Source organism: Bradysia coprophila, unplaced genomic scaffold (assembly GCF_014529535.1).
Source record: "Bradysia coprophila strain Holo2 unplaced genomic scaffold, BU_Bcop_v1 contig_94, whole genome shotgun sequence".
Taxonomy (NCBI): domain Eukaryota; kingdom Metazoa; phylum Arthropoda; class Insecta; order Diptera; family Sciaridae; genus Bradysia; species Bradysia coprophila.
Window position 1 is genome coordinate 7,181,654 of NW_023504022.1, and position 144,179 is coordinate 7,325,832.

The 144,179-nt window shown below is 35.0% G+C and overlaps 7 protein-coding genes, 2 long non-coding RNA genes and 1 pseudogene across 13 annotated transcripts; 4 read left to right on the plus strand and 6 right to left on the minus strand.

Annotated features, from left to right (window-relative positions):
* Positions 1-1,987: 1,987 nt before the first annotated feature.
* LOC119085183 lies at positions 1,988-7,145 on the minus strand. 2 transcript variants are annotated; one of them, XM_037195495.1, is made up of 8 exons: positions 6,298-7,145; positions 5,828-6,234; positions 5,169-5,767; positions 4,558-4,971; positions 4,375-4,450; positions 4,124-4,288; positions 3,364-3,950; positions 1,988-2,929 (listed from the first exon to the last, which is right to left on the minus strand). In XM_037195495.1, the coding sequence occupies exons 3-8, from the start codon at positions 5,169-5,171 to the stop codon at positions 2,345-2,347; spliced, it is 1,830 nt and encodes a 609-aa protein (XP_037051390.1). In that variant the 5' UTR covers positions 5,172-5,767; positions 5,828-6,234; positions 6,298-7,145; the 3' UTR covers positions 1,988-2,344. The 2 variants fall into 2 exon arrangements, with proteins under 2 accessions (XP_037051390.1, XP_037051391.1); XM_037195496.1 differs by lacking the exons at positions 5,169-5,767; positions 5,828-6,234; positions 6,298-7,145 and having other exon boundaries at positions 4,558-5,162.
* On the minus strand, positions 5,691-6,815 carry LOC119085515 (prostaglandin E synthase 2-like). The gene is made up of 3 exons (XM_037195929.1): positions 6,298-6,815; positions 5,828-6,234; positions 5,691-5,767 (listed from the first exon to the last, which is right to left on the minus strand). The coding sequence occupies exons 1-3, from the start codon at positions 6,813-6,815 to the stop codon at positions 5,691-5,693; spliced, it is 1,002 nt and encodes a 333-aa protein (XP_037051824.1).
* A 3,611-nt stretch (positions 7,146-10,756) lies between the features above and the next one.
* Positions 10,757-35,777, plus strand: LOC119085180 (ATP-binding cassette sub-family G member 1). Of its 2 annotated transcripts, XM_037195489.1 has the most exons (10): positions 10,757-11,354; positions 17,586-17,716; positions 24,341-24,458; positions 26,647-26,839; positions 32,189-32,852; positions 32,922-33,088; positions 33,159-33,327; positions 34,596-34,696; positions 34,768-34,884; positions 34,949-35,777. In XM_037195489.1, exons 1-10 carry the CDS (start codon positions 11,317-11,319, stop codon positions 35,330-35,332), a joined length of 2,082 nt encoding a protein of 693 aa, XP_037051384.1. In that variant the 5' UTR covers positions 10,757-11,316; the 3' UTR covers positions 35,333-35,777. The 2 variants fall into 2 exon arrangements, with proteins under 2 accessions (XP_037051384.1, XP_037051383.1); XM_037195488.1 differs by lacking the exon at positions 10,757-11,354 and having other exon boundaries at positions 17,163-17,716.
* On the minus strand, positions 11,846-12,951 carry LOC119085190. Its single transcript, XR_005089251.1, has 2 exons — positions 12,752-12,951; positions 11,846-12,176 (listed from the first exon to the last, which is right to left on the minus strand). It is a non-coding gene; the product is annotated as an uncharacterized LOC119085190 (long non-coding RNA).
* An 8,043-nt stretch (positions 35,778-43,820) lies between the features above and the next one.
* Positions 43,821-100,827, minus strand: LOC119085177 (probable nuclear hormone receptor HR38). Its single transcript, XM_037195485.1, has 6 exons — positions 99,291-100,827; positions 53,775-53,914; positions 48,305-49,102; positions 47,391-48,233; positions 47,027-47,270; positions 43,821-46,955 (listed from the first exon to the last, which is right to left on the minus strand). The coding sequence occupies exons 1-6, from the start codon at positions 99,490-99,492 to the stop codon at positions 46,699-46,701; spliced, it is 2,484 nt and encodes an 827-aa protein (XP_037051380.1). The 5' UTR covers positions 99,493-100,827; the 3' UTR covers positions 43,821-46,698.
* On the minus strand, positions 81,452-83,354 carry LOC119085185. 3 transcript variants are annotated; one of them, XM_037195501.1, is made up of 3 exons: positions 81,992-83,351; positions 81,926-81,940; positions 81,452-81,821 (listed from the first exon to the last, which is right to left on the minus strand). In XM_037195501.1, the coding sequence occupies exons 1-3, from the start codon at positions 83,145-83,147 to the stop codon at positions 81,763-81,765; spliced, it is 1,230 nt and encodes a 409-aa protein (XP_037051396.1). In that variant the 5' UTR covers positions 83,148-83,351; the 3' UTR covers positions 81,452-81,762. The 3 variants fall into 3 exon arrangements, with proteins under 3 accessions (XP_037051396.1, XP_037051393.1, XP_037051395.1); XM_037195498.1 differs by having other exon boundaries at positions 81,452-81,940; positions 81,992-83,354; XM_037195500.1 differs by having other exon boundaries at positions 81,452-81,820; positions 81,925-83,353.
* Positions 100,828-104,750: 3,923 nt separating the features above from the next.
* Positions 104,751-105,700, plus strand: LOC119085186. The gene is made up of 2 exons (XM_037195502.1): positions 104,751-104,911; positions 104,979-105,700. Exons 1-2 carry the CDS (start codon positions 104,766-104,768, stop codon positions 105,631-105,633), a joined length of 801 nt encoding a protein of 266 aa, XP_037051397.1. The 5' UTR covers positions 104,751-104,765; the 3' UTR covers positions 105,634-105,700.
* A 23,681-nt stretch (positions 105,701-129,381) lies between these two features.
* Positions 129,382-130,166, minus strand: LOC119085187 (annotated as a pseudogene).
* Positions 130,167-134,301: 4,135 nt separating this feature from the next.
* Positions 134,302-134,716, plus strand: LOC119085189. Its single transcript, XR_005089250.1, has 3 exons — positions 134,302-134,362; positions 134,427-134,495; positions 134,560-134,716. It is a non-coding gene; the product is annotated as an uncharacterized LOC119085189 (long non-coding RNA).
* Positions 134,717-134,770: 54 nt separating this feature from the next.
* Positions 134,771-138,472, plus strand: LOC119085516. Its single transcript, XM_037195930.1, has 3 exons — positions 134,771-137,161; positions 137,230-137,420; positions 137,496-138,472. The coding sequence occupies exons 1-3, from the start codon at positions 134,919-134,921 to the stop codon at positions 138,392-138,394; spliced, it is 3,333 nt and encodes a 1,110-aa protein (XP_037051825.1). The 5' UTR covers positions 134,771-134,918; the 3' UTR covers positions 138,395-138,472.
* Positions 138,473-144,179: the final 5,707 nt, after the last annotated feature.

Consider the following 144,179-nt stretch of genomic DNA (forward strand, 5'->3'; position numbering starts at 1 on the left):
CATTATTGATACTCTAGTGAAAATCCAAAAAAAGCTTAGTTATGTGTAAATTCCTTCTAATTATAACGAGGGATACTTTTGAAAAACCACCTTCGGAAATCGGACCCATTTCGTCTGCGATGGATATATATAAGGTTAAAGAAAGTTGGGTGAAAGGAGTCGAAATCTATGATAGGTCTGTGGAGGTAGTGATGACTGATAATATGCAACTAACATGCGCTCTGTAACGTACGTTATCCTAGCTTTCCACTGATGCCTCATGTGCCGCATCTGTCAAGGGAATGGCGGAGATATAAATCTAATACTTCAATTGTTTCATGTGCATGTACATTTGATACCAAATCTTCTACGTCAGTAACATCGATTTTAGCAATTAAAGGACTATACTTACCAGAACTCATTACTTATTGTTGCCGCGTCAATATTGACTTAAAGAGAATGTGCGACGAATTCGAACGAAAATAGAAGTTCAGAAGTGAGATAACACTCGGATTGCAAATTTCATTGTGAAATTGATTTGTAACTTGAATCTGTCTGAATAATATTTCCGGTTTTATTCATGAACGAACATTACTTCTTATCACTGAAATTATGATGACTAGAGCATTTATAAGGTTGATCGACACGTCATGGTCGCATTCTCAGACAGTAACTGCCCCGTCAATATAGGTTTAATGTTTTTTGTTTTGTATTGACTTTATTATTGATTTAGAAACTATACATCGAAACGTTGTACCAGGTACCAGGGCTTATTATTCGAAATTTGAGATTTTTAAGAAATTAATTCTGAAAATTCTTAAAAATTCCTAAATGAATTCCAGAAAAAAAATTCCGAATAGTAAGCCCCGCATTGTCTTATAGATAGGTTCATACAGATTTAAAATCGACGAAATATTAAGTAAATTTGTACAATAAAATTGAGTTAAGTAACAGTAGCTTAAGTTTTTGTTAAGTTTACATGGCACTAATGCAATAGATGACGAATTCCATTTGACCTGTCACCAGAATATATTTTGTTCGGCATCAAAAATAAATATTTCGTTACTGGAAAATTGTTAAAAATATTATTTTCTAGAGTTCTTGACATAATCACAAACCAAACAAAAATAACTAAAAATAGAAATTGTTGCAGTTTCTGATAAAATAAATTAAAAGAATCGCCGTTCCTTACATAACGCATTGAGGAATCGAAGCATAACAACATTCACACATTCAACAAATGAAAGCTGTTTAAGTCAATTACATTTTTATTTGATGGACACAATATTATTGAACCTACCGCGGTTCGAAATTCACAAAAAAACACAAACATTTATTTATAAATCACCGTTCCGATTAGACGTGTTGTAAAAAAAACTGAGAATACGAAACGTCGCCATTATACTGTTGCTTCTAGTACAGTGCCCTTTTTCAGCTACGACATTTTTTACGTCACTCTTCTACTCTGAAAAATTGCGCGAAATTCAATTTCAGAGGTTTTATTTTAGAAAGAATTTCGATTTTGGGATTCAATTCAGGTCATCAAACGCAGTAAAATTGTTTTTCTACTGTTCCAATTTGAAGACGAAAATGTATTTATTGATTTAAAATCTGATCTGGATGATTCACAGAACGAAACAACTTTCTCGCTTGTTCGTGAGATAAATCATAGACGAATTGCTGTTCGATGAAACAGACACGGTCGATAATACAAGAAGTACGTGTCATGTATCTCACAAAAGAAATTCATTTGGACACCCGAGTAAAAAAAAAAAGTTCTCAGAAAGCCAAAATCGATCGAATTCAGACTTCTCACTGTCTCAGTGAGGAAATTTTTTTATGAAGCTGAGGACTGAGAAGTCTGAATTCGTTCGATGTAGGCTTTTGAGAAGTCTCACTTACCGTTCTTTTACGGGGGCATAAAGTTGTTGAACCGTTCAATTTACGTTTCGTTTTTGCACAAATGGAAAGAAAGTTTAGATTTCTCATGAAAAGTCAGTAGTTCTTTGTTATATTTCATTTATTTGTATTAAAAAAAAATCCTAAATTCGTAAACGAATTCCGCCCATGGACGACTTCAAATTTACAATCTACAGAGAGAAGCTCCGATAGACTATTGGATCAGGGAACCATGGAAACCTGCCTAGTTCAGGAGAACCAGGGGATACGAATCTTATAACTAATCCTTAATGCTATTCCTTATCTCTAAAACTTAAACTAAAAATCTGAAATAAAGAAACAGAATTTCGTCGAAATATCAATCGGTTGAAGCTTAAACCAAGCTGAAATGAAAAACAAGATTTTAAAAGACCTGAAAAACCTGAAAATTAGTTAAAATGGAATTTAAAAAATAATTGCAGAAGGATTAGGAATTTTGACAGTAGGCATATCCTTCACTCGACACAAAGAATCCAATGACCTTAGAGCCAACAACCTGAAATTGGTGACTGTTGAATATGTTCGCCACGGGTGCTGCATCTTGAAATGTTGCGTCTATCTGAAATTTCTTAAAGGATTTTTCAAAATCATCTGTAGAAAAGTGAATTAATTCAATGGTGGAAGGTTCTGAATTAAAAGAATCAACGAAATCCTGTGCACAGTTCACGATCGCTTTGCGAGACTTTACGATTCGCTTTACGCGGTTTTTAACAACCGCTCCGATTCCGTCCACGCACCCCTTTCCATGGGACGTGGCGAAGAAATTCCAGATGATTTTGATTTTGAAATGAACTTCGAGCAACTTCAGCAAGGCACCAATAAATTTGTTCTTAAATTGATTATTCGGACCATCTGACCACACTTTCAAAACCTTCACCGTTGATGGAACTTTCGAGACGATGTCAAACAGATAGCATGCAATTTCATTCTTGGTATGTTTAAGGTTGTCTGAAGCAATCACAACGGGTTTCTGTTTTCCAGACAACATCAGACACGAAGTAAATAAACTTACCTAAAAGAAAGAAGGTTGAAAAGGAAAAGTTGGAAAAATGAAAATAACGTAAAATGAGTACAAAATAAGACGAGACAATGAATCAGACGAAACGAATAACACATTTAGACTAAACACATAACAAAATAAAACTATAATTCTACGATTGACAATACTGTTAGCTTAATTAATTAAAACAAAAAAATGAAAATGAAAGTCGTATACAGCTTTAGAATTGGAAAATTGTGTAAAACCTCCAGCGAATGTTTCAAAACAAAAAGACTCTAAAAATCAAAACACCTTTCGAGGTGTCATTATATTTGGTTCGTGTTTTCCTTAAATCTAGTCTTAGATTGCTGGCTACAGCATTATTTTTCTAGATTGCAAGTTGAATTTATCCTAATATTACGAACATAAAGGGACAACACAATTAAGGAAACATGATTATATCACACAGCTGCCTGGTTCCAATGAGCGCTCTGTACTTCGTCCTGAGCCTCACACACAAAGTTCTCGGCAAAATCGATTTGAAGCACGGCAACTTCATTATTTGATTGCTCCGCCTCGATCTTGTCTGCCTCGAAACTTGCTGCCTGTTGACGTTTAACATACGAATGTTTTTGGAAATCCGGTAGAATTCGACGGAAGTACTGCATCAAGTTTTCCAACGTTTCCTCTTGGACGACTTTTTGAAAACGGTTTGTGTCTGGGTTCTTCACCCATTTATTGAACGTGACGGAATCGCCTTTCTGTTTATCTGAATTCTTCATCGCCGTTGCCAATATGTCTTCAATGTTCGGACATGTCTTGCACTTCCGGAGGTAACACTCCTTCTTGGGATTGTTGCATAAAATTAGCCGTTCCAAGTCATTGCCATACTTCGGAAACTTTGGCATGAACCGGTTAATCGCTTCACAGCAAAGAATGAAATTTGAATGGTAAAAGCACCGGCACTGGTCAAGGGGTGTATCGTTCACCAGTTTCACGTGATCTGGACGCAGCGCACAAAATTTTGAGAATCGGATCGGGGGTTTCTCGTCGCCTGTGAACAAAGTTTCACATTTAAAATAGTCACACGTCGAGCAAAAATCTTTTGGGGAAGAGTCGAGTCGAGTTGCTTTATTTTTCACTGTGTGGAGCCCCAAAATTCTCAAAAAAAGAACATGCCGTTGCTGAGCGTCCAAGAAATAAAAAATATTTTCGTGACAAACTCACTGTTTTGAACAGCCTGTTCCAAAAACATCCTGTAGACATCAGACAACGTGTACAATAGGAACCGGATTTGTTTGAACTCTTTTGCGCCAGTCGACGGATCCTCAAATCTTTTACAATGCTTCACGTTCGGTGATATACGGCTGATATCATCTCGTTGGTAGAAAGCTTAAAACGATATTCGGAGAAAATTTTGAAAAATTTTGAGGATAAGAATTGATTGCTGCTGTCAATAGAAGGAAAAGCGAACTTACCATCGACTTCAGACACGATTGATGGTTTGATTGCTCTGGACCCTTTCCGCTTGTTCTCGCTTATTCCAACCATTTCCTATAAGAATACGACGATATTATTGCCACATGTGTTTAGTAAACACTGTTTACGCAGAGAAAATTTGACAGAAGAATCAAGCAATGTAGTTTACAATGTGGTTTTACCTTTACGTCGGACGGATCAAATGTTTTTAGAAATTTTGCAACAGCCTGTTTCGACTTCACCAATGTTGCGGGTGCTGCTCGCTTTAACTTTGCTACGGCTTTATTCAAAGCGCTGGCAGTTTTGTACTGACCATCTTCTTCTGTTTTGGGGTCTGATGACACGGTGCTGCCGTTGGCGGTACTTTCCGTTTTCTTCTTGCGCTCGCGATATTCTCGTTGTTTACGTTGACTGTACTGCCGGTTCTTTCGCTTAATGTCTTCTCTATCTTTTTTCGGAAGCTGTTCTACACCGACCTTCAGTTCCACTCGTTTGTTTTTTGCGTAGGCAGCATTTTTTCTTTTGAATTCATCGAAACCGCCATTTTCTTTCATTTTCTCCAAATAGCGTCTTTTTCGCTCGGCGCTCGTTAGTGGCTGAAATAATACATCCCGACGTAAGTGCACTGCACACAATTTCCATAGGAAAATCAAGAAAAGCTATCGAAATAAGAAACAGGAGCATCGGAAAATACACGAGGTTTGCACAATCAACAGTTGATTCGAAATCAAAATCGCCAGAACAATTCACTTTTCACAACACTATTTTCATAAAGCTTTATAAATTTACTTACCATCTTCAAAATGATCAATTTTTATACAATTCTTTAATCACGAAATTAATTTTTACTCAGCTAACTGAAAAGATTGAACAAAACAACCACCATTCGAGAGAAAAAAGATTCAATTTTTACTGACAAATAATTTTCTGTCATTGTACCCAAAAGTCAATGTGTCAAAACTTAGGTAGTCGTACTAGGTGTATCAACAGCAGAATTTACGCGGCAATTTTGAAATCGGTTCTCTTTCTATGTGGATTTGGCCAGATGCACTACATTAAGTTTAAAAGCGTATCCATATTAAGTACAAGCAAGTGGGTTGCACTGCCAAAAAAATTCGTTATCAACAGGAATGAATTAAGAATAATATCAACAGAAAATGGAAGTGATTGTTGAGCGAACGACACAGCAACTCTATCATCTATAGCACCAAAACTAAGGCTTTTGTTCTGATGAGCTGTGTGAACAAACTTTGGTTATTATCTTTGTACCCTAAACTTAATTGACTCCAGATTAACGGATCCAGACTGGAATTATTTACAGCGTTACACCGGCAGCGACAATCGTTCCTCTATTTTTCTCCGCATTCTCTTTCATCGCATCGAACCATGGCTCTGCAAAGAAATTTACCGTCAAAGAACACCACTTGGTGACTGGATCCACAAAAAACTTACTTATTCTCGTGTTGTTCATCAGATCCGTAAACGTTTGACATCCTACAAACGAATTCATTGCACCGAATACGGCCAGATCGGCCAGATCCGGTGCTTTGCCGCCATGGAACGGTGTTTTTAGTCGATCCAATTCGTCGGTCCATTTATTGCAGACTTCGTAAAATTGTGCTCGTACGTCGTCCCATAAATGGTGTCGTTTTTTCAGACGTTTGCTTATTAGGAACATGTAGGTGGCTCCTGCATGTACCATAAGATATGTCATCCAACTCGGATACATCTGGTCCCATTTGCCCAGCTCCGAGAACCAATTGTACGTTTCCAGTGCCTCCGCATGCGTTCGATAAATGTTTGGGTACACCATGTGGACGAATTGATGATCGGCCCAGTCACGCCATCGGAACTCTTCACTGAAATTGGGACAAATTTATTGTCAAAAGGAAAAACGAAGACACGGATGTTGAAGGTCTTACTGTATCGATTCCAGCGTTACTCCCTTCGGTAGTTTTCCATTGTACATCAGATCATACTTGTTCACAATGCCGTGTTTTTTCACTCCATTCGCCTTGACATACGATATCTTCGGATACATTTTCGCCAAATCTTCGATATTCTGTTCCGGATCATTCGTCAAAGCCGCTAGAATCGAAATCACTACACTCGAATTGGTCAACTCAATGTATTTGCCGTCTTTGGTGCGCGCCAGCACACACGGGACTTGTTTGTAGTGCGACCATTTCACTCTTCTCTCGAAGGGCTCATCAACACTGACCACCGAATACGACAGACCTTTGCTGTTCAAATACGCAATCATCTTGCAACAGAACGGACAGGTCTGGCAGCGAAACAAAATCAAATCCAAATTCGTCTTGTCATTTAAGCCAACAATTTTGTAGTCAATTGGAACGTTGGGTACGCGGTCGACTGTTACAATGTCCGGTTCCTTGTAGTTGATCTTTTCCTGCTTGCGACGGAAATAATCGTATGCCATGTATGCAGTTGGAATAACAGCCACAGCTGCTATGGTTTTTATGTTTACTCGCGATTTGGCATTGCCTGTCGTTGGATTCGCAGTGGAAGTATTTGACAACAGTCTACGGTTCGATTCGAAGGCAAAATTCCTGTTAAATTTCCAATGATTTTGGACGAAATTTCGGTAGACTGTTTGGGACACTAATCTCAAGTGCACGTTAGACATTTTCGACGGAGAATATTGCGTGCTTTCGGATCATGTACGGAAGAAAACTGGATGCACTGATCTATTGCGTTTGTTTATTGATTTATAGTCGTTATCAACACCATTTTGACAGTTCGATGAATGAATGAATTCATTTCGTTTTCACGCGACGGATGAATGAAAAAGGCAACTCCATTATTCAAAACATATGGCGGGTATGTTACATTGTATTTCAATATTGAATGGTTAACAGTCAGTGAAGTAATTGACTTGGTTGACAATGATGAATTGGGAATTTTCTCGCAGAATACAAATTTTTATAAAAGGAGGGCGAACTACTCTGATCCGGTCTACCTCCTAAATTCTTTGTGAATGACTGTTTTTTATGTAACATCTTTGGTAGTAAACTGTAAACACAACTCAATTTGTCATCTACATCTGTTAGAGACAAAACGACATAAATGAACCTTATACTCTAGCCAATGCATTCTTATAAAGCAAAAAGTATGTTGAAACAAACGAAGTAAAAGATGTTGTATGCGACACCAAAAAATGGTTGCAACAATAGAAGTAACAGATTAATTTGCAGTTTGTACAAATGGATGCTTAGCTAAGATTTTAGCCTACATTTGTGTGTTTCGTATATTATTTTCGAAATTTTTAGCCCCGTACGAAGTACAAAGGGGCTTATAGGATTACGATGCCGTGTGTAATTGATGGAATTCGAAGCAGACGGTAAGGGCAAAGTGTTTGCCTATGTTCATAGATGACGAATCCGCAATAAAAATTTTGTCTGTCCGTCTATCCGTCTGTCCTTCTGTCCGTCTGTCCGTCACGTCGATATCTTGAGTAAATCAAATCCGATTTCAAAAAAATTTCCCCTGAAAGATAGTCGAATTAGTGAGGCTAAGTTCGAAGATGGGCACATTCGGGTCGGTCCTTTGTGAGTTAGGGCCACTTAAGTGATTTAAGGTCTTTTGGTGATATTTATGGCAAAACAAACGATGGAAATGTAAATGACATGCCAAATGATAGGTATTGTCAATACCAATCCAGGAAAAAAAAAGTTTTTTAAAATCGGGTGAGTGGACCGTGAGTTAGGGCCTTAGAAGTGAAATGCTACTAGGGCCCTATGTGTATTTTACATATAACTCGAGTATATTTCATCCGTTTTTCGTAATTTTTGTTTCATTTGGAAGGTAATCAAAGGCCGAATAGAATGTTGTTGAAAAAAAAATTAAATTTGGGTCCTCGGACTAAGGCCTCTACTAGGGCCCTATGTGTATTTTACATATAACTCGAGCAAATTTCATCCGTCTTTCGTAATTTTTGTTTCATTTGGAAGGTAATCAAAGGCCGAATAGAATGTTGTTGAAAAAAAAAATGGGTCCTCGGACTAAGGCCGGTACTAGGGCCCTATGTGTATTTTATATACAACTCGAGCAAATTTCATCCGTTTGTCGTAATTTTTGTTTAATTTAGAAGGTAATCGAAGGCCGAATAGAATATAGTTGAAAAAAAAATTAAATTTGGGTCCTCGGACTAAGGCCGGTAGTAGGGCCCAATGTATATTTATACTCAATAAATTAAAATTTTCATTTGAAAGGAACACCGTACGGGGCTTCGTAATTGCGCTATGCGCTATTTCTAAGATGTACACATTCCATAATAATTTTACTTTAACTACATTAACCTGCGCAATAGGCTTACGGTCAAAGTAGGGTGACAGACGCACTAGGGTCACGTACGCAATAGATGTACGGGTTTGTACGGAGCTCAGTCGCAGCAAACGCTCCGACTGTTCTGATGGCTCGTTTCACCAGTAGAATCTTTTTTGAATGTAAGACCACAACAAATGTATTAGCTTCCAATAAAAAATAGATTTGGTTGGAGCAGTTTGACCAGCTCTGAGTATAGTCTGCGGTTCACCGAAACTTTCATTCTCAGCGCTAGTCAAGCTTCTTCAACCAGATCTATTTTTTATTGACAGCTAACACAATCGAGGTCGCTATTCCAATCCGCGGTCTTACATTTCTCAAAAACGATTCTGGTGAAAAGATATAAAAAACAGAGTATTTGAAAACTCCCAAGTAAAGACTTTTCAACAAAGCATTCATGCTTCTCAAAAGGCATTGATGTTTAGCTAAAATTTGCTACATTTGTGCGTTTCTGTTATTTTCGATGGTGTTTTTTTACCAGAATCTTTTTGAAGAATAGACGACAATAACCACCACAAATGTGTTAGATTTCAAGAAAAATAGATTCAATTGTAGCAGTTGGACCAGTCCCGAGAAAAGTCAACAGTTTATGCAAGTTGCCGTCGTACATTTTTTTCAAACAGAATTTTTGTAACAAGACATCAGAGATACTAGCACGGGCCTGACACTATTCACCCTATTCTTCATTTTTTAAATGCTGCTATTCATTGAGTGTCCAGCCCGTGGATACTAGTCACTAGTCTTAGCTCCAATAAAAATCGCTTTTATCATTGGTTTAATTTTCCGCTCTGTGGGAGAAACCTGTATGTCATGTCGTCAATAAGTGACGGAATGCAGTGAGTAGGTTAAATTAATAGTTGACGCAACGAGTATAATTGCAACGACTGCACACATCGGTGTGTGAAAAAATGTCACAAAAAGCCTTGGTTATCTACTTAGCTTAGCTTCGATTAAAATCAAGTCATTATGCACACACCCTCTTCTGTCAAGGAACTCAGTGATAGAAAAATGGTTATTGTGCAATGTTGGAGGTCTTCTTTAAACTGAATCTTTTTACGAGGCGATTACTACCAGAACTACATCATTTATACCGACAATTAAAAGTGCAATTAAAACCTTCCGGGTACTTTCATTTTTTTACCGTTTTTTTTTTAAAGTTAATTGCCTTCGGATTAATCCGAAGAATTATTTAAAATAGTGCTCGAGATAATGGGTTTCGTTCTAATTGTAATAATTGTGTGTAAGCAAATAGATTGGCTTTGATAAGAAAATCAGAAATATTCGCTGCTTTTTGCACGGTTCAAGTTCTGCATTTTTTCTCCTTCTTTTCTATTACTTCATTCTGATTCACAAACACTCATTTGAATTGGAATTTAAAAAAGCGTTTTGTAATCAGCATGGAGCTATAAATACCCGTACGATGTCCTACGATCTGCGCCTATTTTATAGATTTCTTTAAAGAAATTTTAGAGTTTACAGAATTTTCTTCGCATTTTTTGATTGGTCAAATGGCAGAAGTAAACCTCAACGAAAAATTCAAATTTTACATGCCATGCTATAACCCCAAATCAAATAATTTCTTGGCATTTTTCTATAAAAATCAAAAATTTGTGTTTTTTCAAAAAATTCTAATTTTTTGTCGATTTTTGATTCTTCTCGTTCTTTTGCTTCACATTCCAGATCGTAATCCGTTTTCAGGCCGTTTCAGCATTTTTTGATTGTTATCGATCTTTAACTTCCACTCTCCTCTACCCTAACACTGATCTGGGCCCATAACCTGTTAGAAGTTGCAATATATAGTGAAGCAGTTATAGAAAACATGATGTTTATTCAACGACTGATTCAAGCAGAATGAACAGAATATTTTCATTTTACAAAAGTCAAAGTGATTTAATCTGGAACTTTAACAATTCCTCTTATTTAAATCGAGCCAAGCTGTAGAGTAAATGTTCGCAACAGAAAATATTTCACTTTCAACGCGCGATACTTCGTACAGGTCTAAAAAAGTAAATTGTGAAAAAAGCGTTGACAACACACTCAAACAAAATTATTGGTTGATTCAGCCGATTTCGTTACACTCATATTCATAGTATGGAACAACATATTAGCAAACTTAATTCTTGATACACACAAACCGACATCAAATCGAAAATAGATTTTCCGTCTTCATTTTAGTGATGGTAAACCGTTCGTCGTTAGCGGCTACATATTTGCTTATTCTGTTATTACACCGCGGTTACGAGCTAAATTTTAATTGAATTTTTTTGTTGCGTAAAAATTCATTCAAAGTTGCAATCATCCACTTTACGTTAATAAAGAAAAAAAAACAAGAGTGGAACTGAGAAAAGAGTGTGCGGTTTCGAATAAATATTGTGATACAGTACATATGGCTAAGCTCAGTGCATTGCATATACTTATATGAGAATTTGTGTGTTGTTAGTCTGTTGCCGTGTCGTGCATCGATACATTTTTCCATTGAGAGAAAAAATCTGAAGTGAAAGTTTGTTTACGTGATACTGTTTGAATAGACCTAACACGTTAGGTTGGAGCTATATATAATTCAACAATTAGATAATAATTAACCACCAGCATCAGTCATGGATAAGGATAACGATTTCATTTTGAACAACAATGTGTAAGTTAACATTTTGGGTGTCCCAACGAGTTTTTTTTTGTTTGTCGAGAAAATTGAAAACGAAATTCGTAAAAAACGCGACGATTTAACGTACCGAAAAGTGTAAATGAAAGTGCAACGAACTAGAGTCAATGCGAACGCAAATTTATAAGGTTTCTTTGTATATTTACAATACGATAACACATATCGTCGCCGATGTTAAAGTTCTCTCCTTCTCGTTTCGTTCCACTTAACGACAAATGTTTGGTATCCCCTTTACTCTATCAAAATTCAATTGAATTTACAGAAAATATTTTTTTTTAATCCATAGCCTCAACCTCATTAACGATCAATCGTTTGAATGCAATTCCAATTCGATCGAGCTAACATGCTTACGTTTTGTAAAATAATATTCAACTGAGACGTAAATATACTGATACGAAGTTATCACTCGACGTTAGCATGTATCAGTGCTTGTCACTTGGGTGAGACGGTATAAAAAATGTCAAGAATGGATTAGAGAAATATATTCAAATTTTATTCACTTTTCAAAATAAGCTCTGGAGAGTTGGCATTCTTCTGCTTATTTGTTTTTTTTTGCTTTTTTTTTTTGATGACGTACAGAAGCTGCGTTCTAATTATTAAACTTTGGCCGCTAACGAAACTGTCCTCATCCTCCCGTTTATAAACAAATATCCTCAACAGATCAACCGTTCAATTTACGGATTTACGATTCGGAAGTGTATTCCAAGCCAATGTTTTTCGCGTCGTAAATTCGGTTTCTTCCATTAGTTTTTGTTGTGTTGTCTCTCCAAATAAATGTCGACCTTCGAACTTATTATTCTGAAAGTTACTAAATGTCAATCACATCATCAATTGATTGAATAGCACCACGTCTTAGTGCAGAAGATTTCATTGAAAATATTCAAACGTTATTTTGGCAACCGAAAAACGAAGTGACTATTCGCCCGTGCGTGCGATTAGTCTCCTTGCACACTGTTCGCCCGCAAATTCATATTTACTTTATATTACACTCCGATGACCAATGACGGCTGTGAATGCATTAATAGTTACATTTAAGCAACTCGGTTCGGCTTCGGCCTCGTGTGACAAATGAACATCTATTGCCTAACACAGCACTTTGCACTCGAATTCATAAATAACTATTCTGTATTTGATGTTGAATTGCTACCCTTTTTCTTCATTTTAGAGTCTATAGAAGACTAATCACACGCGCCAGCAAATAGTCTACATGAGACTAATCACACGCGCGGGAGAATAGCACTGGCCACCCAAAAAACTGGTTTTCCACTTTAAAACCAAAATAACAATCAAACAAAAATAACACGAATCGGTACCCGTTGATGCGTCAGACATACTGTTGTAAATTGGGTGCTCGAGAACCCATCTTATCTTACCTCGAGTATTAACAATATTTAATGTAATCCGACAATATCTTATCATCGAACTGAAACTGATTCTTTTTCGATAGTTTGAATTGTCGAGGACTCGTTTTATATATCGACTCTTAATATCGCTAAATGTATTCCATATGCCCGGTTCATTTTGCAAGTATATTTACACAATCTACAATATTTTGTATTTAATTGTGTGGTCGATGTTGTGCACTAGTTGTGTGCTGAAAGCATTCTTTACCATAAAGTGTGTTGCGTAATTTAAAACGTCTCTCGATAGTAATTGTACTTTGAACTCACTTATCTTGACATGAATTCGAATGTGTCAATAACATATCTGCGTCACTAATTCCACATTATAAACCGTTCATAGTTTAGTTTTAAAAGTGATAACTTATTGTATAGCTTAGCTGTTTAGCAAAAAAAACTGTTTTTTTTTGTGTTTATTGAAATTATTTAGTCTTGTACTGCACGAGTTGTACAACTCAGATATAATGTTAGTATAAGCTAATATTAAAAAGCTCTTCAACTTCATCTTGAACACGATGCTTTATTCTGAAATGTAAAATTTGTAAATTTAAGTGAGTTCGACTTTACTCGCTCAGATCAATTTTGATACTCGGGGAATGTGTCAATTTAGGAAATGAAACGATAGTGTCTTAAAACGTGATAGAAATGGGTAAAATTTCAAAACATTTTTTAGAAGCTAACTCTCCTTAATTTATGGTCCCGAAAACATTCGTCATCGGCGGTTAATGTTAATGTAGCTAAGAAGTGGTAGCAGGGCCTATTTTTTGATATGTTTTGTAATTCTTAAGAATTCTAAGAAACTTTTGGAACTTTCAGGAATTTTCGAGAATTTTCAGAATTAAAAGTTCCTGAAAAGTAATAAATTTAGGAATTTTTAACACATTTTTAAGAACTTTTAAGATTGTTTAGGATGTAAGAATTTTTAGGAATTTTAATAATTTTTAAGTAATTCTTAAATCTCATAAAAATTTTACATTTAAGAACTTTTACAACTTTTTAGAGTTACAGTGAACGACATCTCAAATGTCTCACTGTCATTTTTTTCAGAGAATGTCATTGTGAATTTGCAATGACACAATAAAATTCTCAGAAAAATTTGACAGTGAGACATTTGAGATGTCGTTCACTGTAATGAGAATTTAAGATTTGAAATTCCGAGTAATAAGCTGAGTGCTAGAATAGCAATTTGAAACTTACTCTCTCTACATTCTGTCTTTCTGTCAAGACCGAAGTTACAAATAAATGTGAGTGCACTCTCATTTCAACAATTTTTCATTGAAAAGTGAAGGTACTGTTGATATGTCAATAATTTACAATGCCAGATAAGCCACAAATCTGTTTAACATACAATATTTTGTCATTACTAGAGCTTCGAGCTTAAGTGACAATGCATTATATGTATAATATGCACACGAGTGTCATATCGAATCGAGTTGACACATAGCTGTTCAAAGATCATAGTGACGAGACAGTAAACTGCATAGTAACAATGAACATAAATTAGGAGGGCATGAGCTTTAGAAATAGAAATCGTAGCGCCACACCGGTCATATAATAGAAATTTGACGCACGCGACGATACCGTCTAATTGTTCGTTGCATAGTAAATAAGACTGATAGTAAGGTAAAATTCATTTGTGTCTGTCCTAACAGAAACAAACCGCAAAGATGCGTTTTTGTTCGTAGGTGTAAATATTGATTGTTACACGTTTATCTTGCCAATATTTTTAAAAGAATTTTTTTATGAATAATATGTCATCGGTGAACTGATACGTCTAATTAAAATCGTACATCTGCTTGAAGGAAAACTTAGTTTTTCTTTAACTTGTCGGCAGCATATTAACAGTTTGACTATTCAAACTATTACTTCATTTGATCTCAGAAATCTTCTTGGAAATCTTTAACTTCATTTGTTTTGAACATCCTTTTTACTTTATAAGACCCCATTAGTCAGAGCTTGTCGTTTATTATTGCTGTCGTTGTCGATAACACATGACTGCCGTCTGTAACAGGTCTTAAAACAATAGTGACCGAGCTGACATCTTCAATGAAATTTTTGTACGTAGCAACTCTGACAACTCTGAGCAAATGAGATGCACGCAACCAAATAATATTTTAATTGTATTTATGTATGCTGGTGACATTGCTAAGTAGCTCTACTAATTTTGGTCCTACGTGGAAGATATTACTTTGATGCAGAACCGATAGAAGTACCAATGTCGAGATCATTTTATTATTCTTTGTTTTTGTCCAACAGATATATAAAATTTACTCAAAGGCACGACTCAATGTTTAAGCCGTAAAAAAAAAGCTAAAAGAAGTGAATCAATTACAAACGACCAACATCGATAATAAATGCTAGTCGACGGTTAGGACTAGATTCACTTCATGTACTACCACCACAATGAAGTTTGCGACGCAATTTAAGTTTCCATTTCACTCAACAAAAAGTACTCCGTGAGAGAGCGAGCTGTCAAATAAACAAATTAAAATCTGAAAAAAATCAATTTTATCTCTCACACAGAGTATTTTTCTGGAAAGAGGAAATTAAGCATTACATCAGGTGTTTTTTCAGCTAGTCTACTCATACTACTTCACTGTCACACCGTAAGTCCACTGCAAATTTAAAATGAAACGCTCAACAACCCTGACAACAACCAAATCAAAGGCAGCGTTTGTCTTTGGTCAGCTCGCTTTGTTTTCATGTAAAAATGAGTTCAAATTTATTTTTATCTTCAAATTCAGAAGCTCACTTACGAGGTGAGTTACACTCAAAAGATGGCTAGGTAACGCTGACATTTTTACACATGCCTGGATTTATATGAGTTTAATAGTTATACGCGCTAGTAGTAGTGGTAAAACCGTATGTGTAGTATAAGACAGTGAGATTGTAAGAGTGGACCAGCTGAAAAAGACGTAAATTACCTCACGTTTGGGGCTAACTGTATGTTTATTGAATTTTAGAAATTTTTTCGTAGTAGCACCCTTTGCGTAGGATATCGAAAAAGAAGAATAATTTTATAAATGTTAGAATGAAGAGAAGAGACGTCTTTATTATAGCTCAAAAAATCCTCCAGAAAAACATAACCAATCACATTGAAGTTACTATACTTTAATGACGTCTTTGAACGTAACCCATTAGTTAACACTGTACGCAACAATTCACCCTACTATAAAACATATTGTGCGTAACATAAAACATGAATGGCTATGTATATTTCATCGTTCATTCAAAAATACGAAATACGTAACTTAGAATGAACACCAACCACACAAATGAAAACATCAGCTGTCTAACACACAATGCTTCTGGAGTTGTGTTTTTTTTCAACAGGTTTTTATACGCAAAAAAACACACACACAAGAAACATCCAAAACAATAAGTTTTTACTCACACTAACATAATCATTCTTGATTATAATTGCATCCATACTCCAAACCCGTATGTATCTATACCGTCTATAAATACATCTGACATTGGCGTAGGCAAAAGATGACATTCTGAAATACCAAAGACGAGATGAGAAAAAATACTTTTTCTTCCTGTAGTACCGAAACCGTCACATTCACTCACCAAATTTAGTACCGAAAGAGCAACATTCTCCCCTACTATTTTCTCTCAATTTTCATTCCCGCTTATGTCATTTTCGATCCTATCTTTATTCTTTCCCAAATGTGTCAAGTTGTTGTATGTACGCGAATGTAATGTTTTTAGTGTTTTGTGACAATGCATTCATAAGAATTGCTTTCAGCATTCATACGGACTGCTTTCGGCATTCATTCGGATGTCTTTCGGCATTCCTACAGATTGCTTATTTTTCGACATTTGTGAGAATACATGCACACGGAACGGACTTCTTTAGGCATTCATACGGATTACTTTCGGCATTAATATGGAATGCTTTTGCACCGGTATGTTGTTATGTTTTGTTCGGAATGTGACTTTGGTACTCCAGGAAGAAAAATAGTATACAAACCACGGATCAAAAAGGTGTGTTTTAGACCACGGTGGTGAAAACGTCCAGGGATGGAGCGACGCGAAGCGGACCTGGGTCTAAAACACACCTTTTTGATCCTTGGTATGTAACATACTATTTGAAGCGATAAAATGGTGACAATGACAAATCTGTGAGGTATATTTGCTTTCGATATTTTTGTGAACAGAAAGCCCCGACGTTCTGTTGTTGGCTTTGTTGTCAAGTAACTTTACTGTATGTGAGTTTTATAAATATTTGTCACGTGTGTGTGTTTGTGTCTATAGCATGTATAGTGAACAAAAGCGAATGCATTTTACTATACGAAAACACGAATACGTATTTTCACACTAACACATTCGCATACCTCGATTCCATTGACATGACATTGATAAATAGAATATTTTCCATCGAAAAACTTTTTCACACAATAATTTTAGTTTTAGTTACATTCGGACAGCAGTTACGATAGGCTGTTTCCCAAGTAGTCCCTCCGTTTGTTTTATTATTTTCTTTTGTTGTACATTTGTAAATTTGTGGTTCGGTAGATACATACAGGCGGAAAGAACAGATTAATTACAAAACGTGAAACGAACGATTTAAAATTTTATAAATAAAAATAGTCATTCCGCGCGCCTAGAGAAAATTAAATCTGTTATCAAACAAAGAGACTTTTTAAATACATTTCTATTGATGTGTTCAAGTTGTGTTGTTTACCATTTACAATTTTGATAAGCGCGACGTGTTTTCGGTTTCTCGTGAAAACATTTAATTTAAATTGAAAGTTAAAATGGTTGAAGACGATAGTGCTAATAGTTTACTTAATGCCAACAGGAAAAGTGGTGCCTTCAAGTTACAGATCGTTCCAGCCCAGCCAAAGACACTGTCTCATCTGCCCCGACGACCAGCTGTGGATTTAGCATTCCATGATTTAACCTACAGCGTACGGGAGGGACGACGTGGCCGTAAGTTATTAATACTGTTTTTTTGTCATATGAATTTTTTGTTGTTGCTTGTTCCCATTCATTGTAAAATATACATCGCACAATCTCTCGATGCAATATTGTGATGCATTCATACTTCATTCACACACAACACTAGCAGTAAATGAATCACCATTCCGGGTTTTAATTTACTGCGTATGCCACAATTTATTACATCGAAAAATCTCGTCAACGGACGGGGCATGGAATTATAATTGCTTTCTGTTGTCGGTGCGATTTATGCGAATAAAATTAAAATTAAGGCAATTTCCATTGACCCATTGTTCACCTCAAATTCAATTAAGTTTTTACGTAAATGCTTATAATCAATCCGTTTCCAGTTCTAAAGTTCAGAAAATGATTAACACATTGGAAATATTGCTCAAGTAAATTATACTTCGGTTGGTGTTTCAAATGAAACTGTATCCAAGTTCAGGGCTTTGTTTCAAGATGATAGATATGTCTGTCCGGCTATCTGCTGAATACTTTTATCTATTTATGTGTAAGCTGATTAAAAATCCACCTGTGTTCATCGTTAGCGGCTTAAGAGATAAGACCAAATCGTAAGCTTATAACCAGTAATAAGTTGAACTTTACACAGGCGTGCATCCTGTGCAAACAACGACTACGTAAAACGGTATCATGTCATGATGATGTCATAACGAATGAATCGAGCAATTTTCATAGGTCGTTTCTAATGAGACCTTTTCTTTCTGACTGACCTTTTTTCAAAAAGAATTTTTGGTTTAACTTACTTCCTAGTCTACGGGCGACTGGAAGGCCTGTGTCCAAAGTTAGGTCTGGAGCATGATAAAGTGTTTTTTGTTGGAAGAGTTTAGTACTTTGATGAAAAAAAGTTAGGGTGAGATCCTGGGTAATAACGTTTGTTTGGCTAGAAAAACGTGTGTTTTCAGTTTTCACCCTTTTCATTGAATATCAAGAGAACTCGAAAAGATAAAAATTGAGTTTCTTCGGGAAAAATGGAGAGTTTTAAATTCCTGAACCACATTGCCGAAGACAAAAAGTTTGCGGAACGGAAAATGCAGGATGGGTCGAAAAACCATAAAAGTTGAAATTTCTGAGGTTTTGGCGAAAATGCTCCGTTTTGATCCATTTACTTTGCTTCTCAAGTTTTTTGTTGGCTTCAATTAGATCTCGGAATTAAAACTCGTCAAACTCAAACAAATGCCTCAAAATGAGTCGACCATTCCCTAACTCACAAAACAAGCAATTCACCAAACATTTTACTCGATGTGTATACTCGTCCTTAAAACGTTGGCTCATGTTCATATCGAACTAGACTTATATTTGAAAGCAACCCACTTCAATTATAGTCGTCAATCAATCCATACCATACCCCATGCCAAGAATAACAGAAATGAGTTGCATGTGAACAGTTATTACTATGAACAAGATCTGTACCAATCTTTTGGGCTCGAAGGCGACTTTCGTAAATATTAGTCTTTTGCAAACAGCAATTTTAACTTGATACAGGTCTCTTGTCATCAATCAGTTTTACTTCAGACTTCAAACTTTAGAGTTCCTGGAAAAGTTTTTTACCCGAAAGCTTGAATTATTTCTGATTTTTTGAGCCCCATTTAAAGTCAATCCAACTGTTAGTTCGAAAGATATGACCGAATCAGCAGATTGTTTTCGAATGACGAATAGATGTCCCACATTTTGAAATTGATTAAAAATGCCACCGTACAACGCATAACAACCTTAGAGAGGCGATTTCGTGAGACGATTTCAGATATTTTCTGTCACAAATTCGCCCCTCTAAGATTTTTATGCATTGTACGGTAGAATGGGACGGCACATTAACCTACTTAGCGATTTTTCTTGCTAGTAAAGAGTGCTTACGACAAGAAAATCATTCTTCATTGAGTAATAATCTACGGATCATTTTGGTAAAGAAGAAAATTTGATTTTACACTCTTTTGACCAATGCTCTCGAACTAACAGTCGGATTGATTTTATGCGCGGCTCAAAAAATCTTGGGAAAAAGTGTGAGGTAATCGGTTGAGTAGTGCACTTTAGTGATGTTGCCCTCGATTTTATAGGTGGGCCTTGATATGTTATAGAAAAACCAACTGGATACTGAATTGCAGTCCTTGATCCTTGTGTTTTACTACACAACTGTCAGGTAAAACAGCTTTTCATGCTTTGATGATATAACTCAGAATTATGAATTGAAGTAAAAATAAAAACGGTCAACGGACACGACACGACCAATGTTTCTCATATCAACGTTTCGTGTGTGGCACCCTTAACAAAGCAATATTTACCTGTAGCTGTCTATATACGTTGAAAGTAGGTCGATTTAGTCATGTTGACGATTATTTATTTAAAAAAAGCAACAACAATGAACCCACCAAGTTTAAGTTTACTTTGTAGCTTAATGGTCGTTGGAATTGGCTGTTAAAGTTAATTATGCTAGGAACTAGACTTCAATTTGATTTATTTGCCTCAAACTTTTTATTTTGTAATTGAAATGCAAATATTAGCTCTACACAAGTTCAATGAATGATTTAATTACTGTGAAATGTTAGCTTTGTTATCGGTAGATGTTTAAACTTTGGACCTGCATTTGCTGATAAATTATTGAATTTAATTGTTGACCATGCATTTTATCTGACGGACTGATTAACTAATAAGAATGATTATGATTCGAAAAGCAAATAATAATTTTTTCCTGTTTCACGTGATTGTCGGTTGGTTCGAAGATTTGTGTGTGTAGTAACAGCAAGGGAAATGATGATCTTTTGTTCATTGTTTTACTTACATGTTGATTTACATTTAACTGAAAGCTTTTTCTAATTTCGAATGTGAAAAAGCTTCTATCAAAGCCTTCCCGCATAATTCACTTGTTACGAGCACAGCTCGTATAATTCACTCATACATCCCCACTGCCTACTGTTTTTTTGTTAGATTTATCATAATGGTGGATCATCTCTGATCGCGGAACACAGATCGATTTCGGCACTGCCTACTGACGGATCACTTTGTTTATGTTTTCAAAAATGTTATGGCGAATTGATGTTTTCGAAATAACAGCCCTCGCTTCGCTCTGGCCGCAAGCACCACTCTTATTGAAATTGCTTATTTCTCCCCGAGGTGAACACAAAATTTGTCATCCGTGCGTGGCGTGATAACTGTTTTATGCACGAAACAAACACACCACTTTGAAAACCAAGTAACCAAGTGCAAATTTTCTCACATGAGCTGTCATCAGAGAGAGCTTCAAAAACGCTTTCTTCTCACCATATTTGAGTGGAGAAAATAAGGTTATTCACGTCGCAAGGATGAAAAAATAACTATTTTGGTTTCAGCGGTGTGGAGAAAATGACTACACTCGAAATTCCCCTCGGTGAACAAATAACTGTAGCATTTGTGGGATAGATTCAGATCGGGAAATGGCACGACTTAAATATGAACTTTCCACACACGCTTTTAAAAATCCTCTGAATTGAGGTTTTGTCTGGCGAATTGCAAGCAAGAGAAAGATTTTAGTTCAAAAGTAGTGTTGTTTGGAAAAAGAAGTGTCATTCCAAGGAAAGGAATGATAACCAGTCCTTAGGTTGTCTATATCAGCTGAATGGTTAGGCATAAACTATTGAAAAATATTGAAACAACGGGAGAGCCTGACTGCTGTAGTTTTCATACAAAATTTCATTGGTTTACTATGGCGGATTAGCGCCAGCCGTTCCTTATTTTGAAATTTGAATCCTTGTAAACTACTGGTGTAGGTTTACACAATGTCTTGTGTCTTGAAAATTACCGAACTCATTATAATGTTCGTGTTTCGTGCAAATCAAATTCGATTCATTTCGAACGGTTCAAGGCTTTTCAAGAGGTTGAACTTTTGATGATTTAACAGATAATCCATTATTCGATGAAGAGATTGAAAACGAGTTGCAGTCGCTCGATCTTATACGTTTTATAAAAGCGGTTCGTGTTGCATTATAACATTTCGAAACTTATCACACTGACTTGATCCACAAACTCATTGTACGTTAAGTCTTTGTTCCTTAAATGAGTAGACAATTTGTTGGTTATACTGCTTTCCCTTCGACTATTTATAGCATTGTGCCATAATGCAAACAATTGAGTGAATTCAGTGAAAAAAGCTGTGTTGCAACAACGATACACAGATCTGCCGAACAGATAAGCACATAAACGAACCATTATAAATTCTCGTTCGAAAATATGGATGCGTTAAACTCTAGCCATGCATAAATCCACTATTGATACATATCTCAAATATTATAAGCTTTTCAGTTTCTATTTCGAAATGACAGCGCAACAGTAAGCTTAAATAATATTTGAACAAAGTATTTATCGTGGCACGGTCCAACGCTCGTCAAAATATACTCATTTATGCCTTTGTACTCGTTGCATAGATTGTTGTGTGGCATCAGGTGAAAATCCAATATAAAAAAAATGAGTTTTCCGATGATGTTGCTGCACAACGAACTTTCAAGGTTTCAGAGCGACACGAAGACATTCAGATTGCTGACTCGACAATATGACTTTGATCGGATGGTTTGAATTTTTATTTTTTCTAATGAAACGAAATAAATGAGATTGCAACTATCGTCATGTTGTGAATGGGAACATTGACGATCATGTGACTTCAAATTTGATCCCAAAATTTTGAATTTTCTTTCGGATATTCCTCCCGATCTGTTTCCTCAAACATTAGTCGAGTGTAGCTGTTTACAAGTCAAATACTTTTCGAGGGGGTGGTCACTAGCCAAACAGCATCAATTTCAATTCCACGACTAACATCTCTCAGATCAATGACATAAAAGTTGTTTTGTGTAATTGCCTCAGATATCAATATTCCAAGAAATCGGTTCAATAGGTCGCGGAACGTTTGGCAAGTCATTGTGCACTTACACAACGAAGTATACGAGATTGGCAATGCTGTATTGCGAGATTTGTCGTTCATAAAAGCTTACCGCCACACTGAATTTACGCTACACAAGAAATTTACCCTACATTTATAGTGCTTACATAAAATGCTTGTTCTGCTGTATAGGAAAGTTCAATTTTGCCGATGCCTATCTGATTTAATGAATGAAATTAAGAGTTGCCATAACATAATTGTCGTTTGGTGTTGTTGTGGCGAATGTGTGTAGGGTCAGTTTGCGTGGAATTTGTGGAAGTTGGGGAAGTTGCAATAGTTTATTTCATTCCCACTTACTTCCGACTCAATTCAATTGGTGTGTGCCACAAGTGGTAGTATAGGGTCAGTTTGCGTGGAATTTGTGGAAATTGTGGAAGTTGTGGAAGTTGCAATAGTTTATTTCATTCCCACTTACTTCCGACTCAATTCAATTGGTGTGTGCCACAAGTGATAGTATAGGGTCAGTTTGCGTGGAATTTGTGGAAATTGTGGAAGTTGCAATAGTTTATTTCATTCCCACTTAATTCCGACTCAATTCAATTGGTGTGTGCCACAAGTGATAGTATAGGGTTAGTTTGCGTGGAATTTGTGGAAATTGTGGAAGTTGCAATAGTTTATTTCATTCCCACTTACTTCCGACTCAATTCAATTGGTGTGTGCCACAAGTGGTAGTATACGGCCAGTTTGCGTGGAATTTGTGGAAATTGTGGAAGTTGCAATAGTTTATTTCATTCCCACTTAATTCCGACTCAATTCAATTGGTGTGTGCCACAAGTGGTAGTATAGGGTCAGTTTGCGTGGAATTTGTGGAAGTTACAATAGTTTATTTCATTCCCACTTCCGACTCAATTCAATTGGTGTGTGCCACAAGTGGCATTCCACTAGATAATTTCTCAGAAGGACAACTATAATTACCTCTTCAAAATTATGATCGACGTGGTCGTAATGAGCCGTTCTGTTTTTATAACAAGATACTCTCGCTATAATGTCTTTGCATCTGAATTTCGTAAAATATCAAACCAAATATTTGAACAGGTAGAGTAAAAACTGTAAACAAACTGGCAATAAAAAATGTCTGGTTTAATTTGGCCAAAAATGTGGTTTGCACGTTCTAGTTATCCATCCACAACTTGGTCGATACCAATAAAAGGAGTTTACGTTCTTTTTTCTTTTCGTTAAATGACATTAACACTGCTGCAAAAGTTTGACTTGACCGATGCTTTTTAATATAATTTAAGAAAAAAAAACAAAATTGTTTACATCAGAGGCCACATTTAATTAACTTTATTTAAAATTGGTTGAAAAAAATATGAACAAAAAATGTGATTCTTTTCTTCATGTATTCAACACAGGTGATATATGTAGAGAATACCAGTAAGATACCGCAGTTGTTTAACTCGCGAATTGTTCGTAGAAAATAAACTTTTTCTTTATTGTCAATGTCAACCAGGTTTTGAACACAGAATCGCGTATTTTAGGTTGCTTTAGGTTGTTCCATTCTTATTTTTTTGCCAATGTTGACTTGTCAACATGTTAACAGCGAAAATAAAAAATTTAATGAAGATGTTAAACGTTATACAACATTCACAAAAACTAATATTTCATCCAACGAAAACGCAATAACAAAAGCTCATCTGTGGAAAACGATTAGCATAAAACAATGAAATTGAAATTTTTTTGTTTGTTTGTTTCAGATGAAAAAGATATTCTCAAAAAGGTTAGCGGCCACTTTCGGTCCGGTGAGCTAACAGCTATTATGGGCCCGTCAGGAGCCGGAAAGAGTACATTACTTAACATATTGACTGGCTACAAGTAAGTTAACTATCGTTCGTTGCTGCAACGAAACCACTAATACCATCACAAAGACGTTATATCAAAAAATTATTTTTAGTTTAAGTTTGTAATTACATTCCAAAATAGTTATGTTTGCTAGCCCAATTAGCAACTTTTAATTAATTAATGGCGCTTCTGTTGAACTGGCCAATACATTTTGCTTTATAATAACAGTATAGCATTGATTTACACAGATCCAATGATTTCCTGAGTTAAAATATGATATTGATATACATGCACACAGTGTCTCGTAAAACTTTGATTTAGTAGTTGTGAAGTAATTACTTTAACCTTGGTGCACGGTGAGTTTATTAAAAATTCGCGTTTTTACCTTAAAGCATTTAAAAATATTTTGTTGCTTTGTACTCGGTTACAGTTGCTCAGACATCAACAGACTTTGTAATTTCTGTTGAGATGTTTTTTATAGCAACAAAAAAATGTAAAAAAAGATTGAGATTGCGTACCTACTACCTACAGCTAAATCTTGATTTCTTGAAAATAAAAATAAAATTATTTTATGTCGAATGAATGGTGGAAACTGTTCTTAGTCACATGCAACCTTATCGATCAACAGTCCAATGCACTTGACCCTTACCTTTAAATAGCACCACCACTTGAATTAAAAATGACGTGAAAGATTTTGGCTGGACCTCGCGCTTCAATTCATCAAATCTATTTCTTCTTATGTTCAAAGGGACGATTTGTGTTTGATCACTTACTTCATTCGTTTCAACATTTTACTGTTATAAAGCAAAACCAGCCAGAGCACATCGCTTATTTTTGTCATCGTTGTCGATAACAGATGATTGCCCTTTTCTAAATGGCATTTTATCCACGGTCACGTTATGCTAGGTTTTCTGTTCAACACATTCCTTCACAACACATAGATATGTACTACCAACTAAGTCAATCACGAACCACTCCACACTTGACGACCATAGAATAGATCTATCTTTAGATGGAAAACGGCTTAACAACTTCTTAGTGGAAACTGGAAAATTTCCTTGATGAAGGAGACAAGGCAAGGGGTTTGGAAACAAAGGATCTGGGTTTCTGCTTCTTCTTAGAAGCCTCCCGTAGCTCGAATGTAATCTACTATTAACTGTACTTCCTAATCCTATGTGATATTACAGCCTATTCTATTTGTCTAGACATAAATATTTATTTAAGATTTATATCGGAATCAACAGATTTACAATAAATAGAAGTCGGGTCTGAATTCTCATTCGAATTATACGTTGAATCCTTCGTTGCCTATCTTACTGATACGGGTTCGGTTCTCGTGTCAGACAATTCCACATGGAATTTTCCTAGTGTCATGCGTCAGTAACGTCCTAAAGTTAACTCAATCTTAATAGTTTGGGTACAGTGTGTATGGTGACTGAAACGATGTACATACTGAATGACTCATATGAAGCCACCCAAATACGACACATTTGTGTCCATATGTAGGCCTACATTTAGGTGTAACACCTTTTGATTAGCAAGTATTTGCATACGTCGAGGCATGATTCGGAAGTCATGCATTTAACGTGGTTATAACTGAACTAGTTATTGGCAGTAAAGACTGTTAGTGAGTCCTCTAAGCAAAAAATTTGATTGAATTAACAGTGTGCGATAGATCGTGAGCTGTCTAGCTTACATTGTTTACATTTCGCATTAAATTCGTCCAATCAATACTCTCTCTAGCAAACAAACTCTGAGCTCTCTGTGTCAAATTCCCACATTAGTTCTTTGTATTCTACAAACACTATTTCACATTTTGACTGACTACGCTGTAATGTACATGTAAATTTCAAAGTCTACTTGATTCTTTCACCACCTTATTAAAAGTAGTGTGGTTGCTAGAGAGGGTATTGGTCCAATCGATGTAACTGGTCAAAAGTTTCCGAAGTTTTATTGCTGTTGCTTGTAAACATTATTACAACCAATAAGTTCACGGATTTGTTGCTCCAATCAGCATTTAAATCCAGGAAACTAAGAAACTAAGAAAATCGAAAACAAAGTTTCATAGAAACGAAAAATCAATTCAATTTTCTAAACGTACACTGCTATGGGAATAAAGACATCAGCAAAACGTCTAAAACAAAAAGTTGTGGCAATCTGCTACGGATGTATGCTCACAACAAACTTGTCATTAACATCAATTTTATTGTCTTCGTTTTAGAACGGCAAACATAAAAGATGGCATAATCAAAATGAATGGAAAGGAAAGAAATCTGAGTCAATTTCGTAAGCTGAGTGCATACATTATGCAGGACAATCAATTACATGGCAATCTCACCGTCGAAGAAGCAATGACTGTAGCAACAAATTTAAAACTCAGCACAAAAGTTGATAAAGCTGCAAAAAATGATGTGGTAAGTAGATTTGAATCATTTATGGAAAAAAAAGCGAGTGAAACAAAACAGAAAGAAAAATATTGAGTTGTGCAACAGAACAGAGTCGAGGAAAACGATATGAACACACAAAAAAAAAACGAAAGAAATATTTCGAAAGACATTGACCTAAATCCAAAGTTTCATTGCATACAGTTCTCTGATAAGTTCAGTGGAAAACATGTTTACTTAAATGGAATTAAGCTGGTAATGAATTGCATCCAAAGCTTCGGATTCACAAGCATCAATCAATAAAGTAGAATTAGGTAACATCACAACGAACGAAAAATTTATTGGACTTTAAGCATTGCATTGAAATTAACGATGAATATGGACAGAGCCTTCTGGCGCATTGCGAGCATTATAGTGCGTTGATCAATAATACCTCATTAATAATGCAATATGGGGTAATATTTCCATAATAAATGCAATTAAAGATTAATTTAACCTTTCACATGCACGGCAAGCATACCATTTAGGATGGTTATCGAATCTACTACTTCATTTTTGATCTAACTATTTTCGACAGATTAAAATGAAATCTTTCACTTAAGTGAATTCTATTGCTCTAACATGCAATATCGCTATAAAAGACCACGTAAGAAGCGTCAAAGAATGTAAAGACTGGCCTGACGAACTTGGTGAAATTCTTGGGATTCTTGGGAATGAAAACGACTTCTTATTGAAAACAAGGAAATTTCCCTGATAGAAGTAGTAAGGTCAGGTAGTAGGGAACAAAGGATTGAGCTACAGTCTCAACTAGCTCTAGTTTCTACCAGATCTAGTGTCAACTAGATCTAGTCTCTATTTGCTTGTTTTTGTCATTGACATCCCTTGTGGAATTGAGACCCACAGCAAGTTTAAGTTATCGATAGTACCTCCTACAAGGATGACATTAATTGATAGAACGAAAGTCCGTTTATAGTTCATTCAACGTGATCATTCCACGCCGTAAATATAAATTTTCTTTCCAGAAAACGTCTCGCTCACTCAGTAAAGGACATAAAGCTCTTATCAGTTTTCGATGCATTGATTTATGGAAGCTTAAATCGCTTGAATGCATAAACCATCTCTTCTGACGAATTGAAGTGCCACTTATTAAGGCGGTTCTTTGGCTACGAATACGGGTCGGATTCGTGTTATCTCTCTTTGTTATGGTTATCGCATCGCGAACAACATAAATCTCAATCCCAAATCATTGAACTTACAGTTTTTGAACATTTTTAGGAAAATAACCTTCAAACGATAATCTTGTTTGTTTGCTAGCTTGTTTATTCGAGCGTGAAGTCAGTCATATTTAATCTTTTCTTACTTATATATTGCTGTTAGTTCACTGCACGTGCGCAAATTTGTAGCGAAATGTTCAAGATCAGAAATTATTGTTAGTAATGGTGCAATTACATACTAAACCAGCACAAACACAATTGCCATTTAATTATACGACACAAACGACGCGACGACTCAAAATATGTTTCTCTCGTAACGCTATCGATTTGAACGTCTCATTAAATGCATTTTTTTATTCATTTTCATTCTTCACTCTTTTTTTGCATCAACTTTAATTGCTTTCGGCGAAGACCAATATTATATTACAGCGACGAAGACAGCGTAATTCCGATGCTAGGTATTTTTGTCCCTATCTGAATTTTATGAAGCTCTCCATGTGTATGAAAATAAATACCTTGACACGAATGAATTAAAAATTCAATATCGAACGTAATGAGTGCAGAGTGTGAGAGGTTTTCTTTAGTATTGATTTATAGAACTATAATACAGAAAACTATCTGCTGTTTCGTTGGTTTGACGTAAATTAGATTTCATTTTCTTCTGTAAATTCTGTATGTCGTCAAGACGATTTAAGATTGGCATTGCTGCAAGGTCATCAGATTCAGATTTATAGATTTCATTGCATTATATAAATAGGTTCATGCAGAAACAGGACGCGTCACATTATAGTGAATTATAAGAAAAATGAAATTCCATTCATGCCTACTATTATTTTGCTTTAATTTATTGAAAACAAAACTTCTATTGACATCATCAGCCTGTTTGAAACGGAACTAAATCAATGAAATTTCATTTTTCTTACCATTCACTATAATGTAACATGTACCGTTTCTGGGACTTTGTCAATAATCTTTCGCAGTCGATAAGCATATCAGCAGTTTTACAATCTTTTACTTTATTTGATCAACAGATTGATTTCAAATCTTTTACTTCATTTTTTGAACATGTTTTTAGTATATCAGATCGCATTAAATAGAGCCGATCGTTTATTCTTGCAGTCGTTGTCGATAACAGATGACAGCCGCATCAATTCCATGTTTGAAGGCCGGTTCTATGTCGCAATAAAACAAGTCCGTCTCTCTAGTTAAATAATTTTTTTTAATCCTATCTTATATTCGAAAATGATTAGCCCAATTCCCGCCAGCATTTAACAGAGCTGATAACTGTTTTACCAGGGATTCGATGTTGTTGTCTCTGGCACTTGTTTTGCTTACTTCCACGATAGATCTTAGAGCTGATAAATTTGTCTCTATTGTAAAATTCGGTAAAATTTTGCGGTCGATACATTTATTGCAGCTCCGACACTACTTTTTCGATCGGATAAATTTAACTGACAGTTGTTACGTTTAGCAGTGCTGGAATTGAGCTATTGCGAACTCTCCATACAAATTATTTATTTGCATTTTCGGAAATTTTATTATTTTATACAACATTGAAACGAGTAGGTATCAAATTGGCAATAAAAAAACAAAGTTTTTTTTTGGAAAGTTTCGTGTTTTTATTTTGTTCATGTATTATGTTCAATGTGTGGTTCGAGTTACAGTGACAAACACTCTAAAATCAGCAAATCTAAATTTTTCGATATTTTTGACATTTCCCAATGAGTGTTAAAAATGTCACGGCTGTTCCTGCAGGGCATATTATTCGGATTTCAATTATTAAATTCTTTAAAACTCAAAAATTCTTAAAATTCCTGAAAACTCCTTTAAATCCTTGAAATTTCATTTGAATTCTAAAATATTCTTAAGAACTCCTTTACTTGAATTTCCACTTTTAACAAAACAGCCATTCAGAAGGGGGTACAAGCAACACTGTACAAGCTATTCATGAAAATCATCACAAAAAGGAACACGAAAAAGTTCGACTTCTACCAACCAGTCGAACAAGGTGGATTTAGATCAGGTTTCAGCACGAACGATCATTTACAAGTGATGAGAACGTTGATTGAAAAATGCAACGAACACAAGATTAGCATAGTCTTGATATTCATTGACTTCGAAAAAGCTTTTGATTCAGTTGAAACATGGTCGATATGGGACTCATTGAACGAATGTAGAGTGGACTCAAGGTACTCCAAGGTGCTCCAATATGTGTACGAAAATGCTACGTCATGTATTAAACTTCATGAGAACACGACGAAATTCAGGCTAGGTCGAGGTGTAAGACAGGGTGACACCATCTCACCGAAACTGTTCACATCAGTCCTGGAGAGTGTTTTCAAGAAATTAGACTGGAGCAAAAAGGGAATTGACATAAAAGGAGAATTCCTTAGTCATCTCCGTTTCGCAGATGACATTGTCCTAGTCGCCCTAAATCTATACCAAGCACAAGTCATGTTAGAAGAGTTAAATGAAGAGGCTAACAAAGTTGGTCTCAAGATGAACTTATCTAAAACGAAAATCATGACAAACATTGACGACGACGGACAAATAAAAATTGGAGATACAGTTATTGAAAGAGTCGACAGCTATGTATACCTTGGTCACAAACTGAAATTAGGTCTAGACAACCAAACTGCAGAAATCAAGCGTAGAATTGGTCTTGGATGGGCAGCTTTCGGGAAACTCAGCCTGATTTTCAAAAGCAAAATGAATAATAGTCTAAAACGGAAAGTTTTCGATAGGTGTGTCAACATATGGAGCAGAAACGTTAACATTAACCAAAGCATCTGAAAATATGTTGAGAGTGGCACAAAGAGCCATGGAACGAAGTATGCTTGGAATTACACTCAGAGACAAAATGACAAACCAATGGATTCGCCAACAAACAAAAGTCGTTGATGTCATGGAAAGAATTGCGTCTCTAAAGTGGAGTTGGGCAGGACATATTGCAAGAAGGACAGATGACCGTTGGACCAAAGCCATCATGGACTGGAGACCCCCCACAACAAGACCTGTCGGAAGACCACCAGAGAGATGGACAAACGGAATAAAGAAATACATCAAAGGTACATATGGACACACGAACTGGCAACAAGTGGCAATGGATCGTACAACATGGAAAAATTTAGGGGAGGCCTACATCCAGCAGTGGATACAAACAGGCTAAAGAAGAAGAAGAAGGGGGTGATGGTTTTTGAGAATCGTGCAAAAGCGTGCGATCAAGACTGTGGAATAATTGAAAATCGTGCGCACTTTTTTTCTGAAATATTTAGTTTCATTTTGCAACTAACGTTGTTCTGCAAATGCTATTTCATTGATGTGACCGAACTGGAGTATCGACCATAAATACAAGTGAAAAGAACCAATTAACTTGCTTTGAATCGAACGGTAAAATGAGTCGTAAAGAATAACTTTACTATCTTTAGTCAATCGTTCGATTGTTTAATCGGTTTATGAGTTGGTAAACCGAAATGAAACAGATTACAGTCAAGCACACTTACATCATTTCAGTTGAAGTCGTTTAACTTGGTTGTGAAATTTCGAATCCATCGAACACATTCCGTATGTTTATACAATGGACTAAGTTTCTACTAGAAGTCCACCTTCATAAATTTTAAAGAATGTGCAAAGGTTTGCAAAGGGGTGAATGCTCCCTAAACCAAGAAACCGATCATAAAAATGCAAAGGTTAAGCTAATGATCTCTCATTCTCTGCCGACGATGTTCCTCCTTCCTGTACAATGCTATCCTTTCTTCAAATCGGAAGTCGGATATTTGAAAGAATGTATACTGCACGTACAGAACGTACATTGTATTTACTCTCGTCGTCGACACAACGTTCCGTTGTGGTTCTGTACTCAATTCATAAATGAAATTAAAAAAAACTTTTCATGTTACAGCTGAAACCGGATGTCTGGGTAAGATTCATGTGTGTGGTGTGTCCATCTGTGTTCGGTAGTTATCTACCTCACTTTGCAATCAAAGTCCGTGCACCACAACGTTTATATCACACGATTGAATCCTCCAGCAAAGAATTTTCGTGTTTTTGATTTCTTTTGAGCAAATCTTTCAATTGTTTTCTATGTGTTCCACCAGACACAATTTATTGCGTCCATTACGTTTCATTTCGACTACATTTCATTAACTGACTCCAATTTTTCTAGATAAAAGAAATTCTCGACACACTGGGCCTTCAAGAACACCGACGAACACTAACGAGAAATCTGTCCGGTGGCCAAAAGAAACGACTTTCAATCGCTCTGGAATTGGTAAACAATCCGCCGATTATGTTCTTCGATGAACCCACATCGGGTTTGGATTCGTCGACGTGCTTTCAATGCATAAATTTACTGAAATTCTTGGCTCGCGGTGGACGTACCATAATCTGTACGATTCATCAACCGTCCGCCCGTCTATTTGAAATGTTCGATCAATTGTACACATTATCCGACGGCCAGTGCGTTTACCAAGGTAGCACCAGGCAATTGGTGCCATTTTTGAGTACGCTAAATCTGGAATGTCCCAGCTATCACAATCCGGCCAGTTATGTGATTGAAGTTGCATGTGGTGAGCATGGTGACCATACCAAAAAGTTGATGAATGCAATTGAAAATGGTCGCAAGGACATTCGAACGGAGGAAGATTTCAATGGAATCAAACCACGCAACGACATTGCACGCATCCACAATACAAATCTTGTGAGCAAAAATTTCGACAAGAATGACGTGAACAACGTTCCGATCAAATTTGCTGATAGCACCGAAACACCGAACGGAAATGGAATATTGAATGGGACAATGGTCAACGATATTGCAAAGGATTCAATGAGTAAAATTTAAAAATTTAGTTTCCCTCGGCAACAAAGAAATTATTTAACGGAAAAAATTCTCCCTTCAGACGCATCGGTTACGATTCCGGTTGAAGCTGAAAAAGACATGGACGGTGTGACGTCTGCATTGCTCGGTGACGATGGATTGAGATCGCCTGAACGCTACCCAACGTCTCAATTCCATCAATTTTGGACAGTCCTTAAGAGAACGTTACTGTTCAGCCGTAGAGATTGGGTAAGATCGGGGAGGTTCGGTGGCATACAGGCAAATTTAACGAAAAATTTCGATTTTTTTTTTCATTTAGACACTGATGTATTTGCGACTCTTTGCCCATATACTCGTTGGATTTTTAATTGGTGCTCTCTATTACGATATTGGAAATGATGGTGCCAAAGTACTCAGCAATTTAGGTTTCCTATTTTTCAACATGCTGTTCCTTATGTACACATCAATGACAATTACAATTCTCTCGTGTAAGTCAAATTTTGATATATTTTGATAAGCAAAACTGAGGTGACGACAGTGCCTGTTCGGCCATATTGTGGTTTCGGGCGATTCCCGAAGGGCCTTTTGCATTTTGAAGTGAAAATGGGCCATTCTCGAATTTTACGGGCCTTTTCCAGATGGGTCTTTTGGTTGCCAGTCCGACACCAGGTCACGAAAACTGTTCTCGACAAAGAGCAGCTAAGAGAGGTTCTTATGAAAAACAGCCTACCGAAATCGGTCGCATTTTCCAGTGGATTTATTTATAAGTGCCCGGAATGGTATTGAAGCCCTAGAAGCCAAAACCACTTCTAATTCCTTGACGCTTTGATGGGTGGTGGGAGATGATCGATAACAGAGAACTTTTCTTAAGGAGTTCTTTCCAGATACATGAACGCTAGTTGTGCTTGGTGTCGTTGGAAAGGTACACTTGGGAGTATTTTCAGGCTAATAAGGTCTTATTGGGTTTAAGATTTACCTTCACAGAGATGTAAGCAGTTGAAAATAAGGGTAAAAATTTGGCTACTTCGGCGAACTTCTAGCAGTTCCTCTGCATCCGAAACGCCTTGAAAACATCAAAAAAAATCCCCTCTCTCTCGGGAACTCTCCCGGTTAGCTTTCCAATGTCATCAAACATGGCTTTGATTGGTGTCACGATGAATGTACCTTTGAAGTGTAAATTGAGACTCAGTTTATCTACTCAAATAATTTTGTGCAGAGGACATGCATATTTGGTGTCGTTACAAAGCTGAGGCCAGTAGCAATAAGGGAAAACCTTTTTTGTAGTTGTCATTGCGTTTCGAGTGCAGAGGAACCGCTAGAAGTTCGCCGAAATAATCAAATTTTTACCAATTTCTTCAACTGGTCATACCTCAGTGAGGTTGAATGTTAAACCCAATAAGAATAAGACCCTAAGTGTGTCGAAAGTACAAGCATTTACCATTCTAATGACACACGACCTGATACGTTTCATGTACCAGGAGAAATTTCCATCAGAAAAGAGCAGGTTTTCGCTTTTCGATCACTTCCTACACAAACGACGAGGAAATGGGAGAAATTGAACTTGGTTTTGGCTTCTAGGGACCAATATCATTCTGGGAATACATAAGAGTCCATTGGAATATGCGTCCGATCCATGTATCCATCTGATCAAAAGCCTGATAGTTCGGACTCCGTATATGACTGATTTACTGTTCAATTAAAAAATCTTTGTATTACTTCGATCTCTGCCTCTAACTTAACCATTGCACCATTTCAGTTCCATTGGAAATGCCGGTACTTTTAAAGGAAAATTTCAATCGATGGTATTCGCTTCGGTCGTACTATTTGGCAATAACAGTGTCGGACATTCCGTTCCAGGTAAGAAACAATTAAAGAAAAATCATCAATTCAACTGTCTGAATTTTTTGACGTTTTTAATGCAATTCCAGGCGGTCTTTTGCGTTCTGTACGTATCAATAGTCTACTATTTCACGTCACAGCCCTATGAACTATGTCGCTATGCAATGTTCCTTGGAGCATGTTTGCTGATTTCATTCGTAGCACAGGTTCGTTGCAAACACGATAAAAAATCGAAATTTTAATTTTTAACAAAATCTATTTCTTCATCAGAGTGTCGGTCTAGTGGTCGGCGCCGCAATGAACGTTCAAAACGGTGTATTCTTAGCACCCGTCATGTCCGTACCATTTTTACTATTCTCCGGATTCTTCGTATCATTCGACGCCATACCAATCTACCTGCGTTGGATCACCTATCTGTCGTACATTCGATACGGATTCGAAGGAACGGCACTGGCCACATATTCGTTCGGCCGGGAGAAGCTAAAGTGTCATCAGGTGTACTGTCACTTTAAGTCGCCGGAAACGACGCTGGAAGAACTGGACATGTTAGATGCCAATTTTACGTTGGATATTATCGCATTGATCGTCATTTTTGTGGTATTGCGAGTGGCGGCGTATTTGTTCCTTAGTTGGAAATTGCGATCGTCACGATAGATGAGATCAGATTTTGGTTATTTTTGATAGGTTTAGTTGTTAAGGAAAATTTTAATTATTGAAATTGTTGGGTGTTTACTTTTTGATACGATAAATTTTGCTGTTTTTATTCTCTTTTTTTACAATTTTACCGAGAAATAAAATTTAGATAGATGTATACGTAATGTGTGTGCGTGGTTGTGCAACATGTTTCGGAGATAAAATGCACCACACTATGCAATTATAATGTATAAGACAATGTGGCTACCAATTTATTATAAAAAAAATTTGGAAAATTTAGATAGATGTGCAAATTGGACTCGGTTTATAAAATGTGAGTCCTTGGAACTTTTTTTACAAAATACTTTTGGTGGCTTATTTTGTGTAGTTCATTTACAAGAAAAAAAAAACAAAAAAAATTGTTGAAAACAAAAACAATCGGATCGGATCGTAATAAATGTTGAGATAGAGTGTGGAGAAACTGGTATTTTGTAAAAGAGAAAATTTCGCTGACATTGCTTAAAAAACAAATTGAAAAAGTGACCAATCACCATAGTCTGTTGTAGGAATAACATTCCCTCAAAATTCTTTGGAATTCTTAAATTTAGGAATTTTGACAATTTGAAGAATTTCATTTCAAAAATTCTTAAAAATTCCGTAAATTCTTTCATATTCACTAAAAATTCTTAAATTTGCAAATTTTAGGGATTTTAAGAATTTCCAAGAATTAATTCTCAAATCCTGAAAATTCTTTTTTTTATTTCTGGCAATTCTTCAAAACTCCTGAATAACATTCCCTTAAATAGGCTATACCGTTCCCTGATGGAAAATATTCAATTCACTTCACACGCTCTAACTGCACTTCAGAATTTTAATTTTGTATGAAACAGTGATCAAAGCACTTAGTCCAGTTGATAAGTTGATAAGGACGAAAACAAGGCACAATGTTTACAACTCGGGTAGAGACGATCGGATGATTGGAGGTGATAAAGTATGTAAAATAAAAAAATTTCTGGTGAGTTAAAAATTTACACCCTTCCCGTCCATCTCGAAGTGGATTTGCAGAGGTATTTTCTGTTATTTTTTGAGACGCGACCCCTAATCGTACAACATTGACGTTGGGCTGAAATAAAGGATTAAAGATCGAAGGGGATTTTATCGTGAAAAAATCCGATAATCCCGTTTTCCCAGTAAGTTTTCAGAATTTTCTTTAAAAATTCGGAGGAAAATACAGGCTGCCCACACATATACATTTTCACAATTTTCCTTATTTTTGAGAAATCCTCCTAAGTCTTCTAATTCTCTTTATTTTAATTTCGATTGAAATAATAAATCTAAAGTCACTGGAATGTATCAAGAGCATCAAATGTTACATTCAAAAAATTCTGCTCGCTTCGCTCGCGATCCTACATTTTGCAATAAATACTTTAGTTAAAATACCGTTAACCAGTGAAGCAGTATCTGATCTTAACATTTATTCAAAACATTTGTCTCCTACAGCCTACATGGCCAAGAAGGTATATTCTATTAGTTTATAAAATATAATCAGTTCTGAGGCTCTTTTCGACATTTTTGAAAATGAATTTGAGTACACAGGTTTTGTAGACCTAGAAAAATGGTTTTAAAAAAATGATGAGTACATAAGACGGTGGCTGAGTGCTTACGTTCTAGCTTTCCAGACACCGGAAAGACACTTCAGACACTTCCACATGGAATTTTTACGGCGATTATATCGCATTGATAACGTAAAAGTTCACTCACGCTTCATAATTTGGCTAGTTCCAGTGTATTTGGTGGTTGCAACGATGTACAAACGGAATGACTCGTATGACGTTACCCAAATACGATGAATTTTTATGCGTATGTCTAGCCTACATTTAGGCGACACATCAATTAAGCACCTAACTTTCCTCAGAAAGTATTAGCATCCTTTGAGGCGTGCTTCGAAAGTCATGTTAACTGCACGATCAAAAAAATTCCAGGAATTCTTCTTTTGTTCTACAAATATGTTCTGCTTCATTACTTTTTCGAATCACACTACTTTTGAGTGTCACACAGCGGGCTAAGGTGTGCTTGTAACAGTGCTGCTGCTCCAGTAAATCGTCTAAACTCAATGAAAGCTATCTATTCTGCATGGTCGTTCCTTCACATCTCCACTAAGTAGTGATACCGAAAGTGTACTTTTGGGGACCAAATCGTCTTCACTTCACATCTACTCGAAATATCTAGTACAGGCCAAAAAAAAGTCTGCTTCATGTATTGAGCGTTGCGTTGATATTAGTCGAATTGGACTTTTGGGATCACCACATGTTCGAATGCGCTGATTTTAGGAAGATTCTGCGAAATTTTCTATTCGAATCTTTAAAAATATCTTTTGATTGACTTCAATTCATCTCCCTTTTATCTCTCACTAATTGCGAACTATCCGTGAAAAATCAACTGACCAGAAAACGATGTTACTGAAAAATAATTTTTACGAAATATTTTAAAATAGGAAAAAGATGTTTTTTTAAGAACACAGGGTACGTTAACACTAAAACTTAAAAAAAATGGAAAATATATTCTAAATACAGTCAATGAAAATGAAAAATTTACTACCAAGAAATTATACAAATTAATTCGGATCTTTCTTTATAAAGAAAAAAAAAATCAGAAAACAATAACGAGCGCGACATGTAATGTATATGTAGCATGTTTAAACAAACTGTAAACGGAAAATAAATATAAAAAAAATTAAAATAATGACTGAGATGAGTTTATCTTCGGTAAAATCGAATGCAGAGATCTCGACGCAAGGGCTACACCTCGAAAATTTTAACCTGTGAATTTTAAAGTGGAAGGACATCTGGGAACTTACATATGTTACACGGTGTGGTTGAACAAAGTTTAATTAAAAGTGTAGTGCAAAGTAATTTTTTGCTTAATTACTATTGGCATTGATCTCCTGATCATTTTAGGCCTAAATAAAGAAAAAAGTCGGCGGGTGGTTTTTGAGATAAATTGAAAGTGAAAGTTTATGTCATTTTAACAGATCTGGACCAACATTCTTTTCTGTTTTTGTTTGTGTATCGGGTAGCTGATGTCACTAGCTTTCAAACGATACCACACATGCCATGCTATTGACAATGGCATGTTTTTTATCAACTTTACTTCAAACATCACTAGGCCAGAACAAAAAATTTTTCGACTCTTCCGCAAAGGCGATATATTATGTTTTAGTTGGACTGGCTCCCTGATTCTGAAATGCTATACCATTGGTCTTAAAGTCGCGTTCTGCATCCAGAAGGAGAACTAAAAGATAGATTTAGAGGAAAACTAAAGGTGTTGCAGTGGCGGATGTTGAGCATGCCGTGTCCAGATATGAATGTAGGGCGGCAGAACAAGGATATAGATACCTAAAAATCCTTGTTTTGGCGCCCCACATTCGTATCTGGACACGTGACACAACCACCACTCCATAAAATTCAATTTATCTCAAAAACCGCCCGCCGACCTTTTTCTTTCTTTAGGCCTAAAATGATCAGGAGATCATCACTAATAATAATTAGGAGAAAAAATTACTTTGCATTACACTTACTGAAAGTCAGGATCTTCTCAAATGTATGGTCACTACCGTTAAGAAAAAATCGCTACAGTCACAGGGAAGTGAGATATATTTCCCGATGAAAATTGCTTCCCGCTGAACTACATCCAATATGTTTGAAACTGCTGTGAAATGGACGAGTGACTTGGGAACTGGAAAATTAAAAACTGGAAGTAATTTGTAAACGAACGCTAGACTCAAAATAAATGCTAATTTTCTTGAATTGTAGAAGAGTGGTAGCTCACCTTTCCGTTCACTTTAATGTATAAATGGAAAAACAATCTTAATAAAGTGCAACAATTATAAAAAATCACTCGCTTCGCTCGCCTGTTCTTGTTTTTTGACTCTATGCCCTGGACAAGACATGGTGAAATTACAGCCCTTGCCTTGGCAATGGTACAAACAATATCGATCAAATGTCTCACTGATGGTCTGTGAGTAATTCCCAAAAGAAGTTGAGGGTATTTTTATCGGTTTGATAATCTGAGTCAATGTGGATTTTGAAGAACTGAAGAACTTTTTTGTTCTACGCTGGAGATAATACCGCAAAGAGCGGGAAATATTCAAAAATCATCGGTATTTTCAACCTCTTTCTAAATTTCTAGATTGTTTCTACTGATGTAAAGAGTTTTAAGCGACTGACTGTAAGAAAAAAACAATGAACGCATAGATAAGAAGCTACAGCCACCTCAATTATCCACACGCTCTACTTTGTTATACGTCAATACAGTTCGCATTGACTTTCGGCCTTACTGTTTCTGCGAGCACGCGTAGAGCCGTAGAGCGAGTCAATTGGTGTAACATACAAGTGTGTAATTTATTGATGGAACTGTTGGAACTTAAAAACAATCGACCACATGAATTTCTTTCTAACAAAATTAAGTACAACACGGCAGGAAGTTGGATAACATCCAAAAATGATCGGAATTTGATTTGAATTTTGCACTGGTGAGTTTCTTTATCGCCGTAGGTAAAGAATTGTGTTAAATCCGGTAAGAACCGCTGTTCCTTGGAAATAATCCTGGATTTTTTCGGCACGTGATGTGAGTATCCGGTAGATAGTAGCGAATTGTATTTATATAGAGACCTCACTTCTCTTGGTGCAATATTGCATTTATTGACATCAATACCCTCTACGTTGCATTTTTACCATCTTAATAAATGTAGTTAGGTTGCTAGACATATTGTTGACATATTTTACCATATATGTTGAGGGAGGAGTATAGTTGAAATCGCCGAAAAATTCAAACAAAAATTTTAACAATAAGGAAACGTGGCTTTATTATCATATGATTTTCAGATGTTTTGTGCTCACAAATTTGTTTTCACAATAATTTTACTTAAATACATTAAATTGTAACTGGGTTTCTTTTGTTATATAAATCTCATGGTTCATTTACTTTCATCTTCTTCTTGGTTTGTGTAAAATATCAAAACTATTTGTCATCCGCGATAATTTTCCATTTTCCAATCCGACTTCTATTTTCGTTCGTTAACAAGATATGTGCTGAGTTCTAATTGAAGTGTTCTGTCTTTTCATCATTTTACAGAAACTAATATATTGTTCCTTAAAAAGTTACATAAATTATACATTTTACATTATTCTTTTAAAAATGATTCTTACACGGGGTTCGGGGGCAGTTTTACAACAAATTTTATATTTTTATATAAAGACAATTTTCTTTTATACACATTCTCTGTTCATATAAATCTAAGTTCTAAGTCTAAGTTTAACACTTAAATTGTATATGCAATTGAAAAATTTGTGTGTGAAGGGTTTAACACACAAAGCCATTTATTTACTATGCATGCAAGTTGTATAATATAATCTAGACATTTTCTGTTTCTTTTCGTTCGTTTTTTCTAGAGTTAAAATTTGTAAATTAAAATTGTACAGTCGCGTCAGTTTTCAGATTGAACAGAACATATTTTCTCGATTTATTCGTTGAACATTACATTACATTTACTCAATTTATCATCGTTCAATCACAACACCAGGTAAAGTTTAATTGGATGAATAACCTTGCCTGGTGTTTTCGAATTACCGGTCCTTTATTTTCATAAGACAAGTGAACATCCATAAAGGACGTCCGCAATTCAGTGCTGTCAGACTCAGTGTTATAGCTCGCGAAGTAACAATTTATGGAAGTAAAATTTACGACCTACTCCAAACTAAAGGTTATATTTGGAGGGCTCGGTCGTACATTTTATCACCTCAAAAATTCACATTTATGGATTTATCAATTAAGACCGGTATGACAACACTGAATTCCGGACGTCTTTTATGAATGTCCCCTAATGGAAATAGTTTCTTTAGTGATTATTGAACTTGTCTTTGGATCGGATTAACAATTTTCACACATTAAACCACATTCTTTCAATTGTTCCATCGCGATATGTAATGTACTGCTACTTAGCCTTGGTTCGACAGACGAAGTTAAGATTTACTGACTTTGTCATCTGTTATCGACAGCGATGAGAAAAATAATCGATGAATTCTGGGTGGTTCGACCTTTTATAGCGAAATGTATGTTAATGTATGTTAAAGAAAATGAAGTAAAAGATTCCGCATCAATCAACTGAAACTAATTTGGATCAAAAGAAGTAGTAGATTTGATATAATTATAATGTTTGTCGTCTGCTAGAGTTTAAATAAGTCAAAATTCATCTGTAATATCTACCAACTTACGCGACCGTACATTCTACATATTACTAAACAGTAAAAAAATATTAAATTAAAAATGTTTGGGATGTGGCTTATGGATGGATAACAAAATTCTATAAAAAGCTCTCACGTTGTCTTTGTTTTGTTGTCGTTAAGTAATTTTAATTTGTTGAAGTAAAAATCAATCGAACGAAAATGTTTGTAAGGAAAATTATAAATCACAAAATTCTATCGTTTTTCACTTACTGGTATCACAAAAATTAATTTCATTCTGTTAAATCAATTCGTGCACTTTCTGTTTCGAAAAATAAAAATAAAATAAAAATTTTCCTACCAATGGCACTGCTAATTAACTCATGATGGCTAAAGACAGAAGTTGCAAACCAGATTTCTGCGTCCTATTTTTACGTATAATCGAGTATAAGAGATTTTATTTTGTTGTTAATTTTTTAATGTACATTATAGCGTCGTTTGTGTCATTTGTTTTGGTTTTGGTCTTTATTTTTGATCGGTTCTTTGCTAGATTTTTATTTAAAACTCAAGAATCAGATATAACTAATATGGGATTGGGAATGTGCAGTGTTGAGGAAATGCTCTTAAAGTGCGAATAGTTTAGAGTATAATGGAAGGATCACCTTCTTCTTCCTCTTCAATAAACAAAAAGGTGCTCAAAGAATTGCTTTCGAAAGATTCACATGCTCACCTGTCTCTTTTAGCGAGTTATATTTCAAGTATGCGCCTGCAGCCGGACATATTTACAGTGTGTTCATCAGCCCCTATTATAGAGAATTTGAATCAAATTACTGAAAGTTACTAAAATCTACCTAGCGAAAGTTCACTGAAAGGTGAATTTCAGCAAATTTGGGTAAATTTCAGTGATTTTAGTAAATAAAATTCTCAATAACAGGCCCTGATGTTCATTAAAAATTTACTTTAAAACGGGGACTATTTTTGGAAAATCATTTTCCGATATTTTCTCAAATTTTCCGTATTTTCAAAAAAAGGGGAAATATGGAAACATCTGGGAAAATTTGGGAAAATGTTTTTCCAAAACTAGACTCTGCTTAAAAATCAACTGGAGAACAAGAGAACAAGAATCATTCTAACAATATCTTGGTTTCCAGCAGCAAGTGTCTCGATTTTATGTTTAAAATAAGAGCTTGCTGTCATTAAGATAACTACCTGATTGCCGATTATTGTTTTCGATATTTTAGTTGTGTTATAAGAACGTTCGAAATGCATTGCACTTGTTACGTCGAAATAATGAGAAGCAATTGGAGAAAATTAATTTAATAATTGGAATTTGCAGTTCAATTCAGTAGACCTTTTCCCTAGATTTAGTTTTATTGGCAGGCGTATTGCCCATGATAGGACAGGAGATTCTAATGATAATGTAAATAAAAAGGAACGGGATGGCTCAGTGTTTACCTATCCTTCCACCATGATGATCCGGGTTTGATTCCCGTGTCAAACAATTCCACATGGATTTTTTCTACTGATTTTATCGCATTGGTAACATCCTATAGTTCACTCAAGCTTCATGATTTGGATAGGTACAGTGTGTTTGGTGGCTTTAACGATGCACACACTGACGTATGACGTGTAACCCAAATATAATGGGCATATGTCTTGTCTACATTTAGGCGAGATATCAATTTAGCAGAGACACTTTTCCTCATAGAGTATTTGCATAATTCGAGGCGTGGTTTGGAAGTCACGTTAAGCCTAGAGGTCCAAACACTGCACTTGTTATTGGCCGTAAAGAGGCTGTTAGTAAGGTGTCCGAACAAATCAAATCAAATTTAAAAAAAATTCATTGAGAACGATTTAACCGGTCGATTTCACATTTAAAAGTAAATAATAAAAAGACGAAAAAAAAACTAATTCAATGGCAAGTGAACTGGTAACTCTACGATTCTTAAATTCTAATTTATTATTTTTTACATTTAATTTCTATACTGATGTAAACATTAAAACACTGGCAAAAAAATCAAGAGATTAAGGATCTCTCACATTCTAAATCTAAATCTGGTAAAAATATACAAAAAAAATAATTTTGTTTCTTAAACAAAATGGACTAGCATGTATATATCGCACAATAAAGTAAAATGTTTCTTTCATTCTTTCTCAATTTTTGTTAAATAGTTTCTTAGACCTTAATACACTTAATTGTTAAAATATATTAGATATCCTATCGGGGATGAAAATAATTTTATTTTTTCATATTTTTTGTTTTCTAAAAATTTTTCTTCTCTGTTTTATGTTACCAAAATAGTTAAAAAATATTCTCTTCACTTTATATATTCATGTAAATTAAGTAAGTACGTGTGTGGTTATCTTATAGTGTTATTATAATTAGAGTTTCTTTTTGTGTTGTAAAATTGATGAACTATTTTTCTATTTCCTTTAACGCTAAACTTTAATTCTATTTAAATTTTCTATTTTGTTTTGTTCATTGTGATCAAAATCTATCCATAAAAATATGTTTTGTACGATGTATAAAAAACAAGGCATGAAAAGCTCTCAAGATTGTGATTGTGAAATGTTTTCGTCGAAGATATAACAACAAAATCTATAGATTTTTTCCACTTAAATACTAATAGACACAAACAATACAAACAAAAAAATATCCAACTCGGAAAACTAATTGATTCGATAAAATTCTCTCTCTTTCTCTCTCACACACACACACACTCTCTCTCGAAAATATAGAAGAAAATTTACTTTATATTTATAAGCAAGAAACCACAAATTACACCTGTCAGCAGCTATTTATTTTATATTTCATTTTAATTCAACATTTTTCGTTCCTCTTCATGTTTTGTTCTGTTGATTTGTAAATATTTAACTGGAAATTTTACGTGTAAAATTGTCGTCTTTCAATATGCAACCACACCGTAATGCTTGGCTTTGTTTGATTGACTTACCCCTAAAATAAAAACCGAAAACCAATAACAAGGATAGTCACGAAACGTAACGGAAATTGATTGTATTTTGATGTTGGCCACCGCATTTTTGAAGTCAATTTATTGAATGTTTTGAAAGGCATATTATGAAGTGCACGATGCACGTATAGTATTAATTGGATCGAAATTTGTCTACGGAAACGTGTAGTTTGTCAGAGAATGAGTCAAGGTCTAAAGTTTTCTGATTTATTATTGAAAATATCGAACCGGAAGGAATGTGAATTGGGAAACATGTGATTCGATCAAGTAGATTTCAGTGTTGATTGATTGGAGATTATTGGATTTTCTTTAGTGAATGTTCAGTATCCAGATGGTGTACTGAATCTTGGCACAGAAAATTGCACTCAATTACAAAAATGGCAAGTGTAATCACGGTATGAACACCAAATCTCTTACTTCTTATATTGTTTAAAATATTTCTTTACTGTTCCGATACAAAATCTTTTACTTCATTTGTTTATTGACGTATGGCTGCCATATAAGCGAATAATGTCGAAGATTCATCGTTTTATTTTGGCACCTTTGCCGCTAACAGATGGCTAACCGTTTTAAAATCCATGGATGAATTTTCCAGTTTTTGACGAATTTTCATAAAACAAGGGACTATTTTTGGGAAATCGATCTACCAAATTTTCCCGATTTTTTTTTGTGGAAAAAATGGAAATATTTGGAGATATTGGCATAAGAACTTACGTAGTAAATAGATTGCAACCGATATACTTCAATCCAGGCAGATGGGGACAATGAATGATTGTGCAATTTCATCTACACATCTTTCTAAATACCATGCTTTTCAAATTGTTGTATCTTGCCAGTGCAAGAGCCTATGCCTTAAGGATTTAAGCTCAATTTCTTAGTGCCTATCTATGTCGACATGTCCTGAAGATATGTGACATTTTTGAATATGTAAAGCATGGTAAAACGCCATCATATCTTACAGTTCGAAACAGTGGCAAAAAACATTTCCGTTTGAAAATGGGTTGAGTTAGCTTTTGACACTGTGTTCTTTGTTCGGTCGTTTGGGGTTGGTTGCGAGGCGTCCCTGATTTTCGAAATATTGTTGATCGGATTAACATATCGGCTAGCCGAAGCAGCAATATTTCGGCATTTCGGTATTTCAATATCAAACCAGACGGTCAGGCAGACAACTGTGAACATTTGAAGTATTCATACTCCAAATGTTCATAAAAAGCACTCGCACGTTGGTTCAAATCTATGCCTTCAAAGTATTTAGACTTCTGCTACGTGAGAACTTGTTTCTGTATTCACTTTCCGGTTAGACAAAAAGGGAATTGGAGCTAAATTTGAGAGGCAAATCCAACAGTAGTCAAACATTCAAAGCGGTAAATCTGGTGGTGGAATTTGATGAAATCTATTTGCTCAGGGATTTTTTGCTGCACAACAATGTTGTGACAACATGCACCTTTTAAAACTAATGGAATGATTCAAGGGACACTAGAGTTGTTGTAAATGCGGCTTACCAATTAATTGGTTAAATTTCTGCTTCATGTGCGGGTTGTTCATAATAATTCGTGGTAGAATCTGTAACGCTTATTACGATTATTAATCGACGATTGAAAATATGTCTGGTATTGTGTCAACATCAAACACTGATCAGTAAACATCTAACACTTGTCCGGTTAACACTTGATTGTTTTAATAATAAAATTTTATGTTTCGGTGATTATGTGACGACAAAAGAAATTTTTAACAGTTACCATTACATCAGAGGTAAAGCCTGCGTTTCCAAACACAAAAATGGACATTATAAACGTTTCTCCTTAAATAGTTATTAAATACAGACATTTCATTGATGTAATTAAAACGTTAGGGTGCCGTTTGGACGTGTAACAGATTCAACTGGAAATCTACGTCCGATTTTCCACATTTTACGTAAATCGTTTCTTTGTTTAAATCCTTTTTATATAAATAGCACTTTAGTGATTCATTTTCTTTTTATTATTTAAGTCTTAAAATTACACGATAAAGAAACTGTGACATCAACTGATATATACGAACGTCTACATGCAATAGGAAAGAGCTATAATAGGAGAAGAGATAGAGATCACACGTTCACCAATCTACGAATTAATAAACATTTGTTTTTCAAAAATCTTTTACCCATCGATCACAATCGCGTACATCATCGGTTCGTTTTTCGAATCAACTTAATTCAAAATGGTAAACTGGCCACAAACATATTCTCAATCAATGGTGGTGCCGGCACGAGATCTTCCAATTTCAAATAAAATATCCTCTGAAGTCCTTGAACGCTTAGACTGCGTAGTTCCGGCAGTTTGCCAAGTAGTCGACTCAAATAGTGCGGTTTTCTTTGGGCATCAGCGTTGTAGGTAACATGATCGCGAAGACTGTTTATTATTTTCACTTGGAGTTGTTCCACTTTCTTTGGTTCCTTGAGACCATGACGTTCTGTGATGGAACAAATTCATCCGTTACATCTCTTTCAACGGTTTTTCTTTTTTTATGATTCTTTAATTTACCTGCAACCAATGTCAGTCCACATAGGCATGCAAACGCCGATATGTCCGTTTCTAATGCATGAAGTGATTTGCTAAATTCCAAAATCGTTCCCAGCCATTCGCCAAACGATCGCTGGCATTGGACTTTGTGCAGAACCACCCCGTTGCAGAATGTCATTTTTGTGTCGTCGATGCGGACACGATAAGATAGTCGTAGTACAAATAATTCTAAGCAAGATGATTGAAATAGCAGTTCCTGGTCTTCCTGTCAATGAACCAATCGATGGAAGCGTTTTAAAATATTGTAAGTAAAAGGGGGCAAGGAAGACGAAACAAAGGAAAGGCGAAACAAGGGAAAGTTATTAAATTGAAATTTTCCATTTACCTGGCATAGTTCTGTGTAACCCGGAAGTCGGTCGGCGAATTGACGAATTACATCGACGGATGTGGTTAATAAATTATAAAATTGTTGCACTTTTTCCGCTTCTGACAATGCCGGATCCATGGGACCCGGCTCTCTGTATTGTCTGTAATCCAAATTGGCCACATCGGGTGTAGTATCAACATGTGCTCGTACCAAGGCTGTTATCATTGACACAGGTGGACTCGGTGGAGATTCTTGCGGAGATTTTGGTTTTGATGGTAGTCGTCCTCGTCTGCCTTTCAGCGAATCGGTTCGTACCACTTCTTTCACCATACCAACCACCAGACATTTTTGGAATCGGCAAAACTGGCATCGATTCCGTCGTCGTTTATCGACGGGACAAGCTTTGTCGGCCAAACAAACGTACTTGGATCCTTTTTGTACCGTCCTTTTGAAGAAACCCTTACAACCTTCGCAAGTTCTCACTCCATAATGTTGGCACGCAGCTATGTCTCCACAGACAGCACAGAGTTGAGATGGACTGTTCGGGTGTGGCGGTGTATTGATTGGAGTATTGCCCGACGATGCCGATGAACTGGACATTCGGGTATTTAATGTTTCATTGTTATTGGCCTGGGCTGGATTGTTGTTGTTGATGCAACTGGGTGATGTGGAAGCGGAACTAGACGCACTTGGAATCGTTTTCAGTATATTCATGCGAGGCGGCTTTGGGCTCTCGCTACTCGATGTTGATTCTGATCGTTGTATTGGAAGAGATGAACGTCGATATGTCGATAGATGCAGCTCAGACACATTTGGAAATGGAGGTAACGAATAACTGTCCTGCGGTACATTGGGCCCGTACTGTAATTAAAGTAAAAAATTTGATTAATTTTTGGATTTTCGTTTTAAAATATTCTCAAATGTATGCTCACCATTCCCGGCTGTTCAAACGGGTAGAATGTTGTGTTCGGTGTGGCAAATTGAACGTTCGTCTGATAATCATATTGATGTTCCTGGTGATATGTTTGTGGATGATGTCCATGGCCGTGATGATATGTGGCTACGCCTGGATGATGCGGAGAAGCGACATTGTAGCAATCCTCATCCATCTTTAGTCCTAGGCTTGATAGTTGATTGTACTTGATTGAATAAGTTTCTTGAAAACTTGGTAGTGACGAATGGGCTAAATTCTGTTCGTCCGATTGGCTCGATGTCAATTCTTCGCGCACGGCCTGTCTAGACTCCAAGCAATGCAACGCAATTACCGGATCACTGCTGGACCGTAGCGATAAAATGCCAATATCTTCTGCGCTAGTCGATGATCGGTCCAAAAAGTCGTCGATCGATGTTGGAGTGGTTGAACTGGCTGACGAACGATACTGGTCCTCTCGGTATGGTGATAAGATTGTGTTCGCTGTAATATTGTCAGTGGATCCAAATTGTGAATTATTTCCGATCAACGTTTCACTGGAGGAGTTCGAGTGAAGTGATTGGACGGTCAGACGATTCGCATCAAGTGAATATGATGAATGGGACGTCTGTGGTTGTTGTTGGGATTGATGTTGTTGTTGTTGTTGATGATGATGATGTTGTTGCTGTTGTTGTTGAGTAAAAACGATCTCAGGGAACAGGTCCAAATTCTGCGATCCAAATGTTGACGAATCGAAACAATATTGATGTTGTTGGGATGACGGTGAAAGGTCAAATGAAGAAATAGAACTAAAAGAAGCCTGGAAAGAACGGACAAAGAAGAATATTGTTTTAATTGAAATTTTAAAAATTTATTGAAACATAAATTGTGCAATTGCATGGAGAGACACAAATTAAGCCGAAACGGAATGAAAGACACAATCAACACAAGAGGGTGGAGCAAAGATGTCTGGTTATGGTTTTTTCTGTACATTACACAGTAGCAGCAACAATAGCGCATGTCCTATTCGGTTGCTTAGCAAAACGACAGCAACCACCCCTTGCTGAAACAGCCATTATGGCAACGCAATTCTATTGGTTTAGCGATATATATAGGTGTTGTGTATGGTGGTAACAATTATGAATGACTAGTACAGTTCCTTCATTGGACAAACATAAAACCTGAGCGTCACCAATTCATTTTGCTACGCTTCCTGACATAAAACTCTTTATGCAAACAATTTTATATGTACCATACCAGGTCAGGTCACATATTATTATTATGTGAGTAAGTTAACATCTATACTTTCCATTACATTGTTGCTTATCGCACTGTTTACATCTTCAAAAATCAAATTCAAAGAATGGTTTTCAATGTTCGTACACGGATAACAAACATAAAGACTCCCTGCCAGGAGCTCACAATGAAATATATCTGATTATCAGATACGGTGCCTGATTATTGAAAATATATCGTCACGGTTTAATTGATGAAATCAGATAAAAAAAAATTATTTTCATTATTACCATTGGCACTTTATATAATAGAATAAAATGGCTCGGTGTAACATACACAAATGTCTGCTAAAATGCATTATGCATCAGCGAAATAGACAACATAAATGATTTTTTTATGATCATTATTTACCCCCGTGCAATTCGTATTATGTGCGCCAGGTCTCATGGTTTTTATTTTATTTTTAATAACTTAGAGTGACTGAAGCATCAAACATAAAATGAGGAACTGACAATCGGTTGGAAATCGTAGTTTTACTGTAGTTAAGTCGAAAATTGTTCGACAATAGCAGGGCATATTTTAGAGGAAATAAATTCCAGAAAATTCTCTCCAAAATTTTGGAAAGTCAGTTGGCAGCTCGAAGTGAAGACCCACAGGTCAATTTTTTACCACGAAGCTATGATAGGCTATTACTTTCATAAATTCCAAAATTTGCGAGCCAACATGATCTACAGTTTTTACTTTGGCACAGAAACAAGCCATCATGGTAAAAAAGCAGGATATGAATAGAACTAACGAAGTTGATTTTAAACCTTTTAAAAACGGCAAAAAACTGGGGTAAATCTGCTACTTCTTTTGTCAAAGCTACCACCTAATGTTCGATACTACAATCTTTTACTTTATGAATTTTATCATTCATTTTGCTATACAAAACCACAATTTGCGCAGTTTACGCTCATTTTTATCACTGCTGTCGACAACAGATGATTTGCCGTTTCATGTATTAGCTGATTGTACCGTGACGTGTTTCTAAAGTAATTCATTTTAAGGGAATTGGAACTTTAGAGCCTCAGCAATTCTCCGCTATCAAAATTTTTTCTCCGCCATTAATGGATTTGTTCCACAGTTTTTCCGGCTCTTTCCATCCCCGAAAGTTTTGGTTGTCCTCCCACATAACTCGACGGTTCGCTGATGGTAAATTTTCAAAATCTGTAAAATCGTCTATCAGCGGACGCCTGAGTTTCTATGGTGAACGAATAAAACTTGCTGGAGACGATAGAGCGTGAAAAACTATGGAACAAGTCCCTTATTGGCGGAGAAAAAATTTTGATAGCGGAGATCGCCGTAGAATATGGGTTTGAAAATGCAGACCTCCGCCAATTATAATAGTTTTGTATGACCAGTTACCTCAGATCAAATTTTTAACACTTTGAGGCAATAGATGAAAGATCAGTCTAATGGCTGAAACTATGATTTTTTCTTGAAACTAGAGTTTTCAGTCTTAAAAATTGTAGCGCAACAGACCGTTATTGGCGGAATCTGGTGTAATATTTTTGTGATGAAATTCAAACTCACAGACATTTTCCAATATTCTCCCAAATTTGTCACATATTTTCCTTAAGTTTACCAAAAAATGATTTTGGGTAAAATTGAAAAAATTTAGGAAATTTCACATATTTCCACAAAATTTCCGTCATATTTTTTAAAGAAAATCTAGGAAAGTGTGGGAAAATTCAAGAAAATATTGGTTTCTGAAAAACAGTTACCGAAACATTTGGACTAAAAACACACGAGTTGTTTGGCTAGTATCACAAAGTTGTTTCTGAGGTAATGAATTGTCTAGTAGCATCCAAATTATCCTGATTTTTCGCCTGCCTCATGCCAAAATTGAATATCATAAAGAATTAACGTAAAATGAGTCGAAAAAATTCTTCGTTTAAAGGATGACTTTTGCAGAGGGCAAACTGCTGTGTAATGGTCAACTTTCCCATGGGGTAGGCAATAAAATCGTAAATTTCTATCTTTTAACATTTTACATGAAAGAAAGCTATTTTATTATGATGGCTCAAAAACAACAACTGGATACCGTGTAAAATCTAGCTATAAGTTTGTCATCTCCATCAGTGTTATTACTCTGGTTCGTACGGGTCTCCCAAGCTCTATTGAGAACATTACTTGAATCGGTTGTCGTTTTAACTCTACTGTCTTCTAATGTAATGATATGTTTTATACCTTTTACTGAATGCATTCGAATTATTTCCTGTGACTCTTATGAACCGAACGAATTGTAAGGAATTATGAACAGACGGTACACATTACATTGGGTCGTGTAAAAATGGTTTTAATTTAATAAATATCGATATTGTCGTTTGGAAGCGCTTAAATAATTAATGAGATCTTCAGAACGGTAATGTATAACTAGTTGGGGAATGCATATCAAGCGAAGGAAAATTTTTATTGTTTCATATCTCCGATTTTGATCATCGCACACCAACTTGTGTGTGTGTTTGTTCATATTTATGGAAATTTATTGAATTAATTACAATTAATTTATTAAATTTTCAATTCATATTTATTGTTCGATCTCGAAAACGTCGTCGTTCGTGCACAGATAGATATTTTTTTTCAATTCAATCGTTTGATGTAATTCTCTCTGTTTGGTTTTTTTTTCTTTAAACGATTTAACCAATCGTCGATGCATTATGATGCTGATTAATCATTCAAACATATATAACGTTTCGACATTTGTTTCGTCGGATTAACATAAAATTAGCGAAATATTCCATGAAATTTTGATATATTTGATTGGAAAAGTGATTAGAAGTCGTTAGCTGTTGGTTTTTTGTTTTTTTTTTTCTTCAAACTGTTTCTGATTATTTTTATCTTCAAATTTGTAAGCATAATTTATTAGGTTACTTTTTGTCGACGTTTGATTTGCATTTGATGTGCAATCACACGTATATCGCGCGGAGTATGTAAAATACTGAAAAAGATAATTTTTTTTCTTCTTCTTTCGGCTTCAATTTGCATATCACAACACCACACCGTAAGACAGCGAGCGTGTTAATTAATGGTGAAATTATAACATTTAGCTCATCTGATAATAGGTTTTTTGCCAAATCAATTTCCTTCATTTACGGTAAAAATAATCGGTTTTGCAATAGAATAAGAGAGTGAAAAAATGTCAATGACCAGCAGATTTTGATCGATGTTTTTTTACATTTTTTATGGGGGTCGCCGCACCCATTGAAGTGTTTATGAAAATCAAACAATGTAAGTCATTTGTTATCGACAACGATGACAAAATAGGCGATGAGGTCTGACTATGGTTGTCATTCATACCAAAATATCTGTTCAAACGAATGAAGTAAAAGATTTTCTGTTAAACACTCCAATATGATTTAGACAAACAAAAGAAGTAGCAGATTTGTACAACGTTACTCTACAACGTATTCTTTATTAAAAGCGAAAAAAAAGGCTGCAAAGTGCAACCAGTAAAAAAACGATCTTTTCAACATGTTTGCAAAATTGTCGATAATCACAAAGGCACAAAACTTTCCATTCCATGAAAACGGTTTATTCGACCTTTGTATGGTGTATAATTTTCCGCAAAGCATCCATGCCTCTTAGGCGCGTACCAAATTTAAATCGTTAATAATTATATCACCCAATTTGACTGTTGGTTCTATAGAACACAACATGAACAAAATACAAGCGGCGTATCACTTCGGTTATCACGTTAAATGTAATGGAAATTCTTTGGAAATGTCAAATACTCGCTGGACAGGATTGATTGTAATTTTCCTCGACTATGTAACTACCTGTAACTACTTTCTATTTACATTTTTGTATGGGTTTCATGTTGGGTGTATTGTTTCTAAACGGCAAGCGTATCTCAATACAGTCATTAGATCTGTTACTGATTTTTTTTTGATTTTTTGACTCAAATCTTGTACTTCATTAGTTTAATCATATGTATTGACCTGTATAGAATAATGTTCATCGTTTTATTTCGTCACCATTGTCGATAACAGATTAAATATCCTTGCACAAAAAAGTGTTGTTATCAATAATGTGCAAAAATGGTAGAAAATGTTCATATAGTTTGGGTTAGGACGATGGCTTACAGAGATGACAGTGAATTATCCATGTAACTCATCTTCTCAGTATGGAACCAACAGAACCGAAAGTCACAATAATCACAATCAAGAACAGTGTTCATTTTGGTTAAACGACAAATTTATTATGTTACTCACTTGTGGTTGCAGTAGCAGCATACTTGACTCCACGCCTTCACTCTTCACCACTTTTGCCGGACCCTCGTTGGACGAGTGACCTGCTTGTTGATTTGCTATGCCCTGTTGTGCACGAACTGCGGCTAGCAGTGATGATGCACCTGTAAACAATAAGTCTGATTAGTCCTCAACGTTCCATTCAAAATTGCCATTCACATTACACACACAATTAAAAATCATTTCTCTTTTATGCAAAAATTTTCCACAATTTTACTTGTTGTATGGAAAAATAACTCAAAATTAGTATTCACACAGAGTAATATTGGACAGAGCACAATCGCGAACCAATGTGTACACCTCAACAATTCTTTACGGAATGATCCTGCAAATTGAACGTAAACGTTTTTCTTTTCTACTTCATGTTCAACAATATGCAGTTCCAGAAATTTTCTTTTGTGAGTTGGGAGAAGAATCATGGCGTTAAACGATAAACAAAACACCCGAAGTTTTGTTGCGGGGGTGTTGTGCGAAAAATAATAATCTATTTCCCAGCGGAGCCGTAAAATCAGTGATATTTAGCAAAACATATTTAGCATGATGATGATTAATAAACATTACGTCTATTAAATCTGTGTTATTAAAGTTGGGGAAAATTTAAGCGCCAGAACAGTTTTATTCGGCTGATATACGTTCCCGCCGTGTCTGTATAGTATGTATATATATATACATCCTCATCATATCATATTCATAAATTGAATTTAAATTTTAATTTCGATAACAATATATATCTGCTGGTGAGTGTAGAGGGAGCAGAAGCATTATTAACCTCCTTTTTTCTATTTTTATTCCGTTTCGTTGTCGTTTCCAATTAAATTAATTTTCTATTGTTTGCATGAAAATTGTATGAGTGACATAAATGACAATAAGGAAAGCTCTGCCATCTAATAATTTAGTCCGAACTTTGAGCATTGTTACAACTTCAATGTTTTCATTGTAAGAATTCAGTGAACGAAATCTTATATTTTGTCCGTTTGTTACAATTGGCACAGAACATTTGAAACTTTTTTGTATTTAGAGTAAATGTCCGCAATTAATTAACTCCAAATTCGTGGAAAAACGAGGAAAAAACACAAGGAAATGAAGATTTTATTCATGTTCGGTATAATTTTCCATTTTTTTTTTAAATGTACAGTCGACGTCAATTACATTTTTCCACCAGTTTGCTACAACTGGTCCAATCACACAAACAAAAGTGTGGGTACGTATTCATACTTGTGAAAAACTCTCGCTTGTGGTAGAGGTGAAGCAGTATAAAGACGAGCAATTTGTATGTGTGAGTCGACCAGCTGAAAACATCTGAAGCAAATTCATGTCTAAATTTCACTGACCTCGACTGTACATTGAAAATACGGAAAATTTCACTGACGTCGACTGCAAAATGAATTGAAAAAAAGTTTCCCTTTTTACCTATCAAGCACAGTTTACTTAATGCTGTAATTCAAATGTTAACTTGAGTGTTAACTAAACCATGAAATAGAAACATCTACTGGAAGTATGTGAGATATAAGAAGTTAATGGGTTGGTGTAAATATTTATCCGTACGCATCTATCCATTCTGTTTACATTGACATTAGTGTATTTAGATGCGTAAATCCAGTCTACATCTTCCTACTTCCTATGTCCTCGCTACTTGATTGACTCTGGTTATATAGTTGTTGTGATATATTAGTGTTACACAGTAGCGGAATTGCAGTAGGCACAGTTTGTTTGTCACTTTATCGTCGATTTTCTCCATCGTGAGTACGTGAACAGGACCACAAAATCATTAAATCTGTTACTTCAATTGTACAAAGTTTCTTACAGAGTGAAATACAAAATCTAGCACTTCAATATTTTTATACAAGAGAACTTTATCCAGAGCCAATCATATATTATTGCCGTCGTTGTCGATGACTGGCTAATTTCTATAAGGTCTTGTCTCTACTATCTTTGATGTTAAAGGAAATAGCCAACAAAAACCAATTTTTTGTATTTTTAAGGTCCAAAAATTTTCTCCATTCAAAAATCACTAAACAAACAGTTAGGCGCAGCAAATTGCTGCATTTTTGATAGTAACAAAAAAAAAATCTCAGACCGAATTTCGTTTCAATTTCACACATGAATCCGATGATAATCTATCCAGGTCATGGCAATTCATCTATCATAAAAATTGATTTTAAAATTTATCCACTGATGTGACGCTATGAACATAAATTTGAAATATCTGGTTGGAGCGCGCTGATCTATCCAAGAAAGAAAAAAAAGTAAACCATTACACAGAGCAAAGAAACAAATGGGTATACGTTGTTGTGTGACTGCAAAATCTTTAATAAATCGGTTACGTAAAAAAGATCAAAAATTGATGAAACCATCGATTAAATTAAATTGTAGCTGAAAACGAGAAACTATAATTCGGTGGATTGTGTAAAAATATATTTTATGTTTTCGGTTGTTGGTAGGTTTTTTCTTCTTCTCTCTAGTCCATCTTCTTCTTCGTCTTCCAAAAAAATGATAAATGTATTTTCAAATTACCGAGATAGCAATCATAACAACCAATCTATCATCATTTTTTGTACTTTAGTTATTTTCGTTGTTGTTGTTATGCTGGTCTTTGCTGTTCGCCCGTTGTCTTCAGTTTATAGTTTACACCCAATTACATATGAAATAATTTGTATCAATTACCGAGCAACTTTTTTTCTCGTTCTTTAAATCAATGCAATGCATTTTTTTCCTTCATTAAAATGAGGAATTATATAACATCATAATGCATCATTCATTCGGTCATTCATATATATATTTATATATCCAAACATATGCTTCGAGGCAATCATCATAAAGAAACAAATGACGAAAAGAAGAGAAGCGAAAAAAAAGTCTTGTTTAAAATGAAATTATTATGAAATCTTGTCATTAATAGTGTTTTATTGACCGAAAAAAAAAATTGGTAAGAAGATTTTTTTCTCTTTCCTTTTAATAAATTATTTGAATTGATCGACAACAATATTTTAAAAGGCGAAAAAAAAGTGAAGTAAAAAGAAATGAAAACAAATAATTGACTTAAACAATTCAAAATATTTCTGACAATAAATTCTCAAATTTACGGTGCAATTAAATGGCACTGTCTTTATGAATATATCCTTTCGTGGTTTTTGGGTTATTTTTTAAAATTTATTTTTGTTGTTTTTGCGGTTGCATACCGCGTACGATATGGTGGATGGCTTTACCAACTTTAAAAGTGGAATTATTTCATGTTCAACGATTTTAACGTAAATTTACCAGAAATTTACTAGAAATTTACTAGAAATTTACCAGAAATTTACTAGAAATTTACCAGAAATTTACTAGAAATTTACTAGAAATTTACCAGAAATTTACTAGAAATTTACCAGAAATTTACTAGAAATTTACCAGAAATTTACTAGAAATTTACCAAAAATTGACTAGAAATTTACCAAAAATTGACTAGAAATTTACCAAAAATCTACTAGAAATTTACCAGAAATTTACAGGAAATTTACCAAAATGTAAATTTCGGTACATTTTGGTAAATTTCCAGATATTTACTAGAAATTTACCGAAAAATTGTTGAAATTGACCGAAAAAAGTTTTGTTCAAATACTTTATTGGAGAGATTCAGGAAAGTGATAGGTTTCATTTTCATTAGGTTTAGATGGTTTAGCTAGTGTTCCCAGATCCAAAAGTTCAAAAGGAGAGTTTTTCGACACTGAAAAAGAGAACAAAAGAGACTTTTTTTGGATGCAAAAAAAGAGACTTCTAAGTTTATAATTTCCAAGTTTTACGTCAACTTATAAAGTGAAAATCGCAATATCTCACTAATCAAAAGTTCTGAATATTTTTCGGCAGATCGACAATCTCCCAATAAAATTCTTGAGTAAGTTTTTCTTTAAACTCTTCCTTGTCTGTTTCATCGCTGATGAATTGTTTCAACTTGCATGCTTGATCAAAACATTTAGCTTCGTCTATGACAATAGGTCATAATTTGTTTATGTCCTGTCCGTTTGACAAGCGGATCGCCACGGTTCAGCAGTGGGTTTCGAACATTTGTTTTTTACACGTTGGCACACGTGCTCTTGTCAGATTCAAGATTGTTTTTACGAAGGTTACGCTGATTATACTTTGTGAAAAAGGCCAATACCTTGCAAATATGTCACATCTTGGACAGAATTTGACACTGCCATATCTGCAACATGAAAAAGTTAAATGTTCGAAACCCACTGAAACCCGTGCTTCCATCTACGTTATATAAATATACACATACTAGGTGAGCCAATCTTAATCTATTTATTTGCGATGAAGATTCTCAATGCATAGTTGAACATTGTCGAATTCAGGAAAGGTTTTCAGACTCATACAGAAGAAGATTTTGAAGCGATATCGAGAGATGTTCTAGCGTATTTCATCTAAAAAGGGAAATAGAGGTTAAAAAGAGACTAGAGTCTAAAGTAGACTTATGGGAACACTAGCTTAGCGAAGTAGCAGCACCCTTCCAAGTTCACGTTAGCCCGAAATTTCATTCAAACAGTCGTGTTGTACTAACGTGTAACGGTACTGAAAAGTACACAGATTCGAAAAAGTAATGATGCAGTTAGATTAGTCTCGGCATGTTACGAAAAGTTTGAAAAATCGATCCACCCTAGTGTAGGTATATGTACATTGCACACATTATCTACGGTATTATAAGTTCTTTTCCATCTCATTTTCGGCGATGGTTTTCTCTCTGACTTTGTGCATGGTGTTTAATTAAAAAATTGTTAACATTTCATGTTCCTCAATATTATCAAGTTATAATGATTGGAAGCAACAAGAGTCCATTTCTTAAGAACTTCATTTCGATGTGTGTCTTGAATGTTTGCAATAAATGGAGATAAATGGAATCGCATCGTCTCAAATAACTTAACTTGTTTCGGCTGGATTTTAAAGCGAAACTACACTTGACATTCGCGAAAAATCAATCAATCATTTTGTGGAATAATTTATTTTTCATAAATACCCCGCGAAAATATTTTAATGTTTTTTTAATCACATATCGCAATTGGATCAGTTTTTTTATACAGCAATGTCGAGTCTGGGTATGTGCGTCTGTAATGCCATATACTACATGAAGGTGTACGTTTGTTGCACAATTTAATTGCATTGATAGCTTCAGAGGAAGGTATTTCATGGACGATTATTTCAAGATTTCGCGAGTTTACTTGAAAAATTCACTTTTGTTTTAATGGTCCGACAGTAATTTCGTTTATTGAGAACGGAATTAATGAGAGATCCGTAAATAAAAAGGAAATTGATGGTGGTAAATCCAATTTCCTAATGAGACATTTAAGAATCACCATCTTGCAATGGTAATATATAAATTTAGATGAAGTCATCTGTTATTGCCAACAACGACAACAAAAAGTTATGATTCCAGTTGATGTGGTTTTATATAGCGAACAGCATTATGTTTAAACAATGAAGTAATAGATTTTATCTCCTGCAAGCTGATATTTCATACATTACGCGTTTCTGCATATAAACACAAACACATACATAACCACAGCCTATACGATTGGATAATTCACACATAACCCACCTAGGGTAAATTTACTTTCCATCTACATATTTGAAAAAAAAAAAAATCGCCGAACGGCGGAAGCGAACACGGGACCAGCAGCATATCATCCAAACATGCTGACCACTACGCCAACAAATCACATAACTCGATGCAATTGGTGTCGGTAGTGGTTCGTTAGTCACTTCTACATCGATCAAATAATCAGAGTAGTCGGAATGATGTGATTTGAACGAAATGTTGAGGTGGATAGTATATGTGTGTGAGTAAGTAAATAAAGGATTCTCTGTATAATGTTTTTTTTGTTGTGAATGCGTTTTAAAACAACATGCTTAATTAATTAATTTTAAATCCAAATTTTTGTGGTTATTTCGCTAATGTATGAAATATCAGCTTGCAGGAGATAAAACATTGTTCTACCTTGGTGTATATTTCTCGAATCACTTCTTATGTACAATTGTATATACACTCGCTGGCGCTCGTTATATACAATTGTACATACGAAGTTATTCTCGAAATATACACCAAGGTAGAAAATGTACTATTACATCGGATGCTGGGTGAAACTTTAAACAAAAGAAGTAATAGATTCAAAGACTTTTAGTTTCAAAAATGTTAATAAAATGAGGTATTTGGAGGTTCGAACTAAGATTATTATTTTCCAAATTAAACTTAAATGTCACCTTCAAAAGCAAAACAAAGAATTTTAGGTGTTTATCAGGCTATACATTTCTAAGACCGTCCGTGGTCAGGCAAGAGCAATTATTAGATTTTAAAGGCTTCACTCGAGCAATAGTTTAGTGTTATTGCAGTCAATGCAGATACCATTACAAGCCAACTGTATGATTGAAGCAACAAAATTGAAATATCCAAAGAAGATTTGTGTGCGCTTTCAAAATGTGAATACTCTCAACAAATTTATGATCTCGCCTTATAAGCGGGAAATATATCCTATAAACGACACAACCAATTTATCATTTTGCATAATCCAATTGAATTGAATAAAACATATCATCGTCAACGAATCATGTGGGACACTTGTTATGCAGAATTTATTGCTTATTTGACCGAAAATCCATCACCCGACTAGTCAAACTTGCAATGGCAATTGCAGTGGCATAACAAAACAAGTATAAATATACGAAGCGTCTTTCGTCGTTTTTTTTCTTCTTTCGTTTCGCATTGATATGATGGTAAAAATGTACATATCCCGGTTCACCATAATTAATGTTCGAATTATTCAGGGCAAAAGTAACATTTAGCTATAGTTGAAAGCCTATCTTTACAAAATGCATAAACATTGCGACGATCATACATATGCGCGATTCGGAATAAATCAATTCGATATGTTTCTGTACGGTTTCCATTTTCAGTTTGAGTTCTTCTATGGCAGATTTAGCAATGCAAAATAATGCATTTTATGGAGACATTTTTGAATGAAAATTATAAACAAAAGATTCTTGTTACAAATTCGTCTTATTTGTTACCCGATGGACCATCACAGTTTTACGTGCAGACGGACACAAGTTGATTTCCCATTTGTTGTGGATGTATTTGAAGAGATATTTCGACTACTTCATAAAGTGTGAAAATCACCAGAATCATTACCAGTTCTGATTTTTCTTTCAGTCTAAGTATTTTCAGCAGATTTGTTCAGAATCTACTACTTCACTAGTTTTAACTTTTGTTTTACTAAATAGGACTCCTAAAGGAGGAGGAAGGAACGACGACACAGATCGATGCTTATAACTGAAATCTATGACCTACATCGATTTCTGACAAAAACACCGCCACCGACCTTTATCGTCGTTTTGTCGACTGTTTTTGGTAAACTGTTGTCCTATATTCCCCACATTTTCCCAAATGTTTCAAAACAAGAGAAATTTAGTAGAAAATTGGAAATTAGGGAAAAATCGGAAAATTTTACCAGATGAAGATGAAGGACATAATCTACTACTTCCGAGTAACGAAATCTGACTGATACAGGAAAACATCAAGATTGACAGTTCATCTCACACTTCCTACATTTCTTGCGGGGTTTTTTCAGCAATGTACATTCATTCTTATAGTTTCAAAAAATGTTTCATTTCTATAATAATACATAGACGAATGAATGAATGAGATATAATAGAATGAGGCATGCACTAGCGTGGACATCACTCTCAGGAGGTTACTTTTTCCGATAATAGCGAATGTGCCGCCGTTCGTTTGATGATATTAGATATTGGTTTGTCGTAATAAGCGAACTTAACACAAAGTAAAAGGTAAAATGAAGAAACGGAAAAAAAGCAAAAGATTTTTTTTTATTTATTTGTGTGCTCAAAATATGAAATTAAATATTATTTATTTGGATTGAAATCAGATAAAGTTTCAGTTTTAAGTTGCTAAATTCAATTAATTTTATTATTCATGTGCATACAACTGAAATGACTGAAATGAGCGAAATGATATTCAATTTCAATTATTACGATTGTTGAATAAGAAAGAAACAAATACGAGTGTATGCCTAGATATGCCTATAACCAACTGAAATACAAAGTTTCCGTCTCTAATCTTTCGACATTAAAATGCATAATGAACAAAAGGTTTTCAGTGGCTTTTACCAAACAGCAAATAATGTCGTTATCTGACTGGAGGATAATACAAGAGTTTCAAGTTGTTTATGAGTTTCTACTAATTCGACAATCCAATTCGCCTTTCATTGCACAAAGAAGCGAATAGTGAAAAAAAGCAGTATTTCATTAACCGACGAAAAAATCAACATTTTAATTGATATATTTGTCTGATGAAATTATTTGATAAAAATTTTTTGACTTGAGTTTAGAATGGCGCGAATAGCGACAGAGATATTAATACACTGTGGTGGAGATACACAGAGATAAATGGCTGGAATGAAAGAAGAAGGGAAAAAAAAGCAAATATGAGAAATTCACTTTGATTACCTCTTGCATCAACATTTTTAATTAAATTTATTTACGAGACCTGTTCCACTATGAAAAGGTTCAATTAACGCTTTGTGCTGCAATTACATAACAATGTATGACAACACACATTTTTTTTGTGGAATTGGTACGGGTTCTGTTCGACAACGGATTTTATTGTGTTGCACATTTTTATCGTTTGAATTTTAAGGTACGTTTGTTGTAAAGTCTTAGAAAACCATTTCGATTCATATAAAGTCTAGTCTAAAGGGTCTAAAGTGATGTCTTAATATAGCTCTTTTCATAAGTAGAGGAGTGAGGACTTATTTACAAATGTTACTTTTGCGGACTACACTGCCAAAAAAGTTTTGAAAAACTCACCTGTAGCAGGTAACTTTGTCTCCAGGTAATCTACATTATCTGCCGCAGCTGTATTTTGTGTATGGGGCGCTACAGCTGTGGCAGCTATTGTAGATTACCTGGAGACAAAGTTACCTGCAACAGCTGAGTTTTTCGAAACTTTTTTGTCAGTGCAGTGCGTGCATATTTTTACACGCTTTTTTGATCGCACTACTGTACATAAAATAGTTAGTTACAGTAAATCAGTGACTATATTTCATCCTGTCACAGACACCATGAAATAATTTCTGAAGAATTACTGGAATAAGACAAGGACCTAGATGACATCGACCTTTTATAAACGATTAGACATATGTTAGCAACTTACGACGTCAGAAAAAAGCAATGAGCTCTGACTTGCATTCACTTATATAAAAACCGTGCCCTAAAACAAATGAAGTAAAAGATTTTGTTTTTGCCGGTAAAAAATTAGTTGAAACAACTGAACTAATAGATTTACTGATTAGATTATGACTGTCATTTGTAGATGGCTAAAAAGAGACAATGAATTTATCAATACAATTGTAGTGTACGGTGGGCGCAGGGAAACTGCTGGCTTGACTATATCTTTCCATGAAAAGTTGTGAATCTGAACTATTTTACCGACGTAAAAGTGTCTTAATCAAGACATTATGCTAGATGACTATGAAATGTATTAATGCGTCAAAAATTGATAGAAAGGTAAATTTATTGCCGATGAGACTATGCAACATATTTCTAGCTATTTCGGCTGTCTGAATAGCACTGCTACTAGCACTAACATAGAAACTATTTGGAGGATAATGTCAAACATTCTTCGTGTGACTTAAGACTTGCAATTGAATGTCCCAAAAATTGATTAACGTTTGACCTGCTAGCATTAATGGTAGAAGCAGTGTTTTGCTATCAGAAGTAAAAATTAACGAGTAAGAATCGAGTGCGTTACAGATCCGTTTTGCCAATTTAGCGGTTGTACTGTTGGAATTGACTCTAATATTTCTTCCCTGAGGAGAGGGATTACGACATCAGTTCTCTTTTCTCTATTCAATCAAAACTCTACCGATAGAGAACTATTCGTCATTTCACTGAAAGAGGTCGCTGTAACAAAAACAATGTCAACAGAAAAATATTTAATTTTTTATTCGACGGTTTTTAGTCAAATAAAATGCCATCGTGTATCACATGATCTCAGGACTCCGGAACATTAATCAGTCTTTCATTCGGCCCTATATCGGCTTGGGGATAAGGGTTTGAAAAAAACGTTTGCTGCCGTTTCATCAAATCCTTTTTTAAGACTCCAAGCCGATACAGGACCGATTTAAAAAATATTTGCTGTTCCAGAGTCACATGTGCTACACGATGACAGTTTATTTGACAAAAATCCGTCGAGCAAAAAATTAGTTATTTTTCTGATGACTTTGGTTTTGTTGCAGCGACATCTTTCAATGAGATAGTGAATTATTCTCTATCGGTAGAGTTTTGATTGAAAAGAGAAAAGAGAACTGATGTCGTAATCCCTCTCCTGTTTCGATAAATACGAATTCGTTCAATTCGATGATGTGTCAGTTTTTAAACGAAATAAAGGAACATCCGCTACGTATACGCAACTTATTTAAAGCTTTCACAAAAAAAAGCAAAAAATTAGTATCTGATTTGCGAACGCCTAATAACTGTTCAATCAAACATTTGCCGTATGCAAACATTCAATTTTTGACTCAACATCACAATGTAATCATTACCTCAGCATTTTTACCATATGTCAACAAATCAAAACTAACCGAAAAATCTCTTCTCCTCAACCACATTATGGTGTTAGCTGCAATCGAACACGACCAACAAAAAAAAAATTGTTCAGAAAAATAATAACATGCCGTGCCATACCGTCAATAATTGCGATTTATTGATGTACAAATGTTTTGACTTGTCGCACAATGTAAATATTTAAATTATTTCTTATGTAAATTTATTTAACCAGCCACTTGTGCGTCTCTGTGTGTATAGAATGTCGTTGTCGTCGTATATTGGGAATGGAAAAATGGTAATTAACCTGCAATTTTCATCATTTTATTGTCCCATCATCAATAATTATTATTGGTGATGAATACAGCTGAATCCTACATCACCGCAATTGTTTTGATTGTTGACGACACGGGCGTATTTAAGTGGTATATGATCGATAAAATGGTTAAAATTAAATAAGAAAATAAGAAGGAAAAAAAATTACTTTTAATGATCTCTGCGAGAGTGAAAGTTGATCTTCGCAAAAATTTTAAGACTAACAAACTTAAATTTAAAAAAAAAATCTTTTTTTTCTTCTCCTCCATGGTATAGTTGCATCATCATAATAGTTATATCTTTGATTAAAATTACTATTTACAAAGAGATTTTTTTCTTCTTCTTCTTCTTCTTCATCTCTCACTTCAATTCATTTTCTGTTCACATTTTTTGGGATGATATATTAATATTAATTTCAATAGCCGCATATAGCGGCTCTTCATACACGTAATTTGTATTATGAGCCATGACGATCAATCGCATTGGGCTTTATTCTATTATAATACATCTAATCAAACAATGCTATTGTTGTTCGGTTGGCTAGGCGTTGATGTTATGATGATGCTTGATTTGTTTGGACAAAAGTTATATGAGGATGGAAGTGTGATGTAAATTTTCTCTTTCGGGCTACATTGCACGATTCTATGGAAAATAACAACTACGCTGAATTGTAGCGCTTTTTCGGTTGGCAAGGAAAATACGAGGACTGCACGTAGCACTGATGATTGCAGGATTATAGGCTTGGTTGGCTGTGAAATCATTTACTCTTTATTTACATCCACCGATATGGTAGGATTATTGTGAACACATTCTCGAAATTTCAGGAATTGTCGTCCTAATCACAAGAGGTGTGATAAGTGATAAATGCAAAGAAATGCTTCGGTTTTAATGAACAGAATTCAAAACGTTTCTGAATTTAAGATTTTTGGAGCTTTGTTAGTGGGCCTATAATTTGAGGCGATTTACGATCACCACAGCTAAGTGGGAACTGGTCAATTTCTTCCTTCTTTGTATAAAAAAAATCGAAATACCTGAACGGAGTCTGACTACAAGGATAGTAAAGTGAAATTCGACATATTTTATAATTTGGGAGTTGTTGTGCTTTCTAATTGATTCCACAGGAACTTCGTTGAACAAAAATGAAGTTCTAGATTTTTATTTACTCAATGTTGGTCAGTAACGCAATCCCAACAAGAAAGAAATACTGAAATAAAAAAAATCTAAATTATCATTTCTTAAACAAATTAAGAAATCATTGACCAACCACAACGTCTTCCAAAACAGAAAGCATGTCGAATTTCACTTTTCATCTGAAAAACGTTGTATTAAAAGCGGGACTCTGCGCTCATCTACATTCATTTCGTTTTTTTTGCAGATGGTGAGCGTATCGCTATAATCAATAAAAATCTGTTACTTCTATTGTCTGACGTATCGCCTTTAGGATTTTATGCAAAATCTATTACTTCATTAGTTTTGACCGGCTTTGACATAGATTTTTCATATAAAAGTGCATTTTATCCAGCACTCAGCGCTTATTTGTGTCGTTTTTGTCGATAACAGATGACTTATTAATTCAAAGTTCTAAATTCTGCATGGTTCAGCTATTTAATTTATTTTATTATTTATCACGATTTGTAGCTAAGTGCAGCTACGTTACTATGTTTGACTTGGTTAATAAATGGTAAATCAGGTTAATCAAAAAAAGTGAGCAAACCCTCGATTGTCCCTTGTATAAGGTGCAATGTCAACCAGGAAATCAAGGATTGATTCAGGGATTCATATGAAAAATACTAAAACCTTCGAATCATTTGGTAAATCTCAACAATATTATGGCGTCTTGATCGATACAGTTTGAAGATCAATTTACCGGAGCGATCATTAACAGATTGCCTGACGTTTTTTCCGTGCTCCCATCAAAATGAAATCTTAAGTAACCCGGGAAATGCAACCTAACCGATGAAAATAGATTAGAAACTTTTAGTTCCTTCACTCACATACCACACTTTGTCAACCCACAAAAAGACATGTTGTACGTTCCATTAATAGGAGTATATTCAGGCATTGAGGGGATAGGATATAGTTCTAACTTCTCAGAGCGTGGATTCCCGAGTTACTGAAGATTTCATTTTGATAAAAGATGATCCCGAAACGATTCTGAAATCAAGACTTTGAAATTTTCAACTCATTATTGAATTAAGATGGAACTCTGTACAATAACAGCCTTAAATGTCATTTAAGGCTGCGAGCGCACTTACGCCGTTTAGCACTCCGTTTACGAATGAACAATGGGAGCTCCCACTTTCCATTGTTAAAACGTAAACGGAGAGCTAAACGGTGTCAGTGCGCTCGTAGCTTAAGTTTGCGGATCAACTCCATTATGACATCTCAAAGAATAAATTCATTTTTTCGAATCGTAATGAATGTTTGTTTTCATGAGAATGTTTACTCTGGAAAACTTAACGATTCAATGATAAAAATTAGAATTTCTAAATTCTTTCTACTTGTAAATTACCAAACAATGTGATAGCAATGCATTTCCGGATTTTTTTCTGATCATTCAATTGCAATAATTGCTAATATCCGATTATTCACATCCTATTTCCATGATATAGCATATGGATTTATGTTTATCATACAAATGAATGCAGTGAATTACTGAGATACGGTCGCCTTTTTACATAAATTAATTTTTATGCTGCTGTAGAAACACTGTCACGTTGACCTTAATTTTTTTTTTTGTCATCAAATGAACTTTACATTTTTTTAAAACAGAAATCTTGTTGATTGTCATACAAATTCTCCCCATTATCAATCATTCGTGACATTTTAACGATTATCTTGATACCAGAAATAATTCTCTTTCGAATAAATCAAATGAATTCTTATTGCGAAATGTGACGAATTCAAAATCTCTGCTTTGTCCCACCACAAAGATCGGGTACTAACCGATTTAATGACCATTAATGCATGATGCAAAATCAGCAGAATGAATCTTACATAACCATGTAACAGAATTAGGCAATCCAGCCAATAAACGGTGGAAAATTAGTACGAAAGACTTTGGAGAAAAAACGACGAACCTTTAGTTTGTTGAACAGTGAAACTTTATTGAAATGCTTTTTTGCGATTCAAATTGAGGAAATAATCTTGTCGCAACGATAAAATGAAAATGAATTTACCGAAGAAGATCACATCAAGACGGTGCAGCATATAGCAACATACGGCAAAACATTGGAGCAAAAAACATGCTAAATTGTAACAATTAAAAAAACAAAAGAGAATTATACAAAACCACTAATTAAAATCACGCTGTAAAACACATAATTTACACATTCTGTACAGCGAATTCATTAAATTATCAATATATTTCGCTGGTCGTATCCATAAATTTGATTTCCTTAAACACAAACTTAATGGTAAATTGCACATACGGGCATAATTAGCAACAAATTCTCATTATCATACTCAGCACATCTTCAACATACTTTCTACGTGAGTACACTTCGATGTATCTCTAAACTCTATCCGAAGCTCTATAATGCATAACAACCCAAATGGATTTACGGAGATTCGGTTTTTTTTCTCGTCTTCTTCTTCATTTGAAAATTACTCTATCTAAATGGCCGCATCTTTTAACAACAGATTGAAGAACGGTGTAACAGTTTGCTACTTGTCTTTAATATGCCCAAGAGGCCAGCGGAGTCATTTCGTTTCGCTCATATTGAAAATGGTTAATTATTCCAATTATTCAAACCATTAAAATAGTTGATGGAAATAGGTGAGGTAATGGATTTATTGAAGTTTATTGAAATTGGAAAATCTGGTAATTCGGAATAAATTAACGTTTTTTTTTTACTAAATTGATGTGTCTGAAATGTATACACACCATGTGAACAACCGTATAGTGTTACAACATTTTCAACATTTTATTATTGTAGTTTTGTAGCAGTCACACAATAGATGCTTGTTCACCGAGAGGAAAAATAGGAAATTCCAACAAGAACGATGTTTGCGACCAGAGCGAAGCGAGTATATTGATTTTGGGGTTTGCTTGGCTGTAAATATGATTTACCCATGAGTGAGAAAGAATTGAGAAAGTAGAAATTTTCTCATCTGAATTGACATACGACGTAAACATACATGGCATTTTGAGTGGAGAAAATAAGGTTATTCACACCGCACACATGAAAAATGTTTTTGAACTTAGAAATGGCCTGAAATGACCCCACTCCTAATCACGGTACGGTACCATAAAGAGGACATTTATAGGTAATATTTTCTAAAGAAAAAGCCTATCTCTATAAAACGATTGAATCTGTTACTTCTTTTGTTGAAAGTATCGATAGTATTAGATACCAACTCTTGTACTTCTTTCGTTTTGCTATACATTTCACTATATCAAAAGGAAACAAGCCAGAGCTCATCGTTTGGTTTTGTAGTTGTTGTCGAAAACAGATGACAAGCCATCGTTTTTGTATGTATTTGCGTATTGATCACTAACAGGCAAGTAATATTACAAGTAATCCTAAATATTATTGTACAAAGAATGATTATGTTTGAGAATATATTCCCCTAATAACTGCAGACGAGACTCTGTTTAGACCCGTACGAAGTACTGGGGTCTTATAGGTTTACGCATACGTTTGTAACACGTCGAATTGGACTCCCTGAGTAAGGGGAAACCTATTGTGGTTGTCTAGAGATGCCAAATCCGCGAAAAAAAAATGTCCGTCTGTCTGTCTGCACGATAACTTGAGTAAAACGCATCCGATTTTGAAAATTCTTTTTTTTCCCGTTTGGTAATGTCAAAAGACAGGCTAAGTTCGAAGATGAGTGATTTCGGATCGAACCCTCCCGAGCTGTGGCCCAATAAGTGCTTTACGGTTTTTCGAAGATATCTCCGGACATTTAAACGTTAAACTTGTAAGTGATACGTCGAAAAAAAGGTATTTACAATACCGATCGACAAAAAAAAAGTTTATGGAAATCGGATGACCGACTCGTGAGTTAGACCCCTTGGTGTGGAACAGGCACAGGGCGGCAAGCAGTTTTTGCTTGTAGGTCGGCCACATTTGAACATATTTCGTCTGTTTTAGCTTTATTAGATAGGTATTGACCGTACCAATCAGGGAAATTTTTTTTTATGAAATTATGTTCTCCGGAGCGTGAGCTAGGTCTCTTGGAGTGAGCTCTTATCTGGCTACTCGGAAGTACAGTGAACGTGGTGTATTTTGACAATATCTCGAGTAAATTTTGACCGAATTTCATGAATTTTTTTTTGTTTTAAAGGTATTAACGAATGTAAAGCGTCGGTACTATTTTCGGTTTCCTAACAAAATGGCTGCCGGCGGCCATATTGGATTTTATTTAAAGTGATATAAAGTGGGAAAAATGATGCTTAGAGAGTTTCTGTTAACATGGAAATAATGTGTTAAGTGTGAGGGGTTTCAGGGATTCCATATATGGACATCTATATATACCTATATACAGCTATATTGAGCTATATACAGGCATATAGAGCTATATAATAGCATATTCCTCTGTGAAATATTTATTTACAGTGAAATATAGGTAAATATAGCGGTATATAGCTGTTTAAATAGGAATTTATGAAATTTGACTTCGTACGGGGCTGTCTATATTGCCTCCGGCAATTTAATTGTTTATGATAACAAGGCAAAGAGTGGATAATGTAAGTGATTTAAAAGGAAGAATAGTTTTTCAGCAGAGAAGAAAATGAAGTAAGAGAAATGAAGAGTTTCACATTAAAGGCTTTTGATACGAATAGGTGTTTCGTACGGGTCGGCGTTAGCTATGTTTTTATTAGAATTGATGAATCCGTATTGGATCACCGAAAATTCTAGGAATGTTTGCCATTTCCTGGTCTCCTCATGCTTACGGATTTCTCTGAATAATGATGTTACGAGAGTAAAACTGCTGCTAGTGACGTGATACTTTACTCATTTTCTCTTTTGGTAGTAATGATATCAGAGACTTTAGGGAGCTAGACAATGAAACAAAAAGTCGAAAATACGATACCAACCTCGATGGATACCTAAAAAAAGCTATTTACAAGCTAAAGTAGAGCGCTAAGTGAACATTAAAATTTGAAAATGAAAGCGTGTTCATAAAATCACAAATGATTTCTATTTAAAGTAACCGCAATCACCACCTATAACCTATAGCCAGTCGGGTCAATTTTGCTACATTTTTACCTTTTGTTCTATTTTAAAGCAAAGGAACAAAAGACACAAAACAAAAATGGAAGTCTGGAGGACGAAAAGAATTCTATTTTTAACTTTTCATTTGCTCACCAAAGTATTTCACTTTCATCGCAATTGGTATTTCTTTCATGGCTTGGAAACTGAAAACTTTTACGCGTTCGCTATTGTGATTTAAATACATTTCGCGATAATGGACTATACCTAGAATAAACCGACTCGGGTAAAATATTCGTCCAAAATGTCCAGTTAACAGTAGGTTATATTGGATGCGGCGGAAGTAATTCATTAGATGAGGTACCAATTTTGTGAGAATAGCGAACACACGAGCTTCGGTAACTGAGTTTTCTACAAGTGTAATGTGTCATTTTCGCTATGGAAGAATTTATATTGATAATTCTAAAAATAAGATTTGATTACTTGAAATTATTAACTGACCACTGGAAAAAAGAAACTGATCGCTGTCACTTTTTCAAAATTATCACAACAAAATAAGATTCTACAGACCAAAAATAAGAAGTGATCCCATGTATCACTTACCATCCGAAAAATAAAATTTGATCGCAAAAAATAAAGAATTTGATCGCAAGAAATAACGAAAATGATCGCAAAAATTAAAGAATATGATCACAAGAGCACACTATGATTGAAAAGTGTAGGAAATTTTATGTTAAATGTAACCATCATTCTTTGTAGGCAATATAAGATATAAGTCATTCTCAACAAATTTCTGAATATTTTTTTTAAATTCATTATTCCAACAATCAAACAAAATATTTTACAACTCCCATACGAGTGTGAAATTTGCGGCCAGAGCGAAACGAGGGCCGTAATTCTCACGAGTCGTGATAATTTTATGGGACATATATTCGACCGATAGAAAAATTCAATTTTACCGATAGAAAATAATAAAATACCGATAGAAATGTGGTACATGTCGCTGGCACCTCTTCAGTAAATCAGTAAAAAAAGGCTTTCCTTCGCACTTTGTTGATTTTGGAAATATAAAGCAAAGGCGGTTCGTTCCTAGGGACTCCATCCTTCAACGAAATGTAATGCAAAGGCGTTTTGTTCGTTCCTAGGGAATTCATCCTTCTACGAAATGTAACTTAGAGACGTTTCGTCAATTCTTCACTTTTGTCGCTTTTTGAATCGTCGAAAAAAATCGACAAAAGTGAAGAAACGACAAAAAAAATTAAATTAATTTATCGGTCGTTTAATAACATCCAAATTTTATTCACGATTGAAGGTTTTGTAAATTTAGTAAGTACCTGGGGACTTCCTTTTTTGTACAAAACTGTAAGAGAAGAACATCTATCGCATTTTTTTTATTTTTTTACCAAAGTGAAAGAGTCCTCTCATCGTTCCACATTCGTAAAACTTCGCATCTACTCTGATTAAATTTGACAAAATGGCAATCAAACAGAATAATAGATAGCATATCCTAATTTCTTGCAATCAAATTCTTTATTTTTTGTGATCAATTCACTAATTTCTTCTGTCATGCTCCTAATTTTTTACTATCAATTATTTATTTTCTTCGTTCAAGTTCTATTTTTTGTGATCAATTCCTTATTTCTTGTAATCATTTCATATTTTGAGGCAATCATATGTTAGTTGTAAAACTGCATAAATTTAGCGATCAAATTCTTATTTTCTTGTGATCAAATTTTATTTTTATTGCGATCACGAAGACATTGCGATCAATTCTTTATTTTTTGCGATCGTTTCTAATTAAATATCGATCACTTTAATTACATGCCTTTTCGCTAGGGGTAAATTGCTATGTAATGGGCAACCTTCGCATGGGGCAACTAGAAAAATAGATATTCGCGTCACAATAACGAAAAAGTTGAAAAGTCGAAATTTAGGGTTAATCTGAGACGATCCCGAAGTCAATAACAACGAGAAAACGTGATTTTTTATGTTCTGTACAAGTTACGTACAATATTTTACAAGCTGAGGACACCAAAAAAAACGCTTCATTGATGAAAAGGACAGTTTTCAGAGCATGTAAACAATTTTGTTCTGTCAAACTTCCTTAATTACCAATCATGATAATGATATAGAAATCTTCGCCACGATCACGTGATCTTGTCAACTTTTACTCAACAAGAGCAACAATTTCCGTCGACTAATTAAGTCCGACAAACCATAAACTTGTTCATAAGATACATCAAACGATTAAAAGTGAATCCAGCCGTCCGCCCCATATTTTATTATGTTGCCACGACTGTAATAATAATACGTCCAGCAAATTAGCATGTTTGTAACTTAACTCGAAAAATTAATTAAAATTTGTAATTAATGCGACTTGGAAATTGTATGAGGTCGCGGCTTTTGCAAAATTTCGAATCCCTCCAATTGCAATCGAGAAAAAAAACCAAGTCATACCTAATGAGAAGCAATTTTTCACTTACTGTATATCTTGCACACGAAAACCTTGAAGAACACTAAATACGCTTAGCCAATCATCAATCATGCATGGTACCTAGTGTACTATGTACGTATTGAAATGTTTTCCTTTATTTTTTTCTTCTCTTAAATTTAATTACTTATGCGATCGTTACCATTGATACATTCACAGAAGAGACAGTACATCCATAAATTTTTGATGTTTATGCGTGATTTTAATAGGTCACAAATCTTCAAGTTTAATGTAACCGAAATATGTGGTTTGTTTGCTCGTCGGTCGTTTCTCCGTGAACAATAAAATGAAATGACATTTTCGGAGTTGTATACGACTCACATGAAAACGGAACGTACAACTTTGCGTTCTCAAATGAAAAATGATGAATGGATTCCGTTGGTGCTACAATTATCTACTGTAAATTATGTTCAATGACATGTTAATACGATCATGCACTTTGGCGTAATGGTGTTTTCTGTACGAAAATGATCATTACTCATAAACAGCCGATGATGTGAAAAACACATCAGTCAGCTCTGACGTGTTTAACCATCAAATTCATGTTGATTTTCATTGTTAAATGCAATCATGTTGGATTATTTAAATGGATTTTTTTTTGTTTCTTCTACAATTTTGATGTTGATTGTTTCGGTTCGACAGCGGGGTATTTGTGAATAGATTTTGTAGACTGACATAACGGTTACGTGTGTATTTTCTAAAACGGTTAAGGTGCGGCGAAGGAACATTCAATTGCTAATTCAATGTTACACCCGTGTACTACATGAGCAGGATGAGAACGAAATGTTTGAACATAATTTGTTTACCGTTTAAGAGTTTGTTTTAGCAATTTGAAAGGCAATTAGTCGAGATGTTCGAGATATAAGTTAATTTTAGGGCCATGAGCGAAATATTTAATTGAAGTCCAAAAATGTAGTTATTTGAGTCGGTTTCGACTTCGTGCGGACATTTTCCCTACCGTATAAGAAACAAAATAGGTGACGAGCGCATCTTAATATCCTAAGTTTTACTTTGATAGGACGATGAGGTCGAAAAATACGAGCAATATTGCGTTGCCCATTGCTTCGTTTTCCATTGTTTAGAGTACAAGTAAATGTAGCGGTTTGTAGTGTTGTAGAGAACTTGTCATTTAATGCATGAGTGTGACCTATCATATTAGCCGCAAACAATCAATACTCGTATTCAGAGAGCATCTGCTATCGACAACAACGATAAAAATATACAGTCGGTTCCGCCAGGAGCTCTTCTTTTTTAAGCGAAATGACTACTTAAACAATTGAAGTAAAAGATTTTGCATTAAAATTAGGTGAAACAGAAGAAGTAATAGATTAAGTTGTTAATTGGCGATAACTGTTGGGTTGTTCTGTTCAACTAAGGCTCGGATTCCTAGGTGACGATGTGGTACAGCCTTCTGAAGTTGCCGTTTTGGGACCTCTCATCCTCGAAGAGTTCTTAAGGGCGACGGGAAGGCTACCATAATTTAAATGATGACCGGGATGGGAACAAAGGATCACCAGATCTGTGTTTCGAGATCATTAACTGATCGTCCCAACCTTATAAAATCTATCAAAAATCTAGTTTTGAACGTTATGATCTAGAATCCGCCTGGTATTCATAATGTCTTCGGTTATTGACAAAGCCATAATTGCGCAAAAATGTTTAATCAATGACGAATTGACGTACATCCGTTCCCTTTCTTTCCTGAATATGGTCAAGTAACTTCACTCACATGCAATTAGTGCAACGCGCAATCATCCTAAAAAAAGTTTAATTTTTTGTATTCGACCACACATCGATCGTAGGTGACTGAACACAACGACAACGCCTTACGCATACAACATCTCTACCATTCACTTTTATGCGTGCAATGAAAGGCAATTAATTAATTCAATAAAATTTACCCTCCATGCAGCATTTCGAATTAATTAAAATGAAAATGAAAAATATTTTATATTTCAAGACTCATCGATGGATTCTCTCTTCGTTCGAGCAATATTTCAAAACTTTTATATTAAAATTCAAAAAAAACGGCATACCCAAAACAAGTCATTAAATAAATTATAACTTCTTCTTCTTCGCATCGGTTTTTTTTCCTCTTCTTGATCATCATCGCCCGTCTTTGTGTCATTGTGCAACATTAAAGGATTAATCTATTTGAGTTTAAAAACTGTTCATTTGGATTACAAAATGTTAAAACGAAATGAAAAAGTATCTGTCTTATGAATTTAGTTGTTGCTGTTTTTTGTGTGATGCGTTCGCATGTATCTCTATACTGAACGTTATGTTATATATTATAACAAATGTGTACAGACAGCGCACAACTGCGACTTGCTAACGAATAATAAAAGACTGAAAAAAATCAACCATCAAGTCATAACCTATCCACAGATTTGACACACATGTCGAATCTTCTTCTATTCCAACAGATACTTTTTTTTCGTAATTTTTTATTCGTAAGTAGACCTATGAATGAAGATGTATTTAAGTGTAGTATATGACTGTAACAAATCTATAAAATTTTATAGGCAACTTGTTATGTACAGTTCAGAAACCACTTTCGGTTTTAAGCCTAGGTTTTAGCACATTGTGGATTTTAACTCAATATTTACAGAGTTGTGCTTTTTTGTGCTTGCTTGCCACTCATTTCGAGGCAACCATAAACTATTGGGTTTATTGAAGAAGAAGAAAAAAAGTCTTTTATTTCGATGTGGAAGTTGCTTTTTTGTTCGCTGAAGAAAGGAGAAGTTGTTTCCGATATCGTTTTTGAGACATTGGAGAATCCAACTGGAATTGAAATGTTAAGATTATGAGTTTCATTGTCGGAAAACAACATTGTTGCAACACAATAAACTTAAGTTTCATTGGGTGACAATTAAAGAATGACAGCATGGATAAAGTACTAGTTTAGCTAGACCATCAGTGTATATTCAGTTCACTGGAGATGAGAATGTCTGTTATTGCTACAGTGTCACTAGAATCTTTTTTGATGGTTTCCAAGCATTGCTTGACATTGCATCGGACGAATACATTACATACAGTTATCACCAAACTTTGGGACGCAATTCGCTCAGCTGTTTTCCAGCTGATGTACTCATATAACCTCAGTGCCTTGCCTTATACGTGTTTATATGGTTTTTCAACTACTACTAACGCGTATGACTACTAAATAGGCATGGGCGATAATGATAATGATTATCAATAATTATCGACTTTTTTTATCGAAAGTTATCAAAAAAATATCGATAATCGATAATTATTGATATTTTGATAATTATCAAGATATCGATAGTTCGATATATCGATATTTCGGTCCGAAAATCCGATATTTATCGATATATTCCGATATATCGGTACATTATCATGAATTTTCAGATAAATATCAAAATATCGATATTTTGATAATTATCGAATTTCGATATTTTGATAATTATCGAATTTCGATATTTTGATAATTATCGATAACTATCAAATTATCGATAACGATATGATTAATCGATTATCGATAATTTCTTTCGATTGATGTTATCGATAATTTTAAACGTCTCCCATCCCTACTACTAAACTCGAATTAATACGTATTATGCCTGGTATACAGCAGAGTGGACCAGTTGGAAAACAGTTGAAGCAAATTGAGTCAAAAATTTGGTTGGAGTTAACGGTGCGGTGTAACCATCGATATAATATTGGGTAGATTGGCACACACGAAGAACGAAAATTCGGAAATATATCACAGCGACACAAAATTGTAATCATAACATAAAATAAAGCGAAGGGACATTAAGATTTTCTTAGAACGTAAGCGACGTTACACATACATTCATACATTCTTTCCGCACAAACGGTCTATGTGTTTGCTTATCTACCCTATACTGTATCGATGAGTGTAACCAATACTCTCTCTAGCACACAAACTCTCAGCTCTCTGTGTCAAATTCACACCTTATTTCTCTTCGTATTCTACAAACACTATTCTACATTTTGACTGTCTACGCTGTAATGTACATGTAATATCCAAAGGTTACTTGATTCTTTCACCACCTTAATAAAAGTAGTTTGGTTGCTAGAAAGGGTATTGGTGTAACGCTGACTGACGCTAGACTGACGGAAGGTGGACACGAGCATCAAGGGTCGTTTGGTTTAACTAGTCCGTGATTGATGGTTGGGTTACCTGATTTTTCTTTTAGATGTCATTCGCGATTATTTTTTTCTTGATGGTCCAATTAGGGTGTGCAGGGCATACAAGTCTCCGGACACGCACGAGTAGTCGAACACCCATTGTTCTTTCATTCATAAAAACGTTTATCAATGAAAGAACAATAGGCGTCCCGCAGGGGCTATTTAGTTGAATTATTAGCGAATTTTGGCGAATTTGGCGAATTTTGGCGAACTTTGGCGAACTTTGACGAATTTTTGCGAATTTTTGTGAATTTATACATGATTTTAAGAAATTTCAAAGAATCGTAGAACTTAGTTACATATTTTTGGCCAAGACATTCTAAAAATCTATTTTTAACCGGGAAGCCATGAAGGTTTTTTTTTTGGCCAAACGATGAAAAATGTCCTAATTTTGTGAATTTTACATATATTTGTGAATTTGGTAGATTCTTGCATATTTTTGTTATGCTATATCACAAAACTAGCAAAATATTTCAAAAAACATAAATTTGGAAGAAAATTTTCAAAATTTGAATTTTTTAATTTGGGAGATTTTTAGCGAATTTCGACGAATTTCGGCGAATTTTGGCGAATTTCGGCAAATTAATTCGACTAAATAGCCCCTGGCGCGTCCGACTATTCCGGAGAATGGGTGCGCCCACCATGTGTCGAATTTTCGATATTAAGATGAACTCATGACTCTTCCACTTATCATAAACAAGATGTGGCTGTAAATCATACCGTAAAATCGAACTCTGGCCATACCCACCAAGCTCGAATGACTTCTTTTTATTACTTTGAATCATATCAAAAATCGAATGGATCTCTAATATTTTAACAGCTCCACTATAAACACTTCTAATCACCATACTCGCCAATATTACCATAGTCGATAAAAAAAAAATTATTTAATCAGAGAACAATGCAGTCTGCTGGCATTTTTACATATACATCGCAGACAAATGAAATTGAAAGTCGTGTTCGCTGAGAACGATTGCTTCCTGGTTCAAACACTTACGGTTTTCAACCGGCATAAAAGGATGACCGAAGAAGTTGGCCGATAAAATTAAATAAAATCGATTTTTGGGCTGAAAATGTAAATGGGACAAACCGGTTCTTGGTCAACTAATAACACTTTCAGATGTGCAAATTTTTAGCAAGACTTTCGCAAAAAAAAACACTCTGACACAGAAACAGAGATTGTGATTCTTCTGAAATGATTCTATAAAAATAAAAAACCGGAAAATTGAATATATATTCTTCATCTTTCCAGTTTAATATTATTTATATTGCAAAGCCCCATTAAATTCAATCGCCTTATAATAGTCGTAAATTGCTTTATAAATAAATAAGAAATATGAAAAACGAAGAAACGAAATTAAAAAAAAAAGAATTTTGTGTGTGCTGTACGTTTAATCTGGGTAATCTGGAATATATATCGTATTCACGTAATATTAGAATACGATACAAGATATGCACCTCTAACAGCATGACATATTTCGTTTTAAATATATTATTTAGGATGTCTATACCACTTTCGGTTTCAGTTGTATCGACGATTATAATAAAATTAAAATTAAAGCAGCTTGAGCGGCTTTATAGTTTTTATTCAAAATACAATAACAAAATTCAGATGAGCAAAAAATAAAACAGTCGAAAATTAAAATTGCCTCGTGTGCTTGTGTAGGCGGGTTCCTTCCAAATAGATGCTAATCGTGTCTTTGCAAATCAGCATACCATTTACATTTAAATCAGCGCGGCGAATATTATGTAATTGAGATTTTTTCCACCAAAAATATTTTGTTGCTTGATTAGTTTGATTACATTGGAAAAATTGGCTTAATTCGAGCGCCAAAGTTACGCCGGTTACGCCTCAGTTTTATTGTTTTGATTTAGATTAAAAACACCCACCAAAAGAAGTGAATGAAAGTAATTAAAGAGAGAGAGAGAAAGAGGGACAATAGTAGATTATGAACCAGAAACTATTTTTGGGAAAACATTTTCCAAAATTTTTCTCAATTTTCACTCTTTTTCCAGATTTTTCCAAAAATATTTTTTTGGTGAAACTAAGGAAAATCTAGGAAAATGTGGAAAAACTCAAGAAAATTTAAGAAAATTGCGGTGGGGTGACAAGTGGGATGTGCACTTATAAGTCCAAGGTAATGACAGACTCCAATTCATCAGAAGCTGAACAACTGTTTTGAATCAATTAATTGATTTAAAATCAAAACAAATTAGGTGCAGAAGGTGTTATCAACAACGAAAAGTCCTTGCAACTTGCAATAGGAGTTGGATAATGAAACTACGTTGTGTTGATTGAAATTAAAAAAATTTCGAAAATCAAGAATAAATCTGAAATTGTAACACGTTGGAACAATTTATCTCCGCCGACGCCGACCTAACGTACACTTTACACACTATCTTAGTATTGATATCCAACGTTTCAAATCGAAATTTGCTACTCCAATGTCAAAATCCTTAAATTATGTCATTGATGCCCTCGGTGATGTTACAGTAAGAATCAATATAATAGGCAAATGAATAGAACCAATTCATTAGGAAATAGGCACACAATTCTTCTTAGAACGACGGGGTGCATGACACGTTTCATTCGCAGGCCTACAACAATAAACGATCACATTCCACTTCCTGCTCTGTTTATTTTGATCCAAATTAATGTCAAGGTGTTTCATTCAGTTCACACGCCGGGCAGCCAGCGGTCGAACTAGTTCATTGAAATCAATATGACTTGAACAATAAAAATAATGAATTCGGTTCAGTTTGAATAATGGCTGACTGAAAAGATCACCGGTTCTAATAAATCGATCGAGAAAATTAAATATGAGAGAGACTCGCACACAATTTGAATGCGATGAGCATCTTTTACGATCGAAAATTACCATAAACTAAATCACACTTATGCTTTTATGTTCACATTATGAAAATTATGCGCGGTGTGGAACCAGTACTATAACAAACAAAAAAAGATGTTAATGGGCAATAGACAAAAACAAACAAAACTTCCATTTAAATTGTAATAAACAGATTCATTTTATTGCCTCGTCTTCGAAGCGATCACACAAAATTCGCAAGAATAATAAATGAGAACACAGCGACAAATGCGCTATATTTGGTGTAAAATCGAAACTTGTTTAATGAGCACTTAATTACTAAAAAATAGTCGAATGCGTCAAAATTAACAATAAAATGTGTAAATAAATGTAAGTTTTATGCAAAATTAATTCGCTGTGTAGTATAGTGTATCGGTATCATAGGGTGTCCAAGTCAACTTATCATGTTCACGTAGTTCTTTTGGTTACTAGTTCTTGTTCGGTGTTTTTAATTACTTTGGATTGCGTTTCCTGATTCAAATTAATTTTTAATTCCGAGAACAAGGAGCTACAAACCGCTCCGTTGGAGAAGCATATCAGGTCATGTGAATAAGACATTATAAGCATTGATTAGGAACCCACCCATTTCCCCAATGAACACCTTGAAACTAACTAATGTAAATTACTGTGCAGATTACTGAATTTTACCGAAAGTTACCGAAAATTTGTCTAATTTTTGTTTTGGTAATAGTTCCGTAATAACTCGGTAAATTTGGGTAATTTTCGGTAAATTTTGGAAGATTTCAGTAAATTCGGTAAAAACATTTTGAATACATAGCCAATTCATAATATGTTAAAACTGACGAAGTAATAGATTTTGTGTCAATTCGTTCAAAGATACTTAAATCGCCCGATATAACAGACTGACCATCTGAAAACGTATGCTAATTTAAATGTCCACCTCTTATGAATCCATAAATTAAACCGTTAAAATTAAAGCGAACGAGTGAAAAAAAGATTTATGCCTCTGTAAACACCGACCGTAAACGGGAGGAGGCATCCTGGTTGTATGCACAGTGTACACGACCGATCTGTTTAAGGAATATCGGTTTCTCAGGTTCAATTATTTTATGTCGAATCAAAAGACTGTTGTTTATAGATCAACGTTATAATATGAACTAAATTGCACAGTACAATGCTTGACATTACATAATTTAGAAACTTAATTGACTGTGCCAACTATTAAGATAAACAAAAGTTCAGATTGGTCTGAACATACTCCCGGCCAAGACATTATAAATCGTCTTCAAATAAAACTAACACAAAAAATTCAAAATGAAATGAAATTGGCTCGGAAGATAAAATGAATGAAACGGAAAAATTTACTCAAAAATAAACTCAAATTCAAATCCTCATCGGTCAGGCTGCACATTGGTCTCGAAATAAATGCGCACTCGATTTGACAAAAAAGAATTGTCAGCTCCTTAAACGTGAGATGTGACGACCCAACAATTTGTTTGAGGTGAAACTTCATTGATTGCACTGCTGCTTCCCAAATTCCTCCGAAATTACTTGCTGTTGTAGGATTGAATTCCCAATCGACGCCGTCGTTGGTAAATAAAGCGACTATTTCGTCCATTTGTTCTCTCAGTGCGCTCTGCTGTGCCTTAGAAAGCTCTGTTATCCAGTCCACAAAATTCGCAGCATTTTTGTTGTACATAATGGCAGGTTTTGCCCGACGACTGATGAATCTCTTGGATAATCGTTTTCGGATACCATGGAGCGCTTCATTCTCCAGCGAACGATGTTGAAGACTACTCATGTTCCATAAACAAGTCGAGAAACATTCCGCTAATTGTTCACACATTGATACTCCATTGACTGTCTGCAATTGACCACAATAATACGAAGAAACGGCAGTTGGAACAATTACTGCAAGATGAATAAATCCAGCTGATCTGTCAGCCTTGCAACTTCCGACTCGTTCGGCCTTTGACACGCTTAAAGACGAACTGGAATGATTGCTTGATCCGTTATGAGACGCCGAAACCAATGCTCGAAATGAAACTTTAATCGAACAAACGATTGAAATGTGGAATACTCGATGATGTTTGACTATTGAAACACATAAAGTCAAAATTGTAAATTCCGGTTTTCGCTGTACGGATTGCAGTTGACCAAAATTGAAACCATAAAATGACCACTGCTCTACTCCATTGATTGTCTTTGGTAGACGATTATTGCACACGATAACTTTGAAACAAAGAAATGGTGACGTCAACCAAGCTGTACTGGCATACACTAATTGCATAGTGATACTCGAATGCACCAATTTGTAGTCGAAAATCAGCTTCTCTGTCATTATTGAACACTGAAAGACAGTAGAGCACGAAGCCAATCCATGAGCCACTACATGAAACTGCAATTCGATGATTATTTTCGAAGCGTGTATTTGAGACAACGTGGATCTTTTGTTAACCAGCGACCTTTTGTTTCCATCCACGTTTTTCTCACAAATGAACATTGAGAGAATGGGCACAAATCGTAAAACTTCCAACTCGCTGAACACTTGACTCTTTAAATCGTATCTTTTCGATGAAACAACTAGAACCATTTGATTCTTTTCACAAACATACAAATTTGAATGATTCACAAAAATGTCTATTGTCTTAGAACGCGATTGTTCGCACTTGTCGGAACATAAACTTTCATCGACCGATAATTTGATAAAAAAACAGCCGATTTCTCTCACAACTACAACGCGAATTAAATAAACAAACGGTTGAGCAACCGACATCCCGGTTGAGCCCCCAAATGTTTAAGGAATATCGGTTTCTCAGGTTCAATTATTTTATGTCGAATCAAAAGACTGTTGTTTATAGATCAACGTTATAATATGAACTAAATTGCACAGTACAATGCTTGACATTACATAATTTAGAAACTTAATTGACTGTGCCAACTATTAAGATAAACAAAAGTTCAGATTGGTCTGAACACGATCTTTATCATAATTACTCATATAAATGCATATCCATCGATTCAATGAAAAGTAATAACCGAGGTCCCAATCCAAACAAAATATAAATAAAAAAAAAAAAGGTTTCCGTGTCTCGCTTTCATGTTTACAATGTATAAGCCACCAGAAATGCAGCGAAAATTTTCAAAATTTACGACAAAAACAATTTTCTCGCAGTTTAATTATACATTTCAATTTAATAAAACACTCCCGTCGGCAGTCATCCCCGATTAATATATTTGGTTTTCTTCTTCTTCGTCGTCTTCGATAAAGTGGTAGCATATTTCATTTAAGAAATCTTTTGTATTTGACTTTAGTTGCGGATTCGTATATTGATCTTCGCATTGTGGCAGACGTATAATTTTATGTAATTTTTACGCAATCATTCGTCGGTAATGATAGAGATATAAACACAACAGAATAATTTTCAATTTGATTACGGTTGTGGTCGTGTTGATTTCTTTACCATTAACTATTTACCATATAAATAAAACCATACATGAAATTTACGTTGCATATATATATCTGTACATATCTATGGATAATCGTACACCGTACATGTCCATAATTTTTTAACATTACAATTTCGTTTAAAAAAAAAACCACCGTAGGTTAACCGATCTTGTAGTTAGCATGGGTGTGTGTGTGTAAGTTGTGTTTATGTTTATGTTTTTAAAACCGAAATTCATGTAACTTACATAAAAAGTTCTAATGTAGGAAATCCATATCGACGAATATAGTAAATAAACAAAAGATTTTTTCTCACGATTTATGGATTAGAAATTATCGTGCATGTGGATTGATTAGTGATTGATTGGGTGATGGTTATTACAACGGTGTGTTGCTGTTTTGTTTTGATGTTTCACGAAGATATAACAAAAAAAAAATTATTTAAAATTGCAATATGTTGGGGCAATACCATCATTACCGGAATTGTAGTTTTAAGACAAATAGCTTTAATGAAGCACTTTGAATTTGCAATATCAATTATCCTGATGATAAGTACCTGGGAGTTGTATGTTGTATAATAGAGTATCCATCCATCCAAAATGGACCATTTTTCTGCATATGAGAAACTTATACAATTTAAGACACCGATGATCGATCTCATGTGTATTGTCACAATAGGTCTTCGGCTTCGAGTGATAATTTAAACATCAAGGGCCTAATAAAAAGCATTTATCACTCGGTGGCATAAATACCTCTTCTGCCACCGAGTGATCAACGCGATGTAGTGTCTAAAAAAGTGACGAAAAGTGAAACTTTCATAGGCTTTTTTGAGAAAAACGTTCTCGATGACAAATGCTTTTTTGGGCACACATCTAGTAAAATGTTGTATGCAACTCAATGCAATAGTACTTTTTTAGGATCACGATGTATTATATGACTACACACGGCCTGTGCCCTGCGGCCTCGTGTCATAATTACACATCTATAGCCTAATCAAGTACTTTGCACCTCGATTGCATAATAGTAATTTATGCAACAAGTTGCGAAAAGAGGTTGTTTTTGTCACGAGATGTGATTTTATCAAACGAGCGAAGCGATATTTTTCGATATTTTTAACGTTGCGAATTGGCAACGTACTATTAGAATATCTACGAGTAAGTGTTACATAGAAAGCGAATGAAGGAAAAGTCATCTTGTCCAGCCGCGGATTTGAACACGGGACCTCTTGATTATGAGTCGGAAGCTCTAGCGCCAAAGCCACGGGTTCAGACAATAGAGAAACCCGAATCAAAAACAAGGACAGAACAAATCTAAACTCATCCAAACTCACGCACCCCACCAGCTCACGTACGGATTAACTCACTGGCCTCTGCACAAAATTCACTCAATCCACTCAAATTCACACAAAATCAGAAAATTAGAAACTGCAAAAATACACAAACTGCAAAACTTGGCACTGACACTAACAAAACTGCGCGGTCACTAATCCAAAAAGAAGGAAAACCCAAAAAACTTGAAAAGCCAAAAAAGGAAAACGAAAAACGATAAGCGTCTTCCGCCAACGAAAAGTGCCTTTTGTCAATATACTGATTCTGTCAGAGTATTCATCCAGTTAGTGTAGTGACCCAAACTTGGATAGTGTCACTTGTTACGAAAACAATATTTCGTTCATATAGTAGAATGTATGTTAAAGGCATAGTGATAGACTACCTAGAACGTCAACTTTGCTTTGCTTTTGACATTATGAGTCCCTTTACTTTTGACATTAAGAGTCCCGTGTACTGTCTGTACACGAACCTGTCACACACACATTCAAATATATGATTTTTCATTTTAATTTGTCAGTTTGTTCTATTGATAGGGCCCTTGGTTAAAGGTAGAGCTATGTTTTGCATTTCAAAAGTTTATTTTTCGCAGCTTGTTGCAGAAAACGTTATATGCAACACGTTGCAAAACGAGGTAGTTTTCGTCACACGATGCGTTTTAACTCCATCGCAAAAAATGACCACTTTTCGCAACTTGTTGCATCAGTAACTAGTATTAATAAGCTAACTTTGATCGATCGATAACCTAAAACGAAACCGCGAATCAGTAATTTCATCTGTTATCGACAACGATGACGAAAATGAACCAAGTTTGTGTTTAAACAAATGAAGTAGCAGATTTTATAAGTTATAAGCGCATACGATATACCAAGCAACAGTTATTATTTACATGTCTTTTTTTGATCTACCCTCCCAAACAGATACTTATTATAATACGATTTTTACATGGAGAGGGAATAGAACAATTTGAAAACTACTTCACCGTTTCAATGTGGTTCCAGCAAAGTCATAAGTTTACTCACTAGAAAGAATTATTAACAAGGAATATTTTATTGAACACGAAGCTGAGTTAAGTGGCATATCATTCCCATATAACAAGAATGTCTTTCTCTGCCTTTCAGGTAGTCTTCCTTGAATTGACGGTTTCTAACTTATTGGCACAATAATACTTAAAACCTTGTCGGAGGAAATTTTCCCAATTCTATCGATCGGTACACTGAACTCGAAGAGCCTTCTTTCGCTTACAAATTAAAATATTGTCGCAAGAAAACTGTGTTTAACATTACAATACGTTTAGGAGAAAGAGAAAAAAAACGCGTGTGCCATCCACAAAATATTGGTTTTGTGAGCTCGTTTATTTTATTATGAATGCGACGAGTTGATTGCACAAAAATGTGTTTAAAAAAACCGATCATTCTTAAGAAAAATTACCATAAAAAAGCAATGCTATTGGCAAATTCGTATATACAGGCTTGGTAACACTATTTTTCATGAACCAACACCATTTGATGGGACTTTATAGCAATACAGCTCTTGAAAATATTTTTTTTTTCTTTTTTGAAATAGTAGACTTTTGGTCATAAATATAATTCAGAAAATATATTTAAAAAAAAGACTTAACTTTGCATATTTATTAGCATTAATTAAAAGTAAAAAAACCTAAAACTTTGTTGACGATTTTTTTCGGAAAAATATTTTTTTACCTCCCGTGGTATATGTGTGTACGAACGAAATTTGCATATGTGCAAAAATGTCTTAAAGTTGTTCAAGGCTTTTTCATCTGTTCATCTACATCAGCGCCGCATTGCCTAAACAAAGCATGTGTGTAGAAAACGGTTTTTTTTTCTTCGATAAAATTTAACAATTTTTTTTTCTCTCATCTCAGATGACATAAGAGGAAATATGCAACCGAAATTTGGTAAATAAATTAAATAATTTTGCCAAACACTTGATGCTGCTGTGTTAATTGTATTCAATTTCATATATTTGAGTTTAAGAGTTTGCTTTTTTTCTATCTTTCTTTCTTCAACTGTACTTAAGGTTGCAGCTTTAGCAGTTTTATAACACCACAAAACATATCAGATATCACTCATCAATTTGACTGGGCGAATATATGTGTACAGATAGATATGCGTGTTGTATATATACAATATAAAATGTCTAGCAACATCATTAGGTTCAATATGTTACGACTAGAGCGTTGGAGAGTACACACACATGACGTAATTGGTAATTGATGGCTTGGAAAGTAGCACGCAGTGTCAATAATTATTGTTGTAATGTATTTGCTTTTTTATTTAAATTTTTTTTTCTCTCTTCGATTGAATTTATTTTCTTCGGAATGAATGGAACAAATTATTGGAAAAATTTCTTTCTTTTTCTTTGAAATATTTTTTTTTATTTAAAAAACAAACAAATCGATTTCCTTAGGATCATCTGTTATGGACAACGAATGGGAATGGAAATAATGTTTTCCTCCAGTGAAGTAATTTGATATCTCGTATCCAGATGAGTAAAAGTATCCGAGGGCTTCCACGTGTAAAGTATGGCGTTTTACTTTACGAGCGAGGGAAAGGGTCTTCACTAGTGAGGGAGAGGCCACATTACCTCACTAGTAAAGTAAAAGTCTTTACGTGTTACGGCATGTTTCATTTTCATTTACATTGCCTAATCACGTAAAGCATTGTACTTACGAGGTTCCAAGTTGTTATTTGACAAGTGGGGAATACAGCCCTCCCCTTCGGGTCGGGCTGTAACACCCCACTTATCAAATACACAACTTGGAACCTCGGAAGTAATATACTATTCCCTCAGTCGTAAAGGAAAACGTCATACTACACTGGGGAAATAATTTGATATTTCGTATCACGATGAGTAAAAGGTCCTCGGGCTAAAGCCCTTTGGATACGAAATATCAATTCCTTCCCTTGTAATATTCTTTCACATATTCTTTCACGTTAGAAACAAAGATACCAGAAAACAACGGTAAAAAAACCTTGAGTGGTATTACTCTTCTCTTTTCCTACGCGATAAGAGTTCCGAAAATCCCTTGCTTCGTATCATTTTTCCTAACTCTAATCACGTACCAGATACTGGACTGATTAAAATATTAATTGCTGTTACGTAGTTGATTGAATAGCGAAGCAACTGTAGAAGAGAATTTTTGATATTTACAAAATCTTTTACTTCATTTGTTTAAACACATATTTTCGTATATAGAAGAGATCAGCCCGAAAACTTGGTTCATTTTCGTCGTCGTTATCGATAACAGGTGAAATTACTAATTACCGGCTCAGGCCGGTTTGTTGAAAATAACAAATAACAGAAGGACAAGATTTTTTTGAGCATATATCGTGACTGAGGTTTGCCATTTAAAAAAGTCAAAGCCGGATAAACAAAAATCCAAGGTAAATATAGTGAGGAGGTAATGCCATTCAGACATCTTTTTATTAAATGGTTGACTACGATTTACTTGTATTTCACAGAAATATTTTCGCTATCTCACAACAGATGGCCCGACGTTCTATTCCATTTTTTGCTTTCAACGAATAGATAAGTTGGAGTTTGTATCGAACTTTCGTGCCACCGCACAAATGATTCGATATAGATTGCATTACCTCCTCACTATATTTATCTTGCAAAAATCAGTCTTTTTCAACACTTGTGTTATAAGGTATTCCAAAATGGGACTGTTCATAAATGACGTCTACCTTTTGTTCCTCGGCTGTCGACTCCTTGATCTTGATCATCAATATTGATCCATTCTAATTAAAATGAATGTCAAAAAGATTGAAAGTGTGATTAGGTAGTCTATTTTTGTTAGTGATTATGTGGATTTTGCAATGTTTTCTATATTAACGAATACATCTAGATTAATTCGACATAAATTCGTGATTGTTACAAACAGGAAATCATCTCGCCTTATTTGACATTTTTGTTTGTTTCTTTACGATTATGTAAAACTGGCAATTATGGCATACTGAGTGTGCCATACTCTTCTCTAATTAAAATCTCAACAAAAAAATGTCGTTCATCTACTGGTTTATATTTCATCAGTGATTGGGCTTTTAGATAAAAAAAAATCTCCTACCACATTGGTGCAGAAAAAAACCAAATGAAAGAGACAAAAATTGACAAATTATTTCATTCAAATAATAAAGTCTCACTTTCATTGTAATGTAAATTTCAAGATAAAATTAATAAAATTTATTGTAATCGCTTAATACTTTGCCTAATTCATTAAATTAGTTAGTGACCTGTAAAAGTCGTGAAGTACTTATTATAAAAAAATTAATTTCATAAAGTCATTCCATCAACGAAAAAAAAATGAAAATAAAATCAGAAATGGATACATGCTAGCTCGTATTAAAGCAATACACATATCATAACATAATAATCCATTGGGCCATTATAATATATCGAAACACAAAAGAGGTGTCGATTCCCACGAATACCAGCTAACTTGAATTGTTTAGACTAAAATATTATTTTGTCTGTTCATAATTTACCTATTATGCATTATGAATGAGATTTTATCTTCAAAATAAATCAATTTTGATACGAGCAATTTATGAATTTTAAATTTGTCTGGTGCTGCGAGTTATGTGCACTGCGAACTCCACATTTCATATTTGGTTTACTTTGCAAACGATATATGTGCGAATATAGTTTCGGTAAATCGTTTTGGTGAACCGATCAATATCTTTTCGATTGTTTTGGTGGGATACCTGCTATTTGAAGCTGAACAATTCGGACAAACTGTTGTATTTCAATCTTTTTTTCACAACACATCACAAATCCTTAGAAACGGCTAACCTGCTAGCGTTGATCCAGGTTTAATGTCGTGTCATAAAATAAAATGAAACAAATGAAGTAATAGATTTGCATTAAACGCTCTGGAATACAAGGTCTGGACCAAAATGGTTGTTCTACTTAAAGGACAGAAATCAAGTTGGTAGAGGCGTCAATATATGAAATGAGTATGAGGATTTGTCCGATTAGCCCATATGATCATGGCTAGCCTTTGCAATGCTTTGAACAACAGAAGTAATAGATTATAATTATAAAGTTTTATGTTTGTAATAGGGATGCACTCATCCCACTAACCCCGTTCATATGGTGCCACACAGTACGTCTTAATGACAAGCAACATACACGGAATGTGAAATTGAACTGATTCCAAGTATGGTATTACGAAATTGTTTTATTATAAAACGTTAACTGTTTTATCCTTGAGAAAACGAAATTCACATTCACATAAAGATGCAACATTCACATAAAAATCTTTCTGACAAAACCGGAACCAGTCTTTCAGTTTAAGTTCGTTAGTTTTTCAGACAATCGTAAAGATATCAATCTCTTCTCTAAGTTCGGTTTAGTTTTTTTAAAAAAATGTTCAAACATTTGTGGCTGCTTTTAATGTGGAATAAAAATAGAGGCGTGCTCGATTAAAGAATCAAATTAAAATGTTTGACGGATTTGGGAGTTTTATGTTTTTCGTTTCTTTTAATTAAACGAGAAAAATTTCGTATTGCAATGAATCAATATACAGTATAGGCAACAATCATCGGTATGTATACTGACTGATGGGTGTGATATTGGCGGTTGAGGAGGCTATAAAATTGTTTTCGCTAAATGTAAAACTATAACACTTTCAAGGATATTACGAGTTGGAATGGAATGACGATTATAATTGGTCGTTAATTTGTATCTCAAAGTTTTGATTGATTTAAAGAAAAAAAAATGTTTTTTTTGTACACCTCCATAACCAACTTCGGTTGAGAAAAACTAAGTTTACAACGACAAAAATAGAAAGGATCTTCAAATTTGACTTTCTGAGGTCATTATTTAAAATGAATGGGTCAAACCGAATCGGAAGCTGTGTCAGGCCTAGCATTATAATTTATGGATATTCTAAGCATCGGAATTTTGCTTTAGTGTAGAGTGACAATATCCACTGCGTACCAGAAGCACATATCCTAGACCCGTCGATACTACAGCATGTGGGGTATCATTGTAATAATTGTAAAGCTAATGTATGACGCTATCTGAGCATCTATTGATCTAAATAGAAACATTCACCAGATGCGAAATATAACCTCCTAATGTTCATCAAAATATTTGGTTCACACATTCTTTCAGCGCAGTGGTTTTCTATATGTTAAGTCATATACGATTTCTGTCATTGCCCTTCATTTCCTGGACACATAGACTGTAGCGGCAGTAAATCAGCGAATAAGAAAATTTATCTCCTGCAAGCTGATATTTCATACATTACGCGTTTCTGCATATAAACACAAACACATACATAACCACAGCCTATACGATTGGATAATTCACACATAACCCACCTAGGGTAAATTTACTTTCCATCTATATTTGAAAAAAAAAAATCGCCGAACGGCGGAAGCGAACACGGGACCAGCAACATATCAACCAAACATGCTGACCACTACGCCAACAAATCACATAACGCGATGCAATTGGTGTCGGTAGTGGTTCGTTAGTCACTTCTACATCGATCAAATAATCAGAGTAGTCGTAATGATGTGATTTGAACGAAATGTTGAGGTGGATAGTATATGTGTGTGAGTAAGTAAATAAAGGATTCTCTGTATGATGTTTTTTTTTGTTGTGAATGCGTTTTAAAACAACATGCTTAATTAATTAATTTTAAATCCAAATTTTTGTGGTTATTTCGCTAATGTATGAAATATCAGCTTGCAGGAGATAAAACATTGTTCTACCTTGGTGTATATTTCTCGAATCACTTCTTATGTACAATTGTATATACACTCGCTGGCGCTCGTTATATACAATTGTACATACGAAGTTATTCTCGAAATATACACCAAGGTAGAAAATGTACTATAAGCGACAGCGGTTTTCGACTACTCAGGCCCAAGGTTGTTTGGGCATTATAATCAACGTCCAATTTAACCTATCACAGACGGCAAGCATATTTACAGTTTTACTATCTGATCTATTACTTCATTCGATCGAAGATTTTCAGAGATTGATTTCAGAAATCTTTTACTTCATTTGTTTTGAACATGCTTTTTGCTATATAAAAAATCACTCTAGCGTTTTCGCCCTGAAGTATTAGCTATAGAATTGTGATGATTTATTTACAAATTCACGTCCCAGTACTGCAGTTATGCCGATTATTGTAAAAAGATAATAATTAGTAGCAAGGTTAAAAAATTTCAATGAAAGTTTCAGGAATGTAAGAACACCAAAATGCAATTTGTATCTCCAGAACAGCACAACTTTACCAAAATCAAATTTTTTTGGTAGTTTCATTTCAATCTGATAATTTCGCTCTCTATTGAATACGAATATCCATTAACGACAATTAACGAAACGAAATGTTTTCAATCAATAAACGCTCAATCTTCTATTAATGTTTTAATAATTAAGTCACGAAATATGGGGCGAAAAAAAAGAACGGTAAACCGAACAGCTTGATACTAGACTCTATTCCATTGAGATTAAGTCATACTATACAATGTTGTGGTCTGTGTGTACACATTGTATATGTGTCATATACTCTTAAAAAAAACCAAAAGTATCCATTAAGAAACCGTACGAAACCGAAAAGACAGTCGAACTAATTACACGAAACCCCTTCAATCAATTATAACAATGAATATGACAACAGAATACATAACAATCAAACTTATCACATACACCGTTTTTCCTATCAATTATTATTCAACAAGACGGTTACATAATTGTCTGGGTTACGGTTTCATCATATATTCATATTTTATCTTAAAATCATCGTATTGGGATTGTATAGCATTGAAGTCCCCAACACACATATTCATGCACACAGCCCCAATCTTTTTACGTCATCAGAATCGATTGATATTCCCTTATATAACACCATTTTCCGTACACAAAATCTGTTACCTATAATACAATGAATGACGTCATGGATGGTACAAAAACATAAACTATTTAAAACGCCATTCTCATCAACCGGCGTTTTTCTGTTTGCCCATCAAACCACCCACACTTCATTCATGCTAGCAGCAGTTCTCGAAATATATGAGTATAATACACCTGTAAGCGGTATAGGCGGCGGTGTGTGTTCTTTCTTCTTCATTTTCTCTTTATTATTTTGTTTTTATATGTGCTCGGCTATGGCCACGGAAACCGTTACCACATATCTGTGACGTCAGCAACGGCGGTACAAGGGTAGGAAAATCCATATATATACCGTGAATACGCAATAAATTTTTGATTGTGTGTTTGTTCCGTCGTCGATGGATTCTCATACGAAAATAGTGGAAGCTTTAAAACGCTATCGGCCAAATTGTATGTGGGAAAAACATATGGCATTTGGGTTCTATTAGGTATTAAGGGGTTGATGGATTGTGGAAAAATGTAATTTTAGTATTTTGTAGGCAACGGTGTCCGGTATTATAATGATTACTAAGTTTAGCCATCATCAGTAGAGTTGTCGTCATATAATATCGGTTTACGTTTGGGAAAGGTTTTTTTTTCTCGTCTCTATTTTATGTGTGCTTTGCTCATAATTTATCGTAAATTTTGATGGGTTGATCAATAAAACGCTTAGGTTTTGTGAATAATTACGAGTTTGATTGTGATCGTCTCATGAATAGATTGGGCCGGCGGAGAGGTGAAGGTTAAATTGGTGTTTTAAATTGCATCGGTACTGTCCGATAATATTATACGACTAGTTGGGAAAGCGTCTACAAAATTATTATAAAAAATCGATTTGCCTGCAAATTTTAAATGAATTTTCTGCCATCTGAATGCAATGTGGTATATATACATTCGTGGTATGTTGGCCGGTGTGTATTTTAAAGTAGCGTTTGCATCTAAATGAAAATGATTAATCAGTTATGCTTTACGTCCAATTATATCTACCTATTCGTACATGACCAGATTTTATTTCTATCAAAACGGGTATCTGGTGCATTAATCGTATGCAATTGGTATATACTATACAAAATGTTATGTGCGTTATTAGATTGGCACTTAATTATATTTTTGTTAAAATTAGCGTAAATATGTTTTGGCGACCGTATTTTACAATCACAGTCAGTGTGATGACCGAAAGTGTGAATTTCGATTGTATTTATAGATTTTCCGCATAGATATTTTGGAGTGGCAACATTGAAGTCGCGGTAAATTTTATTGTGTCTAAATCTTATATTTGGGTGGAACATTTATGTGACCGTTAGACACAGTTTAATTTATGATTCACTAACCGGGACATGCAGTGAAAGGTGGAGGAGAAAAAAAAATGGATTTTTCGCTCTTCGGAGATGCAAATATGTTTCACAGTTCGTCACTGTATATCGTGAAATGGAAGATATTCTGGCGGGAATTCTGCTGATGATGTAAATCAGTTTGATGTATAACTTTTGGTACTGAGAGTGGTAGGCGTATGGCTGAAATCTAGTACTTTATCTTGTGTTTCATGTAACAAAATCAACTTCTAAAATTTTGATAAACATTTTGCTATATAAAAGACACAAGCGCTGCTTATTTTCGTTGTTGCTGTTGATAACAGATGGAATAATTATTCCTAACAGTCTTTGTTCGAACAGTATGGCCTGTGCTCGGTCGAACGTGTTCAAAAAATAATTGCTCGACCTGAAAATTCCTGTCCCTTTTTATTTAAACCTGACAGACCAGGTTTCAGGTAGGCCTGAATTTTCAAACAATTTTTCAGATATACCTGAACCCTGACCTGACAGATCGAACCTGATGACTATCTTCTGGTTGCAGGTTAATTCAAGTCAGGTCGAAATTGATTACATCAGTTTCTCAACAAAACGGGTTTCTTGAAACTCAGGTCAGGATCAGGTAAAACTTGACCTGTTTCGAGACTATGCACAAATATTATGCACAAAAAGAAGTAAAAGTAAAAGACTCTCCGATATACAGTCACTCTTCATCTTTACTCCGACTCATGTACGAGTCAAGACTACTTAACACTTCTATGATAAACCTTCCAAACATCCAGATTTCCACCTTAGAGACTTTGATTTGATTGTCTACTTCTGGATAATAAGGAATGCACCAATAGTACCGCTCTCTATATATATTGGGGTTGACCTGCATCTAAACCTATATAAGTCACTGCTAGCAGAGAAGCGAAACTGCACCCAAAATCGTTTCAGCTCTGTAAAATCGCATTGAGTCAAAAGCGCCACAACTGCTCGTAAATTAATTATTCAGTAAAAAAAAAATGTTGGTTGGAAATTCATCATTTTTTATGTTTAATAAATCGTTGTTCTATTAACAAATTAAGACTCAAAACATTTTATTATTTTTGAAATTGAATTTTGGCGAACAATTTGGATTTTTGTTTGAATGTGTGTTGAGAGCATGTCAAGTATTTGATTCGAGAAAATATTGTAAATTAAATATGCGAGAAAAATACCTATGGCAGATAATATTGAAGCGACTATTCATTTAATTCGTTGAATTTTTGTGTATTATGTAATGAATAAAATCAGGTAGTTAGCTCACAGAGTTATACAGCTTACCAGACAGGCTCAATATATTAATTAATTATTTTTTGTTCGTTTCGGTTAAAGTTTGAAAATTGTTTCGAGTCTTTATCGCAAAATTAATGTTGAGTAATATGCCTATCACAAATTCGCGAATCAATTATTCAATTAAAAGCGGCTGAAAAATCTAAGTCCCACATGAGGGGTGGGTCAGGTCTCTTGACTGAGTTAATTTTTAGATAGATTTTGTTGTAGTTTTAATGATTCATTGATTGTCTTAGTTTTTTTAACATTTTTAATTGAATTTGGAAAGTGTTTTTAAGATCACAAAAATATAATTAGATGAGGAAGCGATTCAAAAATGGTCTATTTGGTACATCATTCATTGTGTCTTATTTTCACTGATAAACATCCGGTTAAAAAACACCAGTCACCTTTATTTTATGTGTTGAAGGCTCAGCGAATGATCCTTTACTCCTCTTATATTGTCTACTACTAAAAACTACTAAAAAGCGCTGAATAAATGAAAATCATGTGAATTACGGCACTCGCTTCGCTCAGGTCGCAGATTTCACACTCGTTTAAATTTTCTCTTTCATAAGCCTTTTTAGCAAATAATTAAGAAAAAAGAGGATTTTGTTTGGGTAAAACAGGTAAAAAATATCGCTCTCCTCTTCAAGAATTATTTTCTTTTAAGACTATTCAAGAACTTTGTCTTTTGTCAACCCATCGCAAAAATTTCGTGTATTAAGACCCTGACTTTCTCTCAATGGAACCATTCTATCCTCTCACTCGATCACTCGCTCGAACCCATAAAGACGTTCATGCTGGCTATTTCCAACGATTTTACACACACTTTAATTTTACAACAACCAACAATTACATAAATAAATTTAATTTGAATATTTTTGTAAACGCAAACATAGTTTATAATTGTACATTTGACAATTGTCTTTTCCGCATGCATTACCAAAAATAATTTTCACATCAAAAATTTTCAGTCTATTTTAAAATCCGTTCAAACACACACTTTAAGTAGATTGGTTTTTTGGTTTGGTTAATAAAAGAGTAATCTCGTGCCAATTTTGTCAAGTTTCCAAATAGATATGCAACAGGAGCTTTGAACTAAACGCAGATGAAACAAAAAGAAAAACGAAGAAAAGAAAATTCTGCATTTTGTTTTTACAATTTTTGTTGTGGCTATTCAGCCGAACGCATAACTTATCAAAATCGATGATGATGAAGTATCGTTTGGATATGATTTTTCTAATTGAAAAGAAATTCGCCTCAAAATTATTTAACAATTAATTACACAAAATTATTGATAGTAATTGCTCTCTAATTTTGGCCGGACCAATACCAACAACTCAACAGCTCTTTTTATGTCTGGTTAATTTATTCAAATAAAAAAATCTTTGTTAAACTTTGTGCCACATTTTCAACAAGATATAACAACCTCAGGCGTTAAGACCAATCCTTCAATGAATTAAATAAACAAAAAAAAATTGTTCATATAACACCAAGCGAGAGTGAAACAATTGCAAGTTTTCGACATTTTATTTATAAATTTTAAACAATTTCTCATAATTTTTTGTTGTTTTTCTTCGTCTTTTAGTTTTTAAATGAGAAAAGCCGTCGGCTAGAATTTCATCTGAATAAATAATAACTTCATCTCCCAACTGAAGCAGTTCCGCGTACAATTTTTTTTTTGTTACAAACGAACACTTGCTGTTAACATTCATCACTGTTTTTGTGTTGTGAGTCTAAAATTATGTCGTCAAGACCTAATATTATTTTGACGGCATTTTGACGGTTCAGCAGTGGGTTTCGAACATTTGTTTTTTACACGTTGGCACACGTGCTCTTGTCAGATTCAAGATTGTTTTTACGAAGGTTACGCTGATTATACTTTGTGAAAAAGGCCAATACCTTGCAAATATGTTACATCTTGGACAGAATTTGACACTACAATATCTGCAACATAAAAAACCAAATCTTCGAAACCCACTGAAACCCCGTGCTTCCATCTACGTAGTATACACATACTAGGTGAGCCAATCTTAATCTATTGCCGAGTGTTTTTAGTCTTAGATGAGTCAACGAAAAATGTACGCTCGAGCCAGCAATATTCAGGTGTTTTGGGGTGGTTTTAAAATCACATGAGAATTTAAAGAAAATTTACAAACAAGAGAAAGGGGTTGATAGAAAAATAAGTCGAATTAAAGGGATTGCAGGATTGCAAATTTATTTACCGAATTGACTGAAATTTACCAAAATTTACCGAATTTATTTATCGATAAATTCAGTAATTGTTCGTTAAATTTCAGTAAATTTTGATAAATTTCTGTAATTTTTTGATGAATTTGGGTCAATATCGGTTAATTTTGACTTTGGTAAGTCTCGGTAAATTTTGGTTAATTCGGTTTCCCCTGCCTTCAAAGCAACATATTTTGAAGTCTCACGCAACACTTGAATCAAAAGAATTTGCCTTTTTTTCGGTCAGAGCCGCTTTTAGCTTTTGGGCGCCATCGGGCAATTGGAAAATAGGCGCCAATTTAGTAAAGCAAATTTTTTTTAAGGACCTCGGGCACCATGTTCTTCTGCTCCACTTCGGGCGCCACGGGCATTTGCCCATTTGGCCCATATGGAAAAGGCGGCACTGTTTCGGTAAATTAAGAAGTTTTGGTTTGAAGTTGAAGATTACGTACATTTTGAATAAGAAACAATCATTTTCATTCCTATTATTTCCACATTGTCTTCGTCATATTTTCTCCCATCTCAAAACCAATTAATTCGATACATCGCTTGGCTAACGAAAATGTATTTTTAAAGCAGTTATGTAAATGCTGAAATGGATTATTGTGGACGAAAATTTCCGCAATATTTAAAGAAAAATCTACTCCATCGATTAAACATCCCAGTAATGATTTAGGAGAAATCAATCACTAGCAAAAAGAAATGAAAAAAAAATGCCTCAGAGCTGATTATATTATTAAATTCGCGAACATTTTGGTTTCGTTTTGCGATAAATTAATTAATTTTATTAATTGGTTGTAATACGAACGCATAGAAATCATCTTATTAAATTGATGTCTAAATCAATCTGAATATAAAAAAAAACTTCTTTTTTTCCAATTTTTACACAACTTTTCAAAATTGTACGCTCAATGTTTCTCATGCTAGTCGGAATGTATGTGAGCATTCAAATTGAGTTTATATTCAGTATTTATATACATATAAGACACCGCGATACAATATTATAAATCATCAAACCCAGCACCAATTACAAATTTAAAGGTGTGAACCGATGCTTGTTACCGCTCTCCGGTTGATAAAAGGCAGGCAATAATACGCTCATATGTTTTGCAATTATAAAAACCTTCAGGTATCATAAATCAGTGATCGTAAGGAGAAAAAAATTACAACACTAAAGGGCATGGCCACAGGGACAATAAATTTACGGTTTTATCGAGTGAAATTGTTTTTTTTTTTATAGTTAAAAATCTTAATTCAATTTTTTTTTGCTTTTTAAATGATTCAGGCGGTTTAATTGAATTTGGGTAAAATAAATAAAAATCGCGAAATAAATGAAGCGACGAAATAATAAATTAAAAAAATTAAAATTAAAATAAAAAACCAACAAAAATACATACTTTTATGATCTTCAAATTCTTCTTTGCTATGGTTGTTATTCAAATCGCCAATTCCGTTAAAATTCTCCAATCTATTTTGACCATAAAAATGATTTGCTAAATCATTATTATAGCTAACTGTTTCATTTTCACCGTCAACATCAAAATCGTTTGCAATCGGTTCCTGTTTTACAATAATTAACGAAGCCAGACGAGTTCGCATGTCCTTAATAAATTACTTTTCTCAGAGTTTGCCCGAAATTTAAATTAAGAAAAAAAATTGATTTTTTTTTCGTTACTTATTTCCAGTCTGTTTCTACTTTAAAATTGTTTTTCATGCATATTCGGCTGATTTAACTTAAACATCAAATTGAAATGAGCATAAAAATGATAAAAATTCACAATGAGTCAAGAGTGCACGAGTATACTGTACATACAAAGACGCACATCAAAATAAAAGAGATAATTTCAAAAAAACACCTGTTGAGGATCCTTCGACACCAACGGTAGGTTGGTGCGTTTCGCTATCGTCCTCCAGCACGATGTTATCGTATCAAAATATTTAATTTTCAAACTGTTCTTCCAAACAAAAACTTAAATTTTCCACTTTCGATTTTTCAGTCCTTTATTCTTAGATTATTGTTGAGATTAAATTCCGCCATAGAACCGACAAAGACCCACTCATCACAATTTAATTCAGGAAAAAAAAAACGGGCGAAAAAATTTACGGTCCAAATCCTTTTGTCACGGATTTTTTGTGTTGGTTTTTCTGTTAAGAAATTAATCTTCAATAACGTCCTTGATATTTATTTCACTTTCGTTTTCGTTTTTATTATCCCAACTGGTTATATTGGCTCAGCTTTTATTTTCAAATTTATTGTGTTCGAAATTTTCGGACAAACAAGTTTTACAATTTTTACGTTTTTAAATTAATTTATTGAAACGGTTGAGTCAAAAGCAAATCACCATCAACATTTCGTCGACAAAGTTTTATTGAACGAAAAAAAATCCTTTTTTCATTTTTCTGTTTACCGTTTTCGTTTTCGCTTTTGTTGTTCCCATTCAATGATGTCCGATAGTATACAACAAGTACCGTTGCTTGCTTTTTTTGTTTGCTTTGCTTTAATAATCCATTTTCACTTTCCTTTTTACAATTTTTACTGTTTTGTCATTTTTTTTGTTCTTACAATAAATCCATCATTTCGCACAATTGGGAATCGTTGCACATGGATCACATACACACACACGTTGGTTTGTGTTTTTCTACTTAGAAAACTGTCTTATCCGTAAGGGAACCGTTACAAAAAATGTTTGAAAATTAAAACGATTCCGTCTACTAAGCACTTGTAATCACAGGAATTTTTGTTTGTTTGTTTTCTACTAAAGTTTTTCACACAAGAATCGATTGAAAATCTGGTTCCGGTTTTATATATTCTACTAAATTCATTAAAAATATACTTTTATTCATTGCAATTTAATATTATTCTTTTAGAAAAGTAAAACTATCTTCTGACTTCGCTCTTTCTATATTGAAATTTTCTATGTTAACGATATAGCGTCCGAGACGCGACTGAACTTATCACAATAAATACGCGAGACTATATGTTTCCTTCAAATATATTTTACCGTCGTCTTTCAACTCTCTTCCAAACAGTGGAAAAAAAAGCATGCACGCAGACAAACACAGCTGGGTGGTGTTTGTAACGGAGTGGATTCATATTATAGAGAAATGTTTTTCATGAAAATCAACGAACAGTCGCGCACAACGTATATTTACAACAATGACGTCATCGATACATATATACGTCATTGCTAATCCATGTGCTGTACGGTACATTCGGTTTTTTTTTAAGTGGGAAGACATATACGTGAAGTGGATCGCTTCGATGTATTGGTGGTGAACCTATCTCACCGTAAACCTTGTTTTTGTTTTATTCTCACCGGTACAATGTGTCTGCATGGGATTGGAAAGATTTAATTCTCTTCGTTCATATGGGTATAATGGAAAATAGCGGAATACTGCGCCGATGTTATTATGTTGGTTCGCTGTGGATTTATATATGGGACCAAAGAATTTCTCTCTTATGTCTTACCTGTGTGTATCGGTTGCATGTGTATATATTCACTGTTGTGAGACGTGAAAATTTAGAACTAAATTTCATTGAGTAATAATAAAGAATCGATTCGATTATATAACGAAAGTGACGACGTCATTCATATGGGTTTTGCATGAAGGAAACTAATGTTTTTATGTCATGCAAATCAATAGGTACACTATAAAGTAAAGTGCCCGTTCGATATTTTGTTTTTATTGCTGCATTTAGGAGGGCTTCGAGTGTGTGTGGTTCGAGTATATTACTGTAAGAAGACAAAGAAGTCAATTTATAATCAAGGGCAGACTCGTGACAAAAGGACCTTATGAAAATTTCATCCATCAGTCGTTTGGTCCACCTTATTGCAATTTTTACTCAATAAGTCCCCGGAAAATGAGTCATTACTCCATTGACATGAGCCTTAAAACTCACGAAATTGTTTGGAGCTTTGTATTTTGCCTTGTGAAGTTGTATCACTCGCCTTTGGTTCGAGCCGCAAAATAATGACATGATGTTTTACATATTCTTATACCTACGAAACGCTTCTCATTCCTTCCTTATTGCCGTTATAGGGACAATACCTGACGTAAAACTCGTGAATGAACGAACACTTTCACCCTTCCTGCACAAGCAACATCGAGTTTGTTATATTTTTGTCACCGTTAACATGTTGCATAAATGCAATGCGAAGCGATGTGATAAATATTAATGCAAAAACGTTTTAAATTTGGTGCTTTATTTAAGGTAACTTGTTTTTTCGGTTTGGATTTGTCATACGTTTTTAGCTATTCCGAGTGTTTGATTTACATAAAACAGCCGCAACAATAAAAATAAATGCAATTGACATGCGACGACCACATCTACATACGAAAAAATAAGTTTTTATTTGTCCGAAAGTGTAATGCATTTCAATATTAAAATGCGATTGAGTCATACACTGAAATTCCATTGATGGTACGAATGAGTAATTTAATGATGTATTTCCATTGATAGAGTTGAATCTACAATTTTTAACTGTAAATTGAGATAAAACTCAATTAAATTGTGTCTGAAATTCTTCCTTTCCAAATCTTTTCAAGTTTCATTGGACAGAAGCAATGAATTGATGTCGCCTACAGTCGACGTCAGTGAAATTTAGACATAAGTTTTCTTCAACTATTTTCAGCTGATACAAACTCATACAAACAAAAATGCTTACGTCTTAATACCCGAATCTGACCTGAACCTGAGTTTTCGACTTTGGGTTTGACATGGGTTTGAAATTGTTTCATTACAAATTTCGGGTTGACCCGAGCCCGACCTGAATTCATATGAAAATTTCAGGTGCAGGCCGAACCCTAAAATGAAAATTCAGTTTCAGGTCAGATTCGGGTTGGATCATTTTAGGTTCAGGTCAGGTTCAGGTCGAACTCGAAGTCGAAAATGCAGGTTCAGGTCAGATTCGGGTTGAGCCCGAAAGACTTGTGTTCAGGTTCGGTCAGACTCAGATTCCGGTCATGCCGAAACCGACCCATTCCGAGCATTAATTGCTGCTGATATGGGTTAGAAAATATTACGAAAAAATTTCTGTAAAGAAATTCGTTAGAAAAACAAAACTGGCCGCAGTCACGTTTGTCATGTATATATTTAGTCTCTGATGATTTTTGTGCTTATAAATAAAAATGAAATTAATTTTGTTATACAATGTAACCCATAACCGCCAACAAGCACAAGCCTAACTTTTTTTAAACCAAACAATCAAATGAAACAATCATTTTTGACGTAAGAAATAGAACAAAAAACACGGTCTAAGAATAAACATTTTCTTCATAACTTGTTTACCGTAAAAATTTTAGGAACAATAATTTAATTGTACGCGTCTAATTCGGTACTCTCCCCACAATTTTCATTCATAAGAAATATTCCCACGCAAAATCCAGGAATACAAAACAACTCATATGGGATGTCAGGTACCCACTTAAGAGAAAGTAAAGAAGTAAAAAAAGCGATAAGCCAAGTCTATATAGGGGATAATCGCCAATAAGCGTGAACATCTACGTTATAAGTGTTATCAGTGACGTCATCAAATAAACATTTTCCATAGCTAAATGAAATCATTTTTTATGTGTATCATCCACCATATAAGGAACAGTATCTGTCCAATGTATGTTTGAACGCCGGTTACCATATATACATGCATGAATGCTCTCTTTGTGCAAATTTTACGCAACCTCTAATAATGGCTCTCCAAAATAGCTATGACGTCGCTGATACCATGGAATGGAAAGAGTTACGTAACAAATTAGCGTAGCAAAGATGTCGAGACGGATTGTTTTATCTGTCCTTTTTTGGATGACGTCATTGAAGATGAGTAAAGGTATGAAATGAAAATTTAACCTTCCACATTACACCGATACGTTTGTACGATTAAAATTCTAAGTTTGTTTATGAGAATCTTGGGAAATTTGTTGTTGCTATCTCATTAATTCGTCGATATGCGCGTAATTTAAATTATGGATTAAGCAGTGCCGGTATGTTCAAATTATTTTCGAGACACTCTCATTTTATCGGGCTATTTTCTCCTAATTGAATCGAAAAAGATCGAATTTCAGAGCAAAATTTCAATTTTCAGTATTCGAATGTACAAATTCTCCGTCTGAATACAAGGATTCATATAGCTGAAATCTTATACCAAAGTGGGACTTACGTTAACCAACTAATGGCAAGCGCCACTGTTGGAAGTGAAAACAACAATTATCATAAGCCTTACAAGATATCTATTAATCGCTTAGAGTAATTATACCTAGAGAGGAAATTCGCACTACGAAAAGTGGTCCCGACATCAATGTGTATAAGATACATTTACGTAATGATTTACGTAGAGCCTCTACCAATACATTCACGTTTGAGATTTCTGTCAAAATATTGATTGACGTTGTTCATCTAACAGTCTTATGCGTTAAATGTTATTTATTTTTAAATTACACCAGTGAAACTAACAAAAACTAAATAAAATTGTGATGGTCCACTCCTGTTCCATAAAAGGGTGTATGTCCCGACGTACTGCAAAGAAGAAAACATCGTTTTTCAAGTAATTGATGTGAACATAACCTCATTCTTGCATGTTGTCTCATCAGCTTTTTTTTGACATAGTTTTCCGTCTGATCAAACCGATTGCAAGAAATGGAAAGACATAATTCTTCAATTAAACAATCAGCAGTGTTATGTATACAAACACTCAAGAGTATGTGAAAATCACTTCATAGAAAGTGATATTAATAGAAATGGTCGCAGATCCACATTGAAGAAAGGTTCCATTCCGACAATATTTGCGCATGTGAGAAGGTATGTTTTCATTTTCATTGGGAGTTCAACTGAATAAGAATCCACGTCTAGTACAAACAACACATCACCGGCTGAATTCATGGACGTTGAATACCTATATTCCGAGGACGAACAACTCGAACAAGAGTTTCCGGTCGTTGAGCGATCAGACTTTTCAGATTCAGGCATTTTATCGTTTGATTTGATTAACTCGGGCGTGGATGCAACAACAAAATCCGATTCTCGGTGAGAAAATGCACTATGTTCGATCGTATCGATATATTTTTTAACATAATTTCGTTTGCCTTGTTAGGGTGAAAAGTGTCCTTCAACAGTCGTATGCTGTAGAAGAAGATGATATAGCTACAGATATGTCTATATTCTCTGACTACAACGAGTCATCAATTTGTTCGGAGAATCAAAACGAGACGTGCAATTTGTCGACGGTGTCGATCAATCAACCATCTCTTGTCATGGAGCATTCTACTTCCGATATTTATGCAACTCCGGTGAAGCATACGGTTCCAACAAATTTGTATGCAGTAGACAATCGCGTATTCATTGAAGATATTGCCGAGAAAACCACTCCATCGCATCCATCTAAAAATGGCACAAAGAGGCGTCTTCGATACCCTGGTGACGTTAGAGACGATGAATATCTGACCCCAAGATCTTCCAAAAAATGTATCCGAATTTTAAAGAAAACCGTTAGACAGCAACGCGTCAAAATTCGAAATCTGAATAGAAAGAAACAGAGGGCTTCGCGACGAATAACGACGTTACAGTGTCTTGTACGCGATTTAAGACAGAAAAATATGGTTTCTGAAAGCGCACTGGAGTCCCTGAAGGTATTTTTAAATGTGTGGTCTCACCAACTCTGTGTTTGCTCTGACGTCTTGGATCTGGTTGTGTTTTGTTTGAATGTTCTGTCTTTACTAGCACTAGGATCTTCAGAAAAAATAAATTAATTCAACTAACCGTCAATTGTTTATTTTTCGTGTTATTTTCCTACAATGGAACCTGGCATCTAAAACAATTATTCTTTTGGTCATTTCAACAGTTACAAGATGATTCGTTGATGCATAAAATAAGAGCTGGTAAAATCAACCATCAATTCCCGGCGGAAGTACGTTCGTTTGCATTGACGCTGAATTTCTATTCAGCGAGGGCCTATCGTTATGTTCGAAAAACTTTTGCAAATAAGTTACCAGCCCCCCGAACAATAAGAAAATGGTACGAATCTGTGGATGCGGATCCTGGAATTACTGAAGAAGCTTTGAATGCGGTTACAATTAGGATGGGGGAGTCAAAGCAGAAAGGTGTCGATCTGCGATTTTGCTTGTCAATGGATGAAATGAGCATTCGTAAACAAATCCAGTATTCACATTCAAATAAGAAGTATTACGGGTACGTTGACATGGGTGGAGCCGGTATAGATCGTGAAGGCACTGTAGCAGCAACCAAAGCATTGGTCATAATGATGACTGCGATCAATGCTCATTTTAAAATTCCGGTTTCGTATTTTTTGACGAATGGAACGACAGCAGAGGAGCAGGCAAACATTCTTAATCTGGTTTTGAGAACGTTGGGCGAAAGAGGTATTTTCGTAGTAGCACTAGTTTTTGACGGAGCTGCAACGAACATTTCTATGATTAACGTTCTTAATCGTAACTGTAAAAACGCAACTTTTTTCCATCATCCATTGACCAAAGAACGAATTCATATTGTTTGGGATGTTTGTCATATGATTAAACTGATCCGGAACACTCTCGAACATAAAAAAATACTCCACGATTCTCAAGGACGGCCTATTGAGTGGAGATATATTGCAATGTTGCATGAATTACAAGACTTCAATCATATTCGCCTGGGAAATAAGCTTACTAAACAGCATATCAAATTCCATGGTAAAAAAATGAATGTTCGTCTTGCTGTCCAAACTCTCAGTAGAAGTGTAGCAGACTCATTGGAAGTCTTAAAAGAAACCGTTCCTTCATTCAAAGAATGTGGACCTACAATAGAATTCATCAGAATTTTCGACCGGTTGTTCGACATATGTAATTCTAAGTCAAAGTTTGGTAAATATTCAAAGCGGCCCATAAGTAAAGAAACCGCAAAAGAAATTTTTGAATTTTTCGCGACCGCGACAACATACATCGAAGGAATTACTTTACACAAAAAGAAAATTACTAAGACAAAAAGTTACACGGGCTTTCAGGGATTCATCCAAAGCATGAAAAGCATTCGTCATATTTATGACGAGAATGTCACAGCCGGGAAAATGGACTACCTCCTCACGTTTAAGCTAAGTCAGGATCACATTGAGACATTTTTTGGTTCCATTCGAAGTCGCGGAGGTTTTAACAATAATCCGAACGCAATACAATTCTGTTCCGCATATAAACAACTAATGATTCACAACGAAATCAAAGCTCCTTCACAATCGAACTGTGTCAATTTGGATAACACCAGTATTCTGACGATAGCCTCGTCACGATCTAAAATTCTTCATTGTCAAGATGAAGACGTGGATTGCGGTTCACCGATTTTGTCAGTTGATTATCAAGGGATGGTAGTCAGCCATGGATTGAACACAATTGTATCAGAATCAGTCGTATACATTGCAGGTTTTGTTGAAAGGTCAATCCGTCGTAAACTGAATTGTGAGACCTGTTTGCAAGCTTTGAATGAATTGAAAAGAGCTGAAGGAGCATTGTTGAGTAAAAAGGACTACGGCCAGTTTGGAGGACTTTGCCATCCAGCGTTAGAAGTCGTTGTTTTATGTAGAATCGCCGAAAGAAACTTACAAACCGCTGAGAAGGAACACCGTTTGAACGAGGCTCAAATGTATGTGAAAATTTTAAATAAATGTCTTCGAGATGTGCCTCCCAAACTTTTAAACAACATCGATGAACACGTTAAAGACTGTGACCCCTTTGAAAACCACAAATACTTGTTAATTAAATCAATAATTGAAGAGTATATGAAAGTAAAACTGTTTCACATCGGAAAGTTATTGAGCTTTGGGCTACATAGAAAATTTGTTCGAGCCACTAACACTAAAACAACTTTATTCGAGGGACAGTGAACTATCTATGATTTATTATATGTACTTTTGTTAAAAATAATAAAACAAAATTTCCGAGAGAATCAGATTTTGTCTTGTATACCAAATTTCCAAGCGAATTTGAAATATTCGGGGATCGTAATTTAAATTAAACGCCATTTTTCTTAATCACAGAAAATTACAGTCCAGCTATCACTTACATATCTTTGTATCAAAATTTTCACAAGAAAAAAGTAAAAAAAATGATTGGTAACTTAATTCAAATTTTATGCGCCGAAATTTGCCCTCTTAATTAAGAGGGCAAACACATACTACCAAACATTTCGTATTTGATGTTGGGACCACATATTTTACGTAATTTTGTTCGAAATTTCCTCTCTAGTTATAATTACTCTAAGATTAATCGTCAGTGGGCTTTCGTCAAAGAGCAATTCTATTTCTATTAATAGGTTCGAAATTCATTAAAAAACAGCAACTACGTCGAGTGGATTTTAAAATTTGGGTATAAGGGCGTAATGCGATTCCGGCTATTTAGAGTAAATACGACGCAGTAAAGAAAATGGTAATGGAAAGTAGAATTTACATTTCATGTTTAGGTTTAGCTTTTCATCGGAAAAGTTAGATATCTCACAGGATATGGAGGGTTTTGAGGGACCCCGAAATGAGTTTTTACATTTTCATTCATTTTGTTTGTTCCTTTCCTCATAAACACACCGTTTTCCACATTAATCTACATTTTCTCACCTCAGAAACCTCAGAAACAAGTTGGAAATTTCATTTTCTTAGGTGATTTGTGCCTCTCGCTACGCTCTGGGCACAAACAACATCCTCGAAATGAACACATAAAAAGTTGAGTTGAGATGATTTTAGATTGCTTCACTAACCAAAGTTGCCAAAGCGAACAACTGAGCTACTAACTCTACTCATATCTCTTGAATATATTGAGTAAATGGAGTGATGGAATGAAATTCAGTGAGACAGACATCAACCAAAAGTTTTATCGAATTAGAACACAGAAAACTGTCTTTAAAAGTTTAATTGCAGAGGAAAGGCACTCCACACCTTATAACATATTCGACTTAAACCTCTAAAGATATGCAAGACATTCGACCACTGCCTTTTCGATTTGAGAGACAAATAAATAGGACATTCCAAAATGCAGTTCAAAAATACGATTTGGCATTGATATAACATGCGGTAGATAAGCAGTGTCATCACAACGCTATGCGTAAAGAATGTATGTGTAATGTAACCTGAGAAATGACAAGTTGGTACGCCTGTGGCCAGAAAGAATACGCGTGAGAATGACAGCTGGGCGCTATGGGAGAGGCAGGCCCAATATTGTATGAAATTTTCTATCATACAATTCAGCTATCATCTTCATCCGCATTCTATTCAACCAGAGAAATGATAAGCGCAGCCACTCATGGCAGGGATAGAACGCACCTGACGATGACAGATTGATTACATGTAACCGATGGGAGAAAAACTCTATATAAAAATCCAACCAATACGTCAAAAATATATGTCAAATTGAGAGTCGAAATGAGAGAGATAATTGTTGAAAAAAATATGCCTCAGGCGTGTTCTATCCCATCCATGAGTAAATTTATGTTCTGAAAACGGCGCGTAATAATTTCGTACAAAATATGTGAAAAAATTTCAAGTATTGTGTTAGTTTCCGCTCTCGATACATGACACGCTTTATTTGCGGTTGTTTTTTTCTAGTTGTGTGTGTTGTGTATTATATCTGTGGTCCATGGCAAAAGTGGTACCTGATACAATGCTCTAAAAACACTATACCAATTTCACACGAACAAGTCTAGCGCCCGTGTACAGACTGAAAATAGGGACTCTTAATGTCAAAAGCAAAGCAAAGTTGACGTTTTCGTGTTAGTGGTGTGTGTGTGTGATATAATTTTTCAATGAATTTCGGTCATAATTCCTCTAGGTAGTCTACCTCTATGGTCTAGCGAATCATAGTCGAAATGAAACATTGCACTTTGTATCTATAGAAAAATCAAAACTCAAGTACCACTGGTAAGTTTGGCTTATAGATCATGTCCAAGGTTATTCGAAATGTCAAAAATCATCCACAGAAGTCCTAACCAAGGTATGGGCGGAGGTAAAGCCATTAAGTCGCACGACCTAGCAGACAAAAAGAAACGATCATCTAGCTAGTTAACAAGCAAAAAAAAAGTTTGACAGATTTATTATTTCGCTCCAGGCTTGCGCTTTGTCAAAGGACCTAATATTGCAAAAGTTTATGAAGAGATTTAACTGCATGAAATGTTGGTGATATCTTTACTCTCGTTTAGTCAAAGGTATTAGTAGCACATTACGAACTTCTCTGGGTATGATTATGTCTCGTTTCCACTAGTGTGGACGTTTTTAGCTGATCGTAACACAGCTGAATCGGAATAAATTTAAATTCCGTAACTGTGTCCTTTATCGTCGAACATGAGATCGAAAATAATTTTACTTTTGCAGTCATAAAACTACTTTAAAATTCCATTAAACGATTACTATTTAAAATTTTAACCTCTCCGGTATGTTTATCTTGTAACCTCAAATATTCAGAAGTCGTGATATACAGCGCGTTGTAATTTTCTAATAAAGTTAAAGGAAAAAACCATTCATTCCTCCGTCGATACTCAATTGACTTTATTTTTTTCGAAAAGAGATTTTATATTATACAGACTTTCGAACATGAAAATTGTTGGATTGTAATGTATCGGAAGATTATAAACACAGAAAACAGTTCTAAAATATAGGTTCGATCTCTCGAGAGTGTATGTTAAAAGTTAATAGATATCGATTTAGTGTGCTATGTAAAATAATGATTATCAACCATAAACGATCGATTTCATCATAAAGAGCTATTTTCATATTACATTTAAAATTGGCATTTTGCATAAAGCACATGTCATTCCGTGCTTTCAAATCTATCTCTTGTCATATTACGGAAGATTACGAATACGTTTCTAAATGATGTACCTTACATTTCGACACACAAATCCAATGTTAATGGCTCATTTATATGTGGTACGTAATTGTTTTTGATGATTTAGTATCGGCACTAGTTCGTTCCGACGACGATTGCAAGTAAAATGCAGCGAGATGAACCAAACTACAGTTTGGCAACTGCAAAAGACATTGAACATTTGATTTTGGAGAAAATAATGTTTTGGAATTGTCAAATTAATAATATTACGCTTTATATATAACAGAGAGCAGTGCTCTTTTTTAGGAACTTTAATTCGGAAAAAGTTCCGAATAATTCCGAAAAAAATCCGAAAGAAAAATTTCCGCATTTTTTCGGAGTTTATCAGGATTAATCAAATTTTTTAAATTAAATTTCCTAATGATTAAGTCCTATCAACGGAAGACTAGACAACATAATCCAGACTACAAGTTAAAATTCGTGTTGGAAAAGTTCTGAAAAATTTCGATTTTTTTTTGCAGTTTCTCAGAATTATTCGGATTTTTTAGAATCATGGCCCTACGTTAGCGAAAGGCCGTGTCGCAAGTCCGTTCACACTGAAAAAATTGACAAATTTGACGAACATATATACACGAACGTTTTGACTTTTTCTCCTCCGCTCCTACTACCCCTTACTTATTTTATTCGTAATCTAGGCGTCCATACGAGTTCAACGAGCTATCACACGCCTCATAAGGTTAAGATTTGGCCGAGATATTTAATTTCAAAACTTGAAAATTTGTTTGAAGAAATTGATTTCAATAGATTGTGGAAATTGTTATCGTCACTACCGCAAAAATCAGCGATGGCACTGCCTTCGAGTCGGTCTTTTGAGATACGAAATTTAAAAATCAAAGTCATTTGTTAGGAAATTAAATTTTCGATCACATTGTCCATGAAAATATTGTTCGATGAAGTGACAGAAGTGACCGACTTGCCGACAGCGTCAATCATTGAGATTCCTGTGAAATAGTGCTCAAATCCACAATCTATACATTTTGAAATAGATGAATTTTACCAACCTTTGTCACTTTGTCACTCTGTTACAACGAAACTTTTGAATTTACCGGTGGATTTGGCTGGTATGTCAAGGACGTAATTCTAAGAAACTAATTTGAAGGAATTTTCATAAAAGCTTATAATTTCGGAGCTATAAGCGTTTTAAGCTATTGAACTATAGAAGCGTTTTAAGTGCGATCCTTGCCAACCATAACGCGGAAAATATGGCAGATATAAAGTTCGTTTAAAAGACAAAGTTATAGAGTTTCACATTCTAGTCGACACGTGTTTGATGGTTTCCCTAAAAAGTCGCTTATCTTGGAGCTATGAGCATTTTAAGTGCGTTAAATTTTTGAATTTCGACAAATTTTCTATTTTCGTCAAATTTTCCATTTTCATCAAATTTACGATTTTTGTGAAATTTTCGATTTTCATCAGCTTATTGATTTTCGTCAAATTTTCAATTTTCGTTAAATTTTCAATTTTCGTTAAATTTTCAATTTTCGTCAAATTATCAAATTTCGTCCAATTTTTTATTTTCGTGTTTAAAGGTATGGCTCGTCTAGCGTTGCAATTAGCAGTTTCTAAAAAATATTGGCTGTCCTTAAAAGTACGGAGGATTGCAAACTAGACCATAGCTTTTATAAGAGTGGTATTTTGCTATAGCCTTTCACAAAAAATCTATGATTGTCAGCGGTCCGATGGGAATGACATGTTCACGCCGAGTCTAATTTAGACTGCCCAAAACTCCTACACTAGTGACATATTTTATGAACGATCCCTAAGTAACGGGCTAGTGCCCTTACATTATAACAAACTTTATGTTCAAATAAGTGAAGTAAAAGATTTTATATCGATGACTAGGTGGTAATTGAAGCAGAGGGATTTAATTACAGTGCGTGATACACATCTCGTACGTAAAAGATTCAGAAGAATTTAAGAATTGAACAAGTCCTATCAAAATATATAGAATTCACTTTACTCGAACATTTTGAACGCTCATCCAACGAATAATATGTTACATGATCACCCTTTACTACTATTGTGTATTACTTTGGCCACATCTTATGCCATAACCGTGGTCCCCCTTTTCTTTATTCCGTAATCAAAGTCATGGTACTTTTTGAAGAAATTACCTAACACTCAACAATGCAACAATGATGAAGTAAGTTTACAATTGAATTCTAAGTGGAAAACGTAATACCTGCAGGTATATATTGACGTCACATCAATTTTTTTTAAAGGAAAATTAAAATCCTTAAACGACAACTCCACACAATTTAAACAATTAACAGTTGAGTAACCAAAAAAAAAATTTTTTTTTTTGTTGTGTAACCAATTATACAAACAAAACATCGCCGACTCGACCGTTCCCAAGGTCGAAATACATTTATTGACGTCATTTTTATCGATTTTCCTTGTGATGATGAAACCATGTGGATCGAATGGTGTATCCTAGAGTATCATAAACACAGGCACTTGCGCTGTGAATTTTATTTGTACCGTATACGTTGTTAGGGTCAGACATAGATATGCTGCCAAATATTACATAACTAACCTACACATACAGAATACGTTATTGAGCGCGCACCAGTCCAATAGAAGTAAATAGGCAAATCAGGTGGAAATTGAATATATTTGTTTCAAGAGCGTATTTTCCTTCTATGTGGAATTATGTAATTGGTGAAGGATGTTTTAAAGTGCGATAATACAGCGAACAGTTGAATGGGATGGCTCGTGTTGGCGTTGTGTTGTTGGGTTTGCTATAATTCTTATGAAGCAATTTTGCAGCTTTAGAACAACTAAACGATTTAGACTTAAAACTCCGAAAAATTCTGATTTTTTTAGGACTTTTCCGAACTTTTTCAGAATTATAATTAAAAAAAAGCCCCGAAAGGACTTAGAACCTTTCCAGAATTTTTTGGAACCTTTTTTAAATGAGAAAGTTAACTTTAGAAAACATATCGCTAATGAAGGTCCGTACACACTATGCTGCTGAGATTTCAGATGACGTTGTTCGGAATAAAAGCTGGACATTTACATAAGAAGTGTTCAGCTGTTTGTATGCCACCACAGTCTGTGCATAGATCACGTTGGGCCCGTATGTTTAAATGTTTGTTGATGCAAGGGAGCCATCTTTCTAATGTTCTTGCGAACTACTCTCAATGCATATTCATGTCCAGTTAGTTGCTGTCACTACCAATAAATTCGTTTTTTGCTGTCTTATCCTGGCGACCGTGGGGACCTTGTCATTGTATTTTCCAGAATTTTTCAATTTTAGGGAATTTTAGAGCGAAAATTTTTAATCTTTGTATTCATCCGACCTGCCAGAACTGGTTGCAGCCGCAGAGATTATTCATTATTTCGACCAGTTAGTTAGTTAAAATTACAGATCATTCCTTGCTGAATTTGATCCTCATCCAAGAATTCGTGACCAATAACTCTCCTCCTGCAGTTGATTAGGGCTGGGCACGAAACTAGAAGGTGAATCGGCGTATTCCGCATTTGCATGTTTTGGTCGCAGTTTCGATCCAGTGATTCTACAATTTATAAGCACCGATTATATAAGCACGCTTCACCGATTTATTGAAAATAAACTTTGTATTATGATCATAATGGCCATTAATTATATAGTTCTGGTAAGTTTGCAATACTCTAAATCTCTCCACAGTTCGGAGTGTTTGTTCTTCAACAATTTCCTTTTAATACTTCTTTGTGTACTGTAAGCTAGATCAATTGTAGGGCCGGGTCTTATGAACGGGACGTTGCTTCTCTTTCTCTAGCTAGAAGATCAGCCTTTTCATTACCTTCAATGTTACTGTGTCCCGGTACTCAGACGAAGTTAACATTATTGTTAGTCGCTAATTTTGCGATTGATTTACGGGACTTAATTGATTGATTGATTAATTGATTTACGGGCAACTTTCTCGCTTCGTTATTTAATCTGATACTTCTTAAAGTATCGACAAGTGAGCGATACAAAATCTTTTACTTCACGAGTTTCAACATACGGTTTTCTGTTCAATATAACGTTGAACGGAGGTCTCGTCGTTTTTTTTTGTCGTTGCTGTCCATATCAGATATCTAGCCGTTTCTAATAGTTTTCACGACGTGCATTATGACTGGGTGCGTGGTCTCACGTTCTATTAAAACGGTAATCGCATGCAAACCGTGGTCAAGGCAGCTGCATATAAAGATTAATTCTTTCTTGAAATTCTGCATCTAGAAGATTATTTTCGACGTTTCAAAGTTACAGTTTTGTGGGAATTTAAAATTAGATAAAATGATTTTTTTTTCTTTCCTTGCAAACGAGAGTGTAATTGATGCGTGATTGCCACTCTTAAATGTAAGATCCATTAAAAATAATTTTCTCGAATTTAATTTCATTGGGAAAAAAATTATTTTAACGAAAACAAAAAAATAATTTTAAAACTAAAATAACAAAACAAGCGTTTCACAACAAATAATGACGTACACCGAACCGATATCCGATAATATTGTATTCCAATGAAAATATTCACATCGAAACCAACCACAGATAATACTAAATCGTGCATTACTCGGCGCAGTTTGAGCTCATATAATTATAATAATAACAATCTTTTGGTTCAACCATTTTGACCCTATTTTTCTATAATAGCAAAAATAGAATTAAATTATTTTAGAGGTGCATGCATCAGGTATGTATCACATAATAATACGCGAGAAGCTGAAACTGAACGAACACAGCCAATTTTTACCATTTTAATCCAACACCAATTTACTTTTAATACCAATTTCCATTATGCGATTATAAAGTTTAATTCAAGTCGATTCTTAATGATAATTGTCTTAGCAAGCAGCAGAATTTGCAAGAAGATGATGGATTTGAATATCAAATTATTGAAATGAGTTTTTATGTTATTGACCTAGTGGCCTTCTTGTTTGTTCTTTTTGATTCCTTTACGTGTGCATAACACTGGAGTTAATGCATGCACAAATTGAATCAATTGAAAAGGGTCACAGGTTTGAGAGTATTATTGTGCGAACTTGCAGAAGCTATTGTTCCATGATGGAACTTCCATCAAAAAAATTTCGATTTTATTATAACCATAAAAAGGATGTAGAGATAAATATGGTGCGTTTCTCGTGTGATGACATTTTAAACAAACTTTAACAAAGAAGATATGGACCACCATGAATATTCTAACTATATACTGCAAGCGTATCGCGATATAATCATTTTAAAATGTTCAAAAATTCACTAAACATTATAATAGATCATCTTCAAGGCCGTTTGAAATGCCATCCACGGTACGAAATGCCATCCACGGTACGAAATGCCATCCACGATAAGAAATTCGATCCACGATTAGAAATGTCATCGTAGTTCTTTTTTGAAATAAGACGAAATCAGTGAAATTGTAATTTTCGCAACAAGTGACGAAAAGAAGGACTTTCCTTTGCTATTATTGGGAAAAACGTTGTATACAGCTCGATGATGAATGATTTGTTTTGGCACACGATGTGTATTGTCACATCATTTATCACTCGGTTGTAAAATAGTTATTTAATAGACCTGCGGCTTCGAGTGACAATCTACACGTCTAGTGCCTAAAAAAACATTTATCATCGAGTTGTATACAGCATTTTTCGCAATAATGACAAAGGAAAGTCCTACTTTTTGTCAATAACTATTATGCAATTAGTTGCGAAAAGTGGTATTTTTGACACTAGAGTTGATATCATCAAACGAGCGAAGCGATTTATGATTTCGTCGAAAAACATAGAAAAAAGACCCTTCGATCGCCACCTAAATCCCGCATGAAAAAGTTCAGTTTTCGCAGCACAGTTGCAGAAATACATTATTACAATGAAAGACTGATGTAAATATGGAAAATTTAATCACTTCTTATTGTGTGACTTAATCACTTCGATTTGGTGAATGGTGATACCCTTACTATTTAGCTATTTCTCCCTCAGAAGGCGGTGGTGGCCCTAGGACAATGTAGTACTGAGATAAATCATTAAAACAAAACTGAAAATCTGTTACAGATCGCTTTTTATGCAAATTACTATTGCTATATAGAACCCTCGTTCGCTTGTCGCTTATTTCTGTCATTAACTCATTAATATATGACTGACCATGACCATCTATCAAAAGCCTGTGCACGAGTCTCGTCTTTGCTATTCGCACACTGTGGGTGAAGTTGGTTGATTTTAAGTATAATTATGAGGATTTTATTCGTCATGGGCAGAACTATAACGAGTTCATTGCTATATAGTTCTCACAAAATTATCAATTAATACTTGAGACGTATCCCTTTGTAATTGGTGCAAGAACTCATATTTAATTGTCCCGAGTTTCTGGTGTAAATCAAAATGCAAATTCTACTTTATAGAACAACGAAAGAGTAAAAATATTCAGGCAACTCTGAAACACCAGTCACGGAGACTTTATCCTTATGCAAACTTTGTGCAAATGTGTTTGGTTGGACTGAATTCATCCCGTTACAAATGTTGTAGGGAACACGTTTGGCTTGATCCTATTTAATTCAACCTTATCACAGCAATCTTTGCGTCATACAATTTTTGTAAGAAAGGACTTTGGTTCGATCCAATTGAAGCTACCCTTATGCAAATTGCGTAGTGAAGGCGTTTGGTTTGATCAGCTATTGAATTTAGTAGATTTTGACGAAATGCCACTAAAAGTGACTTTCCATGAATGACGTACACATTTTTCAGTGCTGCCAGCACTTTCAAATCATAAAAACCTTGGAGAATACGAGGGAGAATATACGTTGTATTATGTCAATTGTGTGTTATAGCCCCATTTTAGGAGACTATTGGAGGTCAGTCATGCTTCATAAAAATCCGTTGCTATCGAGTTATCAAACATTTAAATTTGCTTGTTCCACTGAAACTATTGGGCATCGTTTATGGACTGGAAACTCACTAAACGGGATGGCTCAGTGGTTACGTACTAGCCTTCCACCAAAATGATCCGGGTTCGATTCCCGTGACAGACAAATTCCGCATGGAATTTTTCTAGCGATTATATCGCATTGGTAACGTCCTTAGTTCACTCAAGCTTCATAATTTGGGTAGTTGCGGTGTGTTTGGTGGCTGCAACGATGTACACACTGAATGAATCGTATGACGTAACCCAAATACGATGAATTTGTGTACATATGTCTAGCCTACATTAAGGCGAGATATCAATTTCGCACCTAACTTTCCTCAGAGAGTAATTAAATACTTCGAGGCGTGGTTCGGAAGTCACGTAAAGCCGGTGGTCCAGACTGAACTTGTTATTGGCTGTAAAAGGCTGTTAGAACGGTCTCAAAACCAACAAATAATCGTTTTGTCAGGTCTTTATCATACTTTGGCTATTCAGACACTATTCGCATTATGTTATTAGGTGTTTATGATACACAAAGTGTGAATATCATTTACCTTTTTTTATCAATGAATGCACATACCAGGTATGACCAATTCTTCAAAATCGGTCGATTCATCTTGAGTATTCATTATTTATGTCAAAATAATATGAAAATGAGTGCATTTGAATCCGTTTATAAAATCATTATGTCCACCGTGGTGACATTAGACCATACCTGGTAGTTTATATTCACTGTTTTTTTCATTACTATCTCATCTAGAATTATAAAATCCAAAAGTAGGAATTACAATTCAATTGCATCCAAGAAAAAACCTTTCAATCTTTACAAATGTTTACAAAACAACCATCTTCTCACTCTCTACACCTTTTACTTTTCGATGCGTAAAATTTCCGTCGAATTTAAAAGGACATCTCGTTAACAAAATGAAACACATAAAACGTGTCATCTCTAAATATATATATATTTTTTATCAAGATCAAATACATACACGTACACTTTCACTGGCAATAATAAGACGAAGACGAAGTAGAAAAAAATGTTGGTAGGATGGTAGGTACATTTTTCGCGAAAACCATACAAAATGCTCTCAATGAAGAGGATCATTAAACAATATTTCGATGAAAAAAATGCTTGTTAATTATTAAAAAAAAAAACTACGAAAAAACACTAAATATATTCGAGCATATACTTATATTATAAACATATTCGAGACATTAAAAAAAAACTTTTTTTTTATTTTATTTAAAATAAAGATTGCAAAATAAAGACTTTAATTGCTGGCCATATAATAACAACAAACGCAAAGATTTAATGTTATGGATTATTCTCAATAAAAACAAATTGCGGTAATTAATTTTCGTCAATTTTGAACACAAGTTTTTTTTTAATGATTTTGTTCGCCAATTATAGTTTTAACATGTAATAAAGCATCGTTTGTTTGTGATACTGTAGTGGGACAGAGTGGTTGCGAAATTAGGAAGCATTGCATGAAGGAAGGGGTACCAGTGCCTTTTAAATGGACAAAAAGGAAAATGGAACGGTCATGTTAATTATTTGGGATTAATTCGAGAGGTTGCATATTATTATCATATAAGGGGGCTTAGTGTGTCCACATTATGCAACTGTAAAATTTGTATTGATAGCCATTAATGCCACACCATCATCATCATCATGAGGCAATGGTGGAAAATTTTAATTGGATTTTTATATTTAAAAATAAAGTGGATGGGTGTGTGTATTGAGTGCATGCTTGAAAGTAATACGGAAAATCAATACGATATTGATTTGATAAAATATGAATTGTATGCATAGTGAAGGCTCTGTATAATTATGTGAAATGAAAATCGTCTTATTGTCGGTTGTTGTTCTTTCCGTAACGTAAACAATTTAGAAGTAATGTCCTTCGGAAACCGACGCCATGCCATTAGTTAGACGATTTTCTTCCGATTTTTATTACAGGGCGAGATTAAATTGCCACCGGATATGGTAGCAGTTCTTGTATTGCTTGTTATAATTATATTCCTTTGTCCTTTTGTTTATTATTTGTTTCTTGTTTCTTTCCCATTCGGTAATAATAATAACACCGACAAATATCGAACCGTTACAAAAAATAAATTCGAAAAACTATAAGCCAAAATTTTCAATTGATGAAATTGCACAAGCTGAATCATCCGCCCAAATAACTTCATAAAGACCTGCACAAATAGTTTCTTCTCTAATTTTTATAATTTGAATGCGTGTGCTCTTTCGCCAGATTTCAGTCATGCCCGCAAGTTAGTAATCGGGAGTGACGCAGGTTCTCGTGAAAGACTACTTTCACAGTAGATTTACAGAATTAGCCTGTCATATACGGTTATACATCTGTTATTGATAACGACGACAAAAATAATGACAAGCTCTGGGTAATATGATCCTTTATATAGTAAAATGTATGTTTAATAAATTGAAGTACAAGATTTGACATCAACCGATTAAAAATACTTTGATCGATGGAGGTAATAGACCTGATAATAATACTGGTCATATGCTTGCCGTCTGAAACAGGTAAAGAAAACACAGAATTCTTAACTCAAAGCCTCAAAGCTTCGTGCTACATACAGTTCTACTCGGATCACGAAGGCTCTTGTTGAAAATGCGCAACTCACCGTTTTCCATCAATTGGTCATTTGCATTCCATTTAGACCAGATCCTGGTAAATACTTCTGATCGTCGTTGTGATTAACATCAGCGAGTGATTTGATTGAAATGCCTTTGTTGTCCCAACACCGTGTCTTTCCGTAAAGTTTTTGCTTTACGGTACAGCGTAGAGTTGTTGGTGAAACGAAAACAACCGCCTGATCGTCGTGTAGTTGTGGTTTACCGTAAAATTTTTCTTTCTGATAGTCGGATCCGATCCATTTGTGCTGAAGACCTCAGAGCTGAGTATGTGCTTTTCAGACAAGTATGTCAATTTGTAGGTTATTGTGTAGGTTATTGTGAATGACACGGCGCGAAATTCCTCAACACATTGAGCCTGATGATTGTTTTGTAGAACATTGTTCTGATGGTGGTGTGAATTTGATTGTTTCTTAGGAGATGCTGGATTTTGTCTAAGTGTGCATTGCTGGTTGCGTTCTGCGCAAACCACATTCCCAAATATCGCAGCGAGGATACTTTTTCGATTTTTTTGTTGTTAATTGTGATTTCCATTTCCTTGGCTTTTTTCCGTACTCGGGAACTAGTGTCTGTGCAACGACCAATGACGTTCAAAAACTGGCTTTTCTTCTCACAAATTGACATTTTCCAGCAATCCCAAAAAAATGTAGACACGTTACAGGTATGAATTGAAGGTTTTTTGTTCGGATCGTTGTGCGTGCGATAGAAGAGCGAAAGATTACGTTAGGGATTTACCGCATCGTCTACTGTGAAATTAAGTTTTTTTCAACCAATTATTTTAGCCATATCTAGGAAATGTTTGTCGTCGCTACAATGAATCAGAAATTGTGCAAAAAACAACAAGTTTGCGCATAGGTCTCTCAAGCCAGAGGCAACATGATATATCTATATGGGTGCATTTGCATGTTTTTTGGGTGGTGGATTTAGCGTTTAATGTGATTATTGACCTCGCCTTCTTTCGGCTCGGATCCAAGTAATGAGCATAAAATTTACACAAACGTATAAATATCTCCTCCATTTTCTTTCTTGAGTTTCAGCTGTTCTAAACGAACTTAAACTAGCAATGAGTCGAATAAATAACAAAATTGTTTAAAGAAAAAACTCCAAGCAAATTAAATAAACCACAACGATTACGGATTGTTAAAGTCGTACATTATAAACCCTACCTAAAGCTATATGTGCCCTGCCAAAAGGAAAATATTATTTTAAAATTTCGTTATTTATAAAGCAAAAACTCGGCAATTTTTTTTTGTAATCATTTTTTTTACACGTTATTTTACATCATATCAAAAACGCATTAACGTTCGACGAAATTAATTCAATTTGAAGAATAAGACCACGACAAGATTTATAACTGCATTCGATTTATGGTTATAATATCAGCGTCGGGTTTGTTGGTATAAGATGAGCATTTATTTAATATTTATACTCTACATATCATATTAGCGAAATTTATGCTGTGGTCTTCATTATTATAATATAATTCGAGTGCGGCAAAAAAACAGAGAGCAGCCAAAAAAATTGAACGTCTTTTTTTACATCAATTTCACGCGCCCTTTTGTCATATTCAACGATATAATTTAATTTCGCTGCGAAATAATAACATTGTGTAATAAATTTTAAAAGACGATAAAACCGCAAAACGAGAGACCTCATTACAAGATAATTTTCCCGAATTAAATTTCGTTGTAATTGCTTGTTTCATCAGAATTAACCTAACTTATTACCATAAGAAAAAAGTAAAAATAAAAAAAAGAAAATTGGAATCGACTACTTCTGGCGTCATTTATTTTAATATGTCATTGTAGGATCTAGGAAAATCGTTGGAAGCTGCGGGAATGGACCAAGAAAACCACCTTTTAGACCATTATTTTAATATTTCCCGTCACGCAACCTGTCTATGCCAAATTGCATCCTAATTCCTAGTTTAATCGAGTACTAGGGCATGGGATGATATTTGAAGACATTTGGACCACTTGTTCCGTAGATGTGAGTAAATGAAGCTAGGCGTAGGTAGTTGGAAAGGTAAATTTTATATGAAATTTCCTTTAATCAAAGATCTTGACGGGATTATTTTTTCCTGGTCTGCCAATAAATTTCTCATTTTAAAAATATTTTCAATCACTTTAAAGTTAAAATTGGTACCAATCTACCGAAAATACTGGTAAACTGAGTTATTTTTAACGATCAACCGAAAATAGGGCTCGGAACAGATCAGATCAATCGGATTTTTTTTCAGACTGAACTGAAATTTTTCAGATCTCAATCTGATCTGAAAATTTTAACCTGATCTGGAATCTGAAAATCTTGATCAGATCAATCTGAATCTGATCTGAAATGTGTTGAAGCGGTAGGTTCTGTTTACATATTCACTTGAAACATTACTGAAAGAGTTATAGAAAATATTGTCGGCTCTTTTGGGATTCACGATTGTTTAATCGTTATTTATGTAACAAGAGGTTGACAAGACGTCGTGTGCGATAATATACCGTCCTTCATACGATTCGTGTTGCACACAACGATTAAGAAAATCGAATAAATATCGACGTCAGAAACACGTTGCTTGTAATGCACTAGTGCGATAAAGTCCCTTGCAAATCCATTATCGCACTAGTGAGATAAAATACGTTCATATAACATTGCACACAGCTGCGCAAGTTGCAAATATCATCACTGAATTGCATAAAACGAATTTAATGTCTTGTCTACGAATCAATAATACATAAAATGAACTACGATTTGCAATTATTACAATAGCAGGGCACGCAGTACTAGTTTATACTGAAAACTACAAAAGCGACATCTTTATTTTCATAGCTTAATACGGTCGTTTCTTGAAGTTTTATACTGAAAACTATAACAGCGCCATATTCAGCTACAGCTATAGGAAAATTGCTGCCAAGTGAAGAAAGTGTCAACGAAAAACGTGCCCTATTGTGAAATCAACAAATAATTGAAACGGTTGTGAAAAAGAAAAGCGTGCGAGTCGGCTTTTTTTTTCGTATAGGCCTACCTCTTTCACATTTCGTTAAACATGTCAGGTCTTCCCTGGAACGAACATAAGCATTGAATCAGATCAACCTGATCTGATCTGAAATCTGAAAATGAGGAATCTGAATTTTTCAGATCAGATCAGATTACATTCAAGCTTGATCTGATCTGATCTGAAAAGTTCAGATTCGTCATTTTCAGATTTCCGATCAGGTCAGAACAATCTGTTCCGAGCCCTAACCGAAAACTAATAACGTTCAATTTATTACCATCTTTTTAATTACACTGTAGCGCTGCATAAAATGCTACAAAAAATGATAAATTTGAACGAAAATTATTAAATATGTGGTCGAATTTCAACAAATGGAGGTTCTGTGGAGCGATATCGACAAGCTCTAGAATTCTAAGAAAATTGGAGATCATTAAAGAATAAATCCAAAATATCCTAAAATTTCATCTAAAAGTGTTCAGATTTTTGAATTTAAATGAGGCCTCGTCATCAAATGTGGAAATGGATACAGCTTGTAACGAAGCTCAATCGAAAATATCATTTATTATTTTACAAAGTTACAGTGCTGAAGGACGTGTTACGGAAAATTCCTTCTATCGTTATGCATTTAGTGCAAACAGGGACGTGTTTAGCTTATTTTATCAGCGAACGTCTATATAAGACATTCGAACATAGTTCTGGTATAAGAATAGTCTTTGAATAACACGCATTCTTTCATCATTACAAAACTTTGATGCGTAGAAAATGATGAAGGGGTGCACCACTTGCAAATAAAATACCTTCATAAATTCATCTCCACTGGCGATTCTGCAGTACACTTCAAGTTGAAGGAAATATTAGTCTAAAAGGTCTAACAAAGAGCACAATAGGCCCATCGGTGGCCTCAGTGCGCGTTTCTTGTCCGGTATAGGACGAGCAACAAAAAACCTTAATAAAAAAGTCTTAAGGGTGGTTTTCTCGGTCCATTCCCGCAGCTACTTCCTAATACGAATGTTAGCCATAGCCGAGTAATAGTACAAATAACTCTAAGAACCTAGCTGTGGCATTCAATTTGAATAACGAACAGCTCCATGATTAACCTTTAGAAATTAAAAACTGCAACAATATTTAGAGGAGTGATAGCCACAAATCACACGAAAAAAAATTATTACTTTTTCCCGAGGTCAACAAATTCTACCGAAATTTCAGCTGAGTTGAGAAAATGACTACTTTCACTGCACTGTGAAAAATCATTACCTACTGCCAGGTGTGTTAGCCTAACTTTGATCCTTTACGAACTTTTAACCTTTTTTTGAATTCCAATGGAAGAATGCATTAGAATTCAAATAAAGCTCAGAGCACTATGAATCTATCAAAAGGTTTTAAAAGCTAACAAAAAAGACTAAATCGCATTTTCGCATAACACGGCAGTAAGTTCTGCTACTTCTTTTGTTTAAGTATCAACTAGTGGTTCACATCAAATCTATTACTTCAATATTTTTATCATACAAGTCACTACTTAAAAGAGCAGCAAACAAAGTCGTCGCTTATTCTGGTCGTCGTAGTCGATAGCAGATAATTTCCATTTTATTAATTTTTTGTGAAAATTAACAAAATGTTAGTCGTCAAAGGAAAATTGAATGCGACTTTGCCGCTTTAACTTTCATGCGTCCGTGTCATTTTAAATTCTCAAAACTTTTCCGAAGAACGAAGAATCCTCTTGTGATGGAGAACCTTTCCAGCATAACATTGACACCCACACCGTGCAACAAAACGCAGTAATAAGTTTCCCATTTTAACTATGTCAAGGAATATCACACTAAGAACCGTATTCATGGATCAAGAATTGAGTACACTTCGAGGTATATTAACGATCGATTTAGAAATTGTAGGCCAATTTACGTTCAATTTATAATTTACTTTTCATTAAATTCAAAACTGTTACAACACGAAAATGATGTCCCCCAACCATGAACCTAATTTCATTTTTTTTTTATTTTGTTCGAAGAAAGAAAGAACGATATATCTATGACATAGTACGTGCGAATCAATTCAATCAGAAAGATCACATATCATCAATAATCATCATCATTAGTTCGTACTCTTAATAAATAGACTCAGCATCATACATCATAACATTAAATAAATAAATTGCATTGTGTCTGCCGTACAATATATACACTTATACACACAGCGAATCTAATAAAAACATTTGTTGAAGAGCTATACCATCCATTAAAATAATAAATAAGTTTCTTTAAGCGGATAATTACAGTTTTTAAAAGATTTGTTGAAACTAGAGTTGTTGGCTCAATTCGATCGTCATAAATATTGATACCTTTTCATAATGATTTTATGAGTTTAAAGACTGCATGACTGCACAGAGTTGGCACGTTTATTGGATATAAATTATATCCACTGTGAATGGATACAGCTTTATATCATTGAATCGTTTTTCAGGAATTGACACAAAAGTGTTTCGCTCACACAAATAATTGTTTGCATTGTAATTGTGGTTCACACAAGATATTACTTTTGCTATCTTTCTGTAGGGTTCACTCGTCCCGAAAAACTCTCGTCAAGAACAATCTTAATCTAGGCAAAAGTCATAGGAAGTTTTTGTCATCGTTGCTTGATTCACCATTATTCTACGGTGTGAATTAGTAATTTACTTATCTGTCCTGGATCATTGATCCAAATTGAGCGAATTGATTTTACGTAATTTCGCGAGATGTAGAAAGGATGGAGCGAAAGTGCTTAAGACCAATCATCCAAAACAGATACAAGTTTTCATGTAAAGGACAAAATTACAAGATAAATTACACTTTCGACCCCGAAGCATGAAATAGTTATTTGTTTACCAAAAAGAGGAAATAATAAATTCCAACAAGAGTGAAGTTTTGCGACTCCGAATGCCTTGACAGTTTCTTGTCGAAATTATCTTTTGATTTTTGTTTTGTATATCCAATAGAATAAGAATGATGACAATATTCGGCGGAAGCACAGGGTTTTTAGAGGGTTTTGAAAGTTTGTCTCACACATTGTGTTGTCAAATATTTGTCCAAAGTCATTAGTTTGTGCTAGGTGTATTCCATTTTCACCAAGCAGCGTAGCCATACAATTAATAGTTATTGGTTTACAGAGGGAAGAAAATAGGAGTTGGAATTTCCTTTTTCCTTACAGAGGCCAACCCAACGTTTTTTATGTGTGCGAGATGTGATTCACAGTTTTTCTTCACGGGACAAAAACATCAATTTGTTACATAGTTTTTCAAAACAAAAGCAAAGGTGACAGTTGGAGAGACAATTTCTTTTCACAACGCAGACAAGAAAATAGTCTCCCTTTCGCTGAAACTGCAAAAGCCTTTGTTGTGAACATAGAGGTAGACTACCTAGAGGAATTATGACCCGAAATTCATTGAAAAATTATATCACACACACCACTAACTACTAACACGAAAACGTCAACTTTGCTTTGCTTTTGACGTTATGAGTCCCTTTACTTTTGACATTCAAAGTCCCTTTCAACCAAGACTGTAAACTTTGTGGAGGTCACGCAGACCGCCATTTTATTAGATGCGCGGGAACACACCACGTCTGATGATTTTACATAAAAAACACAGCATCACAGCGATGACAATCATCACAGTAGGTGAATTTTTGTATGATATCCGCCATGCTATCATCAAGTGGGGTGTGGTGTGTCTGCGTGACCTCCCCAAAAATTACAGCCTTGCTTTCAACTGTCTGTACACGGAGCTGTCACACACACATTTAAATATATGATTTTTCATTTAATTTGTCAGTTTACTCTATTGAGAGGGCCCTTGTATTGGTTGGAAAAAAGTTGTAAGTTGCATTTTCTCGAGTGACCTGTGACAACACCCTCGAAATGCAATTTTCAACTTTTTCCCTCTTTGTACAAATAACTGTTTTTTCCCTTGTCAAAACAAGAGGGAAGAAATGTCAATAAAACGTCATTTTCTCTTGGCATTTCCAGTTGAGAAAATATGGTTCAACATATTTTTAAAAAAATCCTAAGGCAGTGAATAAATTCCATAATCTATTGAATTTTTCGTTCAGTTAAGAATAGTAGGTTACAGTGCATGCTGCGAAAATGATTCATTACATGGGGGAACAAATTTAAGATACAAGCAACTCACAAGTGTGTGTTTAAGCGCCAAGGTTTGAAAACTGTTATTTTGACAAGGGTAGAGTTTGCATATCCGAGCCGAAGGCGAGGTATGTAACTACCCGCGTCAAAATAACAGTTTTCAAACCGAGGCGCTTAAACACACACGCGTGAGTTGCGAGTTTCAAAATTGTTTCCCCAAGTAATGAATCATGGCAGCAGCTTGCACTGTATTCTATTTTATTGCTTGTCCAAGCGAAAATTGATTCTTACATATCAATTCCTTAACGCAGTAACAACGAATCTAGTATACCGCCGAACCCTCCGAAATTGGCTCACACGTCTACGAAGAAAAAAATCCCGAAAACAACACTAATGTTATGTTGGTATTGTTACAGCAGTAATCTCAATACACGTCACAACGGTCACAACAGTCGGCTTGTCACTGAATTGTTTTTCCGTTTCAGGATAATGCATTAATTTTGTTGTTTTCGTTATTTTGAATAAAAATTTTGCAGTGAAGTGAATAATGTCTAACATAAGCAAAGTGTTTAGTGTTCTCGAATATAAGTGAAAAATACGCAACTAAAAGTGTTTGCCATGTGTTCATTACAAACATTGAATTTATTGCTGGAGCAAAAAATGGCTGACACTTTCAGTTTTGTGATTTTCTTTTCGAAATAATTCAAATACTTTTGCGACATTCAACTCACGCCACTGGAAAATTTGTGTTCAAAAACACAAAACATCAATAATTATTTTCTTTTTTTCTGTTGGAAGGCATTAAATATTTCAGATGATGCATTCTCCGCGAAAACTCGTTTTACGTGAATGACTGTGCACCCCGCGAAAATAGAGATTCCTTGACGATAGTGTCACACAAATATCCCTCATGTAATCGACCATTTTCGCAGGGGCCAAATTGATATGTAAGAATCAATTTTCGCTTGGGGCAAGCAATAAAATATTTTACTGACCAATAGGAATCTCCAACTCGCTTTTATTGATAAGCAAAAATAAAGCTGACAATTGAGGGAAGAATATTTCTTTTTTCTCCCCTATCGATGTCGAGTGTAATAAGGAAATCGAAAGCATGTAGTAGATAAGTACTTTCCGGAGAAAATTAAGTGAAATAATGTGACGATGAATCTGCGATTTTCTCACCACAAATTTTAGTATAAAAATCGAATCTTATCACGAAAAACGTCTGCCCGTTTTTTATTTTATTTTTGTAAGATAATGATTTGACTCACGTTTCTTTTCGCTATGTCATTCAACTTTTCGATTTCTTTCTTCCTTTTCTCGATAATTACAGGCACATCAACATTAAAACAGAAAATAAAGCGTTGATATTACACAACAACGCGCACTAACAGCATGCATTTAAATTAAATTAAAGAATGAAAAAAATAAATTGGATCATTTATTATTCATCATGTTTTCAACACTTTTTGAATTTAATTTCTGTGTACTTAGGACAAATGTTTCTTTCGTTTCGTATCGTTTTTTTTCATAATTTTTGGTTATATATACAGAGCCCTGCACACGAGACAGATAATCGATTGTTTACAATGCCGCAGGATGAATGTACTTGCACTGCTTGCAGTTTAATTCTATTGCAAAATTATTTTCGCTTGCCCATCGAGCTAACAACTTTGCATGTGAAAAGACTGAAGATCCAACAGAAAATTGATAAAATTTCTCCTTTCAGATGGTTGAGAAACAGATACCACTGGATTAGATTCACTTCCACGACGGTGCCGTGAATCCAACGTGTTAATTTTAAATAAAAAAAATTTTTGGTTTGATATCACAAACAAGTCGAACTTTATTTTACCTACCCCGCAAGTCACTTAAACATTTTACTCAATATTGACTGGGTGCCACTGTTTTGCTGTTTCTGTTCGTTCATTTTCAACACATTCGCCAACAACAGAATACCCTCCCTTTTGCTTCTGTGCTGCCGATACATTTTTCTTTTCGGATGGAAAATTCTTCGATTTCTTGGACTTATTCGCCTTCGATGTTGCTAGTGGAACTTTGATGGGCTGAATGACTTTCTGTTGTGGTGCAGTTACATTTTACGATCCTGATGTTGTGGTATCTTTCAGTATCAAACCGCCGTTTTTGTCTCGTTTCCACTTCTTAGGATTCACCAATTCCTTCAAAGTTATTTTGAAATTGTACGGCCGTGGATTCTCAATGTCGTAGAATCTGTTAAAGCAAAATCCAGCCGCTAACATTTTGCGATCACAGTAGATGCCGACATGGTACACTGCGAGAATTGTATTTTTACCGGCATCGTTCAGTAATTGCGGTTCCGGTTCGGCGAATTTGTTCGCCCTACAATACTATTGCAACAATTCGATTGGTCGTTCAATGTCCCACATACTTTCGATGTCCTTCTGATTCAGTTGTGTGAAAAGAAAATCGCGAACGAATTCAAACGATTTTTCGTTTCCGGATGATTTGTTTAATGCACCGACGACAGCTTTGAACGTGTTGGCAAGAGTTGATTTGTCTGGTGGGAATTCCTGTATGACCAGAAGATACTTTGTGAATTCAACTTGAACACCAGTTACATGTCCAACTTCTGAGATGGATGTTCATTTACGGATAAAGCTTACCGCAGTTAAAATAAGATCCTTGGTGCCAATATGTCGGGAAACGTTTGCCAACACCTCGTCAGACAGTAAATAATCTCTTACAGCGCGCACTCCATTGATCCTTAAGATTCGTGACGGGATTTTCAATGCCAACAGCCTGCTGTTTCTGTTCCTCCTGTACGATGTACTGCCAAACGTTTTTTAGGAAACCAGAGCAATGATCCACTGAAATGCAGTCACCCAGCAATTGTTTATATGGAAAAGTTGAAACTTTTGACACTTTGACTCACACGTGTGTGTGTGCATGTACAATTGAATAATTGCCATGCAACACATTAGCAGCATGAAGGTTGGGGCTGTCCAAATGAACGATAACTGATTGTTTGTCAACTTATTGGCAATCAATCTGTAAATAATACAGCTCAACAATGTACATTTCCGTACTCCTTGAACCAAATTACCTAACGAAACAATGGAACGATATGAAAGAAACACGCGATTTCAATTGCAAAATAATTGATATTTGCGTCGAACATTATATTTCCGATAAACAAAGTCTTATTGTAGTTAACTAGTTACAATCAAAAATGATTGAATCTCTCTGGATTCTAAATTTCTCTTCTAACATGTACATGTACTCAGCCAGTAGCGTTTGATTCGATTTCATAATCGAAATTATTGATGCAACCCTGCACTCTTCGAATGTTTTTTTAGCAACTTTTGTAGGTGACTCGGCCATTTCATATTGATTTGTAAAGGAGGAAACATCAAATACGATCGGAGGTTTGTATCAACTTTTAATTTAATTTTTCTTTTCTTTTTCAGGTCTGGCGAACGAATTTTTGCAATAAATTCATTGAATTCAGTGAATTTATTGCAAAATTGTGAAAATATGAATCGAAGACAACGGTTTAAAAAAAAAGAAGAAATTTTTCGTTTCAATCGGCCATTTTCGACGCGTTCCAAAAAATTCTATTTGAGAATTTCTTCGATTTATATTTTCACATTTCGAATGGAAAATCAATTTTAATTCAAAAACTTTGTTCTCGTTGTCTTCAATTTTTCCTTACGGTAACTGATCACAACGAGAACAATGTTTTTGAATTAAGATTGATTTTCCCTTCCATGTGCATACCCGACATGATGAAGGTATGCGCCAACGGTGTTAGTCTAAGAGATTAACCGCCTCATTCCTTTTAGTTACCCCCCCAACTCTTTTTCATTCCCTTTTAAACTCATGGCCTAAATGTGCACCCGACCGGTCTTTAGGGCGACCACTAGCTCCCCTCCACCTGCACCGGCGGAACAATGGTCAAGGTTTTTAACCTTGGCTACCGTTACGGTGGAGGCTGCCATATCTCAAATCATTGGTTTCAGGAAACCAATTCTGAAGTTTCCACCGCCTTTAGGTGGAAGCAGAGCAGGGCAGGGAAACATGCACATTACAGTTTTCCCCATTTAGCAAATTCCATGTATGCCATGCATACATTAGGGTATTAGGGATGTAAATTGCATTCGATTTGGTGATGTAAATATGTTTCATTAGTGTGTGGTAATGGAACATATTGACATTGCTAAATCAAATGCAATTTACCTGTAGGGTATGCTAGGCAAGGTAAAAGAAGTAGGAGGTACTGCCTTCAATTTTTTTTTTCCAATTTCTAAATTCAATCTCAGTTTCAGTAGTTCATAGTGAACTGATTTCAAGTTTTAGCTTCACACTGAAACAAAAACGGAATACGAACGTGTGTAGCTTTCATTTGTAAATAATATTGAATTGAACATCGTACCTCCTACATTACCTTATAGTGATAGCGTTAGGCGTATCGCTAACAATAATAAGACAAAACCAAATCATTCCATAAATGAACAGTACACACATTTTGATCGAGTAAAATTTATTTCATTTAACGTTCCATTGACTGGATGGTTCATTTTTCACTTTATTGTTAGCGATTCAGGGAATTAGGATTGAATATGGTCAAAGAAGGTAAGCATAAATTTGATAAAATGCATTGATAAAAACAAAAACAAATCACGTCATCCAATACTTTGTCAAGTTACGAATTCTTAAAGTTTCAAGAATCGGCGTCCAAACATCTAATTCCATACAAAATGTGACAAAAATTTGTGGTGAATGTTGTAGCTAATTTCGCCATCTATATGGTTCGAGCGCGTAATCCACATTCATCCCAAATTTAACGCATTTTCTAGTGTGAAAAAGTATTCGTGACGCAATCGATTTCAGTTATAGGTCAGTCACTTATAAGTTATAAGTCACATAGCTATAAGTCATAAGTTATCAGTCGACTACTTATAAAGTAAAAGTTTATAGGTCGTAAGTTTATAAGTTAATACGTTCCAAAGTGTGATGCGTTTATAAGTGATTAGAGAGTTTGCGCACTGTGACATATCTCACTTATAACTTATAATTATAAGTCATGTTTACATGTGTTGTATATGGGAACATGACTTATAATTATAAGTTATAAGTGAGATATGTCACAGTGCGCAAACCTTCTATTAGTGAGACAAAAATCAAAATATAAATTTCGAATACATCTCTAAATTTTTAATTTTTGCGTGCTAATAGGTGAAATGAAATATCAAACTGTCATTCATAGAATCATAACCTCAACACTAGTAACAATGCAATTGTCAAAATAACAAAGAAAAATAAGTTGTGGTTATGGTTCTATGGATAGACATGTCATTTTGTTCGGCTTAACCGTTGCTTGGAGGAAGAAACCAATTGAAAACGTAACAGATTTTGGTAGGTAACTTTGCCAATGTACAATCATGTTAGTGTTCTTCTGCCAAACAAACTACTTTCATTAAGGTGGTAAAAGAATCAAGTAATCTATGGAATTTACATGTAAACTACAGCGTAGTCAGTCAAAATGTAAAACTGTGTTTGTAAAATACAAAGAAATAATGTGTGTATTTGACACAGAGAATTGAGGGTTTGTTTGCTAGAGAGAGTATTGGTTGGAGTTGTATACCTTAAAGCTGTATACTTGGGATGTCACGTGGTATACTCAGTTTGTATGTCAGGTCCAGAATTTATTTTGACAACATGGCGTCAATCACATGTCTTCTGCGACAATTTTTTTTATTAACACTAACATTGGTCAAGTTACCTACCAAAATCTGTTACGTTTTCAATTAGCGCAAAAATTAAAATGATGTATTTGAACTTTAAATTTTGTCTTACTAATCACTTATAAATGCATCACACTTTGGGACATATAACTTATAAACTTACGACTTGTAAACTTTTGACCTATAAACTTATGAACTTATAACTTTTACTTTATAAGTAGTCGACTTATGACTTATAACAATGTGACTTATAACTTATAAGTGACTGACTTATAACTTATAAATTCGGATTATTACAGTTAAAATCAAAAAAATATGAAATTCCGTATAATGTCCCAGCATTTGAGTAGTGCATTAGCATGTAACAATAGTATGTTGTGTTCTACTGTTGACCAAAGTCTTTTGACGACCGAAAATTGGTTCGTGGACGTATAACACATCATGTTTTGTGTCAACCGAGAATTGAAGTAGGCAAATGCACAAAAATCTTAATTTTCATTATAAACAATCACTTATTGTGCACTTTTCAATCTAGTTATCGACGTGGAAATCCGTCGTATTTCAATTCTCGGTGGCACAATAGTTATTTACCAAACTAGTGATGACTGGTTTCGTAAAAAAAAAAACAATTATTACATGTTAAGGCAGTTGAAAGTCTCGACTAAGTGTGAAAAAGTGTTTGTGAAGTGATCATATTCAGTTTCTTACAGTCTTCAACTTTTACAAAGTATCTAAAACATTGTGCCATAGATTTTCTATTGGCTTTAAATTAACAATAATTGTCAATTTTTCGGCAAAAGTGAATTAAGTCATTGATCTAATTGATACTTTGTAAAAGTTTGGAAAGTTTGAAACTGAATATTGAATATAACATCAATATAATGAAAAAACTAATAAAAAAGCAAAAAAAAAAAGAAATTATCGGCAAAATACTGTAGCCGTATAAAAAAAGGCATAAAAAACAGCCAGCCAAAAATATTAGGCAAAAAACTTTAGCCGAAAAAAAAGGCATAAAAAACAGCCAGCCAAAAATATTAGGCAAAAAACTGTAGCCGTATAAAAAAAGGCATAAAAAACAGCCAGCCAAAAATATTAGGCAAAAAACTATAGCCTAAACAATAAACCTCAAATTCATCGCTTAATTTAATAATTGTGTCTATGTTTACAGAAATAAATTAACATGAAAAACACAAAGGAATTAAGTTCGGACTCGGACACAGACATTGAAAAACGGCAAAGAAAATGGCAACATCAACGCCAGCAAAAAGGCAATAAAAAACCGAAGAAACGAGGTAAGAAAATCTGTTCACAATGTGCAATTGAAATTGCTAAAAATTCGTAACTTTTTCTTATCAGGTCAAAGCAACGGTAACGGTAACGGCAAAGATTCAGACGATGATTTCGTGTCAACGAAAAAAGTTTACAGTAATTGGAAATAATCTTGATAATGCAAATCCGAAAACTAACAAAAAACCATTTAACATTTTAGATTCGCCGCCAAAGCTTCCGAATGTGGCTGCAGTAGGCCGACGAAAGAACGTCATTCCGAAGAAACCACCCGTCAGTAGCAACGTTAACGTTAACGTTCTAGATTCGCCGCCGAAGCTTCCGAATGTGGCTGCAGCTCCGAAGAAACCACCCGTCAGTAGTGCTGCCATAAATGCCGCTCTCCTAAATACAACGACAAAAGATCGCTCCTCATCGCCAAGTAATGCTACAGCTGCATCTAATCCAGCCATCAATATTACCTCTCACCGAAATACCACGTCCAGCATCATTGGTAGCGGTCGAACAGGTAGTACGCAAGAAGTGGCACATCCATTACCCATTCGACAGTCGCCTCCCCCTATGGAATACGGATCCGAATGGGACACGGATGGAGAAGCAACTATTGCGCAACTAAAACAGATGCAACGGAAACGACCGAGCAAAAAGGCTCACTCCACTTCAACGAAACCTGAAGTGAAGCAGACGCCAGTTCAGTCCAACCGTAAACGTGCTGCATCCACTGATGAGGCTAGTGATGCTGTTGAAGCAACTACGAAACGGTCAACGTCAACGAAACGGTCAAAGGCATCGAAACGGTCAAAGGCAACGAAAACGCAGCAAGACAGTGCAGATGAGGCTGGTGATGCTGATGAAGAAACTACGAAACGGTCAACGTCAACGAAACGGTCAAAGGCATCGAAGCGGTCAAAGGTAACGAAAACGCAGCAAGACAGTGCTGATGAGGCTGGTGATGCTGATGAAGCAACTACGAAACGGTCAACGTCAACGAAACGGTCAAAGGCATCGAAAGCTCAGCAAAGAAAAGACGACGATGAAAATGGCAACCGGGCCGTGATACAAACGCAACTCGAAGAAATCATTTTTCTCGGAAACGTTTTCGATAAATCGATACGCCGATTTACGTGTCCATTTGCCACTTGTAACGTCAATTATTCAGCGTTCCTCAATCTAAAGAATCACGTCAAGAAGACTCACGAAGAAACTTTGCAAAAACCCATCGAGACGGACACGAACAATTGGCGACGAATACAGAATGCAAACAACAGATTCGACATCGCTACGGTCAAGCAAAAACTGCGTCCTTTAATTATCGACGGTGAAACGATAATTAAGAAGCAAAGAGTACTGGAACCACTAGCGACGGAAAAGACGGAAGTTGCGACGAAAGTGTTCGATATAATGAACAAACAGGCTGTAGAATTGTCCAAACTGGCAATTTTGTTTTCCAGCCTCGTTTACTTCGACGTCTACAACACAATCAGCGACCCAGAAAACGGCAACGAAATCGATCGTATATTCGAAGAAGAGTTCAATTGGAAAGAAATGATTTTGGAATTTAAGCAATTTCAAAGAAATACTGCTAAAGCAAAGAAATCTCGACCGGATAAACACAATACGTTCTTCGATCTCTGCAGAAAGTACGATGTGGAAACGTATTTCACGGAAACGTCCCAAAATGCGTGGAACTCGATTGTGGATACATTTGCGACCAATTTCAAAACGAATATAACCACTCATTTATATTCACGAATAAGGAAATGGTTAGCTTTCAAGCTACGAGATGGGAAAAAGAAGAAGGACGTATGTGGCAAAGAGAATCGAAAGGATATCAACAACAAAATCTACCACACCATCAAATTCCTATTCGATTCGGAAAAATGCACTCAAGCAGAGGAAGTGCAGCACGAGCTAATATGCGAATTGCAGAAAATTTGCCAATTTCCCAATTTCAATCATGGCGGCAGATCGTATTTTGAACGACTTCGATACGATTTTAAAGCGGATGGTGATGACGACTTAGGAAAACCGAAACGGAAACGGAAATGTGCAGCTCCAAAGAAAACCACAAAGAAATCGAAGAAAAAGAAAAAGAAGACACAAAACAATGGCCCACGTCTTAACTGGTTTCAAATGGTTCCAGCAATGGTAAGGTTGCAACGTCGTATATACGAGATCAATTTGTCACGAAAACAAACTTTGATTCATGCCGGCATAATAAAGGAAAAAAAGAAACGGAAACGCAAACGGAAACGCAAACGAAAAAGAAAAAACGAGTCGAAACCAGAACCATCTTCTACTGAAAACAAACGTCAGGCTGGTGGGACGAAAAAGAAACGTGAAATCGATCCAGAGGCAACACATTATGCAAAGCTACCTAATTTCATAGTCGTGCCACAAAACAGCTTCCACACTATGCACTTTCCAATTGACACGAAAGCATTGTTCGACATCCTGAAAAACCTTCCACAATTCAAGGCTATCCTGAATCAGGCCGAATTTTTGGAACTCCAAATCGACGACGATCCAAATAGAAAAACCACGAATCCGTTCTGGTATTTCCTGTTCAACATTCAGAAAATGGAAACGGCAACGAAGAAATTTGGAGGAAGGATTACGACCAACGGCAGCGACGTGTCAATCCAATATTGCAAGCTACGGAAAGAAAAAGAACTCACCAAAGCTGAAATTCTCGAAATGGCAAGCAATAGGAAACGGAAACACGATGTGATTGATTCAGATTCAGAGTCTGAATCGGAAGACGATGATGATGATGATGATGATGATAACGCAAAGACCATAAAGTAAGTTTACCACATTTAGTCTATGAAATCGCCGAAATACTCACAAAATGATTTTCTGTTTCAACCAGAACCGATCCAGCAATTGTCTCCGCTTTGACGAACATCACCAATATGGAAGATTTGAGTGTTTCTGGTGTCGACTTAGGCGTCCGCAATGTTGCCGCGACAGTAATACGGAAATGGAGCAAATCATCCGACGGCTACGAAGTTCATGAGTCCAATGTGTTGCACAAATCGAAAGATTACCACTATAAAGCAGGTAAGCATCTTCAGACCTTCTCCTGATTTTTTGATTATCTTCAATTGGTTTTAACATTATGAAATTTGACTACAGGATTCGCTAGACGTCAACGAAAAGGCAAGAAACTGCATGGAGAATTCGATGAACGTTACCAGAAGGATAGACAAAGCCAACCCATAGAGCCATCGCAACGATCACCTGATTATATCAAATTTCTGGATTCCAGACTGAAATGGTTCAACGAGGGCACAGCCACATATATGCAACGAGTGGTAACAAACGTAAAGTTCGATAAGTTTCGTTCGACGCAAAAGCAAATGATGGCAATGGCAAAGGAGATTGTTGGCGACATAAACGTTCACGACAAAGCAACGACACAACCGAGCAAAATACGTGTAGTCTTCGTGGGCAACTGTTCAACACCGGCAAATTCAACAATCAAAGGTCATAGGCGGTCACCCGGAAATGCACCAATCGTCCGTTATTTGAAGCAGATCCCGCAAACGTATGTTGACGCCACCATCGATGAATATTGTACAACGAAGAAGTGTAGTCGATGCTACCAAACGCTCGACGATGTAGAGTTTTCTAAAGAACGGCTTAAATTATGCCATAATTGTAAGCTGGCTGAGAATTCCACGTCAACGAATCTAGTATCGACATACCAACGGAAAAAAGTTATCGCAGAAGCAATGATTCCGATCACAGAAGATTATCCCAAACCGACACAGTTCGAGAGGGCGCAACGAGTTGCAATGGAACGAACAAAACGATGGTCGTTTGGCGATAAGATGAGAATGGCTGCGCGTATTAAACTAAAATCAACCACCTACACAGTTAATACAACGGCAACGCTAAAGCATTTGTATTGGAACCGAGACGGCAACGCAGCACGCAATATAATGCAGTTGGGTCTGTGCCAATACAACGATTGTCTCCCCATTGAATTCAACAAAGACGAGGCATTCCAGCGACCGAAAAAGAAAGATTAACTCAATAAAGAACACCGCGTTCTTCTTGTTCTACGGAACGGAAATGGCCGTAAACGAGGTCGAGAAAAATAATATACATTAGGGGTCTTTCATATGGAAAACCCTGTATATACAGAGCCCAAAAAATTAAAGAATTTAACTCACTTTATTGCATGATAAGTCATTAATTCGACTGTAGGCAACAAAATATGTATCCATTACATTTACATTGTTACACGTTTCCATATAATATACAAGTAGAAAAATTAACTTGAGCTTTATACGCTTTGCAAAAGACATAAAAAATTATTCCATGCACTTTGTTTTCACATGTTTACCTCTATATAACGTTGAACAGAACCAGTTGAAGATTAAAATATAAAAGAAAGAAATAATTGTGTGTCAATGAACAAGTATTGCATATTCATACTTCACTTATATATATATATATATATATCCACTCAGCATCAGGTTCACCTTTAGGGCATTTTGTTTCTTACAAACCTCTCATGCTTTTTTATATGAACAGCATCAGAATTATATCCATTTATTAAGACCATCATCATTCTGTGATACAAAAATCGTCTTGCTCGGTGTCGCTTATTTTTTTCTTCTTCTTCTTCTCTCTCGGTTTATGCATAACCGTTCCATAGGTGAACGAATATCACATATTATTATTATTTTTGTTGTTATATTAAATCATTTCGTAATTATACGGCCGTTGTTAATATTGTTTGCTTCACATATTGTTAATGTGGATATTAAGATCGAGAGCGTCCACATTAAATTGTGCAATGTTTTTCTTTGGTGTTTTGGGTACTGTTTGGGTTCTATATTGAAATGTACTTTAAAAATTGGAATACGCATATTCTGTGGTAGGGAAAAAAGAAGGCTATCGAAAGAATCGTGATGATAGTATTTTCGGATTTACAGTAAATATGTGTTACGTAAAACGAATGTTTATATCGAAATTAAACGGATTAACGCGATTCTTCATTTTTAAAACGTGTGTAACGGTCCGATCGTAATGAAAGTACGAGTTATGTTCTGGGAAGAGTCACTTCACTTTTCTTTACTTGCGACACTTATTAACAACTGGCCTCTAAATCAAAATTTAACTTTCGTAATGAGCGCAGACTTTAGTTGAGAGTCACAACTGAAAACTGAATGGAGAGCGATGGATTATCGGGAATTAAGAATATTTCGAATATCTTTAACTGTTTAGACAGAAAGCTTTTCAGCAAACTGTGAACGATTAAATGGAACGTGATGTTTAATGAAAAAGTGAGGCAAATTTCTCTATTTTGTTTTTCGAATTTGAGTTATGTTTGATCAACTAATTTGTTCTAATTACTGTATATTAAACAGAACAACGCGACAACTAGAAGCAAAAGGATGGTAATATTCGAAGGTTGTTTCGTTTGAGCGTACCAAAGTTTTCCAATTTTCGCAAGTTTTTCCAATTTTCCCAAATTTTTCAAATTTTTCTAATTTTCCCAAATTTTTCCAATTTTTCCAAATTTTTCCAATTTCTTTAGTTTTCCCAAATTTTCACAATATTCCAAATTTTGACAAGTTTTTCCTAATGACTATGATTTAATGCAGTTACTGTTGCATTTTCCGATAGTGGTCAAAATTAAGTCAACTAACAGTAAAGTGCTCAATAGGAAAAATACAATTGTTAAAAGTTTCCTATGTGCAGAATGAACACCAGCTGAATATCATGGATCTACTGGATCTACTAACACATACTTATTGTATGATAAACAATCAAAACACAAGACGTTAACGTAGAAATGCACTGTGTGTAGGTTGTCTTTGAATAGTATACAATACAAAGTGTTTTTGTTTGTACACCAGCTGGTTATATTCAGCTGGTGCTCATTCTGCACACAGGAAACTTTTAGCAATTGTAATTGTTTTATGAAGAACTCGAACTTGAACACTAGAGTTAGAATCAATCGAGTAATGTTTTGAATTCTTAAATTTTACTGTCTGAGCTGTTCTGCTCGTGAGCAATAAATCCTATTCATTTTTTCTGAAAATAGGCAAATTGAAACTTTCTATTGTCATTTTAAAAACTGAACTGAATGACACCCTTTTGGAAACGGCTTTTGATCTTACATCGACAACAGTGACTATATGAGGGTTAGTATTGTCTTATACGATAGCAAAATAAATGTTAAAATCATTAAGGTAACAGATTTTGTTCAAATACATCAACAAAACTTTAAACATGAGAACTTCTCCTGGAGAAGTAACAATTTTAGTTATTAAAAGCCTACCGTTTCTTGAAGACTAAGATCACATAGAGGACATGTATTACAGGTGAAAGTTAGTGGAAGTTATTCAACATATTTTCAAACAAACAAAAAATCAATTGAAGAAAAATCTCTGAAGATGGATTATCGTTACATGGACACGTTACGGGACTTCATTGTTCATTAGTATTAGTGAAGGTACGTACAAGAAAATTAAGGCCTATGTTTCTTTAAACTGTACATACCACGGGGGTCGCATTTGAATAAAGAAAAAATCATTACCACTACAATCATAGGTACCAAACCTGTGTGTTGCACCATGACTGACGTTAGTAGCGTTTCACAGTGTTGACATATCAGTTGAAATGAAAAGACAAAAAAAAATATGCGAAAATACTTGCTTTACGATAAAATTTTAAGAAAATGTTGGCTTTCTTTACAAATACGTGGATGGTGATGAAAAACTGTATAGTACCTGCCGGTAAGACATCAACCTCGAAATGAGTTCATAAAAAATCTACTTCTCTCAGTTTCGTTTTACTGAATATAACCTCAATCTCTGTTAATATTTTTTAACTGATTACATTCGTCAATAGATTTCGGAATCTTTTTTATTAAGTTCAATCGGTCCAATGTTTGTTGTTATCTTGGTGTCTTTGATAATTTATTCAGTGTCTTAAGTTCTAAAGACAATTCAACCCAACTATCACGCTTGAAAGTCTCAACCAAAATTAATTGCAATGATACTATCCTCACATTCTGCTGATCACCGATCAATTAGAAATTCACATATTTGCTTGGATAAAAAAACAAATTCCCAATTGTAAGTTGGTTTTGGTTGATAGAGTTTAGTCGAATTCAAGTGATCTATGAAACATATTTTTCATACCTAGGACCCAAAAAGTGCGACTTCGTCGCACGTTTTCTCCGTCCAATACGAAGAATACTATTCGTACTACGGACTAAAAGTCTTTTTTAGCGTATTCGATTCCAGACCTGGACACGCTAAAAGAGACTTCTAGTCCTAGGTACGAAATGTACTATAATTGGCGTATTGCTATCATCAAATCGAAGCAGCAGAAAGGAAAAAAGTTGTAGTTAATTTAATGAAAAAGCTTTTAAAGGTGGAAACGATTTCCATGAGATCTAGTTAGTTAAGAACGTAACTACATCTTCGAAGCGTTTCTAAAACCCAAGTTAGGTGAACTTATGATGAATTTTCAACCTTTTTCTTTGTTTTCAGATGGTCTAGATCTTTGATGGCTTGCACGGTTTGCATTAAAACGGCATAAAATTTACATTGCGATACAAGTTTATTTGCTATCCATCTATAGTTTACAATGTTCAGTTCATGTTGTAATTTCAGTATTTATTCGGTCACCGGTTCTCACCGGCTTTATTTTACATATTACATTCGTTTACAAAAGTTTGTTATTTTTCGTTTTTTGGTTTTACAAGTAAAAAATTGATTTTACAAATAGTTATCTTTCAAATACATCGAAATATTTTCCGATCTTTTTCTTTTTACAATTAAAATTATAAGCCAACTGTTCAATAGAATTAAAATTTTCCGAATAAATTTTGTTTTTACCGCTCAAAATATCATTTACTCTCTTACAAAAGGACAATATTCCAAAAATCGTGCAGAACTCTTTAAACTTTCCTTCCACATAAAACGAATCGTCCGGACAACCCATCTTCTCCAATTGAACATTTTCTATGCTTTTTACAACCTTTGCTTTTAAACTCTTTTCCGCACAAATAAACTCGAGACATTCATCAATGTTGCAAAAGATTTTCTTAAAATTTTTGTTGAATGCATCTGAAGGAAACTTAAAATCGTCTTCGTTATTAAAATTGGAAGAAGACACTAGTGTTGCTTGGCACTCATCACACTTCGAAATATTTAATAGTTTTTCGAAAACTGATTTTGATAAGTTAGATATAGCTGATTCATGAACATCGCTCAGCTCTTTTTCTGAAAATTCGGGCTCGAATATAATTGGGTCATAGCTTCGGTATTCAAATTGATCAACAATGTTAATATCAACTGTGTCAGGATCAACAGTACAAACGTTGGAGTTATCACAGACGGTGACATGATTGGTACTGTTGAAATCCTCATTTTCGATGTCTGGCTTTTGACTTCCATTACCAGTTTTTTTCATGAGAAGGTGGTGAATGTCAGTCAATAATGGTGTCGATGAATCGGGTTCACAATTCGATTTAATTGAATGAGAAACTGAATTGGTCATGAAAACAGTCACAAAAGCAGATCGAAAATGAGTTGCTATGAGTGAGTTCGAATTGTGAACACATGAACGAACATTGCCAAAAAAGTTCTCGAGACCATCCTGATTCATGTTCCTGAAGTAATAGTTATGGTTTGCAAAGCGAAGTAATGGAATATGTTGAGTTAACGAACTAATATCAATAATTCAATATCTCAAATCAGTTTTGATCAACAAATTTACTTGTTTGCGTGAATCTTATTAGAATTTTTCGCTATATAAATCGATTTGAGCAATAAATTATTGATATTTTTCGTTTTACATACGTGAACGATGAAACATTAAATAACAGGACTTCACAGGACAACACTGAAAAAATGTGATAAAACGAATATGATGACCTTACTGGACGTGTCACATAAAGACATAAATTCATGTTAAATTGTTACACTCAACTCTAACTATACCATTGGACATGTATCCACAAAATGACAAAAACGTACAAACAGAACTTGAAATACCTTAGAGCAATATTCGTCATACTCATATTCAGGCATTGCTTGGATATTTCCATGTACCCCAAGATTGTGCTCCGTAACTTTTGTATAATCGAAGTTCGATTACATGGAGTTCCTGTCTCCTTACTGAGCCATTGCATGCTCGACAACATTTCCAACGCATAGATCCAAAATACGAAATGAACTGAATTTTCAGTTACTGGCCCTTTCAGCTCGTTGTCTCCAGACAAACATGACGTGTTGATACTGTCGAAAGCATCATTAAAAAACAGTAAAATGTTTGCCGTGTCGGTTGAATGTGTCCGCATCTTTGCTGCACTCGAATGCTTTATCATCGAGTCGCCGAACGTTTGGCTGAACACTTGAGTAGCAACGCTAACTTTCATTTTCAACTTCTGTGGATGGATGTGCTCAGCAGTGATATTCTCTAGTATGCCAGATCCCTCACACCAAATGTAGAATTTTTCGATGTCATCCCATTTTGCTAATCGATCTCTCGTTTTCTTGACATTTAAGTTAATGCACTTTCCATCGACGTTCCAACGTTCCGCAATGTTGTGTTTCAAATGCTTTGTCATCAAGTTATTTCGTATGCCTTTGATGATGTGTGGTGGATCGTAACAGTGAATGATGTCGTTGTTGCCAATTCTGTACGACAATAGACCGGTTAATGGCTTCGAGTCTCTTAAATTCGGATTGATAAGGTGGCGAATAGCTTTGGCGTTGGTGCCGACTTGATCACAGACTGACATTATCACGTTGAGGCCTGACAAGTGGAATAGAAGCGGGTAAGCAA

Bases quoted from the DNA above. Each gene is read 5' to 3' on its own strand.
- LOC119085183 (XM_037195495.1), bottom strand. The intron at 4,451-4,557 runs GTAAAACCACAT...GTATTCTTATAG, and splicing joins TTGATCCGTCCGACGTAAAG to GAAATGGTTGGAATAAGCGA. The intron at 2,930-3,363 runs GTGTGATATAAT...TCTTTCTTTTAG, and splicing joins CTCATTGGAACCAGGCAGCT to GTAAGTTTATTTACTTCGTG.
- LOC119085515 (XM_037195929.1), bottom strand. From the start codon at position 6,815: ATGGCATACGATTATTTCCGTCGCAAGCAGGAAAAGATCAACTACAAG. The intron at 6,235-6,297 runs GTAAGACCTTCA...TCCCAATTTCAG, and splicing joins GTAACGCTGGAATCGATACA to TGAAGAGTTCCGATGGCGTG. The intron at 5,768-5,827 runs GTAAGTTTTTTG...ATTTCTTTGCAG, and splicing joins GATGAACAACACGAGAATAA to AGCCATGGTTCGATGCGATG.
- LOC119085180 (XM_037195488.1), top strand. From the start codon at position 17,542: ATGGTTGAAGACGATAGTGCTAATAGTTTACTTAATGCCAACAGGAAA. The intron at 34,697-34,767 runs GTAAGAAACAAT...ATGCAATTCCAG, and splicing joins TGTCGGACATTCCGTTCCAG to GCGGTCTTTTGCGTTCTGTA. The intron at 34,885-34,948 runs GTTCGTTGCAAA...TTTCTTCATCAG, and splicing joins TGATTTCATTCGTAGCACAG to AGTGTCGGTCTAGTGGTCGG.
- LOC119085185 (XM_037195498.1), bottom strand. From the start codon at position 83,147: ATGTCGGTTGCTCAACCGTTTGTTTATTTAATTCGCGTTGTAGTTGTG. The intron at 81,941-81,991 runs AAATGGACGAAA...TCGATTGGGAAT, and splicing joins GCAGAGCGCACTGAGAGAAC to TCAATCCTACAACAGCAAGT.
- LOC119085177 (XM_037195485.1), bottom strand. From the start codon at position 99,492: ATGCGAACTCGTCTGGCTTCGTTAATTATTGTAAAACAGGAACCGATT. The intron at 48,234-48,304 runs GTGAGCATACAT...CTTTAATTACAG, and splicing joins CGTTTGAACAGCCGGGAATG to TACGGGCCCAATGTACCGCA. The intron at 46,956-47,026 runs GTAAATTAAAGA...GTTCCATCACAG, and splicing joins TGGACTGACATTGGTTGCAG to AACGTCATGGTCTCAAGGAA.
- LOC119085186 (XM_037195502.1), top strand. From the start codon at position 104,766: ATGGACGTTGAATACCTATATTCCGAGGACGAACAACTCGAACAAGAG. The intron at 104,912-104,978 runs GTGAGAAAATGC...TTGCCTTGTTAG, and splicing joins ACAACAAAATCCGATTCTCG to GGTGAAAAGTGTCCTTCAAC.
- LOC119085516 (XM_037195930.1), top strand. From the start codon at position 134,919: ATGGAATACGGATCCGAATGGGACACGGATGGAGAAGCAACTATTGCG. The intron at 137,162-137,229 runs GTAAGTTTACCA...TGTTTCAACCAG, and splicing joins GATAACGCAAAGACCATAAA to AACCGATCCAGCAATTGTCT. The intron at 137,421-137,495 runs GTAAGCATCTTC...ATTTGACTACAG, and splicing joins AGATTACCACTATAAAGCAG to GATTCGCTAGACGTCAACGA.